Raw genomic sequence first — 103,349 nt, 5'->3', positions numbered from 1 at the left:
GGGCTTCACTGCCATACAAATACAGCACTCCACGCACACACACAAGTATTTCCACCTAGCAAAGAGCAAGCATGACTAAACCAAATATTCTGTAATATGCTCTGAGTGTGTTAATGCTTACCCAAGTGTACTGCAAAGTCATCATCTTTCGTAACAGGCTGACCAGGATGTGGTTTAATTGTATTAAGTCACCAAACTATCAAAGATAATTGGACATGGCTGAAGGCGATATTCCACTTTTCCAAGAGGTTTCACAGTCAACTTCTCAGAGGGCTGTACCATAGTGAGAGTTAGGAACTGGGTCCCCAGCCAGTATCTTAAAGCGTTAAAATTCACCTAAAACTAGCAGATACAGAGCATAGAGCATGTTCACATATGGTGAATTAGCATTCAATTGTGAGCTATGCAGGGTTTCAGCACTCTTTAGTACTTCAGAAAGAAAACATCAAGAAAAGTCACAGTAAATGATGTCCAAGGGACTCCTGGGTTTAAACAACATCCATTAAGAAAACCACATTTACAAAAAGCTATGAAGAACTGAAGTCTCAGTTTACGAGAAGATGAGAGAAGACACATCTTGTTTGCCTCAAACGTCAATTATTTCAAGCACAAGAAACTACAGGATAATCTCTGCCTTTTTTGTAGGAGCCTGAAGCACTGTCACCGTGGAAAGTCAAGCAAAGCGGTGTCACTGTCAACTGAAAGCATCACAGAAGGAGCTGTATGGTGCAGAAATGACACTGCCAATTTTCACAGTGAAGATCTTCTTCCTCTCAGGGTTTTATGATCTGACTAAACCCTCTTCAGTACATAGGAACAACCCTGACAGTTTCCTCCTCCCTTGTCTCAGCACACTGATGACACAACTGTAGCTGGTTCTACACCTGCAAAAAACAATTACCTTTGAAGAAAGAAAATCTCCTTCCAGTTACAAAGTTATTTACCACTTAGAGGTTTTTTCCTGAACCAGACAGAATTACTGACAATTTCCCAGCACAAATGTATTTCATATTTCTAGCTATCCACCTCTGAGCAGGAAATCCCATAATGTCAATTCATCAGTACTAAAAAGATCATTAAGAAAATGGCTGTTTTCACAGCTTTAAATGCAACAACACTGGATGTGAGACCAAGAACCTTTCAAACTGGGCATCATGAAGGAAGCCTTCCATTCCACTGGCACTGCAGGCCTCAAAGTCACAGGCATGTCAAGCACAACACGGTGAGGTTTATGATGGAAAGCTGCCTCTGAAAGCTGACCTGGAGGCTCACTTTTATACTGGATTCCTTATTAATTTGAATAGAAACAGTGAACAAAGAAAATGAGAGGTTAAGAAGAGTCTGGATGAAGAGATTTATATATATATTCTTACAAATCATACAACAAGAATTCTTAAAAAATGTGGTATGAACTTTATTGCATGTATCACTCCATCATCACTTGGAGAGATGAATAAATACAACAAAACCATTAAGTTACCAAAAGTGGGAGATGTGTATCTGAACAGAATTGTCTGTCAAAGTGACATAAGTCATCTTGAAGGCTCCCAAACCAATTGATTTCAAATTCAGTGGCTGATGCAGTTACCAGTGACGACAGCACTGAAGGGCCTATGCATTTCACCTCGCCCTGAAATTCCTCTTTTTCTGGTGTAAGATCCCGTCCCATAACCTGCAAACAGAATAAGAAAGAAGATGGGAAACAAGAAAATAAATGAAGGGAAACCAGCAAATATTACATGAATAACAAATCTTCACAAGACAAGCCCTTGACACATGAACCACACACCATCCAGAAGTTTCCAAGACACAATCAAGCTGTCTGATTACACAGGGAGAGCAGAGAACCCAAACTCCAGACCTGCACAACCCTCCCAGCCTCTGGCTATGCTTCTACAGCGGGATTTTTACTCTCTGAGTAGGAGTGGGAATCTCAAGGCCAACTGTGTGCTCACCTTGCAACAGCACTGGCACCCTGATCTACTGCGGGTGTCAGACCAAGGGAAGCAGGTGAAGTTTCTTTCCTCAACCTTTCCAAAACCTGATAGTCTGCATGCTGCTGCCCTCTCATGGATGAAAGCCCACAAGACTGCCTGCCAAGCCGGCAGTAGCTTGGTTTCCACTCGCTTAAAACTGTAGTACTGACAGCAAAGTTAGAACCTCCCCGGCCTCTTCTTGTTCCTTTAGATAAAAGTCAGAAACTCTATAAATAGCACTAAAAATGTTTAATCTCTATGAATAAAGTCACTCAATGTTAACTCTCCTCCTCTGTATTTCTTTCAAACTAGAACCCAGGACAGCAAGCAGAACACAGAAAGCATATAAAAGGATGTCTCTGGCTTTTTCTGAAGATGTTAAATGCTGCTGTGACCAACAAAATAATCCCCACTTCCATTTCACACTTGTCATTCACTTTGTGGCATCTAAAATTCACAAGATAAAATCTGCATCTCAGGTAACACACAGGGATGATGTATCTGCAAATAAAAAGTCCAATGAGAAACTTAACAACCCTGAACATTCCCGAAAGGAAAATCTCAGCAGAACAGAGATACACCTGCACGACACAAGCCAGTCCCAGATAACACACTACCAGGGCAACCCTCCAGCTAACTGAATTTGCTTCCTGGCTCCATTCATTAGCTCAGGAGAGTGTCATAGAATTTTGTGCCTAAACCACTGACTCAAGTACCTCAACCAGCCTAAGTATAGCTGAGAACTCACACACAAGGAAACAGCCCCTTACCTTGACCATCAACAGCAAGGAATTTTCACTGAAGCCAAGTTGTGCCACTTTGCCATCAATCTCTTTTTGATCTTTAATGTTCCTCTCTAGTGCAAAGGATGACTGTTGTGACTGGATAAGCTGGAGTAAAAGCCTGAAATGCAAAAGGCAGTTAAAAAAAACCACAGCTGGCAGAAAAGTCAGTGAACCTAAACCCAACTGAAATATCACACTTTAAAACAGCTCTTCTGGAAATTTGCTGACTGCAGAAACTGCAAAGAAATTCCTACATCCCTATCAATGACCACGGGTACAGAATAGCCCTGCTGTGACACAAGTAATAAAAAACAACATGCTGAGTATCTCTGGTTGCTCTGCACAACCATTTATCTCCCCATGTATTCACCACACATTTCAAAAGTGAAGCTCGGATCTGCTTGCATCAACTGCAGCACACCAGGAGTCCCATATCCTTATTCAGGCCTAATAAGCCAGCAGCGTGTTTTTGCCGAAGGCTGTGATATTTTTCCAGCCTGGAAAGCTACAAATGTGGGGGTTAGACAAATATCAAACACACAGGCCAACCCTGGAGGATCTTCTAAAACCTTTAACCAGAGTTTTATGTTCAGGGCAGTGCCCCAGCAGTCACAACGTGGTTTCATAACACAAGGGGACCCCATCACCAACTGAGGAAGCTGTGGCAGTTTTCAGAGTCCTCCTCACACTAGGACTGTAAAACCAAGGGACAACCGGGACTGAGCAGTATCGTTACTGAAAGTATATTTAATTCAAGCTTTATGCATAACGGATGGCAACAAATTTTCTTATCACATTTGATGAAGTTAAATGAAGCAGGTGTTATGATCGAGGTGTGTGTTTTTATGAAGAGAAGACTTAAGACCTTAGATGAAAGTTTTCATTTGAGCATTATAAACATCAAAATGTGTTGGTCTGAACCAACAAATCATTTGTAAATTCAGTAAAGTTTGGACTGGGAAATTCAACGTAAAAATGGAAAGTACTTTTATTTTGTGAAGTGGTTTTGTTTCAAAATTTGCATCACTATAAGGGACAAAAGGATGAAATCTCAATGAAAACTGAGCAAACCCATTTCTCCCTTTTTTGGCTGGCAAAACTAGAAGAGTCAATTATTCCTGATGCTTTAACACAGAACCCTATTGCCTACAAAATGCAATCCTAGCATCCCTTCTCCAGCTGCAATTTACCCTGAACGCACATTTATACAATGTCCACATCTCAGAATCCAACAGAGCTGAAAATATTAGACAGCCTATTGAATGCATAAGCCCTGGGTAGGGGAGGAGCTTCCCCTGGACAAGTGTACCTGCAAATATGAGCCATAATAACCCTTTGTGAAAATGTAGCCAAGCAAGGAAAAGCCACAGTTTATGATTGTCTCAATGCTGAACCACTCACACCAAAACAAGCAACACATGATTTTAATACAAATGTAGCTTTAATATTCAATATCAGTACTAAATCTATTAACTTCTCCCAAGTAGCAATTAAAGTCACTCTTAGTCTGAATACAGTTAAAAGCTATTCTCTTTTTGCATTTCTTAAACCTTGCCCTATCAGGGCAGTTATAAAGTGTTCTCTGTAAGCATTCGTGCAAGTTCACAAAATAGATTTAAATACGTTCTGTGACTAATACATTACTGAGAGGCAAGAGAGGAAAAGAAAATCCAAGACTAATTTAACAAAGCCAGTTCCTAATTATCTCTTTGAAAGATTCTGGTTTAGGGATTTCTGTTGTGTGCCAAAGATTTAGGAAGAGAGGGAAGAAAAAGAAAGAGCATTTTAATGCAGCCCTGTCAATCAGCTGTCACACAGTTCATTTCTCAACCTCATCCATTATGCAGATTGGGGTATTATTATAAAATACGGTTTTACTCAACCATGAGGCTTCAAGCAAGTAAGGCAGGTGGCAATTGCATAAGGAGGACTGGCCAGCCACTCCTCTGGGTCTCTTCTGCTGCTGCATCTTTAACACCAACCCAGGAAACGGGCACGCTCTAACAGCAGCAGCTGTTGAAGAACAGGCCCTTTTGTATAGAATTGTTTGAAAAGATTCATAGAGGAAGTTCATCAAAACCCACTTTACTTCTCAACAGTGCATGACACTGGTTTACCCTTTCCACTTAAGGCTGCAGCTGTTCACAGCTACCGTGCTAGTCGATTCTGCTGAAGCAATAGCAGAGTGTTTCCAAGTCAGCATCACCAATGCTGGAACAAACATTTAACCTGAAAATGTAAACTGAAAATATTATGGTTGCAAAAAATATGTTTTAAATTGTTCCCAACTGGGAGAAGTTAACATTATTCCAAGAACATGTTTAGTTACCTTGCTCTAATAAACGAGGCACATGCCTTTATCCCAACTTTCTCTGGCATGTTCTGCTCCCAGGACTCGGAGGCTGTGCATTTCCCTTGGTCTGTCCTTTCCAGCTCTTCCAAAGGGCTGGGGAATTCAGCAGCTTGGCTGCCATTACAAGTCACTGCATTCTCCCTCTTTGTTTCTGTAGCCAGGCTGCACCAAGGGCCTTCTTTCTGGCCATCTGATCTGCAAGGCTGCAAATTAATCTCTGTTCCAGCTGATGTTTTGAAACTACTATCCCTTACACCAACCTCTTCAGACTGATTTAGATTTGTTTCTGGAATGACTAACTGTAAAAGGCTCATATAAGCTTCAGCAAGTAACTTCCAATATTGAGGGTTGAAAGGATGTAAGCAGATGAGTTGCTGCAGACACATGATCTTTTTGTCTACGTTTTCCAGGCCCTGGTAAATGGCAAGCTGCAGGTTGAGAACCGCCGTTAAGTGATCTGTGTTAGTAGCGCCTTTCTGCTAGAAACAAAAGCCAATAGATTAAAACCAGTAGAGCAGAATCATCCTTCAGAGCCTAAGGAAATGTCTCCCTCAAGAATGACACACAAATACCACTAAAGGTAATTTTTAAACAGTACAAAATTGTGCTCTTAATTTCAATGATACGTCATAGAGATCATGCACAATCAAACTGACAGCATCCCCTCTGACTGTCTTGTGCCCATCTGAAGGCCAATGCTGACACTTGTATATTTGACTTCAGGGTTTTATACAGCTGCCCCTCTTTGTAGTATAAACACCTTTTTATAAGCAGCAGCAGCAAATTCTAGCAGACTTCAGAGCCTCTGGATGTTTTCATTTGTGGTTAGATACTCTTCTTGGTGGAGGTTTGGCAGTGAGTATATGGAAATAAAAGGGAGTTTTGAACCGTCACTTTTATAGTGGAAAGATTTAAGCACCCATTTATCCCCTTTCTTATAATTCCTGTTACATTACATTAATTCTGCCTGGCAGAGCATGATGTTTAGTCCCTTCCAGGACTACAGCCTCCCTGCACAGGAAGCTCATTGTGGTACAGGGTGTTCTGATTTCTAAAGAGTGATTATATCTGCAGTGACAGTTACCCTGTGTTTACCACGTACTCTGAGCACTGAACATCATGAAGGATTATGCACATGAAGATTATTTTCCCAGAAAATGGTCCATATGAAAGAACTACCAGCAATATTTTCATGTTCAAAGCCTAAGAGACAGATTGCATTATTTACCATTTCTTCCGCAATATCCAGAGCCTCCTTGTGCCTTCCTAAGTGAGACAAACAGCGAGCCTGGCCTTCCTGGACATCCCGTCTCATGGCAATGTTACTGGGAGGTAAGAGCAGTAAGCACTTCGAGTATTCACACAGGGCTTTCTAGTAGGGTCAACAAAAAGAAAAGCCAAACCAACAAGTGATGGATTTTCATTTAAAAGCAAGTCTGACAGTACGTTTTGGTTATGAATCCAGTCAGAAGGGAAATTCCGGAGATAAAGTCCATATTTTCATTTCTCTGGTCTCAGCTACCACCTATGCCAGCAACATATGAGGGCCCTGGTACTACACAGCCAAGTCTAGACAGGGATAAGCAACCTCAATCCTCACTGGTGTTGGATTCACCACATATCTGTCCCACCTCTCCCCCACCAGGCTTGATCCAGAAGGGCTCATCTACCAACCCAGCCAATATGTGACACAAGGCATCCTTCCCCTAGCTATCCACTTAATGATCAGAGCACTCAGCTGCAGCTCGGGGGACCTTTCGAGGGGAAGGCTTGAACCTGCAAGTACCCACCTCACATGAGTAATCAGCAAGTCAGTGAACACCACGAGGAAGGTGAAACTCCACTGTTCATATAGGGTGGTTCTAATTTGCATGCAATAATTAAATATTAATTGGGCTAAGGAAAAAGACAAGAATGAGCAATACTTCTGTAGCTTAACGCTCAGGGCACTCACCAGGACTCCAATTAACATTTAAATACATTAAATTAAGTATTCAGTGAAGGCAAGACTGGAATCTCTGTTCCTCATGCATCATGTGAGTGCTCAGACCAGAAGACTAAAGAGCAGTGCTCATTCTCCCATCTCTCAAAATGAATATTTAATTGTTCCTTGCAAACCTGATTGGTTCTAACAGAAAAAGCTTCCAAGCAACTTACCCCAAATACTTCCTAGCAAAACAGATGGAATACTTTCCTTCCCTGGTGTTAAGCTCACTCCTTCTCAAGTAAAGGAGGGACCCCCCACCCCCTCTGCCCAGTGAGTGCAGCAGCCACTGGTGAAAGCGGATCAGAGGAGGGCTGTAGGACACCCATGTTCACCTTCCTATGTGACAAAGTGATATAACCTGGCAAGGATCAGGCATTATGAATCCCAGGGAGTCACCATCCCCAGAGGTATTTAAACATGATGTAGATGTAGTCCTTCAGTCTGTGGTTTACTGGTGGCAGGGTTAGGTTTATAGTTGGACTTCATGATCTTAAAGGTTGTTTCCAACCTAAATGGTTCTATGATTCTACAGTCATCTGTATTCTAAAACTGGGCACAGGTTAGATGGCTGCTGTCCTTGGCATTTCCTATCGACTGGCCTTGACTGATGTAAAAAAGCATTCACAACGAGTGAGGAGATTACCACCCCCACTGACTTATCTCCATCCCTCTTGCTAAGGTCGGTGCTCTCCAATCCGTAACTTTATGTGCAGACTCGTTCTGGTTCTGTCACAGTGATCCGGGTTAGCAACACAACCAAACACTGCATCTTTTACATGGATCACTGTGACAGAAAAGGATCAGGGAGCAAGAGTCTGTTCCACTGCCAGCTCTGAGGGGGTCATTCTCCCCCAAGAGGGCACCACCGCAAGGAGCAATCTGCTCTGCCCAAGGGCAGCAGCCATGCCCGACCGCGGCCTGAGGCATCTTTCAGCACGCTTCCATGTGTCCCTCCAGGCCCTCTCTGCTGTGCCTGAAAAGCATCTGTTGGGTACAGACAAGGCAGCAGTAGTGCTGGAATAACACTAAACAGCAGAAGTAGTTGCAGTGGAGGTACAGACACATCCACAAATCCAGTGGGAAAGGTGAAAGGAGTGGAGCAAGAAGTCGGCCTGAGGCCTTTAAAATGAGGGAGCCTGTAATGCAACCACAGCCTGGAACAAGAAGCTCTTACAGTTGAAACAAGGGCAGAAGCCGCTGGTTTCAACAGGAACTGCAGAGTCAGGAGGGCATGGATAACCTGGAGTGCAGCGCAGGAAGCAGGCAGGGAGGACAGGGTCTAGCAGGGAGGTACAGAAATGGTGAACATAAACGCAGCCCCAAGGCACAACCAGCCATCCAGAGCACAGGAGGCAGCAGAGAGATGGGACAACCGATGTCGGAGCGCCTAAACCGGTGTCGGGAGCCTGACAGCTACGTTCTGCTTTCCCCTCACAGTGGGGTGGCAGCCAGTACCTCACGGCCTCTGTGGGACACGGCGGTATTCCCCGGAGCAGAGTCCACATGTGTCCGGCTGACCATAACCTCCATGGCCACAAAGCCCGTCCCTGCTCGCCTCTGAACCGCCCCGATGTGGGAGCCTGATGTGGATCGGCTCTGGGAGCCCGATCCGCGGCCGGTTTACACTGACTCCTGGACATGGCTGGCGGGCGGGTTCCACACAACACACGCACTGACCCAGCTCACCAGCGATCACCGCACCCCCTCAGCTTCCACCCACCGCAGCCCCAGCAGTACCTCAAAGTCCCGCCGCCGGTAGGCCCAGTCCGCCCGGAACTTGATGCCCGTCACCGCATCGGTGTCCTCTCCGTCCGCCTCCCGGTGGAACCACTGCGGGCACAGCACAACCGTGAGCGCGGCTCCGGCCGTGCCCGGCCCGCTCCCGCACGCCGACCCCGAACCCCCGGCTCCTCACGCGGGGCTCGCAGTGCTTCGCGTCGTACGGCGGCCGGGCCCCGCCGGCCGGGCCCCGCTCCCGGCTCGGGGTGAAGAGGGACTCCTCGAACTGCCAGCCCGGCAGCGGCTCCATCCCGCCCGCCGGGCCCCGCAGCCAGGGGAGGCTGGCGCCGAGCCGCCAGAGGAGCAACGAGTCAGGGCTAGAGCGGCCGCAGCGGCCGCGGCCATCTTAGGCAGGGCGCGGGGCCCGCCGGGAGCTGTAGTCCCGCCCTCGCCATAAGGCCTCTGCTTCCGGCTCTCTCCACAGGCTGGAGAGTAGGAAGCTTCCTTGGGCATGACTGAAGCCGGGGTCAGCCTCGAGCGGCTTGTGGACTTCTGGCCTTCATCCCACTGGATTTAGGAACTGGGTGGGCAGTGGAGCTATAGCAGCTCTGTGGATCTGGTGTGTTCCGTCCCAAGTCACTAGGATGGAAGATCTGGTAACAAAGAGCTGAACCAGAGTGCCCCGTGCTTTGATAAATTAATCACGTAATTGTAGTTATTCTGTGGTGTCTCAGCCTGGTGGCTCTGCGGGTGGGAATGCATTTTGCTAATGCTTCCGTTTGGTTTCAGTTCTGCCCCAGAGCAGAAGAGGAAGCTTGTGAAATCCCGGGCCTCCCCAAAGCACTGTGATACGGTAAATGGGGACTTGGTGAAGTGAAGGCTGATGATAGGGCTTCTTCAAGCCATGAGGATTCTCTGGCACGTTGCACATCACATGCAATGAGCTCATTAGCAGCACCCAGATGAAGCCAGCCCAGCTTTATGTGCTGTGGTGCAGAGTGTGCTGTGTTCTTCCCAGCACTGCTGTTCCCTCTCTCCACCTTGCCAGTCTGTCCATCCAATAAGGTTCTTTTTGTCCCATCTAATCACTATGGAGATTGGAGAAGGTAGGCTGAAAGGTCATCCTTGTACTACCTTAACCTGTACAATGGACTAATGAACCTGCCTATATCAGAACAGCTTTTGAGGCCAAAGCACTGCTCGTTCGGGTTATTTGAAAAGTTTTCTTCTAGTAGACATGTAAAATACAGGTTCTAGGTTTGGGGGTTTTATTATTCTTTCTAAGTGGATAATTTTAAGAATATCCTTCCACACCAGCACAGCTATGACTGGATGCAGCATCAGCCAGCATAAATCCCTGGGTCAAAACTCAATTTTGGCAGGTAGATTTGATCAGAAAAGTGAAAGGAGATTGAGGTTTCTTTTGCTTTTAAACTTGCTGTTTGGCAAACAAGCCTGCCTGAACATAGGAAACCACTTAACAAGTGAATCTGGAGAGAATGGAGAGTGTACTTGACAGGCCTCAGTCCTTTTAAGTGTCACGGTAGGTGAGAACAGAGCTGCTTATATGAGCACACCAAACCCATGTGGCTTCCTGCTGCCAATAGACCAGTGTGATGAGCTGTTGCAGGACAGGCAGAGCACACAGGGCTCAGCCTGCAGAGGTTTGGAGGAGCATCACAGTTACAGCATCTGCACTTCTGCTCACATACACTGAACACACACGTTCCTTTCCCCCTCCTCCAGGACTGCTGCTCATGCTGCAGGCACCACTAATGAGCAAAGCACAAAAATCCAGCACGATGATTAAGAACAAACCAAAAAGAAGTAAAAATTAACATGAGTAATCAAAGCAAAATGTGGCCCCAGCTCAGAGTAAAACACAAAGAGCAAGGCTCACCCAGGGGCAAATCCCAGAGCAGCCGCTTGGCTGCCAGCTTGGATTGCAGAGCCCTCCAGGGCTGGGGGTTTCAGCCATGGTTGCCTCAGAGGATCCCGACGTGGTCTGCAAAGGCTCTGTTGCAATGCAGAGAATGCCTTTGGTAAATCACTGATAGGAGAGCAGCGATTGTGGAGCACCACACAGGGGGCCTAGCAGCTGACTGCGTGGTTTCAGTCCTAAATCATAGGCATAATATTGCCTTTCTTTTTCCTTCCTCTTTGCCCGGCTCTCCCCTTCCCCTGCCTCTCCTCAAACATTTACAAGGCTCCTCATGTATTAGTTACAGAAATAAAAAAATGCAACTTTAGGAAATTCCTGTGCCTTGTCAGCACCGGAGATTTGCTCGATTTCTCCCCTAAGATCCGAGTCATCGGTGTAGCTGCCAGAATACAGATTCCCACTGTACTTAAGCAAAGCTGTTTGCCTGAGCTTGCACAGCATGATTTGCCATGGTGCCATTAGCCTTGGCTTCACGCAGGAGAAAACATCTCTGGAAGAGGCAGCTTTGAGGGGGCTCAGGAACGCAAAAGCCCTACGAGAGCCTGCGCTGCTGCAGCTGCTCTGTGTAGGCAGCTTTGGGGATAAAAAGCAGCCGTGATGAATCTCTTCCTAGTGGCAGCCAAGGTCTTACTCCACCACCAGCAGTGTAAACCACGGGCTTGGCACATGAACATCAGAGCAATAAAATAAATGGGCTCCAGCAAGTTGTGGTCACCAAGCAGGTTCCTGCACATCAGCAAAGCTATTGTAGCTGTTCACACAGCGCTGAGGTGCTGTGACCCTGCTTTAACCCCAGTGAGCAGGGAACAGGCTGCATCTTGCAGTCAGGGTGAGCCCAGGGAAAGCCCGGGCAGTGAAGACAACTCCAGTGATAGACAGGAATCTGTCACACTGCCCTATTGCTTAGGCCTTTTGGCCAGCAAAAGAAAATGCAGCATGGCAGACAGAGCTTGCCTAGATCCCAACATCCCCTCCTCTCCCTGCTTCCCACTCCGCTCTTGAGGCAAAATTAATTCAGAAGAATTCTCCCCCAGTGCTTTGTTAGTTACTGATGTTATTATTGGTATTGTGATAGCCTCCATGGGTCCTGGCCACAGCCAGGCCATTCTTGTGCCAGGAGAAAGCACACCACAAAGGTTTCAGAGACCATCAAGCACACACAGCAGAAACAAGAAACCTCGGTCGGCACTAGGGCCCTATCGTGGTAGGCACTACCCACACACATCAGTTAAGGAATAATGCAGCTCTCACATGGTTTATAGCTTCATTAAAATGTGCTGGAAAGGAGCTGCCTTTGGAAGGGAGCAAAAGAGAGTCTAGCTGCCTGCTCAAAGCAAGAGAGTTGCCTGCAGCAAAGGGGCAGTAGGGCCCACAGGCAGCATTCCTCAAAGGATGGGTGGCTCCTGAATCATTAAGCTGATTCTTGCAGTGTGAAATATTCATACCTTGAAGGAAGATTAGTTTTTGACAGTTGTAACACAGGCTCTTCCCTAAACATTTCCACTGAAAGAGAAGAGCAGCAGCTCTTTATTTGCTGACATTGTCTCGCTGTGTCCTTGTCTCTTGCCTTTTATTTAGATTGCAAGTTCTTTACAGGGGAGACCATCTTTCATCCTCTTTGCACGGTGTCACACATAAGGGGATATTGTCCATGACTAACATGGGAGGGTAGTACAAATAACATTTCATGGCTAGTGGCATACAGAAGTTATCACTGCTACTAACTGCAAACAAAACTGCAGTTCAAGCCCTGAGGAGCTCACATGAGCTCCCACATATCTTACTATGATGGTTTGAGGTGCAACTGCAGAGCTCAAGAGCAATCCTTAAGCAGTAAGTGCTGACACTGAGGGCAGCAAGACTCACCCTCCTGAGCCAAAGCTCCCAGAAGCTACTGACCCACATTTCAGAAGGAGAATACTTGTCTCAAGCTCAGTACATCTTTAAGGAAGTGCTGGCAGGATCTGATGAACTTCCATCCATCTCAAGCTAGCTGAGAAACTACTTTAGCCAAATGCAACTGAGAGGAAGCTAAATCCAGATCTGTCCTTGAGGAAAGCAGAACCAGGTCTGAGCTAAGGGAAATGCGAGAACTAAAATGACTCCTTACCCTGAAGGGGAAAAGTGCTCCAGCATCTTCACACACTGTGGAAGGGGAAGAGACTACATTGAAACCAGGGCAGTATTAACAGTGCAGAGGCCAGTGGCTGAGCAGAAAGGCATGAGGCAAGACACAACAAAAATGAGTGGAGATGGGCCATGCATCATGGCAATCAGAGTAAGAACTGTTTGTTGTTACCAGAAGCCAAAAGCCTTTCAGGGGTCCTTAGGACAATCAGGAGAAGACATATCCCCCAAAAGGTGGTTCATTGCCTGCTCAGCTTTTCAAACTCCTAGCAAGCGATATTAATTAGGCCATAATCCTCCGCCCTTAAGCCTCACAAAACCCAATAAAGTTGTTATTGCCAAAAGGGTGCACTACGCACAGATGTGTTCAGCTATTAATGGGGTTTGCAACTATTTTCTGTCTGATAAGATAAATGATGAACACAATGAGCGCACCCTTGGGTTTGACCAGAACGCTGTTGAGAAGAGGCAAAAAGCTTTGTGGAAAGGCAGGAGGAAGATCAGGTACCAGGGAGAATCCTAAAGCAGTGATCCTCTCCTGCAAGCCTGCACAATTCCAGCCCCGGCGTGGATCACGCACCTGAACTGCTTCACTCAGCCATGTAGTACAAGCACCGAGGCTGCACCTTGATGATGGTGGATACAAGCTGGATGTGGAAGTCATGGCAAAGGGCTGTATATCCCATGTACTGCTCTAACTGGGAAAACACCCCAACAGACTCGCTATGGGGCACAGTGAAGTTCATATGCTTCCCCCAGTGCCCCTATTCTCAGTTTTATCTGTTCTCCTGAAAACTCATTAACTTCCCTTGGCCACAGTCATGCTTGTTGCTTAATTGTTACCCGTGACGAAACCAAGCCGTGGAGACCGCAGCAGATTTATTACCTCTCTTGGTTAAAACTTCACTACTGCGGTTTTCAGGGCTAACACTGGTGCTAACTCTTCTAGGACACCATTTAAGCAGTCCTGGCTCCTGTAGACCTCTATGGTTACAACATCTGTTAAACTGAGCTGACCTCCTCCTATGCCACTGTCTTGCAGGAACACAAAGAAACAAATCTAAGGAATCAGAAAAAAATACACTATGTTGAAGGAATTGACCTTGGGACTGCCCTGGAGTGACTCTCACAACTCATGGGCTTTTCCAGTTCCGCTCTCCTTTTCCATACGGAGAAGCTGCCTCCACAAGGGAACCAACTAAACTGTTTGTTGATTCTCCAGTGCCTCGTTTCCCATGCAGCTCTTGCACGGCTGGAAAGGACCAGTGGAAACTGCTAATAAATTTAGCTTGTAGGGCTTCAGATTTGCCTTGTACAAGCAGCAGTGCCCGCAGAAAGCACGTGGGAAAGCACCTCTCAATGAACAAACGCAAACAAACACAGAAATCAAGAATGGACTTTGCCCACAATTGCTCCTGTCCCCAAATCATTGCAAGTGAAATGGATTTAGAGCAAAGAACACTGTAAAACATATGTCAGTGATGCAGTTTTTAACTCTGTGGTGTCACTAAGGGGAACTATGAGCCACTTCCATCACACTTTGTGGGTGCTGGAGGTGATGCTTGTACAGAAACTCTTGCAGCAGGACTTCACCTGAGGCTCTGGCTGGCTGCTGGAAAGGACTGAGAGCAGCTACAATTGCAGTATTATTTGTACTGTCTCCTTCAGTTCAGAACACGTCATTATGAGAGGCTGTTCTGTGGGCCCTCTTCCATGGGAGTTCCTTAAGACTGCACTGCAATTACGTTTTTTCCTATTTGGCTTTCATTTAGGAAAACTGAAAATCACTGAGAATTGCTGCCAGCACTGACCTTTATTTTCACCCAAAGACACAAATCACCTAGGTGTGACACACACTTTCATTCCCCTTTTCCCTCGTCTTTCTTCTACCAAATAAATACTTTAAGTTAATGAACGTCGGCTCAGCGCTGAGCCTGTAAAGAAACACACATGGGAGATGCATTAGTCACAATGCTCATAGTTCAACATGATAGCGGTAGAAACATATAAATATATTCAAAGGTTTTCTTTTACAGCATCTGAAGTGCAACAAGTCATTGACCCACCAAAAATGTCAGAAACCACCATTTGACAGGCTAAAGACCACCACTGGCACCCAAAGCAATGCCGAGTCTCCAGGGAGCAACTGAACATCCTTCTGAAGGAGATGTTTTGGTGTAAAAGGAAAAATAAGGCAGTGCACAAAGTGACTTGGTATTTTAAATTCCTAAATATAGTAGTTGACAATATTGTAGTGAAAACAAATGGAAGAGGGAAGGGGCTGGGAAGAGGAGGCTGGGAGAGGGGAAACAACCCACAAGGCCAGCTGGTCCCTTGTGAAATAGTGACTGAATTGCAGCATTTTGGAATCACTGCTACCACTGTAAACAAAAAAGGTAACTGCTTGAAAAAGGTGACTGTGCATAATCCAGGGCTCTCCATAACTCCCTCATTAGCTGACGGATTCTTGGGTAAGCATTCCTTCTCTCCCTCCCCCTTTTTTCACTGAACCAAGTAGAACTATTTGGCCAGCCACCAAGCTGTACTGAGGACTGGCGCTCATCTCCAGGCCTGTGCATAGGTCATTACTTCAGCCAGGGATGTGGTTTCTCGGGACTGACATAAGGTACAGCACAGGAGTGATTTTATCGCCATAAACACCGTTTTCAGATGGGGATAGGGCTGGAGGCACAATGCCTGAGGGAAAGACTGGGTCTTGAGCCCCTCCTGTTGCAGCACAACAGCTGAAGCAGTCGGTGGGATGGGTCACCCTGATTCAAGACAGCAGGGAGCTTGTGTGAGCGACAGCTAGTCGAGCTCACCAGAAAGTGCTCATCTCAAAGCCTTCTCCTCTGAGAAGGCACATGTTAAAAGCAACCACACAGCATAATGTCCCACTGACAGGGCTGAAATGGAGAGCTGGCTCCCACTCGCCCCTACCCTTCCCACCCCGAGTACTTTAAATGCAGTAATAAAGAGCATCTGCCTTAATGGGAATAACCATGTGAGCATCCCTGGCCTGCTGACGCAGCAGAACAGTGCAGCAACAAGCAGCTGTACTGACACGCACGTGAGGCTGACCTCACGCTGGCTGCTCAGCCAAAAGCCAGTTCTCCAAATTCAACACATCTGAGGAATTGGTGAGATTCAGTTTTGTGTAACAGGGACAAAAAAAAGGCATTTGAGAAGACGTGATTTGTGCCAGCTTCATACAGACACGTTGCTGGTTTCCACACCACCTCTTAAACCCACACGCGCTCAGTAAGGAGACAGTTATTCTATTACTTCTGTTTTCAGATTTTTGGTACAAAGTTTATTTTCAGCAGTTCCCACATGATCCTTTTCTTCTCCCAGCGTCTTCCAGGATTTTCCTCTCTCTGATTTATTCTCTTTATCTGTTGAAGCAAAAGCAGTAATTGCTACAGAAAGCAATAATGGGAATACTACAAATATCTTACAGCAGCATCCATCGTCTCTTTGCCTCAAAAAACATAACAAAAATAAATCCAAAGACAAGCTCCGTAGTGCCACCAAGGCTTACGGGGGTAACATCCAGAAGTATGCTGCGTTCCCATACAGGAGTTGTACAAGTCCAGCACAACTTCCCAAGTTTGTGCAGAGCCTGATAAATAAGACACAGAAAATATCAGTTACGTTATATATTGTTTCTAAGAACTTTTACTCTGTAAAATGTTTGGTCACTCAAAGCTATAAGCTTAATCACATATCAAAGAACACAGGCAGTAAAGCCCATCTTACTAGAACATATAGTACTAGGCCAACCAAAATATAAGAGGACAAAATCTAGTGGTCACTGAAGCCTCTTCAAAAAAGGTCTAAACCAAACTGTTTCCATCGTGTCAGAATAAAAATGTACTGTATTAAAATCTGATTTTTTGTGTTTTTTTACAAGCTGTCTCTTAATCAGTCTTCTATTTACAGTGCAGAACTTCTGCCAACTGCAGTAGTTTAACTTTGGCACAACACTAAGTTCCAATCCTTTTGAGTATTCAAGTCCTGTGTGTGTCCAAAAATGTTCTTGGTTTCACGAAAGATTAGGCCCATTCACAGTTAACCAGTTCTCTTGAACTCTTTCAAGAATTGCTTCCCCTTCACCACTCTGGGCAGCTACAAAGGAAAGACACTGTAAGCTATTGCATCATTCAAAAGAAACTCTTCATTCTCAACAGTGACAGTATTGTTGCTTCCTTTAACATCACAGACACCAGACAGATCACACAGACGGCTACACTGCGGACACCTTCTAAAAGCCTTGCTGGTTGTTAGTGAATCGTTCCTCATACTTCAAATACATAACAACGCATTGACTTGATTTCATTTCACATGTCAAACAGGACATTTAAATATATTGCAATATACTATAGAAAGTTGCAAAGCGCCATCATTTCTGTAAACGAGACCGACACCTGTAACTCTCCTGTGCACATGAAGAGCAGTACCCAGTGCTACGTTTTCTATACAATATAAAGCCTTCCCGGGCAGGGCGACTCATTTTAGTGCATTTCTGTACAGACTGTAAGCACACATGCAGAGAACCAACTATGCAAAACTGGGAATACTTCTGTGAGCTGGAACTGGAGGTGGGGGGAACATTGTGAAATCATAATGGAGCTCTTGTAGTTAATCATTTTGTATCACTTATGAAGAATCTCCCATCATTCCAGCAGATTCCTTAGGGAAAGTTTCATGATAGGTATCTAGTACTGAGTAAGCATAAAGAAATACTTTCATCAACTGCGACACAAGTATTATGTGTCTTAACACATTCCAAGTTATGCACAGTCCAATGTTGATACAGTAACCTGATCTCCATAATACTTGAGAAAACCCAAATCATTTTTACGCCACAGTATTATAACCAAGGACCAGTTACTTTATCCACCACCTTAGTGCTACCTGCTCTAGAATAAAAAGAAAAAAACAAAGGCAAATAAAGCAAACCAGAAGGCCTCACACTTCCCAACAAGTGCCAAGTTGGAAGCAGAGGTAAGTACCATTGCAAACCACACCACCGAAGTAGTGCTGCGATCCAGCCAGGCGAAGATCCATCTCAGCTAATTTCAGCTGTCTGTAGCATCAGTGTCTGCCCTCAAGCCACATGTCACACGCACTCAGTGGGGCTGAGGGCACTGACATGTGGGGTGAGCAGCCCTGCATTCGCTGTGCATGCTGACAAGGGATGTCTTGCTCAGATGCAGACATCAGTATGCGATTAGACAAATCCTACCTTAACTCTTGAGACGTGCTACAGGATCCTCAGTTACCTCTCTACATCTTACAATGTTGTCTAAGTGGGTTTTGCAATGACTGGAAAAGTGCAGATGCTCTTCACTACAGAAGGAGAAAAAACCCCGAGCGCTCCAACCATTAAACTTGAAAACACTGGTTATAACCCACCTGTGCTTTGGAACATCCCTTCTTTACATGTGAGAAAGCTGCACAGAAACCTGAGCTCTGGAGTGGGTGTAAGAAGCTGCTGAGGGGATTTTTCACTTTCTGTTACAACCTTCATTTTCAAATCTTTTCCTATGTAATTTTAACACATCAGCAAACCACTTGAGTGATAAACTCGTGTCAAGCTCCCTGGTAAATCTACTTATCCTAGGATATCACAAGCTCGATACAGGTGTAGCCCAGCACTGTTCAGTGCAGGGAACCAAGCCCTCTACTAGCCCTTCCCACCTTTAATTTACACACTTATCCCAAGCATTATGGACAACTCTCAACAGTTTTACTGCTTTCTGATCATCGACACTATCTTTCCATTACTACTGAACACAGGCAAAATTATTTTCCAAGAAAAATAAATTAAATCAAAGAAAGTAGCTATATTTCATTGCACTCCACTTCTGTGCATTCAGGTTAGGGCAGGGACATTTTAATATTACAGAAGCTTAAAGATTATCTTCTCTCCTTGGGAGATATGAATATAGACACACAGGACTCAGGTGGAGGACACAAATCAACACTATCCTATTTACAGAAGCAAATACTGACATCCAGCCTGAATGCACAGTACTCCATTAAGTGCAAAGGGAAAACGCTCCCCACCTTTAAGTACAGCTTGGTTACTCAGCAGCCAGAGACCAGATGTCAGAGTTAACTGCTGTGCTCTGGTTTCAGAAGGAAACGGAGGAGGAAGAGGAGAGTGAATGCATCTTTGGCCTTTTTGGCCTATGGGGGCTGCGTAAGGCCATGAATCACTTTGTCCGGGCTCCAGAAATGCTTTCTCTGCTCTGTAGAGGACAAGGGAATGCATTCGCCTGCCTCAAGAGTTCCTTGGTGAGCAGGAAGAAAATGGGCTTTTGCCCAAAATCAGCAATCATGTGCAGGCATTGCACGAGTTTCCTTCCCAATAATCAGAGCTACAGCCAGACCCCACATTGTGTATAATGTCATGAAAAAGCAGGTTTGAAAATAGTCCTGGGTGAGGTTAAAAAAGGGAATGGCCTCATTTACTAGAGTGTATTAGAGATAATCCACTAAATTCTAATCATGAGGTCTTAGGTATCTTTCTTCTCCTCTGCGTTCAAAACAAAGCAGATATTTCTGTGTGCTCAAAATGAATGAGTGCAATACTTTACTCGTTCTGTCAGGACAGCAAGAGAAAAACTTGCTTTGCTTATCTGCTTCTAGGTAAGTGAATTATGCAGGGCAAGCAAAAGTCAGAGCCTTCAAGTTCAGCATTTTCCCTTCTTTCCTCTTCTTACAAGCCAGCACTCTTGTTAGTTCATTCAAACCTCCAGGGATGAATAGGTCTGATCTTCTTTCTACAACAAACATTAACCTTGGGGTCATTCAGAGGTTGATACTTGGAAGAGAGCACTATTTAAGATGGAAGAGTGCTCTTTCATTGTGCTCAGAAGCAAGAGCAAAAAGTGCCATGAAGCAGCACAATACATTGAAGGTGGGATGCCTCACCCGGTTTAACACTGCTTGCCTCCTTTCAGCCATTCTTCCTCTCTATTCTGGCACAGGATCACCTTTATTCTCCCTTTAGCTGAATTCCAGAGACACCGGTTAACTAGCATCATCAGACCAGGTACTCCTGACCGAAACAGCAGATGAAGAGGAAAGGTTACCTTAGCTCTAAAGGAAGTGATGCTCACAGCTGAGTTCTGAAACTGCTCCCAAGGAAGACTGAGAAGCCTAGAGGCTAGAAGCCTAGAGCCTTCTCATCTAGAGGTGAGATCTGAACAAGATCAGAGTTTCTTTACATCAGTGTCAAGGACAGTCACTGAAATGTGGCTCATAACCAGCCTAAACCTAAGAGGTGAAGCTCCACAGAAATACAGAAGCCATAGCACAGGCTCATCCATACACAGTTCTTTACCCCACATGGAAATCAACAAAACCCTGCATGGACACCCATCCCAGGGTAGATGGACTTTCTTGACCCTTGTGTCCCCACTGTCAACACAGCTCAGTCCAACTGACTTCCAAGCATCTTGCAGGTGTGTGTAAGCTACAAGAGGAGCCATGCTGTAGAGGTGTACTGCCAGTGAGCACTGAGATGCTCAGATTCATCACCCACTGAGACACTTGTTGATGTGCTTGAGGAAATTTCCTATGTGGAACTGGGAGGATGAGAAGGTGCCTTATCCTGCCCCCAGGTGATTTCTGTTTCTCTTGGGTGACTACACAGTGTGCCTTGAGTACCTAGGTAAGGAGCACAGCAGCCTAAAGTTGGCTACACCGCTGCTACCAGAAGCTTTGAGTTCCCACTACCCACAGCTACAAGTCCCAGATAAAATACACCAGCATGCTGACAGCTTTCCAATGCTTCTCCTGTCAGTCCTCATATGAGAGGCCTCCAGAAGGAATTTCGCTCCCTCCCAGTATGCAGTGCAAATATACACATGCTGTAAACATGAAATAAACTGGTAATCAATGGACTCCGTTTGTTCAAACAGAAATAACAGACAGATTATGAGCAATAATGAATGCATGCAAGTGCTGCCTTCAGGCTGAACCCACCCAGATTTTTCTCATCCTTGGCACAACTGAAAGGCTTAATATGTGCATGTAGCCCAAAGGAAACCTGGGTAACTCTGCATCTCCCGTTAGCCAACCCACACCACATGGTTGCATTTCAATTTTACTTTTTGCAAAGAGACAATGTTCCTCAGTGGGCTGTAAATACCATTAGAACCAGCGGAATACATGGAACTGTAATACTTACAACTGAGAATCTGGCCCAGTATACATCAGCCGCCATCTCTGACCGTTCCACTCACAGAATATGTCCAATCCAACTATATTTAGTCTGATAAACAATGTATTTCCTCTTCCTGTGTTTTTCAGACCAGATGTGCTAAGGTCTACCATTGTAGCTGAGTGTTATTTAACAGAACACTGCAAACATGGAAGATTTCCCAGTTTGATCATATAATTAACTTGGATCTTTATTTTTTCCCATCTTGTAAAGAAGGTCGGATTTAATGTAACCTAAATGCAGTTCTCTGCTAACAAAAAATGAGCTCTTTATTTAGACAGGTTGCTTGGGTGAGGGTTTTCTGTTTGTTTTTTTTTACGAAGAATATTAATTCTGGGTCAATCTTATGGATTCAGGCAAGTGCAGACTTGCTCGCTAGAGGCATATTCCCAAGGCTTCTAAGGATTTGCTTTAATATTTTTGGAAACTTAAAAATAGCATATCTTTCCCTACTAGCTTTGTCCTTTCCCACTCAGCAAGCACTGTATTCCCAGTGGAGAATCCTTCTTCTATCTGCTGGCATCTACAACAGCCTCATCCATACTGTTACCAGTCAAACAGGAACACCTCCCAACCATATGTAACAGCCAAAGCTGAAGAGGCCAGATCCTGATCTCTCCACCACAACCTCACATCCAGAGCCATAAACACTCTGGTGAAATAAGCTGACAACACAGTTTTGCTTTTCCACCACCCACAAGTTACACTGAGGGCTTCTGAGCTATATCCCTCTCTAGCATCACGGCTGCTTTGTGCCTCACCAATTTCAATCATGGAAGCCAGGGAATAGCTTCATGCTCAAATTTACCTCAAGCACCAACAGCCATGGCCCTTTTCTTTCCAGCACTCTCTAAAGCTCACCCTGGTAAAATGGCTCTCATACAGAACATCCTCCTGCAACTCTAGCAGCCTGTTCAATGTGGGCGCAGAATGGCAGCTAAAGCAACCACAGAGGAGGGCGAATCCAGGAAGTTACCAGTATTCTTTGTTGGACGTTATTCCCTTTGTTGCTTTGACCTGGGTTTCACCCACATTCACATAGGAAAACGAGATCTAACATGGACTCCTCTGCTTCAGAAAATCATGACTAAAATGACTTTCTTGTTCCTTTGTCAGTTACCCCAGGAAGAAAGAAAGAATAATCCTAGAATCGGTTCCTGGAGATGTGGAATCATTGGGACACATTTACCCAACGCTAACCTCTCATAGGTCATCACATGCAGAAGCCTACAGAGAAGATGCTGACAGGTGTGCAAAAGGACATTGCAAGCATCCTTTCCATTAGTGCAGTGTAAAAGCAGACGATGCTGGTGACAACACCACCAATTCATCATCATCTTTTGACATCTAAATAGAAAGCAACTTACCCCTAAAAAATGCAGACTGACAGTAGCAAGAACACAACCTACTCTTCCTCAATGCACCAGTTCTATGGCATGCCATCTATCTGCCTAAACTAACTTCTGTGAATTTGGCTTGCTTTTAAGTTGCTAATTCAAAATCTGCAACAACTTCAATGTCTTGAGACAAAACAGTCTTTCCCCACCCTGTTTTAAAGACACTTATTCAAGCTGTGGATGTTTCACATCAGATTAAACTACTCCTGCAGTTCAGTTGAGGCAGATCAAACCTCCTGTAGAAGTTAAGTGCGTTCACCAGGCAGCCCAAAGAACAATCAGCATAGAGGTGAGCTCAATCCATCAGGATGAATTTAAGTTAAACTTGCACACACATCATTCAGCTGGGCTACCACTGAAGAACAATTAAACACTGGTGTGTTTATCATTCCTAAGCATCTAAAAGCCATATAACTTCATTTTGTTTGAGAATTAAACATCATGTCATCGCCACAGCTGACTTGAAAAGCTTTCTTAACAGCACTCAAAGACACTTTGCATCTCTGTATCTGTGGATTCTTACAACCCCCATGAGTAACTCCGAGTGCCTTTTAGGCAGCTTCCACCTCACATTTACCTTCAAATTCAGTGTTAAGATTTCAAGAATTACTGGTTTTTTAGCTAGAAATATACATACTTTTCTTACCATTTCCAACAAAGGAAAGAATGCACAAGCTAAAAATGAATGTTACTATCAACTGCATCAAGTCTGTCAGGCATTTAAATTAAATTGGTGTAGGATACACTGATTAAATGTAACGAAAAGCATCTTCTAGCATTAGACTCATTCAGTTAGCTCATAATTATCAACAAGTAACATTTCAGCACAAGTTCTGTAAACCCAAAACACTCTGAAGATACACAAAAGGTGCCAAGATCACCTCATTTTCTTAAACCAAGCCATCCTCACCCCTAGGTTCATTGATTCCTTTGTCATACTTTTCCCCTTCTCTTTTGTTTTGAACTCTTTCCTTAAGAAATAAACCCAGGCCTTGAAACCTTTCAGGTGAAGCGATGTTTGCAAAAAGACATCTTAGGTTTTTGTATGTTCCTCCTTCGTGAGCAATGTTCTCCTACAGCAACAAAAAAATGAGTCTGTGGTGGTTTTGGAATTAAACAACATAAGGCAATTAAATATTGAGAAGCAGTCAGGTGAATAATGAACATGAACCTTCCCATCAGTAACGTGGAAGAGGAAGAGCTGAACTGGATCCGATTTGTAATCCTGTGTCCTAGGCTAGGCCTGAGGATGTCCACCTCTTGTAGCAAGGAAGCAAATAGTTGTCGCCTGCTTGCAGGTTGCACCTTGCAGGTTGCATCTTGCTCAGGTTCTTTTAGGTGGAAGGAAGATGCTAAGCAAGTGCTTGCTAAACTGAAGGCCATGAAGAAATCATTTGGCTCTTCATAACATAAAACCCATTAATAGGTTTTTGGCCCCAAATCCCAAATTGCACATCAATCTGACTTTGAAAGTTTACGCTTAACATGTCGGGGGGGTTCCCAAGTATCACTATCATCCGTTTCTTCCTCATCTTCCTGCTCTTCCAACATTTCATCTTCCTCCTCATTCTCATCAAACAGCTCTATTCCAAGTTCTAATCTTCTCTGCCTTTCTGCAAACCACTCTCTGACCTGCTCATATCCCATGTGCGATTTGGCTACCAGTTCATCAAGGTCTTGCTCATTAAGGAATTTGTGCTTCATGTAGTAGTCCTTCAGGATTGCTGTTCCAGTTTTGAACTTTATGACAGACACACCTCTGTCCCAGCAGTTTAACCTCTTGCTTCCCCGAGGCCTCCCCCGAGGCCTGCCTCTCCCCCTCCCTTTTGGTCTTCCTCTCCCTCTCTTCCTCGCAAAGCCCTGGCCATTCAGACTGTTTGAATTGGCGCTCTGGTAATAATAATACCATTTCAATCCACCATTTTTCCAGGCATAGCGAGTATCTCCAAACCAGCTCACGATTTCTGATCTTGGCAGTCCAGTTTCTTCTGCCAGCTTGTTGTATTCCTGTGGAGATGGCCACTGAGTACGGACAAAGGAACTTTTGAGCATGTGCAACTGCTCTGGTGATTTTTTGCCTATTTTGCTTGAAGTGGAACCCCCTGATTTCGTTCCCGCTGCTCCATCTCCCACAGATGTTTCTCCAGCCTCTTCTTTTGAGCTGCCAGCATTGCTCTCATTCAAGTCAGCTCCTTCTTCCTTCAAGACCTTTGATTTCCTTTTCTCTATAAACCAGGCATCAATCTCTCTTCTGGTGAGTTTGGTTTGGGCTCTTAATCTATTCATCTCCTCATCGGTAAGGATGGGGTTATTAAGGAAACTTGCCTGGAGGACTTGCAGCTGCTCAGCAGTCTTCTCTTTGAATTTCTGTGGGGTGAAATCAGGGAAAGCACTCCATGATGACTTGTTTTGTGGAGTGGCTCCCGTCGGGGACTCGTTCATTTCATCGCTTGAATCAATAACAATGGTGGCACATGAATCACTGTTGAGATGAATCCCATGATTATTCTTGGAGTTCCTCTGATTGTAGCGTGTATCACTGAACCACTTTTTGATCTCTCCTTTAGTCAGGCCCGTTATTTTCATAAGCCTAAAGATTTCTGAATCTTGAGGAAACTGATTTTTAAGGTAGCTGACTTTCAGTTCTGCCAGCTGCTCCTTTGTTTTCTTTGCTCGGATGCCAAAGGAGTCAGGATTCATCAGGGCAGATTCATTTTTGATAGGCTGAGGGGCTGGAACGGCCGCTACTTGTTTGGTTTCTGCAATAGGCTGAGCAGTGTGAATCTGACTCTTCTGTAACTGTGTTTGATTTGGGACTCCCGCTACAGTCAAAGCTATTGGGGCTGTTACTGGTAACGTATTTGCACCTGCAACTTGAGTGAGAACTAGTCCTGGCTGACCAACTATTTGGCATGTCTGTAAAATTGAAGGTAAACCATTGCTAGTGGCGGAAATGTGTGCTGGAATAACAGTAATTGTCTGTGGCACAGTATGCACTGTGCCATTAAATTGTTTCCTCCTTGCTTCCTCCACTTCCTCTGGCGTCCAGCTCACACCATGCTTCAGACGCTGGGCAGAAAACCATATTTTAATCTGTTCCTCTGTATACTTAGCTTGAGTGGAAAGAACAGTGATTTCCGACATGGTTGGATATGGGAATTTGTTGTAGGTGTTAAGCAAAAGAGGATTGTTATCCAAAGCAGTATTATAGGCTGGAATGCTATTTACAGGTATTAGGACTTTTGGAATCAGGTTTGAGTTCTGTGGAGCTGTAACAGCTGTTATGACCTGTGCCACCCCAGGCTGAAGCACTGGTGCTGGAGTCACCACTGCACTGGCCACATCTGCTGCACTGCCAACGATCGAATGGCTTCCTTTTGACTCAGAAACTGCCGGTGGTGGGTTTTCTACTGCTTCTTCAGAGTTTGGCTCATTTTCAGTTCCCTTTTCTTCACCAGGAATGTCATCAGCTACATTGTGGAAAACAGCAATACGTTTAGTCTCTGTTTTGTTTTTCATCATTTTCATAATAGGAGTTTTGCTAATTGAGATCCCTGATGAGGGGACCTCAGCAGAGTCAGCCTGTTCAGCGTTTTCTTCCCTAACAAAACTCCCATCGAAAGTGAGATCGTTTACTGTTTGTTCAAAGATTGTCTGATTATTACGTTTCACCATGGTCAATTTAAAATTCTCCTCTCCAGGGTGGTACTTTAAATTATGTTCCGAGAGAGCATCGTATCTTTTGGTAAGGAAATTGCATTCTACACAAACGTAGGATGAATTTAATACTACGTTGGGATGTTCTGAATCCACATGAAAAGTAAACATATTGAGATCTGGAGTCTGAAAAGTACAGTATTTACACTCATAACCACCTTCAACTTTACTTGTATTTTTCTGATTGTCTGAATCCACACACTCATGGGCATCCTCATCACTCGTTACGCTCTCTGCTGTCGGGTTATCTGCTGGCGTGAGTACAGGTGGTCCTTCCTCCAAGTCTGATACCAGTTCTAGATCCGGATCCTGCTCGTTGGCTAAGACCATGCATGGTGTTGTTGATTTTCTTTTACTTGCCATGCCTGTTCTGCGAAAATGATGCTGACCGGTCAGATATAGACTTAGCTTCAAGCTCTTCCTGATTAATAATAATGGCTTTCGGTACTTCAAGTCAGTTCTTGTAAAGTCTCAACATTTATCCCATTAGCAGCTTTCCTTTTGTAGTGCAATCAGATTAAAAATTGATAGTTGAGGATGAGATGTTGAGACACACTGTTTTAAAGCCCACATCCACCACCTGCAGCAAAGAAGAGACAAGGGAATTAGTTCAATTTAAAGAGTAGCTTCTATTCTGCTACATATTACAGCTTAAGAGAATTCAGTCCTTTGGGTTCTGCCTGCCACTGTTCATCTGAAAACCATCAGACCCTTTCCAAGAAGATACACCCAAAGCTAAATTAAGAAAGGCAACATACAATCCACTTATCACAGCCTGAAACTTGTTTTAATTCATGTGGAAGGCATAAAACACAGAATGGTGTAAAACAGGTGATTTTCTGACCACTTCCCTTTCTTCAGAAGCCTTATTTTTTCGCACAGGGCTGAGTTCAGTTGTCCTCTGTGATTTCTGCAGTCTTGGCTGCGAACTGCTTTGCCCAAGTTACGACAACTTCTCTCCACTGCTCTGTGAGCTCAAGTCCTTCCCATCACAAACTCAACCCCAGTATGACACCTCCACTCCTAAGTCTATCATGTCTTCCATGTCAGAGACAGGGAAGGGTCCTAGAAAAGGCAGGTTTAGAGTCTTCGATTGCCTTATACACACAAGGATGATCATGTATGTACAGGGCCATTCTCCCAAGTCTCCCATCACCATCCCTGGCAGTGCTCAAGGCCAAGCTGGACAGAGCCTTGGGTGGCATGGTTTAGTGTGAGGTGTTCCTGCCTATGACAGGGGGGTTGGAACCAGATGATCTTAAGGTCCTTTCCAACACACTAAGTATTCTATGATTCTATGAAGTCTCAAAACAGGCAAACCAATGCCTTTTTAAGGCACTCTGGCAGACAAAAGATGACTATCCTTTCTTCCTAACTCCTCAAATGTCATTCTCCAATTGAAGACCAATCCCAAGCCAACCTGATCTGATTGCTAGCACACGGCAATTAACTCAAATCTGTTTTCATGCTTCTATGCATTAACAAGGACATGACTGATTGTGTGAACTCTGCCAGAGAGAAAAGGCATTAAAGAGGGCTATAACAAGCAGGAGCCACATGAATTTATGTAAATAATTTTTGGAAAACTAAAGTACCACCAAGCAGAGCTGAGGCCTGTGGATATTCAGAGAATAAATGTAATCACAAATAGCATGGACTGGAGTGAATTTTGTCCCACAGGGACCACAACTCCTCTGCTGGAACTGATGCATAAAATTCTGCAGAGGGTTATAAACTCTGTAATCATCTTCCTCTCAGAATAAAATCAGACACTGATTTCTCATACCAGAAATCCCATCGGTACACGCATTTTTAGACAGTGGAACATCACTGACTTGCCAAAGTGAGGGCACTCTCAAGTTCAAGGGGAATACTCAGTGGCTGATTCAAAAGGTTTAGAAAGGGAACAGCATGTAAAAGGTTAAAAACAGAAGGCAAGCTTTGTTTATGACAAAGTCTTAAAGGGAAAAGAACAGTGTAAAAAGAAGAAAGGCAAATTACAAGGAAAGGGAAGAAGAGAGAAAACCAGCTTATTTTTCACTGTACAGCCTTTTTTGAGTATGGGAGAGGAGGCAAAATAAGTAATTCTTAGCTACACATTTTTTCCTCAGGCAAAAGACAAAAGTGCTCATCTCTAGCTGTCACCCAGTGCTGCTCCATAAGCTGTTCTGGAAACACTGTGCCTCACCTCACTTTGTTGTAAGAATCCTCCCCAAATGTTCTCAACAGCCACCCTCTGCACTACTACTGTGCCTACATCCAAAGCGCACAGCCTGACAGGACAGGCTTCTTATGCCAAGGATACGGTTACATGGCATTAAGGACAATGACAATGCTCAATAAATCTTGGGTAATCATCATTGCAGGATGACAATTATTTAATAACACCAACATTGAAAGATACCCTTTTTGCACAAGTTAATGCTGGCAGTCAGTAAAACCATGCAGAAGATATTTAACACATACACATATTTATTGTAGGCCGTCTCATTTACCTTTGTGGTGAGAGAACCATGAAGCAAAGCTAAACGGATCCATCTGTCTCAGGATCCTGAGGGATGAGAGGTAGGGCATTATTAACTGTGCTGCTTCTCCGTGGGGCTGGAGGGCTCTTGACAAAAGACGGACATCTGCCAAGACTCAACGTTGAGCAATGCTCCTGGGGCAGAGCTGGGTGGGATTACCTAATCCTTCTGGATCTTGAGTAAAATCTCAGAAATGCCAGAAATGCCCATTTTCAAAAGCTACTTAACAGTGAATTTTGCTGACTGAAGTTGCAGTCTGAGAAGCAACTGTGGTACTCAGCAGTGCTTCAGCCCTAGCACAGCACGCAGCAGGATCTATACGCAGGGCAGTCTGTGTGAGCTTAAGGGCTTGCTGAGGTTCCCACTCTGGGATGGCAGAGAGCAGAAGTGAAAGCAACGTTTGACCTGACCTGCAGCACTGAAGCATGCTCGAGATAAGGCTGGAGATAAGGAACAAAATGGGAAACCAGTCCAACAAATCAGTGTTTTCCTCCAGTCCCTTCATTTACCCAATAGCCTTCACTCTGGCTGCAGGCCTATGGTTCCACATGCCGTTGCATCACCTGCAGCCTTCTAGTTCAATCTCTGTATCACATTTCTGTTTGCTGTGGTTCAGTTTCACTCATGGCCAATTATTCTGTTCCTCCACTGTTCACCTACACAGCAACATGTTTCTTTCATGCAAGCAGGTCTCAGGAAAAGAAAGCTGCATCTATGGTCTTTGAACTACACTATGTAGTAGTTGAGACCTCACCTAGAGCACTGTGTCCAGCTCTGGGCCCCTCAGTACAGGAAAGACATGGACCTGTTGGAGAGGGTCCAGAGAAGGGCCACAGAAGTGATCAGAGGGATGAAGCAGCTCTCCTATGAGGAGCTGGGATTGGTCAGCCTGGAGAAGGCTCTGAGGAGATCTTACTGAGGCCTCTCAGTTCTTAAAACAGGTCTATAAGAAAGACAGAGAGAGACTTTTTAGCGAGGTCTGTTGTAACAGGATGAGGGGTGATGGTCTGAATCTAAAGAGGGGAGATTCAGGCTGCATGTGAGGAAGAAAACCTTTATAATGAGGGTGGTAAAACACTGGCACAGGCTGTCCAAGAGGTGGTGGATGTCCCATCCCCAGAGGTATTTAAGGCCAGGCTGGATGTGGTTCCAAGCAACCTGATCTAGCTGAAGATGTCCCTGCTCATTGCAGGGGGGCTGGAACTAGATGATCTTCAGTTCCTTTCCAACCCAAACCATTCTATGAGTCTATGATTTCAAAACCCTGTTTAATTCAAGCCTATGAAGAGCTATGACAGCATTCATTAACATCTCAACAAAGCAGGATGCTTACGACCCTTCCCAGCCTTATTTCCTCTACAGACTTCACAGAAAGCTCCATTCCCTCCTCCTTGGTGTTAATGGGTTCATTCAGTCTGCAGCATCCCTGACACATTCTCTCAGTTTATCAGGGGATTACAAAAAGTACTCACACTTGAGTCATTTATCAAACCAAGTATGCAGCATCAAGTATGCACTTTAGTTCCTCTGCATCACCTCTCCTGCACTGCTTACAGGGATGACCATGGGAGACCTTGCCGTGTATCTTGACTTTAGCGAGGTTTGCAACATCCTGTTCCAGCAGGCCAATTACTCCAGCAAAAGTGGAATTCGACTGGCTTGACATAGTCTGATTTTGACAAAACCACCCATTCCAGAACCTTGTTACAATTCTCTAGGCTCTACAGACTGCTTTTTTAGCAAATTCTGCCAGTACGGTTCTGGGAATGACGATCCCATTAACCAGCCTGTGATTCCTCTGCTCATGCCTCTCCTTGTTTAACCAGACTCCGTTTGCCTGTATCAAGTCTGCTGAGACCTCCCTGCATCCTCCATGAATTCCTGAAGATCATCACTAATGGTTCAGAGGTTGCTTTGGCTTGTCCCTTACATACTTCAGGGTCAAATGTGTGACTTAATATTGTTTAAGATTTTCTATTTTTATCAGGACTGCATTTTTATCCCTCCCTGTTAACACTGACATTATATTGTGCAATTTGGTTTGTAATTAAATACTCCAAGTGTTTGCTTTATGTCAAAAGCAACAGTTCTCAATGAAAGAATCTGAAGAGAACGTTTCAGTCAGTTGCACTCTTAAATCCCTCAAGACATTCATCCCTGTAATCCCCGTCTGTCATTTTACCTCAGGTTTTCTTACAATTGACATTCCCAGAAAAACCAGCCCACAAAACAGGCATTTTCCCAGGAACATAAAAAAGTGCAGGTATACTTTTGGAGGTCCAGGATCTTATATTTTACCTCTGAGCAGGGAACTGCACAGAACGATGCTCTCCAGAAACAGATCATAAACATTAAATATTCCAATTAATAATTATATTAAGACAGATTTATTCCAGAGTGGAATTCAACACTTAAAATTGTTCCTACACCAGATGTGGATAAAGACTTATAGAAATATGTTCTACATACAAGCAGAAACCTTCTATTCCTTTGATCATACTTTGAAAAGGAATAGACAAATGGGTTGACAGCAGAAGACACACCTAAAAGAAACTGTTTGCAACAATTTTTTTACCCACCTCTTCCTTCCCTCCCCAAACAGAAGTAGCTGATGCAGGAAGAAAACAAATGAGTTTACAGGAAGAGCTCACTGTGTTCAGGTTGCATGGTTTATGAGAAGCCATTTCTCCCTGCTCGCTGCATGACACTTCCATCCAGCGTGCAGGAAAAGTGTGCCAACAAAACATCCAAACCCAGGTAATGCGATTGTAAGAATATGCACAAACAGGGTGGCTCAGGAGAATAGGAAACAATAGAAATCTCTTCTAATGTTTAAAATCACCCAGATTACAAACTGCCTGTGATCACTCTCAACACAGAAAATGCTGTTTTGTCTTCTCCTTATAGCATCTGATTAATCCATGACAATATGCAATTGTTGATCTTTTGTTTAGCCTCATTCTATTACCATTTATCTGAGTAGATGTATCCATGTCAAAACCTATTCTGCACAGAGCTCAATACAAGCTAATCTGCTCTGACCTGTGCTGCCTCTCAGCAAGAAGGGTGAAGGACTTGTTTTATAGTGCTGTTTTCTTCCGTTGTTCATTATCTGCAAATTTCAGGGGGCACTACTGCTTATTGACTCAAAAATAAAACCAAATCTCTAGCTAAACCTTGCAATATTCACCTTTGATTCCCATTTTAAAATGAGGTCTAGTTCTAATTCAACACAGGAGTAGAATGTGTCGGACTGATTTCAGCAGGACTCCACATGCTACAGGAACACTTCGTGTCCTTGCTGCACTACAATTTGTGGTGAGGGAGGCAGCTCCCAAAGGCTGCTGTGCTACCTGCCCACAGCTTCAGGCTGCATGAAAGCCAGACCTGTTCTGGAGCACTGGGAAGCAGACATGAAGTCCAGCAGAGGCTGAAAGGAGCCTGCCGCAGGACATGGGACCAGACTTCCTCAGTTACCTCATCTCCCCACTGGTTTTAATGGGTAACTTCCAAAGTAAACTTCAGAATTTCAGGCCAGAAGTGACCACTAAATGCCCTAGATTATCTTTCTCCATTACAAAACATTCCCCAGGTAACTCTGCAATGAGAACAGTAACTTAGGCCATTGCTTTTGACATCCAAAGCCATAACCAGCTTTCGTGTCTGATCATACAGAAGCTACTGATCACACTTTATAAGTACTTAATAATCACAGTGCACTGATGAGGAAGAACCTTTAACATACACGGTGCACGTCTCTGCTCTTCAGTCACATTAGCATGTATTTTCTATATGATCTGGTCACCTTGGCAGCTAAATATCACATAGACAGGTCTTTTACTACTGAAGTGTTTGGTTCAAATTGTGAACTCTCAGTACTCTTAACATCAGGTATCTCTGCGTGATTGTTCTTGAAAGTGAGCACCAGGCTTCTGTAAATGCTTATCATACCCAGTAAAATGGCAGCAGAGGTAGGGATGCTTTTTTAGTACAGTTACATCTCTGTTCTGCTTGCTGTGCTGTTACATAGGAAAAGGAAAGGAGGAAAAAATCAATTACTGACACAAAAAGTTTTTAAAATGTCTTTTGGGTTGAGTAAACACTTAATTTAACCCCCAACATGTTTTATATTGGCTTTTTAAAAAAAAAACAGTAAAAAATTATTAATTTTAAAAATTGTTGATCAAAAAGTTTCTCCTTATACCATCCAAGCAAAAGGTTTGATTCTTCTGGGATTTCTTTCTTTAAAATCAAATAATCCGGCAGAGATACAATTTCACAAAATGCTCCTTTTGACTCAAATCTTCCTCTTTTTGTTTTTTCCCAGACAAGAAATTTCTGGAGACCTCCCTTTTCCCAGGCCCTAGCCTAGAGCTGGAAGTACAAGACCTTCCTCTCACGTCCCAGAGCTCATGTCCCCAGACACCTTTCAGCTCCTTCAGACACCAAAGCAGCAGTCCTACAGATGGTCTCTCTTGCTAGATAGCCCGACTCATCGTCTAATCATCCCTCGTGCTATACAGGAACCCCCGCGCTTCTGAAGGTGACACAGCTCAGCACAGATTGCCTCCCTCTCCTCTCCCCCTCCTCCACTGACTGCAACTCACTGTATGTGCCCTTGTCACATTGGAAACCAGATTTCAGATCGGCTGCTATCTGCTTTAGTATTTGCCTGTCACCGTAGCAAAATGACACCTTCTCAACAGCAATCAACAATAGTGGGAGTGCTCTACCCTTAAACAAGTGGGACCAGGTCTCAGGGGTTACCCAGTGGCATATACAGGAGCACAAGAAGCAGCAGCAGCTTAAGGACTACGCTGATGGTGCCAATACAGTAACCTAGACAGACGGAGGAAGAGAATCCATTGAATACAGGTGGTTTAGAACAGCCTGCAGCTGTGCATGACAGGCATGAAAGCATGTTCAAGAGCAGGTAACAAGACATTCTGCAAACTCTACCTTGGATACAAAAAGGTAGTGACTCATAATTCTGCCTTTTATTTTTTTGAACAGGGGAATGCATTTCTCAGGCCACAGGGCTAGAGCCTTGCCAAGTTTCAAGTTCCTATGTCAAATCCCTGAGGAACAGAGCTGTTCAGAAAGAGAGATAATACGGCTTTCATATCGAGATTGCCTCCCTTCCTCTCCTTTCTTCCCTTCTCTCTCTGTCAATTTTGCTCTTGAACCAGCTGAATGTTCCCCAAAACTCAATGAACAGGGAACAAAAGCAGCCTCCAAATAGAAACAATGTGCGAGAAATTCTTGTTTCCATGAACGTAAGAAACTGCAAACAAGGGCTTACAATGGATGCAGCAGGTGACACTAATAACACACTGCTACACACTCCACAGGTACACACAGACCTGCATACACCATGATACAGACCCATAGTTTAAGTATGTGTAAAGGATTCCCAAAATACTTGTAATAAATGCATAAAGTGTTTTATGGACCAGGGTTTTGTGGATGAAGAAAAAGCAAGGACTTCAAAGTAGCACTTTAAAAGCAAAATAACCCAGTACAAGCAGAAGACTTTAAGGCACATTATCGAGGCTGCAACCACTCTTTAGAACCTCCTCTAAAGACTCTAAAGCTACCATGGGCTTTTGCTCACACATGCTTCCTCAGGATCTCTTCTGCATGCCCCGGATCTGCCTCCTTAAAGCCTCCTCCAGCCCCTTAGGTGTGCTACCACTCTGTGAGAAGGTCAAGGAGTGCAGAGTGTGTAACAAGTCCTGCGTTTTCTCTGCCCCATCATTTGCTTCTCCATTTAGGAAGTCAAACATGTGACTTCAGAACAGGTATTTAAGAGGGATTTTTAACATGTCTTCAGGACAGCTTCACAATTGTCAGCTGGATCTCATAAGGATGGACAAAACCAAGAATTCACCTGGAATTTACTGACAGATTCCTCCACAACGAAGAGATGTAGAACAGTTCTATCCATGCTCACAAGCACAGCTGATCTTAGAGGAGTTCTTCAGGATGTTACCCTCTGACCTGATCCTACTAACACTGCTCATGCAGCAGCACTTTCACAGCACTCAAGTTTCCCTCTCCATATTCAGGGTATTTGGCCACTGCCACTAAGTGCACATATTCCCAGAACTGCACTAGATTACTGCCAGGACCAGGGCAAGATTGTTAAGCTAGCTCAGGTTCACCTGCCTTTCACTGCAATGCCAACATGCTTTTGGTCTGCTACAGGTGATGTGACTTTAGGGACATGATGGTGGCAGAGTCAGCATCTCAGTGCTGGTGAAGAACTATAACTAGTTGGCTGGAGGGGCTGTGGAGATCTACTGTGAATTTTTAAGGGACTGCCATCCTTGAAGTTTTCAACACTTGGTAAATCCCCAAACAACCCCATCTGTCTTCTCAGTTAACTCTGAGTAGAAAGCTGGACAAGATGATCTCCAGAAGACCCTTTACTCCAATTTTTCTCCCCAGGATTTTGGGATGTTTCAAGTTACAGCTAAAGAGAAGGAGGGCAGCCCAAGCTGCCTGCATAAACACTGCAGCTCTCAACTATGTAGTAGAACACCACTGTGTACCAAGTTAACCTTTGTGAAAACCAAAGCATTTTTATTTGCAGCAGTGACCTGACTGCACCCCCCTGCTGAGTACTGTACTGTGCTCCTCAGATGCTCCCGCTGATTTCTGTGGGAGATAATGTCTTGTTCTGTGTGTGACAAAGACTGAACCCCCTTCCTCCTCCCCATCACGCATTCACAGAGCAGATAAAAGACTTCACTGCCATCAGGCCAGTGATAAAAGAGGTAAGAGACATGGGACTACTGTGCTTCCAAAGCAGCACATGTGGAATAAAAGCTGAGTCTCAAAGTTCCCGCAGAAGTCAGAGGGATGACAGTGTACTCAAGTTACCATGGGGTAATGAAGGGTCTTGAAGAGTCAGCATCCCAGAACAAGTACCTCATCCCCACAGCACAGGGAGCAGGAGGTTTGCAGTTACCGTGTTGTACTAGGAGCCCAGCAGTAGCCTGATGCTGTCCCACACTGCTCCTGGCTCACCTAAACAAAGGCCTTCAATGAAGCAGTGAAGCAACCCAGCAAGAACCATCAAGTCTTTCACCAGCCTGGTTCCCTGCTCCACTGTTACCCAGGTTGATGCCCCAAACTTCCGACTGTGAACCTCAGCTCCGTGATTTACCTTCCGCTACACACAGGACTCTCCTATCTGCCCAGAGCCCTGCTCGAGGGAACAACCCCAGTGCAGAGGCAAGTTGGAGGCTGCTCCTTCTGCCCTATCATGTGAGCAATTCTTGCAGGAGAAAGAGACTCCTGATGTTCAGTGCTGCCAGGGAGGGGATTACTGAAAACACACAGCCCGGTTTCACTTTTTGTCTCTCATGTGCTGGTATAATGGTGGAAAATTAGCACAACAGGATTGAAGTGGAAAGCATGCAGTTAACTAAACCACTGTGAATAGCTGTGGTGCTGCTTTCGTCTTTTTTTGCATTAAAGGCCACAAAAAAATGGGTTAGCTCTGTTTTAAAATACATCGGTAGTTTAAAGCTGCACAAATATCCTAGGGTCAAAATCGTACTCTCACTGACTTAGATGAGAATAGGCAGGAGAATTTTATTTAAAAATACTGGATGTGTTGCTAGAAACACATTTAAGCAGCAACAGAAAAGCCTTAAAAATTACACAGCACGAAATGGTAGCATCAACTGGGTGGGGGAAGGAGGAAGAGAATAATCAGTGTTCTGTTCAAACCTCCCATTATCTAAAATAGGAAATCAAAGTAAGTTTTAGTCAGAAACACTTTACTAATTTAATGTTTCAAGAATACCTGAACACAGATTTTCTCATGTGAGTTACACCTACCAATTTACCAACATTAAACCAGTTACCCTCAAAGAGTGCTGGTGACTGCCTGAAGTGCTGTCCTAACTGTAACCTGGGAAGTTTTTATTCACGGGATAAAAGCACCAAGGAGAAAAAGGAAAAAATCAGTACTAAACCAGACAGTTTTAGTGCACATAATTGTTTTTTTAGAAGCAAGTTATGTTAGTTGACTAAGTTGGAAATTCTTAGTGAAAACATGGAATTAGTGGCAGTCAGTGACTAACCTTACAGACAGACATTCACTTTGCAGACATCTGCACTGAGGGAAGATACAAATCAGTTCATGAACGACAGAACTGCCCTGCCTCAAAGCTGAAAAAGCAGGACATATTGCTTTCCATGTAAGATCTCCAATTCACATTTAAGCATAAGCTCTGACAAGGCTAAAAACTTAACAGACATAGAACAATTAATTTAATCTCAGAAGCATAAAAGTACCATATTTTGCCTCATAATTCCATAGGTTTAAAAACAAAAAAGTCATGCTTGAATAAATGTATTTTTATATATTCTACATATTTACAATACTTTAATAATGCACACATATTATGCTGTTTAGAGGAATTTTTCGTTTAATTTCTGAGCAAACAGTGTGATATAAATTGGGAAAACCAAGAACCAATCATTCTCTGAATAACAAGACATACATAATTCACTGTTTTCTAAGAAAATGACAAAAAGGTAGGAATTAATACTCTGACTGTATGTTGACATAAAGGACTGATAAAATAAACACTCAGTGACAGAACTTATCACTTTACAAGCCAAAGCTCTGCAAGCTGCCATGGTATCAAACAATGAGAATTACTGGCCATTGATGAAAGTTATCAAAAGCACAAATGCAAATTGAGACTGGAAGAAATCCTTTAAATCAAGGTTCCCTATGTGCAGATTTAGACAGTGCTTATATCACCTAGTTAAAACCAATTTTATTTCTACCAACTATCGCAGTTCCCATATTTCCAGCATTAGGCAATTGATATCTGGAGGCAAGGGGGAGAGGTACAGGGGAATACAAAGATTGGGAAGGAGAGGCAAGAGGAACCATCTCCCGTGTCATTATTCCATCAATCAAATCACAAAAGCCCGGGATACCACTGGGGTGTGGTACTCAAAGAGAATGTTTATGAGAGTGTCCAAGTTTAGCATAAGAGAATAGGCAGGCCTGGAACCCCCTGGGAATCAGATGCATCTGTTGTTATAGGCAGCCCCAGCAAAACGTTACTGGTTCACTCGCCTGGGGCAAACTCTCCTTTTCTTCCCCCCCTTCCTTTCCCTTTTTTGACAGCCAAGTACAATATTAGCTTGCCTTTTTATTTTCTTTTTTGGTTGTTGCCATCGCCAAGCTGAGGCCGGGTGAGAATATTTTGTGTCTAGACTAATAAATGTTTGTAAGGATTTTGCAAGACTGGTTTATGGGAACAGAATCCACTTTTTGTTTTTCTGCTGGAAAAGGAAAAAAAAAAGGCAGCATTAAAAGCAAACGATCACCATCGTGCATTTGTTTTAAATTGCATATTCCAGCACTGCTATTTTGTGCGCAATCAATACATAATTTGGAAGAAAATGCTTTTAAAATTCAAAGCTATCCCTGAGAAGCTAAGGTTCTCTTGGAAACTGAAGGAGGAGTCTGAAATTATTGTTCTTTTGTTTGCATCCCCCAGTGGGAAAGGCAGCACACAACTAGAAACCACTGTGCTTTGAGGCAGCATGAATCATTAAGAATAAAGATCAACCCCCTTTCATTTAAACATTAGATATTAAGACTGAATCTAGGACAAAGGTAAAGTAAACAGGCTCCTTCCTTCCCAAGCACCTATGGGGTTAAATAAAATATCAAAGGGACTATATAAATCTCCTAACTTCCTCTACTAGAATTAAAAAAGATACTTACATTTTGCAAAATGTGGCCTGTCTAGATCCCAGGTACGAGCATCAACTTAATCAGTGGGAATTACTGGGATATGCATGGGCCAAAGCCTACATTTTCTTTTTAATACTTGTTTTGGAGGGCGGGGTATCTCAAGATGAAATGGCTGACTGAGCTTTTTATTTCATTGCTTTGGGTGGAAATGACTGACTCTTTCCACATAAAGTAGTGCAGAAGAAGCTCTGCTGGTGCAAAGCAATCTTCAGACCCAACCCTTCAGCAAGCTCACATCCTCAGCCTGTTTCTCTCTCCCCAGACAGCTCTCTGCAACATCCGGACTCAAAACGTTCCCTGGTAAGGAAGTGGGCTCCTGTTCAGGAATACACAGATAGTAACTTCGTGAGGATCACATCCAGAAACAGGCTCCTCACTCATACAAAGGAGCACACATCCACAGATTCTGCCCTCAGAACTACCTCGTGCCCATCTGCATCTGGCCTAAACCGCTGTTAAAGTATTGCTTGCTCTTTGTCAGTAAGCACACGTGACTACAGGGTACAGTGTTCACACTCATCATCCACACAAACATTAATACACTGGAAAGATTTCAAAGCAAAGCATTCTGAAGTAAAATGTCAGTGTGCTGACAGTGCAGTCATGGAAAACTTCTCCCTCTCCGACCATTACATACAATGATTAGTATATATTTTTAAGGAGGTGCACATGTAACTGCTTCTTCACTTTGTGCAGAAAGAGTAAACTTACTTTGCTTCAGTATTACTCTTTTTTCCTCACCTCCTCCCTCCTGTCCCCAAAAGAAAACAGCTGATATGAACAAGGCCTTATTTTTCTGGTGGAGGAACACAAGAACTAGAGGATAAAAAGCAAAATTAAACCCAAGAAAGCTACTTATCAAGAAACAGATTTAAAGCGAACGAACGTTCACAGACTGCAAGGTAAAACCTCCAAAGCTGCAATCATCTCACACCACACACAAAGAAAGGTCTCCTTCCAGCTTAAATTATTTTAATAAAATAAAACCACTCATTCTTCGTTCAATTTCATAGAATCACAGAACCACAGAATGGTTTGGGTCAGAAGGGGACTTAAAGACCATCTAGTTCCAACCCCTCCACCTTGTGCTGGGCAATTTAAGTAAACAATTCTAAGTACACAAAAGTAAAACGTATTAGGAAGTCAAATTTTAAAAGCACTCTTAAAATAGAAGAAGCAAAGATGTGTGGGTCTGCATCACATTTAAACAGCTACCTAGAATGCCAGCAGGGGTGTCACAGGGGCACACTGATCCATGCACAAGAAATTTGAACTCAAGGGGCACTCCAGGTGTGGGGAACCTTTTGTCAGACCAGAGCCCCACTGAGAAGCCTGGAGGACAGAGGGCTGTAAGTATTCAACACTACAAACAAGGATGGACATTGTGTAGAGTTGAATGCTCCAAAAATCCCACTGAAGCTGTAAGATTGTTTCATCTTACCGAGAATCCTACTGAGAAACAGAAACCCTGGAGTCTTCACGCTCGCTCCATCTAACTCACTTGGCAAGTGCTGTCAGTGCCTAAATAATCCCGATACAGCTCTGATGCAGACCACCCTCAGCTCCAACTGATGTTGCTGAAGGCAACCTGTGTACAAAAAGCTGTGTGTTAACAGCTGACCTGTGTATAACAAGGCACTATTTTTCTCATTTTAAAGTATTGTAAAGATTAACCATGAACCTCAACTGAAGAAGCACACAGCTATAGCTAAGGTTTAACAACCAGTCTGTCAGAGCCCAGGCAGCAATAACTGTTCTTTCCTGACACCCTCCCCATTGTGTCCCCTTTACTCTTTTTAAGACATAAAACATTACTCCATCTCATTTTGACCTAATTACCAAAACAGAGCCTTACATCTGTGCATAAAGCCAGTAGGACAGCTTTAAAGTCAACAGCATTCTGACTAAGACAGAGAGGAAGGCAACTGCATTACTACCATGCTTTGTTTAGGCTAATATACCTGAATTTTTAGGAAAGCCAAGGATAGAGACCTCTGCCAAGAGTGCCTCAGACTATACAAACATGCATTTCCACCTATGAAGTTCTTAGCACCTTTGTAAAGAAAGATAATGTTAAAATAACAGGAATGCAGCACACTCCTGTGCTACAAACAAGCATTCAAGCCTTAAAATCTAAATGACTGCCTACTTCACAGTATTAACTGTAACCTAACAGCTTATTTCCTATCCAGTATCTGTGGTCCATGCTTTTAAAATTCAGGGTGCTGAACAGGTGGAACTTTTACCATAACAATTAGAAAGTTCAAAAGCTCATTTCTGTCCTTCTGTCTGGTGGGGTGAATTTGGCACTCAGAACCATACCGGCTCTGCCAAACAGCGAGGGCTGGCGTTATGCATGCCTCATTACACAGTTCTGTCTGCCCACTGTGGAAACAAAACTGCCAGCCTTCAAGCTCACTTGAGCAAGGACTTCATATTGTGAATCCCCCAGCAACACCTTCTATTCCTTCAGCTCCCAGAGAGACAAGGAAGGTGAGCAGCAGGTGGCAAAATGCCACTGGGGAAGGCAAAGTTGCAGAGAGTGAACCTAAAAATACCAAACTCACTTTCTTAAATGACTCCAAACATAATCTGAGGTCTGCTCTTGGGAAACTGAATATATTGAGCTCCTTTAGACGTGACAGGAACTGACAGCAGGTCATGCTGCTAAAGGACACTTGCAAAGTTAAGTTCTGGGTTATCTCTGACATCATCTAAGGAGCGCAAAAAGAAGCCTATTCAAAGTTCTTGACCATTTTTCCTAAAGGTTCTCCTATTAAGCCACATCTGCCCCTCTTTTACTCCCTAGCAATTATCCTACTTCCTGTGTTTTAGTATAATTTTGCTCTTTTTATCATTTTAGTGTTATGAATAAAAGTACTTTACATTCCAGTTCATGCCCCTTTAGATCATACTCCTTTTCACTGAGTTCTGTTAAACTTTAACATTCGCTATGATCTCAAAGCTCTCAAGGATAAAAGAGTGGTCCACATCTTCCCCCACGTGACAACAGCAACTTCTGGTCAATTCAGGCTCATTTCTGAAGCTGGTAGTAGAGACACTGCTCGATGAAACAGCTTACAGTCCACTGAACCCTGAAGGACATGGAACAGACTTGGGTGGACTTTCTGAAGTTCCTTCCAGTTCCTCGAAGAAAGACAACAGAACTGGAAGGGAACCATCACTTAAAGGGACGCAAGCACAGAATTATGAAATGCCATCTGGCTGGTACAGCATAAGGAAATGTATCATTTTTGGTGGCTTCCACCTCCACAGAAAAAGAAACAACTGTTTATGCAGCAAAACAGTCCTGAATTAGCCACCGAAAAATAATAATAATAAATATTAAATATTTAAAATATAAAAAGAAAAAGAAAAAAGGAGAGATTAATCAGAAGAATCTGAAATATTACTACTACTACTACTTTCATAGCCTGAAGAAGCTGCATTAATGCCCAATTTGAATGTATTAGAAACTTAGACAACAGAAAACCTGTATTCTTATAGGTACATACTCAACAAAGGTGATACTACTGACATGGAATGGAGAGATACACAAATAGAACATTAAGATCAATATTGCTGCCTATTTATGAAATAGCAAATAAACAAAAGGGGAAATGGTTCTACAGTGAAAATAGCATCACTTGTTTACAAGCCACTGAAAACTGGGAAATGAACTGTCTTGGACATTTATGGATCAATGACCCTGCATCTAAAGCACAAGGAGAGGGAATATTGACCCTGAACATGCAGAAGGGAACAGCATGTCCATGCACGCAGCTAAAAATGTTCAGAACCTCCCCCTACACCATGACTCCAAAATGGTTTTCACACAGAATTTAATAAACACACACTGAAAATATCATTCTGTGCATTTTGTGACAAGATCAGGATTTCTAAAAATCAAAAAACATAAAAATACACAAATTGACAACATGGAATTCTTGACCTCAGCTTGACAGGTAAAGAGAAACTGGTCACCAAAATAAAGATCAGCCATAGCTTAGCTACAGGTGACTGTGTTTTGGTTATTACGTGCAAACAGGATGGATCCCAGTTTCTATGTACTTAGTGCTCTAAAAGTTCCAGTTTCATAAAGCTGGAAAAAAAAACTCGCTCTGGAGGAAAGACTTCAAAGATGCATGACTGTATTTTAAAGCAAACTTCCTCTAAGGTCACATCTAAACAAAAGAGTCACGAATCATAACTAGATGAAAAAGTTACCAAAATTCAATCCTTTCCCTCAGAGCACATATAAACAAGTGGGGGGAAAAAAACCAAAACCGACAAAACAAGAGGGAAAGCTCAGGGACAGCAATAAGATTGAGTGAAATGATATCAACTGCTCAGTGAAGCAAGAGAGACAAGAACTGGTCTTTTTGGTACATTAGGAACAAAAGGAATTCTAGAAGTAGTACAAAATCCATTAGTTGATACAAATCCCTTAGTACTAGAATCTACACAAGGCAGGACTGTTCAGCGCACAGCTCTAACAGTCTCCAGTGATGCATCGGTACCCAGTGATAAATACCACCTATTCCAATAGTAACCAACAGTGATAAATGACAGCAATTAAGGCCAGACACCAGGACACTGGATCCAGCTAAAGCACGCACAGGGAATCAAGGGTGCTGCAAGAGAGGAAATCACCTACAAGAGAGTCCTAAGAAACATGAAGAGAGCAGACAAGTCTCATGCCTCACAAAGAAAAGCCTTACCTCTAACTGCTACGTTTTACACAGAGGAGTTTGGAGACAATCACAGCAGAGACACTCATTACCCGAACGTGAGAGCACACGGCTTCTCAGACTAGCAAAGGTACAGGGAACACTGACCTGAAGTAAAAACCACAGCATATCAGCCACGAAAGATGGCACCTACTAATCGGCTCAGGGGAATTCATTTACCACCACGAGTGAAACAGACCGCCTCGCTGGCAATGCGTAAAGACAGTGACAAAAAGGTTTTCTAACTGATATGTCACAGCTCAAAGAGATCATGTCCTCTGGTTTCCATCATGCAGGTTGCTTTAAACAGCGGTTCTCCAAGTACTCACAAGCTTGCGTTATTCTTGCGTGAAATCCTTCTCAGTAAAACCGAACAAAAAGCAGAGTGCTGGTCAAAACCAGCAGCACAGCTTGGAAAATTCCTCTCTCGTTCCTGCGTTTCACGGAATATTTGTTATCATGTAACGAGTTTCCTAAGCAAATCCACTTTTTATTTACTCGGTGTTTAGATGCCCAATATACTCTCTGTACACCCCTACTTTCAACATAAGCGGGTCCTATGCCAGCTTGCAGACCGAGACATCTCAGCCTTCACTACTTCACGTGGTGCTTCGTGCAAAGTAAACTTCTCCATCCCTCCGGCAGCTACTGAACCTACACAGAGTCCAAGCAGCTCAGAAATCCCGCACAGGTACCTACCAGACAACGCTCCCTACTGCAGATCCTCTGAGCCCCTTCAGAGATCCAGAACCGCCTCCATTACATGGTTTACTAAAGCCGGTGTTGATCTCCAGTGCTGCACATGCTGATCTAGGGGAGAGCCGAGCATCAGAACGCGCCCCAGGACACAGACACCCCCGCCAGAGTAGACCAGACGTCTTCCCCAACTTTGCCTGCACAGACACCGTGCCGCTGCTCCACGCTCGGCCCCGCTCTGCAACGCCACGGGATGCGACACAACTCGGGAGCCACAACTTCATGGCTCGCCCGCTGCCGTCAGCCTGCGGGGCCGTCAGTCCGTCCGTCCGTCCGTCAGCCCGAGCTCCAGCGCGGGTGCGCGCAGCCCGTGACCCCGGCCGGGAGCTCCAGCTCCTGCAGCCGCTCCGGGACGGAACTTCTTCACCTTCCTCCCCGAGCGACGACTCGGAGCACTCTTCCTCCGTCCGCCCCGTGGCGAGCAAAGCCACGCACAGGCTCCGGCTCCGCGGCTGGCGCAGAGCGGAGGAGGGAAGCACAGACCCGAACGGGATCAACCCCCCGCGGGCCGGGGGCCAGCAGCAGCCCGCTCCCAAGTTACGCCCTGGCTCTCCCCCCCCGGCGCCGCCTGCCCCAGCCCGCCCGGAGCCCGCCGGCCCCGGCAGGCGATGCCTCCCCGGCCGCGGGGACAGCGCTGGCCCCTCGCCCGCCGCCACCGCCAGACAATAGCGAGCAAGGGAGGGAGCGAGGCAGGCGGGCGGGGCGCGGCCGGCCCAGCGCGCACACCCCGCGGGCGGCAGCAGGGCGCCCGCCCCCACCGGCCGGGAGCCGCCCTTGCCCCGGGGAGGCGGAGGCGCTGCCCCGGCCCCCGCCGGGAGAGCAGCGGCCCCCGGGGCGCAGCGGGGCGGGTAGGGACACGCCTCCCCGCGGGGGCCGCGCTCTGTGCCCGGCGCCTGGAGCCCCCCGCCCGCCCGCGCCGGAGGCCACGGCCGCCGCGAGCCCCTACCTGCCGGCGCCGCTGCGCCTCGCCCCCTCCGCCCGCCTGCCCGCCGGCCGCCTCCGCTCACGGCCGCGCCGCCATCTTGCGTTTCACAAACTACTGCACTTCTTTTGGGGCGGGGGGGCGGCGGCTGAGCCGGGAGCTCCCAACGCCGCCGGCCGCCCGAGCCCTCTCCTCGCCGCCGGCCGCGGCGCACACTCGCATCCTCCCGGCGCCTCGCTGCCCCCGGGGCGGCTGCGGCGCCGAGGCCGGGCAGCGGCGGCCGGTGCCTCAGCCTCCCTGGCAGGGAGCGGAGGCGGAGCCGCTCCGCCACCGCCCCGCCCGTCAGGCGGCGGACACAGCCTGGGGGGGGCGGCCCGGCCCCGCTGAGGCAGCGTCCGGCCGCGGGGGCCGCCGGCGGCTCCTCGTCCTCCGGCAGGCCGGGGACTGCGCGCTGCGACAGCGGCAACGGGCCGGGAGCTCCCGGTGGCAGCGGCGCCCTCGCAGCCCGCTCCTCCCCTCCGGCCGCCAACTTGGGCCGCGCACCCCGCCGGGCGTTATGGACGGCGGCGGCCGCAGTCCCGCGGGGTCCCTGAGGTGTCGCTGAGGGGGCCTCAGGGTGCAGGACCGGGGTCGAGTGAGCGCAGGAGGGGCGGCTCTGAGGGCGTGAAACCAAAATCGCTGTGTTTTTGTTCATTACAGAACTTGGGGAAACGGGACTTCTTCCTTTAGTACATACCTACGTATTTTAGTTTTTAACTCCCCTACGCAGAATCCTGTCGTCGTTGTTTGCCATTTTAGGTCAGACGCTAAAATACGGCTGTTCGCGTTGAGAAAGGAAAATGAAGTTGTGGCATGCGGGAATCTGCCAGGGGTTAACTTGACAACAGTTCATCATGGGAGATGGAGATTTACGCAGTTAAGGACGTTAAAATGTGTAGATACGGTATCTTGTCAAGACTAGTGACAGGAAGGGGTTGGATTAAAGCTTTGAGAGAAGAAGTTTGCGTGCCAGGAAAGTTTCTGGTTCCTCGATTCCACTCTGTCACTCGTGCTGGGGTTTGTGGACAGGAGCCTCGGTGGGCAGCAAACTGGCTCTGCTGTCCTACTGGAAACCTCTGGCAGCACATGAGGTGGAGACCGAGTTAGAGGAGAATGACATTAATTCCTTTATGACTTTTCCAATGTCACTGCATTAAAATGTGAATTTTCACTATAGTTTTTCTTCCTCCTCTGCTGTTGCTTTACGATTGACACACCAAAGGCAGGGTAAGCAGCTCGCATACAGTTCTTATGTAAAAGAGCTGGCTTTGAAGTGTTGCGGTGTTACTGGTCAAAATTATTCTGTGATAAAAACAGAACAGACAAAAACATCCAAGAAGTTTCATTGATTTTTTATTAAACCACCTTCAAATGGTACAAAAGATGAAGTTCTGCGTAGGACACACGTTTGGGACAAGCATACTAGAAAGAAACAAAACTCACTTACAAAAACAGTACCCACAGAGGGATGGCACAGTTGGGCGTTCAGAATCACCAGACATGTGCTCAAGGTGACAAAACACAACAGCCATGAATTTTGTCACAGGTTTGAGCCCAAAACACACTGAGATTTATTCTGTTTGGCTGTTTCATTGTAATTTTCTGACAAATCAACCAAGAGAAATTTTATCTGCTGGTGTAATGGGGCATACATCTCCAAAACAGGGTATTGCTTTACTTGTCCTTAAATATACTTACACCAACAGTATGTTAACTTTGATGGAATAAACAGATACAGTTCTCTCCGGGTACTTAAAGACTGTTTACAGTTTAATTCAGCTACAAGCCACTGGACCTGCCCCTAGCAGTGTCTGTTAAAATGCTTAGGACCATGGGAGCTTCTGGAAGATTTTTCCTGAGTTCTGACAGCTCAGAATTCACCTCGGTCAGGGAATCTGACTCACTACCATTAAATGGTCACAGGCAGGAATCTCCCTGCATGTCAAATGAAGGATGCTCAAGCCCTGCTAGTTAATGAGAGATTATGGTGAGAGCAGAGAAAAGTCTCACACTCCTGTTATGTCTCACACTTCTGTCTTTTCAAGAACGGCATGACTACAATACAAAGCATTGCCATGTCTGACTGCCTGCAAGGGGAGAAAGAGGGAGCCACAGACTGAGAAAAGCAGCCTCCTTCATAGCCCACAGCCCTAGAAAGCGTCTGGAGAAGAGCTGTTGACAGACTGAGGTGAACTGCTTTGCCAGGGTGGATCGCCTGTCTTCAAGTTCAAGACTTTCCCTACTAGAACAGCCAATGATTATGCCAAATACAACATAACAGTGATGGAAAATGCTAGAAAGCAAAAACCAGTTCACCTTCACTAATTCAGTTTTGTCGTAATCTTCTCGGTGGTGGTAAATGCACAGACTGATAAGTGTGTAGTTTTTCTAGCTCAAGAATGCTGAAGTTCTCACTTACCATGGTGACAAAATGCAACAGTTGCTGAAGGAAAACAAAATAAGGAAAATACAAGTGACACTTCAGAGACAGAATTCAGTATCTCTGAAGCTTTATCTGGATAAAACGAGTTAATTTTTCATACTTCACAGAAAAGGAAGGTTTAATTTTCAGACACTATTTTATTACTAATCAAGCTATCACATCAGCGATCATCATTCCAAATCAACTGCTTCCAGAACAGCAGTGACACAACTCGCTTGGTTACAGAGCAGCAGCCACTGCTAAGCCACTGTTGTTTTCCATCAGAGAAGCTGTGCCTGCCATGCAAGGGTGCTGTAACTGGATCTTTGGAAGCCAGGCTGCAGATCTTTTAGATACAGCTGTGCCAGCTGCAAAGGGAAGGATCCTGAGGTGCTCACCTTGACCCATTAACTAGTTGTGTATTGTGTGATGTTCTGAAGGTGCAGCTTAAGAGAGCAGCCATACCAAATAAAAACATTACTGCCTCACAACTGCCTCTCATCAAAGTCTGCTTCCCTCAGAGCATCCACTGCAAACCTTGAGTATTCCCCTCAACTTCATTCTATCCAGCATGCAGAAAAGATGCTTTTGGCTGCTGCAAACAGAAAGGTAGGATGTGTCAGAGGTGGATGGTCAACATCCCTGTGGCTGCTACACCCACTCTTGACAAAAGACCTGACCAAAGCCTGAGAAAGCTTCCCTCAACAGACAAGAGCCCAGGAAAACTGAGCCCATGGGGGCTATGTGACCACATCTGACCACAGCTCAGATCCGAGCAGGGTAGAAATGGAGCCCCTTGTGCAGCCATTTGGAGTCACTCGTCCTCAGAGCAGCAGCCTAGAGTTGGGGACTCTCCCCTTGGGTCAGGATGTCATCCAAGGGAACTCCTCAAGGTTGAGAGCCCTCCTTTTTTAGGTGAGTGATTGCACATTGTGGATCACTGGCCATAAACGTGAAGAATCAGCAGCATAGTGAAAAATCCATGTGGCATCACAAACATGGAGTTAACACTGGTGGAGCTTTAACCAAGCTCCAATAACATAGTGCTTTTAGCCTCAATTTACTGGTTGTGACATCCACTATCAAGAAGATTCCCATTATTACAAACAAGACTAAACTTTACCGTAGAAAGTTAGTTGATCTTGCTTTTGTTTCAAGTTAAGTGGTTTTGATAGGCAAAAATAAGCTACAAAAAAAAAGCTCTCAGGTTGTGAGAAGAGTGTTTCTCCCACATGCTTTCTTTAGGTTGTTAATTCTATGAAAGCAACTTGGGGTATGATGAGGTAACTAAAAACCCCCACAATGTTACCTTTGAACTGCATTAAGATGTTTCTAAAGAATTAACTTTTCATATACCAAAAGAGAGATTTGGTTTAAAGCCTTTTTGTCATATACAACAGACTATACAGCACCTGACTACTTCAGAAAAATACGTTTCCAGAAGCTGGAAAATGACGAAAAAGCTTATCAAAGAAATATCTTCGATAGTTTTCTTTTAAAGAGAGGTACTTAAGTTATGTAGAAGTTCAGATCTGCAGTATTTCCAAAGGCAATCCCAGCAGTATGTCACATACAAATACACTGACAGGGCAAAAAGGTAGAAGCAATTAGAAGACTTTATATGAGCTTTCTTAATCTTAAAACAAATATATCTTCATATAAATATATATGTAGAAGTAATCTTTAATGAATTATGCAATAAAAAGAAAGCATTAGAGCAAGAAGTCCTTTAGTCCAAAATCAAGAGTCACTGGGAGTACGTGAAGGCTGTAATCTGTTTCTTCATTTCCTACAGAAAAGAAGACAAAGTAGCAGTTAGCATGAATAAAATCTTGGAGAACTCTGTTTATTTTTTTGTAAGAAAGAATAAATAATGTGCAGATACAGGAGGAGTTTGTTATATTTAACAACTCCATGTGCTGCCACCATCCCCACACCCTGCTATTCCCACTAGCTTCAAATGCATCCTTTCACGTCCCAAAATCGTGTAGGCAAGAGGGGCTATATGAGTATCTGAATATCCTGTATCTGTATCTGAATATCCAACCTATTCAAATCGAATCAATACTGGGAATCCCTGGCTGGGACCATGGGAGCCTCTGGAAGATTTTTCCTGAGTTCTGACAACTCAGAATTCACCTTGGTCAGGGAATCTGACTCACTACCATTAAATGGTCACAGGCAGGAATCTCTCTGTATGTCAGATGAAGGATGCTCAAAAGCCCTGCTAGTTAATGAGAGATTATGGTGAGAGCAGAGAAAAGTCTCACACTCCTGTTACGTCTCACACTTCTGTCTTTTCAAGAACGGCATGACTACAATACAAAGCATTGCCATGTCTGACTGCCTGCAAGGGGAGAAAGAGGGAGCCACAGACTGAGAAAAGCAGCCTCCTTCATAGCCCACAGCCCTAGAAAGCGTCTGGAGAAGAGCTGTTGACAGACTGAGGTGAACTGCTTTCCAGGGTGGACCGCTTGTCTTCAAGTTCAAGACTTTCTCTACTAAAACAGCCAATGATTATGCCAAATACAACATGACAGTGATAGAAAGTGCCAGAAAGCAAAAACCAGTTCACCTTCACTAATTCAGTTTTGTCGTAATCTTCTCGGTGGTGGTAAATGCACTGACTGATAATTGCATAGAGTTTTTCCAGCTTAAGAATGTCAAAGTTCTTAGTTATCACGATGACAAAATGCAGCAGTTGCTGAAGAAAAAAGAAGGAGGGAAATACAAGTTTAGACTTTTAATGTTAGATCAGGGTTTTCCATGTTTTCGGAAGCTACACAATAACAACAGAAGTGACATCCCACTTTCTTCTACTGTAAAATAAAATACAAGTGACACTTCAGAGACAGAATTCAGTATCTCAGAAGCTTTATCTGGAGAAAATGAGTTAATTTTTCATACTTCACAGAAAAGGAAAGTTTAATTTTCAGACAGTATCTTATTACTAATCGATGATCATCATTCCAAATCAACTGCTTCCAGAACAGCAGTGACACAACTCGCTTGGTTACAGAGCAGCAGCCACTGCTAAGCCACTGTTGTTTTCCATCAGAGAAGCTGTGGCTGCCATGTAAGGGTGCTGTAACTGGATCTTTGGAAGCCAGGCTGCAGATCTTTTAGATACAGCTGTGCCATCCTGAATGTGGAGTTACTGCTGGTAGAGCTTTGAGTTGGAACAATAAATATCATTCAGCCTCAAGTTATTGGTTCCATGACAATCCCCTGTGAAACTATTTCCAGTTGCTGCCACATACATGACTGCAGCCTTGAGCACTGCCGGCGATGGGGCAGCCACAGCTTCTCTGGGCAACCTGTGCCAGTGTCTACCCACCCTCACAAGGAAGATCTTCTTCCTTGTATCTAACCTAAATCTACCTTCTTTCAGTATAAAGCCATTCCCCCTTGTCCTGTCATGACGAGCTTTATGTCAGCTTCAGGGTTAAGTTGATCACTGCTAGAAATAAAGGTCCTTTTGAGGACATGCAAATACAAAAGTAAAACTCCCAAATCCATCATAAAAAATGTTAACGCGTTAATAACCAACAGTACCAGTAAGCTGTCAGGCGGTTATTTTACAGTTCAACAAGCCCCTTTAAATTAAAAGTCAGAAAGAGAACCCAGTCTCCTAAAACTTAGTTCACCAAAAGCGAGAGCGGTCTACACCTGGCGTGGAAACATGACAGTCATAGTCCATCACAGGCTGAGTTATTTCACAACTTATGTACCCTTCCCATAAACTGTTTTAATTTGCATCAGTTAACAACTGACTTCAGTTACAACTGCACACACAGCTACTTCAGTATAAATAAATAAAATTAGACTTACTTTGAGTTCAAAGTTATCCACAACCACTGGTTGTGTGGGAATTTCCATTGCTTTCTCAACACCCATCACTGGATGCTCTTCTCCCCCAGAGCGCCTCGCACAAACCACACGGGGCACCCACACATCTGCAATGACACAGATTCCTTTAGTCAGGATTTCTGTTAATCTGGAATACAGTATTAGTGAAGTATCCTCTACCTGGAATACAGCCTCTCTGCAAGGACAGACACAGGACTGTTACCGTTCTTTCCAATGAGAAACACTTGCCTTTTACTTTCTTCCTGGCAAAAGTCACTGCTCCATCAAAATTGGAAACAGACAATAAAAGCACTTGAGAAAAAGGCAGGGTAAAAACAGGGCAAAAAAAGATACCGTCCTGTTGCTATCACAGCACTGCATGGTGTTGGAAACACATCTCCTATTGTGATACTCATATAATAAAAGAAAGTCAACAGCTGGTTGTCAAGTTTTTGAATAACAAACTTCAGAATCAAAACCCCAGCAGCTGCAGCAGAAGGGGAGCTTGGCTGGCAGGGCTAGAAGGGCAGCACCATTCTGCATGTTAACTCTAGAAACACAACAGAACTAACAGGATGGAACTGAAGACTGAAACCCAAACAACTGTGTAATCATCCTCAGGGAGAAAAAAAAGAGCTAAATTACCTGTTGGACCAGTTTTATTTTCATTTGCATTTTTGTGTCGTTCCTGCAGGACATATTCATTCTCCTCCACTGAAGAATCCTGTGTGGAGTCCCCTTCTGTGGTAGAAACAGGTCTTCTTGTTTCTAACTCCTCATCACTCTCTACTTCATTTTGCTCTTCTGGAACTTTATTCTCTTTATTGAACTGAAAACTCATCCTCTTGCTTGCGATCTTTGAACGCACTTTCTTTTTGCGTTTTCTTTTTTCCGTATCTACAAAAAGGTAACAGGAAAAGTAACCCAAACACGCCCAGAAGTTTTCTGTGTCTAAATCCAGCATCCTGATCATACTTGACTTTCAAGGAAAATGACCAAAGGAGGTCAAGCACCATTCTCTCTCTCCCACATCTGTCTAGAGGCTAAAGAGCTGCACATTACCCAGGTCAATTTGCTGTCAATTTCTAATGCAGCCCTTCAAATCTTTCTCAAACTCCAGAAGTTAAACACATAATGTGCAGAGTTAGAGACAATTTGAAGGGAGAATAAATTGTGCATAAAGACAAACACCTCATCAGCTGATTGCAGTAAGCTCATGTAAAACAAACTTCCCATTTCTGCCTTCCAGAAATGCCAGCATTCTTTGCATACACAGAGCTGATGGGTGAAGCTGCTGGCAAAATCCCCAGTCATGCCAGTGAGACCAGCAAACCTCACACCATGTCATGCACTGTAACTGAAAGAGGCCCAAACTACTTTGTTTCTTGGACAAAGCCTTGGGCGACAAGGTCTAGTGTGGGGCATCCCTGCCCCATGGCAGTGGGCTAGAACTAGATGATCTTAAGGTCCTTTCCAACCCAAACCGTTCTATGATTCTATGTTCCTTTTACAGGAGAAGTGAGGAAATAATGATTCTTCCTTTGCAGAGCTACTAGCATTGCTCCCCTGTTTTTCTTCCCTTTTCCCACATCAGTTGGGAATCACAGTAAGAGGTGGCATATAGTTTAGCATCTGAGGTCAGGGAAGGGAAAAATACTGTTTCATAGAACTGAAAACTCATTGGGGATTCAGAAACTGCCACATACGACATTTCTGACTTCAAGAGACTTCAACATTTAAGAGCCATTAAATGTCAACAAAGGCCCCGGTCTTACAATGTAAACCAAGCACTGCATTTGAACTTCATAAGCGTATTGAATGAAAGCATTTATCTTGTGTAAGGGAGCAAACTGAAAAATGCAGTGCCTTTGGCATGAAGAACCAGGCATCACAGAAACCTGCTGAGTCTCAAGAACAGAGCAGGTAGCACCTTCTCAAAGGAAGTGTGAATAAAATACAACTTGCCTTTACGGTAGGGTGTACTGAAGCCTACAGGCTCTTCTGGCACCTTCAGTTTATCGCTACACTCCGGGTCTGTTCCCTTAGTCCCTGAAACAGAGTTCTGTTTTGGCATTACATGGTAGTAAGATGGAGCATACTTTGAAGAGCTACAACCTTGTAATAGAGATGACAAAGAATTGTGCTGTGCACTGTTGGTTACAAATACGCAGACAAGTCTTAAAACCCTTAGTGTCAAAATCCATACCTCTTTCCTTATGAGATTCTTGTATTTCTTCACAGCATCGTTTAAAATCTTCATCCATTTCTTCCCTCACTATGGAATACGCAGTGTCCCTCAGAATACACGCTCTGTGCCTAATGAGACGACCTGAAATTCCAACAGTCAGAACTGAGCATTTTTTACCAGCCAAAGACATCCTCCATTTCGATTACTAACAGAAAGATATTGCTCTTCTCACAGGTAGCTTCTGAAGGGTTCTCTCAGAGAATATTTTCAGCATAGCAACACAAAAGTTCATTATTAAAGCAACAGTTACTGATTAACTCTTCTGTGACAATTCCACATCCAAGTATTTTAATACTACACCATTTACAAGCTGGCAAGCAATGCTGCTCTGAGGATGTTTCAAATGATCTAATTCCATCTCTGCTGGCCACAGGTGACATTTATCAATTTATACATTTTATTTTTTTTCAAATTAGGGATAAAAATACATCCTCACCTCCAGGATCTTTATCTGGGTTGTACTCTAACGCATTGCTACAGATTAGATCAATGTCTTTTAGAAAGTCTCTTGCAGTTAGGTACTGGTGTGAGTCAATCTTGGACAGAATTGTTGAAAGGTCCATGGGGTGCTTGATAACTGTGCCATAATCAGGTACCTACATATGAAACATACATGCACAGATTTAACACAGTGTCTCCCCAAAATTAATGATTTTAATGAAGTGGAATAAAGGACTTCTTAAAACCCTCAAATATTTACGACACATACAAAGATGCATTTAACCAGATAGTTTCAGCTCACATTGAACAGCTCCTTGAAAATGGAAGGGCTATTTTGACTGGCTTCGAAGAGACAGACCAGTAGAGGGAAAAAATGAAGCAGGGAGGGAAGAAGCATGAGTGGGCAGAGAAAGGAACAGACACCCAGAGTAGGATTCCCTTCACTTCAGAAAACCACAGGAAAGAAAACTCTCACAGAAGTCACCCAATAATCTGTTTGCTATTGGCAGCAAGAAAAAGGCTGCAAGAATTGTACCTTTCAAGTATGTCTTAGGCATCTGCCTTAGAATGAGCTAACTGGACCAAGGGGTGCCGATTTCTTTACTCAGATCATAAAAGGAGCCTAACAACTAGTTCAGATGAAGACATCTGTGTTTCCAAGATTTCAATAATATAAACCAAGCAGAAGTAAAGGGAAAGAGAAGTCGGTAGATGCTGATAGGAACAGGACTTTCTGAAACACAAAGCTCTATTAAGACTACAGCTGATTTACAGCTAATTTACCTCCTCTGGGTCAACAGGCTTTGAAAATGCTCTGAAACGTCTGTCAATGACAAGTCTATGAGTCACATCCCTTAGGAAAATCCTGAGTTCACGCAATGTATCCTCCTCCTGCTCCTCCAGCTGCTTTCTTTCCTCCTCTGTCAATTGTCGAGGCTTAGGTGGTGGTGCTACAGGCAGTTCTTCCAATGGACGGCAAGCTTAAATGAATAGTAAATTCAGTCAATTTATGGTACTCAGATACAAGTAGATGAAAAATTACTCAGAGAAAAATACCACCAAAGTAACTACTGTACAGCTATGAACTTAGGCAGCAAAGTTTGTATGTAGAATATCCTCACCTGTGTTGGGTGCAGGAGGTTTAGCAACTTGATTTACAATTAAGTCCTCAAAAAATGTTCCTCTTTCTTGCCTGTCAGGCAACTGGATTTTGAAAACTTCTTCATGGCTGTCATTAAATAAGTTTTTGATCTAAAGCATGAGAAGAAAAGATATTTCATGTATAAAGCCACACAAATGCAAGTTCTATTCTAAAAAGATGAGTACCTGTTTAAATGAAGCTAGATAATCACCTAGACTAGATAATCACCTAGACCTCGCTAGATAAGGACGAAATTCTTTCCTGTTAGGGTGGTGAGGCACTGGAATGGGTTGCCCAAGGAAACTGTGAATGTTCCATCCCTGGTGGTGTTCAAGGCCAGGTTGGACAGAGCCTTGGGTGACATGGATTAGTGGGAGGTGTCCCTGGGCATGGCAGGGGGTTGGAACTGGATGATCTTATGGTCCTTTCCAACCCTAACTGTTCTATGATTCTCTAAGACAAACTGAGAAAAGTCATCCACTTGGCCTTGAAAGGCCTGATTTTCACAGGTCAGCACAGCAAATGATAACATCTTCTCTGAAGAACACCTGTGGAGTTACAGCTCATTGAAGGGACCATCTGGTACCCTGATGAAGTGATGACAATCAGCACCACCTCCAGGACTCTCCTCCTTGCTGTCCTTTAAACCTTTAAGGCAGCTCTAGAAGGAACGGTCAGGCTTTTAGTAAAGCAGTGGAGGTTTGGTTGGGGTTTCTTTTACGATTTTAATTAGTTAAAATGAGGTGTCTGAAGTTGCATACTTTCAAGTTCTACTCGGCCACAAGGATGATCGGGGACTGGAGCACCTCCCGTATGAAGACAGGCTGAGAAAGTTGGGGCTGTTCAGCCTGGAGAAGAGAAGGCTGCGTGGAGACCTCATAGCAGCCTTCTAGTATCTGAAGGGGGCCTACAGGGATGCTGGGGAGGGACTATTCATTAGGGACTGTAGTGATAGGACAAGGGGTAACAGGTTGAAACTTAAACAGGGGAGGTTTAGACTGGATATAAGGAAGAAGTTCTTTCCTGTTAGGGTGGTGAGGCAGTGGAATGGGTTGCCCAGGGAGATTGTGAATGCACCATCCCTGGCAGTGTTCAAGACCAGGTTGGATGAAGCCTTGGGTGATATGGTTTAGTGTGAGGTGTCCCTGCCGATGGCAGGGGGGTTGGAACTGGATGATCTTAAAGTCCTTTCCAACCCTAACTATTCTATGATTCTATGATTTTTGTAATCTCTGCTCCCAAAAGGCACAGAAGGAATTTCAATCCTTCTTTCAGAAAGAACTCATAAACAGTATAAAAACCTGTGCAGAAAGTGAAGCTCTTTCAAAGCATTTGATGATAAAACACATCTAGGTACGCCCTCCTCCTCTCCCCAAGGAAATGAGGCAAAATAATCAGAGCAGCAGATTCACGTGTTGAACACCTTCCTTTCATGCACACTCTCAGATGTCCAAAAAGTGCAGCATGTCCTCTTAATGAATTTAGTGAAGGAATAAAACAACTGGTTTCCAAGTGACTTAAAGAGAAGATGAAAATTCTCTTTCTACTCTGTCAAACTTCCTTTCCACATTTCCATTTCAAGCACTGTATGTTCTTGACTAAATACACACCCAACCATCTTGTAGTCACTGGAATTATTGTCTGAAGTTATACATATGTCTAATAAGCATGAATGTGACAGAAGGGAGAAAAAGTTGGGTCAAAGTCAGTCTCTTTATTCCAAAAACACTTTAAACAAATGCTTTCAGCAGTGTTTTGCCTAAGCAGATTTTAAGAGGCCTGGTTTGGATGCTCGAGGAATAACAGTGTGAATTTCCTTCAGAGTGCACGAAACTCCAATGCTTAAAGGATTTATTTATAAACAAGAAATTGAACAAAAAAACATTCAGAAAAGTAGGGCCAGAAATACCTCTTTCGGGAGATCCGCGTGACGCACATCAGATGTTGCAAGCAGCAGAACTGGTGCAAATGTTGGAATATTCTCCAGTAGTGTTGTAAAAGTAGCTTTCAGTGTAGCTCCAACAGCCTCCCACCATGAATGGATATGTGGGATATAAATTATACTGGGTGCCGTTCTCTGAGCTTCTCGTATCAACTGGCAAAATGAAAGCTTGGGTAAGAAAACTAACCCATGGGCCAATGAATAACAATGCACGAGACCAGATTACATGTGTTGGAAGACCACAAGCCATTGCCCATGGATTGTAGCTCAATCACAAAAGACAACATGCATCTACCATGTGAGGGAAGTGGGAACAGTCCTTTCACATGACAAATTCCTCTATGCACCCTTTCAGTTTATCAATATTCAGATATCTAGATGACCAATATTCAGAATATCATCAGTATCTGCTTATATTTAATTTTCCTAACAAAGAGATATAAACCTGTGTACAAATGTCAGTTTTTAATACTTTGAGTGCATACACCGCAGCACTATAGCAGCTGCCAATGTAAAAAGAGTAATGCTTCTTTCGCCCCCAAAACCTCCACTGCCTTTTAAGTCTAACAAAAAAGCCAGCTACAAGTGCCTGACACACAGTCAGGCTGATACAGAGCCATCTACTGGGAGCACAGGTTCTTGTGAAGCAATGGAAACAACTTCATGGATCCCACTGAGACCAGCAGCATTTCTTGCCATAGAGAGGGGTTTATTAGCAACACCTCCCATCTTCCCGAGCTGCTACAACATCCTCACTATTTAATTTGGAATGGAAAATATGGCCATGTATAATACACTTATTTGATATCATTTGATCTGGAAGAAAAGTGCATTTTTCAGTCAGAAGTAAACGTAAGAGCACATTCAAACCTGGTTGCCTCCACCAAAAGTGAATGTGGCTTACTTTACGAGTTTAGAAACAGTTCATAAATTAAATGAACAGTTCATGAGATAAAAGAGGGAAAAAAGAGATACCTGCGCACATGTTTCTTCTGGTGAAGTGATGCTTGCCAACAACATACATAGATCTAGTGTATAAACTGGAAACTTCTCCAGGGCGTGTATTACTGCAGGTGCCAAATGAGAAGTCTGCCCATATCCTGGCTCTCCCACTAGTAAGAGCCGTGGCCTACAAGATGTTGGCTGGTAATAAACATTTCTAGCACAGTAAGGAAAAAAACAAGTTAAAGAAGTGATAAATGTTAAGAAAGTGACAAAAATAACTGACCTAACAAGGATGAAAACAATCCATTTTTCAACTGTTGGCTTATATGACTTTCACATTAAGCTATCAAAAGGTTCACAAAAACTTAGCAGGGTAAAGGTACTGCAGCCATTGTTTAAGTTTTCCTCACAGTGTTTTAAGAAAGCATTTCTCAGTTTTCTTTCTGTTACATAACCTGCTACAGGTTTAACAGTCTTGGAAGGGAGAAAGCCAAAGATGGCTACACAAATGCATAGGTGGTTTTTATCTAGAGGGACAGACAGCCCAATTCTTCAGCCTCGAGTCTCTCAAGCAATATGATGGATTAAATTAACACATTCCCGTAGTCTGTGGACCATTTTTGACTTGGAAAAAGAGGGCTGGAACATTCACTGTGATGGGTTACGGCAGCAAAATGCTTCATCTACCACCCCTCACACCAGAACTGTATCCAGACCCAGCCATATTGACAATATAAACATAAAGGGGCAAACATTTACCTGCCAAAGTTGAGGAATCCTTCCGGTTGTTTACCAGGTGTTTTCTGAGTTGGATTCTCTTCAAAGATTGGCGGTGATTCTGCATCACTGTCAATCACATTTCTTAAAGCGTGATTTAAACTGTCTGAAAAACATGAGAGATTTGTTAACTTTTCTGAATAGTCTGTACACCTTGTTCTCACATGAACAGAGCTTCTAAATCAGCACTGGAAACCACTTATCTTGTATTTCTTCATTTAAGGGCACTCACTGCTATTTTCTGAAAAGCTCATTCTACCACAAATCTAGAGAGATTACAAAGGTCTGTACAAAGCTGTCCCATGTCCCATGATATAGAACAGGGAGGATTAGGAACAACCTCTGTAGTTCCTAAACACCTGAAAACCTCAATAATGCCAATTCTTTCTGGAGCTGGACATGGGGAAATGAAGTGAATGCCATGGCCCCAGACTTCCATTTGTCTAGGACTAGCAAGTCAGAACATACAGACCAGCATCTTCTCGATAAGGCTCCTCAAAGATTCCTAAAGAAGATAATGGAAGGTGGACAACAGAAACAGGATGCAACTACTCATCCCCTAGCCTCTCTGCTTTTGTTTTGATCGTGGGTTTCTGTCTCTGTTTTAACACTGCAAACAATCTACCAGCTCCACTGGGAGTAATACTGGTAGGATAGATATTCTCCATGGATTAGCATAATAAATTATTCATGGATCTCCATTACTCAGGACTGGAATGAGTTTATCAATTTATTTGCTCTCACCAACAGACTAATCCTGATCAAGGACTGGAGCAACAGGACAAAGGGTTACAGGTTTGAACTGAAACAGAGGAAGTTTAGATTGGATAAAATGACAAAGTTCTTTACTGTAAGGGTGGTGAGGCACTGGAATGGGTTGCCCAAAGAAGTGGTGAATGCTCCATCCCTGGCAGTGTTCAAGGCCAGGCTGGACAGAGCCTTGCGTGACATCGTTTAGTGTGAGGTGTCCCTGCCCATGGCAGGGGGGTTGGAACTGGGATGATCTTAAGGTCCTTTCCAACACAAACCATTCTATGATTCTATGATCAGGGCTGATGCAGTCAGGAGCATGAACTCACGTATGCTATGCAAGCCAAACCCCAAGTACACACCAGTAAAACATTGTGATCTCACATGCAAGTGAGCAGTGTGAACCATGGACATTTAATTGAAAGGTGATGGTTAAAAGTTATGACAGCTAAAGCAGTATTTAGCTTAAACCACTTGTATGGTGATACTGACATGCTTCAGACCAGAATTAGAACCATTTCTGCAAAAAAGCCTTCTCCCCCCATTGTAACATTTCTCTTGAAAGAGATGCCTCATATATTAAACCTTAGATCCATCTCTACAAATGATAAACATGTTGGCTGCTGTCCGAAGTGGTACGCTCTAGCAGAGAATATATAGTTCTCCACTGTGTACCGAGAGTCATTCACAGCTCCTGCCCAGCACCATGCACATGTCTGTTCTAAAATCCTACTGCCATTACAGCTAAGAGGTTGGTGGCACAAATCAGCAGTTTCTGCTTCGGCAGAATTTTACCAAAGTGGATGTTCTTGCTGTACCTTGCTGTCGGTCCTTTAGTGCAAGCTCTGCATGGGGAAATACTCTCTGCAAGGCTTGTAAAATTCTTGCTAGTGTATTTTCGAACAGTGGTTTTGCAATAGGTGACAGTGCTCGCCCAGGTGAAGCCACAGCCCTCTGTGAAGCTGGAACAATCTTCTGCATAGCCGTGACAAAATCCCTTGCTGTTAATTTAATAGAAGCGATATCTAACTGCAGTTTCTCACTACTTTTGTATATCTGAGGATAGCGGCGGCGCAAAGCACAGAGTGCAGCTTCAGCACATAGGGATTTAATATCAGCACCACAGTATCCTAATAAACAAAACAAGAATCAAATGTTATGTCAGTCTCAGGCAAAACAAAAGTCAAGGCAAAGGTTTCTAAAGTACAACAACTGAAAGACTTTGTAGGTAGCCAAAAATGAACATGTTGGGAGAGAATTTAAAGAGTTACTGCATTGCAGAGAAGATGTTACATGACTGATATCCTGTCCTTATGAAACAACCATGACTTTGCTCCTGAGGAGTATGCCCCAAACCCAGTCAACGTTCTGAGAGACACAAAAAACTGACAAAAAAGGCAGCATTTACCATTGCTGCCTCACTGCCTCGCTCTGCAGCAAGGCACAGGAGCTCAGGTACTGCCTGGTACAAGCTCAGGTTTCTCAGGACTCAGTCACATGCAGTAACTCGCTTTGTTTTCAAACCTACCGGTACATTTTTCAGCCAGCTCTTCAAGAAACGTGTCCAGTGGCCTAGGGATCCAGTCTCGTGTGTGAATCTTGAAAATCTCTTTTCTGGCCTGGAAACAAAAATGGTTGCGTTTTAGTTTGTCCTAAGTTTACTTGCAGAAAAAATCCCCACAAACAAAACCAAAACCAAACCAATCACCACAAAACCCCAGAGCCCCTTGCATTAGTACAGATACTTATCTGCTGCTCTTTAGGTATTTTAAAGTTCAGTTCATGTGCTCTTTGCTTTTTCAAGCAGGACATTTAATAACTCTTAACCTGTCACATTAGACTCTTGTTTCAGTGCAGGCCCCCAGAAAAAAGACATTTGTAGCTTCCCTGAAAACCAGGTTTCCACAAGCGTAAGATCTAATGATCCTGAGGAAAAAAACGTAGTAAAAAACCCCAGCCTTATCTGCAAACAGAATGTTTCATCAAAGAGAAATCTCTCAAACTCTGAACAATTTCATGCTGACAGTCTCATTAGTTCATCAGATTTGCTTTTCTGCCAGTTCACTCAAGGAAAACAGTCCTAGGAGTACATTTCAAGTTGTTACAATTACTACAAAGAAGAACAATATTTAGGACTCAAACTACTCTCACTGATCCAGAGAATGATAACCATTGCCTATCTTTATCTCTGATCTCAGCAAGACTTTCTTTTAAGTATTTCCTGATACAGAGATTAGCAAAAATGCACTTTTTGTGCACACCATTTGTTTCATTTTCAAGATGCAACAGCAGTGATCTATAACTAATTCATACATTAATTCTTTGTTATCTTTCCAGCGAATAGAAGCATCCCATTGTCTTTACTGGCCAGAGTGAAACGAAAACTCATGATAGAGCTAACTACTTGCAATCACCCTAGTCATAGATATCCAGTATCAGATCTGCCCTCCACAATACAAGGCAGTCTCTCCAAGCATCCCTCTCTTTTGTCTGAGTTGTACCACACTGATTTTGACTTTAACTGCATTGTTAGGAGGTTGTGTTATAAAGATGGACTTTGCCACATTAGCAGTAAGGCTGAGTTGAAGTTCTGACCTCTTTATTTGGCAAGCTGAAGAGGAACTCCCGATCAAAGCGTCCGGGTCTTCGTAAAGCCGGATCTATAGAATCCAATCTGTTGGTGGCTCCAATCACCACAATCTCTCCTCTGTTGTCTAAGCCATCCATAAGTGCCAGAAGTGTTGACACAATAGAGCTAACAGAAAAATACAATTTTCATTCACTGGTTTAGTAACTTCTGTTATATTCCACATGACCTTCTCCAACAAACACTCAAAAAGGGCATGCTTAACTGAAGTGATGCTGTCTAGTAAAAGGCTCGTTTCAAGACATAAACAGATAAGGTAACACAGACATTGTGCTGATACCAAGCTTCGTGTTTTCTATTATGGTTTAAAAATCACCTGACATACTAGTGCTCTGAGTATCTAGTCTCCAGAATAAATCTATGTGTCACAAACCTAAATAGGTTGTGGTCTTCTTTGTAAAAAGTTCAAGCAACTTCTATGAAGGCACAAAAAATGCACTACCTATGAATTTGGTCTTGTCTACTGGACCTCACAGGAGCAAGACCGTCTATCTCATCAAAGAAAATAATCGAAGGACGCATCTGGTAGGCCTAGAATGCAAACACAGGAATATTGACATAAGTAAACCAGCACTCTTGTAAGGAGAAAAAGCACGAAAAACATTATGGTTGGAAAAGTCACTGGACCTGGGTTTTTCAGACTAGCACCAGGGATCTTTACTAACTGAGCTAATGGAGTAAGTGGCACGAATAACAGAAGACAGCAGCTTATGTCAGCCACTGAGACTGGGTGACAGGAAACAAATCATACCAGTAGTTTCTACAACTACCAAGAACAGTGCAGGGACTTAATTCAATTCTAGGTTCTAGAAGCAAGCTTTCATTGTGAATTTACATGGCCAATAGCCTGCATCTGTTTCCCTCTGAATTAAAGCCACCATCTCTTGCCTCTTGAAACCTTTTTTGGGTGGCTCTTTGCAGTTTGAGGGGGTTGCTGTGTGAGGTACTCTCATTTGTTTTCTCATTAAACCTCAAGATTTCAAACGCATAAAAAACCCACTGAAAAAATGGAACTCAATCCCATTTCAGTGGAAGGAAATGACAAAACATGAAAAAGACTTAGTCCTTGAAAGTACTGACAGCAGAAAATTACCATTACCACTCAAACAGAACACAGGGCATGTTTCAGCCTCACCTGATCAAATAATAAGCGAAGCTGTCGTTCAGATTCCCCCACCCATTTACTCAGGCAGTCAGCACCTTTTCTCATAAAGAAGGCTATTCTCCTGTCACCTTGGCTACATTCATTAGCAAGTGCACGAGCAACCAGTGTCTTTCCAGTCCCTGGTGGACCATAGAATAGACAGCCTCTGCAATTAAAACAAACAAAAACCCATAAGAGAGTCACAAAAAGAAGATTTTTGTAAGAAAACATAATTACAATAAAACAGTATTACAACCCTCATCCCCAAAATACATGACTCTTCTCTCCTAAACAAACCACAAAGATAGCAGTAACAGTTGATCTCTTGTGCTCCTACACAATTCAACAAGGCAGCAAATGAAACGAAGAAGAGGATAATGCATATGCACAAAACCTCAAGAAAATATCCTAATATCCCAGAAGGAAACTTCCAAAATTGGTGACAAACTAACAGGGGTGGTTACAGCACAGCTGAGCCAAGCAAGAACAGACTTCACAGATTCTGAGACTAGGCTAACTTATGAATCATGGGTTCATTTTCCTATGCTACACTGAATATCCATTCTCGTTTTCACAGAAGTCAAGATTTGATAGTAAAGCATTTAACTTAATGTTTAAGTTAAGCACTTAATTTAATGCTTAAGTAAAGCATTTTAACCCTTAAAAACTTTGAAGTTACTGGATTTGGTCTCCCATTGTTGATGATAAACAAGGAAAAGTTCCAAAGCTGGGCGCCTATTCTGAATTCCCAGCCAGATACAGCCACACCACCTTTTCAAGATACATTCTCACCACAAAGTACATCTCTGAACCTACAGACATTCTGGATTCTATCCATTGTTATGAGATTACTTTTTACTACTGCTAAGGAATGCCCATCATCACTGTTGAAAATTTTGAAGCACAGTTGAATATTCTCCTGAAAACAGGTGAACTCTAGAATCTATTGTTTTGAACAATGTTTGTTACCTTGGAGGCTGGATCTTGAATCTCTCAAAGAATTCTGGGTACAGCAATGGAAAAACGACCATCTCTTTCAAAGACGAAATGTGGTCAGAAAGACCACCCACAGCATCAAATCGTACCTAAATTCAACACAACACATTTGATATGTTAAAGAAAGCTGCAGCCTCCATAAGATTCTATCATCAATTTTACGTCAGCAGAAAGGAAATGTATGGGACAACTTTCAAGTTGCTTGACAGGACACTGGATACCAGTCCAATTGTAGAGGGCCTGCTGGAAACTTCTCACTGACACCATGAGCCAGCAATACTTACTGAACAATCGATTTGCATTGGATCAACATCAGCCAAACTTGCTCCAATTTTCATTCGATCCCTGCGAATTCCCTTTAGCTCATCTGTCTGGAAGTTGAGTGGCAAACACCTTATTGGAATGAAGGAGAAAGAAAAAGGTGCTTTCTAACTTGAGATGCAGCCAGAAGATTTCTGCTTTTGGAATGATGTCAAGTGAATGCAGAAGACTTTGTAAATGAGCATAGACTTCCTAAACAGTTACGTATTTGTGTAAGTTGTTTTACATTTCATGTACATGAATAACTAAAGGAAAATGGTCACTCCAGAGATGAAACAGTTAATTATTTTACCAACTCTTAGTACTTAAGAATAACCCATGCCAGCCAACACAGTAGGTGTATGAATGCAAGCTTACAAAATAATATGTTCTAGGTAGAGACTGTGAACTCACCTTCAATTGTGTGATGGAAGAACCTCCCCCCAAAACACACTGACACCTTTCAAAGACTTTTTGCTACTATATTTGAAAAGTTGCAGCCTATAGAGATACTTATTTCCATGTGGATTAACATTCTAAAAGCTTTCCACCGTTGCTGGTCCTTCCCAGGGATTTTGGGATGTGTGTGCCACAAGACACACGTCTGAAATAGGCTGAAAACCTATTTCTTAGATTCTTACTAAAACAGTTTTTCTAGAGCTTTTGTTAAGTAACAAAACCTCCATCATTTCCTCTCTTTATTACATATTCCTGTGGTGGTTTTCTTTCTGAACAAGCTACTATAAAGCACAGGAGCAGTACAATCTTCTATTTAAAAATGAACATCAAAGTGTTCCTCTCCCCATTCCCACCTAGAAATCAAATCACTGATCAAAACCCAATAGACTCCTCCCACCCCTATTCTCCAATTTCATTAACCTTCTTAAATTTCTGTTACGGCTGTGCCTCCTACGCCTCTGAAAATGCTCTTCATCTTCATCTTCATCATCATCATCAGATGAGGAGGAAGAGGATGTGGAATCATTGCTGTGGACCGCGTGTTTCCGTCTGCAAACATTTAAACAAGTAAGAAAGTTAAAGTAGTAAGTAAGATCAAAATTTGAGTGAATTCTCTCTAAGTAACATCAAAAGTAATATCAGGTAGTGTAAAAATTTAAGTGAATTCTATCTCAGAATTGACTTAAGAGTTCTCTGAAATTTCTAAAGCACTGTACTTCTTATAAATACGATTTCAAAGTACATTACATGATGTCCCTTGTGACAGAAAAATGTATTTTTTCTTCAGAAGGGAAAATGTTAAACTGTTTCGCCAAGAAATTTCATAAACAAATTACTTGTTTCAATCTCACACACACAAATGGAGTTTCACTTCGCATTATGTATCCACTCTGTGAAACACAGACCTTTTAAACTTACTTAAAAGTTTGGCTTCCTTCCCTAACCGTTTGCTTTATAAGGATGCTGGTGAGGGACTATTCATTAGGGACTGTAGTGACAGGACAAGGGGTAATGGGTTAAAACTTAAACAGGGGAGGTTTAGACTGGATATAAGGAAGAAATTCTTTACTGTTAGGGTGGTGAGGCACTGGAATGGGTTGCCCAGGGAGGTTGTGAATGCTCCATCCCTGGCAGTGTTCAAGGCCAGGCTGGATGAAGCCTTGGGTGATATGGTTTAGTGTGAGGTGTCCCTGCCCATGGCAGGGGGGTTGGAATGAGATAATCTTAAGGTCCTTTCCAACCCTAACTATTCTATGATTCTATGCTAAATACCATGATCAAATCCAGCAAGAGATGGCATTCTCCATGCTCCAACTGCTTATAGGATCCAAAACTCCCTTGTCAGGACTATTGCAATCTATAGTTTCATTTAGTATTTTTCTTGCTTAAGGGTAGTTTTGTACAGAAATATCAACTGATTCTGAAGAAAAAGCAGAATCAGTATTCTGAGTGTTTACAAAAAGATCTGTTAATATTTCCATACAGGCTCTCCCCTCTGACAATGTTATCTTCAGTTTTAAGAAAGTTGTATCCTTCAGGGTTAAATAGTCTGACATTTTCAGAGGAAGATTCTGGCTTCAAATTCCAGAGTAGAAGAATTTCAGTTACACAACCTCAGCCACAACCTTCATCATCACCTTATCACTGACCACAAACCCTGCATTTTAAACAAACCTAATGTCTGATAAAAAGTGTATCCTGCGCCCCACTATTTTTCTTTGTACCCTCAGACAACCACAGCAATAATCATGCTATTCATCTGCAATAACCACCAATCCAAAACCTCTTGAAAGCATTATTCAGTGATGTGACTGGCAGCACTACTGATAAAGAAGAACTATCACCATCACCAACCTGTTATTACTTTTGTAGCAAGAGTCTTGCGTCTGAGCGCTTGAAAATGAACATGTCTGTCTGACAGGTGAAGACTGGCCCGGAAAATACATCTTACGTTGTCTTGGTTCTGTTGAAAGCAAAGAATTTAGACTAATGCTTCAAAAAGGTTGAACAGGAAGCAGGACAGTGAAAGAGACAGAAAATGGGACGTGTTCTACCCATGTCCAGCTTCAGGGGAAATCTTGAGTGATTTAGGGGTGTGCGTGTGTTAAATCAGTGCACAATAAAAGAGAACCACTCCCCCCACCCCGGCCCCTACAAACAGGAGACCTGAAAGCCACAAGAATAAGATCATCCAGTCTGTTCAGTTACTATTCTTTCAAGGATACACAGGTCATTTTTTGTCATTTAATAGCAAAGAAATACAATGTGCACAGGCTACATGCATTTAATAAAATTTACTTGTAGAATGGTGGTAAGAAACTGCAATACGAGTGCGTACAGATTTGCATTACAAGGCAAAACCAAACTCACTTACATGCAGGAAGTCAGCTCATGAGAGAAACTGTATAACTTACTTTCCAGCGGCGCTTGGTAGCGCTCCACAGTCTTCCTCTGTCGAAAGAAATAACGCTTTCGAGGGCATTCACCATCTTCATCTTCTTTCTCTTCACTTTCGTCTGATGAAGTTACTGTACATCAACATTAAAACATTTAAATGTTGTTGCAAATGATATTCAAAAATGCACTACACAGATGCCTATCAGTTCTACTACTGCCTTCATGTTAATGACACAACAGATCTGAGAACCTGCAAACGTGAAGACCAATTTATGAAGACACGTTCCAGCAATTACAAAGCACAGAGGAGCACAGATACAGATATTGTTCTGTCCTTGCTCCAATCGCTGGTGACTGGTCATCAATCTCATTAACAACAATTGTGTCATCTTGCTTAGCCAAGATGCAGCTGCTGTAAAAACCACTATTGCAGGAAGTAATTTCTGAGAAAGTGTTTTTCATACTCCAGAATGGCAAGACTAAGTGTGGTAACATAGCTCCAAGTCCCAGCTCTGCCACAGATCTCCTGAGCAATAATGGGCAAGTTACAAGTTTGAACTTCCCCAATCAAAAAAGTAACGTCCAATGTATACAGTTTATGTCACTAGCTTCTGTAAAGTAACTTGAAGGGGGTTTTCATGAAAGATGGTAAGAATGCAAACACACTATCTTCTCCCCTGATGATCTTCATGCTAGGGAGCAGCTTTCCATACACATCTGGTAACCTACCTGAATCCCTGAGCATTCTCACTATACCACTAAAAACCTGCACATGGTCATGCTCCTGCTGTAGTGGTCATTCTTTCTCATTCTGAGTAATATCACCCTTTTCTTCAGATTCCCACTTGTCCACAGCTACCTGTTGCACCCAATTTTACCTCTGAATATCTGTTCTGAGCTCACTGCAGCACAGCCCTAGAATCCCTAACTATGGCTTGTAATGTCAAGAACAAGGACTTTTTAATAGATAAGAAATCAGGTAATCCCAGGCTTTTGGCTAGAGCATAGTAAAGAAAATTTAAACCAGAACTAACCTACAGTGACCTTTTGCTTATCAGCTATTTCTTTGTCAGCTCTCTGGATTTCTTTCTTTCCTCGGGAGTACATACTGAGGTTTTCCTAATTAAAAGAAACAAGAAAGATCAGTCACAACTGTGCAGGAAAACTGACATGGGCACATTTGGTTTCTCTTTATGGTATTAGGGTACTCCCTATATACAAAAGATAAAATTAGGGTATGGGAGAAGAGAATAGGAACATCAGTCTGGTGCCCAGGATTAGTATCAAGAACTCCTCTTCCAAAATAGGGTTTGGTACATGTGATAGTTAAATACTTTTCTACATACAAAATCCAATGTGTATTAATCACAGTAATTGATCATTAATTATCAAAGAACCTGGCAGAAGCTAGGAAAGAGCAGTTTCTAGAAGACAAAAAAATTAACCATATGGGCATTTGAGAGATGATGTACAAAGTACTACGGACAATTCCAGGTTCATTAAACAAAGGAATTTGGTCTATAAAAGAAGGCTATGAAGAGGTTTTAAAATGAAGTGCCTGTCATTCAGATGGACTGCAGAAAAACTTGATTTAATAGAGCAAAACCAAGACAGATAAAATAGGATTGCTGTACAGAATTTTAGCACAAGTTCCTGTAGGGACAGAGGCTACTTAAGCTTACAGACAACGCCGGACAAGAACAAACACACATCAAGCATCAATGCATTCAGTGTTTCGTAAGATTTAAGACCCAAGTTCTGAAACAGCTGTTTGTAAACAGCATTCATTCAAAAATCATAAGGCAATTCATAAAGCACAGTATAAGACATGTATTTCAGGATTTCACTGCTATTTCACGTCCTCTGAGGAAGGTATTTCCTCCACCCCTAGAGTCCATTTGTAGCATGACCACTAACACCAAGATGTTAAATTATAATTAGAGCAAAACTAAGTGTTATTTTGGACCACACTATTCTGTGGAAGAAGTTATTTCAGTTAAATTAAAATAACAAACTAAATGGTTTCCCTATGTGAAACACTACTTAGACAAAAGAATAGTAAAATAAATCAGCATTTACATCTGTGTTGCTGAACACTCCCAGGTCTTCCATCATTCGCCGTCTACACATCTTCTCCATGTCATCCATCTTCTGCAAGACAGCTTCTGCAGTACTAACATAAAAAGTTGACATGTCAGAGCAAAGATAGGCAAGTACAAATGCCCAAATAGAACCAAGAATACACACAATTGGTATGACATTCTAATAGAGTATGCACAAAGCAGAGGCACGGACACTTAGCCAAGTTCTTAAACACTACTTGAAAATTAGTTAAAATGTTTACTGGTTTAGAGCAGATTTAAGAACAAGCATTTGAGGATTTGCAAACAAGCTCTGTTTCCACATTTATTTTCCCCTCTCATTGATCATAGTAAAAATAAATCTTAAAAAAGTCTGTTTTAGTAAAAAAAGCAGAATTCTGAAGATCCTCGTAAAGTAACAGAAATTACAGCAGTATTCAACAGCTCTTCAGCTGCTGAAGAGCCCTGCTGCTGCTACACTTTGCAAACCTTTCTGAGCTGTGCCAATGTATCACATACACAGGGCATGTAGGGAGGTCCCAGCCTAACCACTGAATCCACTGAGCTCTTGCTGCCAGGACTAGCAATACCTTTTTCTGCTGTCAAAAGGAGAAAGCCCCTAGCCAGTGTATGCCATAGCACAAAGATGCTAAAAAGGTTCATGTCAGTGGCTTTGTGAGATGATGGAAAAAAACCCACTTACTTTGTTATAAGTTTGTCAAACAATACAGACTGATTTGTAGTGGTGTAACGACTTTGTTGAAGCCTGCAGCTTCGGCGGACCTCTAAATCTCCATTTTGTTCATGGACATGTTCTGCAGCTTTTGCCTCAGCTCTGGTCTTCAGTGTCCTGGTGACTAAAATGCGGTAACATAGGAAGTATCTTGAGACGTTCAGAAAATGCATCACTACATTTATTTCACCACTGCTCCAGTAAACAGAGAATCTGCAGTGGAGTGACTTTTTCTTTAAATACTGAATTAAAAGTTAATGTCATGGTGACAACACCCAACTTAATTATGTTTAAACTTTACTGTTTGATCTACCTCTTAGCATAAAACTCATTGGAAATACACTATCTTTGAGATATCCTCACAGCTTCAACTGATTTTGGCTAAGAGTTCAGATGTATCTGGGGCCAAGTTAAATACGCAGAATAATGAAGTGCGATCCTTCTCAGCAACTGGGCTAAAAAGGAACCCTATAGCATCCCCACTACTTACCTTCGTTATATTCTTTTGTCTGTTTTGATTTCTGCTTTGCCAACTGCCTACATTAAGAAAGAGGACACTGTATCAGAATTACTGTATAGAAGTATTCCTTATATCCTACCATATCATACTGCATCAAAAAGTTCCTCCTCAAGACTGGGAAACTTTACCTAGTTTATAATCTTGTGCTCCCAGTCAAGCAAACAAAAGCCTGTGGACCACAAGGATTCAGAGCCCAAGTCTGCTGTGAACACAGCTGCTACGTGCACACTGTTTTAGAACGTCTGACATCACATAGAATTCTAATCCTGAAAGTTCTGATGAGGCACATAGTATCTTAGCAACCAAAGTAGGAAGAGCAAAAAGGAGTTGGGAAAAGATGCATGGTTTTTGCTACAAGCAGAAGACTTGTACTACAAAGAGCAATTCCAGTCCTAAGATACAGCACTCATATATAACCATATTCTCCTGCAGACTTCTGGTTTTTCATGTGACTCACTGCACATGCTTTCACTTTTCCTTTTCAGTCTATCTATTCAACAGAGATTGAACAGCCAAAACTACAGTACCTTGTTAAGTGTCTTCGATTGACATTTTCACTTAGTATCTCCATGCTTTTGTCAAAGCTAGAGTCTGAACAGGGTGGCACGCTTTTCCTCATTGATCTTAAACAGTGTCCACCGAAACATTCCATTTTGCTAGAGGAATATTCCTAGCAAAAGAAAGAAATAATATTTATATACACCACGTATGTTGAGCTGAGAAGGCACTTTTACCTCATTTAGGCGAGTTTTTTCTGTAACTCTTCCAAGTTACAGTGCAACAAACAGCACGTAAGTCTTGGACCACTTCAAGGTCTAGGCCAGGGACACATCTGCACTTGAGGTAACTGGGAGGCCACACCATCTGGAGCCAGTTACTGATTAGACTGAGTGTCTGAGAACATTTACAGAGGGATATACACAGTAGGTGTGTGCACACATGTGGGGTCTAAATACCAGCAAGTGGAGCAGGGCTCACACAACCAGCTGGTGGGGACACCCAAGCATCGGGGACAGGTACAGACAGACTGAATGCCCAACACCATCTATCACAAGGGCCCATATTACATATATAAACTTATGTATGTGTGTGTATTATTCCACTAATGGGTTTTCATCCTGATCAGCTGGAGAGGGAAGAAGGATCATTTGCCCTCTCCATAGAACTTCTAAATTCAGCTCCGAACATACAACAATTTCAAGTAAGGACAACTTCTTAAGTTAGAGTCTGTATTTCTACACACATGATCAATTGTGAAATTAGACTCCCAGGTTGGGAGTGACTCTGGAAAGTTTAGCTTGCTTAAACTCTAAGATATACAAGCTATAAGTGGCACTTTGGCTATTTCTGCTTCATTGATCTAGAAGTAAATAGAATCATAGAATAGTTAGGGCTGGAAAGGACCTTAAGATCATCAAGTTCCAGTCCCCTGGCATGGGCAGGGACACCTCACACTATACCACGTCACCCAAGGCTCTGTCCAACCTGGCCTTCAACATCACCAAGTATTCACAACTTCCCTGGGCAACCCATTCCAGTGCCTCACCACCCTTACAATAAGGAACTTCTTCCTTATATCCAATCTAAACCTCTGCTGTTTAAGTTTCAACCCGTTACCCCTTGTCCTGTCACTACAGTCCCTAATAAATAGTTCCTCACCAGCATCCTTATAATCCCCCTTCAGATACTAGAAGGCTGCTATGAGGTCTCCACTCAGCCTTCTCTTCTCCAGGCTGAACAGCCCCAACTTTCTCAGCCTGTCTTCATATGGGAGGTGCTCCAGTCCCCTGATCATCCTCGTGGCCTCCTCTGGACTTGTTCCAACAGTTCCATGTCCTTTTCATGTTGAGGACATCAGAACTGCACACAGTACTCCAAGTGAGGTCTCACGAGAGCACAGTAGAGGGGCAGGATCACCTCCTTTGACCTGCTGGTCACGCTCCTTTTGATGCAGCCCAGAATACGGTTGGCTTTCTGGGCTGTGAGTGCACACTGCTGGCTTATGTTCATTTTCTCATTGACCAACACCCCCAAGTCCTTCTCCGCAGGACTACCATGAATTTCTGTCCATCATTTCTGTAGAGCCACCAAATTGGTCAGGCAGGATTTGCCCTTGGTTAAGACACCCTGGCTGTCACCAAGCACCTTGTTGTTTTTCATGTGCCCTAGCATGCCTTCCAGGAGAATCTGCTCCCAGATTTTGCCAGGCACAGAGGTGAGACTGACTGGTCTGTAATTCCCTGGGTCATCCATTTTCCCCTTCTTGAAAATGGGGGTTATATTTCCCTTTTCCAGTCATCAGGAACTTCACCTGACTGCCATGATTTTTCAAATATGATGGCCAGTGGCTTTGAAACTTCATTCACCAGCTACTTCAGGACCCGCGGATGGATATCATCAGGGCCCACAGACTTGTGTACATTAAGGTTCTTAAGATGGTCTCGAACCAGACCCTCTCCTACAGTGGGCCCAAGGTCTTCATTCTCACAGTCCCTGCGTCCACCTTCCAAGACTCGGGTGCTGTGGTCAGAGCCTTTGCCAGTGAAGACCGAGGCAAAGAAGCCATTCAGAACCTCAGCCCTCTCCAAGTCCTGTGTAGCCAGTTCTCCTGAAAGCTTCCAGAGGGGCCTGCATTGCCCTAGTCTGTTTTTTATCCACTACATACCTATAAAATCCCTTCCTGTTATCCCTAACATCCCTAGCCAAGTTTAATTCTAACTGGGCCTTAGCTTTCCTAACCTGGTCCCTAGCTTTCCAGACAACATCCCTGTGTTCTTCCCAGGCTGCCTGTCCTTGTTTCCAGCTTTTATAAGCCTTTATTTTTCCCTGGAAGTTTCCTCAGCAGCTCCTTATCCATCCAAGGGGTTCTCCTGGCCCTCCTGCTGCATTTCCTTGTAGCTTGGATGCAACACTCCTGAGCTTGTAGCAGGTGATCCTTGAATATCAACCAAGAGTCTTGGGCCCCCCCACCCTCTAGGGCTATATCCCATGGAACCTTGCTAAACAGGTTCCTGAAAAGGCCAAAGTCAGCTCTCTTGAAGTCCAGGGCAGTGACTTTGTTGCATGCTTTTCTCACTGTCCTTAGGATCTTGAATTCAACCATCTCATGATCACTGCAACCAAGGCTGCCCTGGAGCGTCACATTTCCAACAAGCCCTTCCCTGTTGGTGAGAATATTCCTTGGGAGCAACTTCAAAGGTTTGCCACATCAGTTAAAAGATGCTTGCAGTAATATATTTCACAAATCTCTCAGCCAAAGGAAGAACACTTCGAGAATGTCAGCACAGATGTTAGGAAAAGCCCAGTATAGTGACCAGGGAAATCTTTCTACGTGCACTTACACACTTGTTCACTATTGTCATGCATTTTTAATGCAATGTTCACCATGTAATGTCTGTGATATTTACTGTCCTCTGTACTGTATTTTTTATCTTAATGTTGGCTCAAATTAGGACACAGGCAAAGCAGTAACGGTGCATATTGCTAACTGTGATCGTCCTCCATTTATAGGAAGGTATCCCAGGTCAGCAAGATGGCAGACACCAAGAAGCAGCCAGCGAAGCAAGAGTAACTAACTCTTATCAACCCAACCAGGCTGAAAACACACATTTAAGAAGTAAACTCAGAAGCAGCAAATGGCTAAACAGCAAAGATAAGGCAGTTGGATTAAAGAGGTCTGTAAAGTATTTCAAATTTTGTAAGCATTTCATATTTTATTACTTTCCTCATCCCATAGACAGCAATTGGCAATTGTTTCTAAAAGGCCTCTGTAAAAAAACTGTGTTCAGCTCTCTAATGTCTGAGGAAGTAACTCTGTGTTGAAGTACTACCAAAACAGATAAAGGTCCTTAGGCAGCGAGGCTGTTAACTCTGAAGGCTCAGCCTGCAAAAACAAGTTTCCACTTTGCCCAGACAAAAAGTGAACCCTGAAGCACATCGACCCCAAATACAGGTCCCATAACAGCAATCTTGTTTACCTTGGGCACTTACACCAGGGTTATACACCTGCAGACATGCAACTTTCAATGGGACACTGAACCACTTTGTACCTGGCATGGAACTGCTTGGGACTGAAAACTTGGAAGGGAATAAACCCACAGATGTTGGCTTACCTCAGACTTCCTGCTGCAGGCTCCTTAGTATGCATGAAAGAAGCTGACTAAAGATAAACCCCTTGCTGGTATCAGAAAAACTTCAAGAGCTGCCACTGCCGAGTCCTTGCACATTAACAAGACAGGACAGAGGCATTAGGACCTGAACATGCAATTAGCACCATCATCATCTTATCATCTAGGGCACTTCCGTCTGTCTCTGCACTCTAGCAGAGCCTGACCATTGTACAAATGAAGTAAGAATGACTGAGCCTCAAAGAATGGGAAAGGTCTGCAAAAGGGGAAAAACCACAACCAAAACAAGCCGAAAGATAAAGAAACCAAAGAACAAGCTCCCACAGTTTCACAATGAGGATCCTACTTTGGTTTCAGTGAAAAGCTTACAGTTAAGCTTCCTCATTCTTCTCCACACTGAGAACACAAGCCAGCCACTCTACCTGCCTGGCTCTGCACAGCCTTTGTGTGCCCATGTGCAACAGGCAGCTGAATTCCCTGTAGCCTCTGACAACCCTTTCTAGTGTGGACTGCAAAAGCAAAGTTTCCATGTTCCAAGCAGATTCCATGTCAAAAAAAAACAACCCAACAAACCAAACCAGGACCTAAGGATTTCTTATTAGTTCAGTATCACTGAAAATAATGAGAATCCACACCACTGAAAATCCCGAGTTCTGCTGGAAGGAAACAGAGTCCATTCCAAGCACCACTCCAAGGCAGGGCTTCAGTAAAGAGCAGACCTCTTCCAAGTTAGATCTGGCCTGCCTTTATTTGTTACAGAAAGGCAGGACACCCTGAGAACAGCCCCATTTGGAAAGAGCAGAGAAGAGCTTTAGCCTTACAATGCTAAATGCTTTTTTCAAACATACTTGCAGCCCAGAAAGCCAACCTCAACACTGGGCTATAGCAAAAGGAGATCCTGCCCCTCTATTCTGCTCTCATGAGACCCCACTTAGAGCACTGTGTACAGTTCTGGTGTTCTCAACATAAACAGGACATTGAGCTGTTGGAGCAAGTCCAGAGAAGACTGCAAGGATGATCAGGGGCTGGAGCACCTCCCATATGAAGACAGGCTGAGAAAGTTGGAGCTGTTCAGACTGGAAAAGAGAAGCTGTGTGTAGACCTCATAGCAGCCTTCCAGTATCTGAAGGGGGCCTACAAGGACACTGGAAAGGGACTCATCATCAGGGACTATAGCAATAGGACAAGGGATAATGGGTTTAAACTTAAAACAGAGGAAGTTCAGGTTAGATATAAGGAAGATGTTCTTTACTGTGAGGGTGGTGAGGCAGTGGAATGGGTTGCCCAGGGAGGTTGTGAATGCTCCATCCCTGGCAGTGTTCAAGACCAGGCTGGACAGAGCCTTGGGTGACATGGTTTAGTGTGAGGTGCTCCTGCCCTTGGCAGGGGGCTGGAATTGAATGATCTTAAGGTCCTTTCCAACCCTGACTATTCTGTGATTAAAACCAATGAACTTCTCAAAGTGAAATGGTTCAGTTACTAAAGTAGCAACACGGCGGTGCAGACAGCCTGGGGTACTTCACAACCCTCATAACTACATAATGTGTCTCTTCCACTGGGATAGATTAAAATTATCAAAAGCTCAAGTAACATTTTCACCACTTTAGGGTACTCATATAAGTGCTTTAATTAAATCTAAAGTAGTCCTGATCTCTAACCAAAGCTTTGTTTATAAAGCATCCAAAGTAGCACCGATATAACCCTGACTAAAGAGCATTTCACGGGCACTTCAGGCCAGCTGGAACGGGGTTGTAGGTCCCACGTATCCTATGTTGAGCGCTGGTTTTGATGCATTTTTGTCCCCAGAGCAGCGAGTTCTCCCTCTAAGCAGCGCCACAACTACAGCACAGCCGTGTCGCGGGTTTTCCGAAGGCAACTCCTTAGGTAACAAATTATATCCAAACACACGGGCAGAGGCAAGAGACACACACCAAGCCCCAACACTATGGGCAGCTCATCCGGGCAAGGCCGCCCGGGGCGCTCTCCCTGCCGTGTCACCGCTCCGGGGAAAGCGGTCGTGTCCAGACCACCGACAGCTGTGGGGCACCGGTGCGGGGCTGGGGAATGGTGGGTACGGACCCGGAGACGACGACATTGACTGCTTCCGCATACACGGCAACACAACCGGCCGCAGTTGCAGGTAATACAACCGGTGTGACACGATGAGCCATAGCTGTAGGGAACACAACCAGCTGTAGGTGATACAAGCAGCCGTAGCTGCGGGCTCTCACGCTAAATCCCCCTGCTCCCGCTTTTCCCTCCACATGACGCCGACCTCCGGTTCTTTCGTGAGGGACGCGGCTTCCCCAGCTCCTCCCAGCAGCTCCCAGAGGCTCATGGTCGGTACCGGCAAACCCCTACCCGGGCCCACAGCCCAGCAGGCAGAGCCTTACCCGGTTACTCACGTCCTCGCCGGCTCTCCTGGTCCCCCTGGATCCCGCGGCCCTGGTGGTGACCGAGGAGGCCCCAGAGCGCGTCCAGATGCGGCGGCTGCTGAGCGAGGGGGACTCCAGGGTAATGAACTCGGAGCTGGAGTCCATGAGGTCGAACGAGGAGCGGAGGCGCCGGCTGTCGCGGGTCGCTGGCCCGGGCGGGCGGGCACTGTTACTCCTCAGAACCACCATGGCCGAGCAGGCACCGTTCTGCTCTAACACTGCAGCCCGGCCCGGCCTGGCCGCAGCGTCGCCTCCCTCCGGATCCCTCCGCCTCGCTCCCTCCCTCGGCTCCCCGCCTGCCGCCGCTCCTCCGCTCCAGCAGCTAGTCCCGGCACGGCTGGCGGAAGGATACTACATCGCGATAGGTTGGTTTAATTTTTTGGCGCGTAAAAGTTGATGCGGGTTGTTTTGCCCGCCCGGGATTGGCCCCGCGGCCGCTTCCAGCCGGTAGGGGCGGGGCCTACACTTAAAGGGGCCTCTCCCTTCGCAAGCAGCACCCGTTGCTCTCCGCTCCTTCCGCCTCACGCTGAGGGGCCGCGGTGCGCGGGGAACACCTGAGGTGGAGCCGCCATGGCGGAGCCGCCGTGCGGCCGCGTCCCCGCAGTGAAGCCGTAGCTGGTGGCGCCCGCCGCTTCCTGCGCCGCTCTCATACCCAGTCGGGGCCGGCCATGGCCCGGCCCGCGGCTGCCTACGAACCGGCGGTGCCGGCCCGCCCTGCCTGCGCCTACACCAGTTGCTACTGGTAAGGGCGGCCCGAGGCCGTACGAGGGGGCGGTGAGAGCCGGGTGGGGGGGTCCGCACCCGCTGAGGCGGGACCCTCTCCCCACATTGACTGGTTAGACAGAAATAATCAGTTCTTGTGTTTTGCAGTGAAGAAAACGTTTGGAAGCTTTGCGAGTACATCAGGAGTCAGGATCAGTACCCGTTAGAAGAGTTTTACGCTGTTTTCATATCCAATGATAGGAGGATGGTGAGTCAGTGGGGTGTGATGTGGATGCAGCTATGGAGAGGGTCAGGTCTTCAGGCTGCTGCCCTTGTAGGTGGGACGCGGTCCAGGGCTTTAGGCTACAGCCTGGCATAGGTAAATGTGGTCCCAGGCATTTTAACTACAGCCTGACGTGAGAGATGCTCAAAGGCCCCTAGTTTGTAAGACATGGTCCAAAACCCTCTTGTAGTTCACTTTGTCTCAGAGGCTTGAAATCATACCTTGTCAGATCTGTTATCTGCTGTGCTCAGGACAATAGAGAAGCCGCAGTCCCCCTGTGAGCATTCTTCCCTGTGATCTATCAATCTGGGGGGATGATGATGTTATCCAGAATGGTCTCCATGCTCCTGGAAGATAGAAACAAGAGAAACTTTTCTGACTGCAGTACAGATGTAAGCTGTGGAAGTGGATAGGTTAACAAGGAACAAACCAATTAACCCAAAGGAATCTGTATTTAATGGAAAGGTTTTAGTCACTTAAGATTTATTTACTTCCAACTTTCAGATTCCACTGTGGAAGCAGAAATCAGGACATGGAGATGCGCCTGTTGTCTGGGTAAGGCGTTCTGTGCTCTCAGTGATTTTGGGTGTGTGCTTCTGTAGTGGATAGCTGCAAGGATCAGACACGGGGCAATGTCTTTACTGTAGCAGACTGTTCCATCTGAACGTAAAGAAACACGCTGTTTTACAGTGAGGGTGATGGAACACTGGAGCAGGTTTCTCAGGGAGGTTGTGGTATCTCCATCCTTGGAGATATTTAGAAGGCATCCGGACATGGTTGTGGTCAGCTGGCTTTAGGTGTCCCTGCTTGAGCAGCAGGGTGGACCCATGTGACCTCCAGAGGTCCCTTCTAACCTCAGCCATTCTATAGCTTTGTGTTAATGTGTATTCTTTTAGAACAGATTTATAAAAAGCCTAAATCTGGTGTTCCTTTTTACCATTCATAACAAATCGACAGCAAGACAATAAAATCTATAGGGGATTAACCTTAACATTGGTAAGATTATTATCTGGATGTTGTTGAGGCTACCAGCTCTTCAAGATTTGAAGCAGATGTTTGTACTTGTATGTAGTAGATGAATGAAAATATCTGCATAGGCCTGATGGAGGATAGAAAAATAAGCAATGCATGTATTCAGGTGTCAGCAACTAAACTGATCAGTTAATGGTGGCTTTGGAATGTCATTTAATCAATTAATGTCATTCAGTAATTGCCACTACAGAATTCCTTTTAAATGCATATGATTAGAGTCCTTTCAGTTACCTGGAAAAAACTTTCTTGTGGCAACTTTTCCCTCTGAAATTGTGCAAAATAATCTGCAAACTGAAGTTTTGTGTTTTCTGAATCACTTATTGCCTCCCAAGGTATCAGTATCTTCATAGCAGAAAAAAAGGTTTAATTTAAGGAAATCAAAGTCATACAAAGATGATCTCAAAAGGAATAAGATTCAGGAAAGGCCACTGCATAATGTGGATGTCTCATGGATCAAAAGATGTTTTAACTTGGATGTTTCAGTGGATCATAGGACATGTAAAGTTAATGTTTTGTATATTCTGTAACAGATTCTTCTAAATATTGCATTTGTTACATATATATGTGTGTGTCTATATATATATAGACACACACATACATATAGTGGTCTAGCAAAGTAGGTTGGCCAAGATATTTTTTTCCTCCCAGTCCCTTTGTGGTTCTGTTTAATCTTGAAAGTGCCAAAAGACGATGCTTCAAACTCTTTTTGTGAGTGGCTTTAATGTAACGTTTAGTAAGCTGTTAACAGCTACCTTCAGTCTAATTTTGGAACACAGCAGTGTACGTACCTAACAGCTAACGTAGGTAGCTACAGCGTCTCCACACCTCCACCACAACCTTGTATGCTGGGTCTCTTTAGCTTGGAGGAGACTGAGGGGTGACCTCATCGGTGTTTACAAATATGTAAAGGGTGGGTGTCAGGATGATGGAGCTAGGCTTTTTTCAGTGATATCAAGTGATAGGACAAGGGGCAATGGGTGTAAACTGGAGCATAGGAGGTTCCACGTTAACATCAGGAAGAACTTCTTTACTGTAAGAGTGACAGAGCACTGGGACAGGTTGCCCAGGGAGGTTGTGGAGTCTCCTACGTTGAAGATATGCAAGGCCTGCCTGGACAAGTTCCTGTGTGATGTACTCTAGGTTACCCTGCTCTTGCAGGGGGGTTCGACTAGATGATCTTTTGAGGTCCCTTCCAACCCTTGGGATTCTGTAATGAGTTAAGGAATAAAACTACACTTCACAACCCAAGTGTCAAGACAGAATAGTTACCTTGAAAAATTATGGTATAGGTGTTTCTGCCCAGCTACAAGAACTGCTTACAGGCATGTCTGTCCCAGCGGTCCCCTTTATGTGAGCCATCTGCTGCCTTTTCAGTTGCATGCTAGTTTTCCAGGTGCTTCTGGCAGCTGAACACTGCACTCCAAATTACTGCAACAGCTACAAATCTCTCATTCGAAGAGATCACTAGATAATTTTAGTCTTAAGCTGTCACCATATCATTGTGAGCATTTACTTAGGGCTGGGTCCAGGGTAAAAATACTTATCGCACTCTACTTTTGTATTGTGGTGCAGGACATGGAAGAGATTTGCTGTTTTCTTAGGAGTAATGTACATGTCAGATAAGCCCCAAAGAAGGCTGCAAAGGAACGGATGGAATAGCAAGGCTTCTTGAAAGGCACAGTGGGCCAGACAGGTGTTGGGAAAACGCCTGATGCCAGAAATGTTACAGGCTTAATAGTTCAAGTGCTGGAAGCAGGATTTAAAGACGGGATCTGTAGCTTTCTGCTTTTAGGAAGTGTTTTTCTCCCCCTTCCCTTTGCCAGTTTCTCGTAAAGCTGTTTAACTCATGGCAATTACCCTTTTTCCCAGGACTACCATGTCATTCTACTTCACGTTTCCAGCGGGGAGCAGAACTTCATTTATGATCTTGACACAGTGTTGCCATTCCCATGTCCCTTTGACATGTATAGTGTGGAGGCTTTTAGGTTGGATGACAGCCTTCATCCGGAATTTCACAGGTGATGACACAAAACATAAAGACCATGAATGTTATTACATGAAATGAAAGCTGAAGTTCTCTTTGTGGGTGTGTAGTGACAAAGGGCTTTGTGCTATACCCCAGTGAAACAAATGCACCGTGTTATTTTTCTAAAGCTCTTTAGTCATCAAACCACCTTTTCTTTCTTTTCGGCTTGTTAACTTCTTGCCACAATATTTGTGATTTATGCATTTCATTCAATGAATGTTCCTTGGTGGGATGAAAGAGGTGTTGTGAGTGATGCAGTATTGTATCCATGCATCTTCTGATACAGTTCTGCATTTTTATTTAGGAAAATCCGAATGATTCGAGCAGATTTGTACTTGAAGACTTTTGCTTCAGACAGGTCTCATATGAAAGATGCAAATGGGAAATGGCACAAACCTCCTCCTTCATACCCTTGTATTGAAACTGCAGGTAAGTTGCCAGAGCTCATTTTCCCTGCTTACTGTGGTGAATGACATAGTCCAAGATGCACCCAAGAAATAGGTACCCTTCCATAGTGTGTGTCTGGAAGCGCATACAGATAGCTCAGTATTTCATATGTCTGTGAAGCATTTGGCACTTCCTTTTCTGAACGTGTACAGTCTAGCATGCCTCCTGGCAGCTACCGTTATCAAACATTAATTACTCATTAATTACTGATCTTCAAAAGCTGAGCAGAGAACAGGAGGTAAGTAGTGCTGTTAGAATCATAGAATAGTTAGGGTTGGAAAGGACCTTAAGATCATCCAGTTCCAACCCCCCTGCCACAGGCAGGGACACCTCACACTAAACCATGCCACCCAAGGCTCTGTGCTGTTCTCTTGTTACAGCAGGGAATTGAAGCAGAGGCCAAATAACTTGCTTAGAGGGTCACAAAGTGAATTTTTAACATGCTCATTATACCACATTTCAGCTGGCAAGTCCCGTCCTGCCAGAGCAAGTCTCTACCAGGTGAATTGGACCTGAGGACACTTTAAGGCAAACTGGCAAATCAGCAAATTTTCCCCCAAGCCTTAAGCTTCTTTTAAGTGTTATTCTACATAATAGACTCTGGGCCAAGCAGAGAGAGAAGTAAAAGCTTGCTGTCTCCTCTGTAGAGCTGCATAAGCCATTCTTATCACACAGCACTTCAGCTTATTCTAATCATGTGCTTGGCAAGCTGGCTAACATCTGCCATGTGTTTGTTTGTTTCTGGTTTTCCTCCCAGATGAAGAAAGGCATAGTGAAGTTGTGCTTTAAGGGAGCATTCCTATTACTGCTCTGCATGTTTACTTTTGTTGCTTATTAATAATGCAGCACTGCTGTGTGCTTATGTTGGAGAAGGCAGGGTCAAAGAAACATCTTTTGTGTTTAAGTCCAAGTTTATTATGGTTTTAAATTGCTAATTCTCAGTCTTTGGCTTCTATAGAAGCTTGGTGTTGTGCACTGGAGTAGAATGAATCATGAATGTGGGAAGGAGCACTGCTGTAGTCTTCATTGGGAAGCTTTAGGTATTTTCTAGACAATTCAGGTTATGAAGCACCTTAAATTCTGTCTCTTGGTCCTTATCTGTGTTTTCAACAAAGGTACTGTAGCAGGTGGAGAATGCCTGAACTGCAATTCACAGTTCACTGTTAGCTGGAGCCTCCGAGGCACTGGAGGCTTTTTGCCTGTGGAAACCTTGTTGTTGTGACAGTTAAGAGCTAATGAAAGTGTAAGGAATATAGATCAGGCCAGGCCAGGAAGGTGGAATAGTTCTATTAGGATCAAAAGAGTATTCATGGATAGTAAGTTACAGAATGCCAACCAATTGCAGGTGTGTGCAGGTACCTCTCGCTCTAGTAAATGACTCTGTAGCTGCAGACCCTGTAACTCTCCCCTTACCTGTCTTGTTTAGCTGAGCTTATCTCACTGGTGAGCAGCAGCCACGTGGCCTTAATCAACTTCCAGATTGCCTCTGTGATGTGGTAGATAGTAAAAGATCCATAAGCCTTTGTTCCTCTTATGCTTTATTTCCTTGCTCTGTAATTTGCTGTGCTAGAAGAAACATCCATAGGTCATCCAGTCCAACACCTGCTCAAAACAGGGGTTCCTTGGGGCTCTATGCCAAGTCTAGTCTTGAAGACCCCCAGGGATGGAGATTTCACCATCTTCCTGGGCAGTCTGTCCCAGTATTTGACCACTGTCATGGTAAAATATATAAACAACATTTTCTTATTTTCGTGTAATCAGAATTTCCCATATTCCAGCTTGTTTTTTTTTTGGCTTCTTGTCCTATTACCAGGCTCCTCAAGGCAGCTCTGGCTCCATCTTCTTTGTGTCCTCTGATCAGGCAGATGTAGACAGCAGTAAGGTCTCCCCTTCATGTCTGTTTAAGACTGAACAGATGCAGCTTCTCACAGCTTCTCACATTCTCTCACCCCAAACAACTTGATGTTCTTTTTCTGGCTCACTCCAGTATGTAACTGTTTTGGTTTTTTCCTGTATTGGAGAGCTCCAGACTGGATACGGTATTCCAGCTCTGTGCTGGTGCACTCTTGTCTCCTGGTCAGTTACTTGGCTGAAAGAAACTGGTTACCCTTGCATACACTGAAGGTGGAAGATCATTCACGGGGTAACTTCCAAGTTCTGGGCAAGAGCAGGAATAGATCTAGGATGCCTCAAGTTGTGTTTCATTCACTACCAGTTTCTCCAGCTTAATTTTGTCTTCCCGGTATTAATGTGAGATACAATGATGTGTGCTTCATTGTGCCCAGTCAGTGAGGGATCTGGGTTTAATGATTGTGGAACAAGCATTTACTTTAACCTTTACCTGAATCTAAGCCCTGGGTGTCTGTAGATGACTATATGCCCTGTAGGCCAACATACAGGTTTTAAAGGCATTGCTGTCAATAAGTGGAACTGGTAGTTCCTTTTCTTTAGAGACTGGTAATGTCTCAGCATGGTTTTATCAGGCATGAAAGTGACTTGCTTTAACCTTGATGGAAGACTGGGTGTCAAACCTATTTTTTTATCATAAAGGAGCCTGGGGTATTAGTGTTCATACCCATGCCAAATTCCGTGGCAGATAACTGTTTTCTCCCTGCCGTCTCACTTAGATAGAGTACTCTGCTTTCCCTCATAATTTGTGTTTGTATAAGATTAACCTGCTTTCAATTACAGCAAATATTTCAAGACTGGAAAAATACAACAAAAATATATTAGTCCTTCTTTTAATGCATGAACATTGCGCTGTTAAAAATAAATGTGCCCATGAGCTCTTGGTGTTTAAAGACAATCAGCACTCTGGTACTATTCTGTTGATGCAATTTGCTATGTGTTAAAGCATATTAGTTAAATTTATATACACTGCTGCTCTTTTCCCACTGGGTTTTAAAGCTTTTAGTTAACTTAAAAGACAAGAATGTTTGCTAAAATATTGCCTCTTGCAGAACAGAGCAGCTGCTAAGCCTGGATATAGCACTTGGGGAAAAGAAATTCTATAGTATCAAAGTCAAGTGTAAATTATGTAGGACCATCGGTAGGATAATGTAGTTGCCTAGTGTGGAGCTAGGATGGGATCTGGGACCAGTGATCCTTTTTAATGGTGTATACCAGGAAATGTTTGACCATGAAATTCCTTTTGGAATTAAATCAAGGAATCTCTATCAGTCACCAGTTCAGCTATTTTTTTGAACTATGACTAACTCAAACGGAATAATTCTTCAGCTGTCTTTGCGCTGCTCGTGGGGTTGCAAAATAAACCTTCTAAAATAAGTCATCCATTCCCATCCATGCTTAAAGACGTTGATGCTGGAATTAGGTGGCTTTTTAAAGCACTATTTTTCAAAAAGCAAACAATCCCAAGCTGCATAACTAAAGATTCCTCAGTATCAAATCAGAACTCACATGCTAAGCATGAGCCTCTTGGAACTGGCTCTGCTCTAGCTGGTTCCTAGTGCCAGGCCTCTGTGTTTCTTACTGGCATTGCTCTGGCCTCTACTCTGCTGCTGTGTGTGCCAGAAGAAGCTGGCCAACCTACCTGGGTGCGTGGTGCTTTCTCACACAGCCCTGTCCTCTGCTGGAATCAGCATACCTGACCTGCAGCAGAATAGGTTGCCAATGGCCTCCTGTTTGAAGAAGAAAACAAGGTCCAATCTGGTACTTTGTTCAAATACAAAACCAAAGAAGATGTGATTTGGTGCACAGATTCATTGTTCCAGGGCTGGCGAGCACAGCCTGGGGTTTTCTTTGAAGTTTTCTTTCCACAGATTAATGAGGTCTGATTCTGCTTTGAGTCCTGATGAGATCAGCCCTCCTTATTGCAAGCCCGTGGAGAATACAGCTTACAAGGTGCGTTTCAGGATTACCTGGAACAGATGGTCCTAGGGCTTAACTGTTAGCATCAGCTCCAGCACTGAAAAGCACTGGTTTGGATTTCAGATCTCCTCAGGTGTTTGGTAGCACACTGGCAGGTTTGATTTGTAAAGGCTTTTTGTTCTTTTTATTCTTATTAAAATCCCTGGTGGCCATAAATGATGGGGTTTCACTTGTTTGGGATTTGTTTTGAAGGGCATGAGTAAGACAGCTGAGAAGTTATAGAGACACTGTGTATGGCTTCTATGGAACAGGCAAGCTGCTAGCCAGAGGCCAGGCAGATGCTTTTCTGTCCTAGTGGAAGCAAAAAGCAGGCACCAGTACAGATGTAAGTAGCTCAGATGTGTTTCATAGGAGCCTTCTGTTCTCATTTGAGAATAAAACGCCAATCTGTCAGGTTAAGTCCTTATTTCATGAGCTTTTGTGGAAGTAAAGAATCAAGTCAAGGTAAAGGCAATGAAGGTACAATTAAGGATAGAAGTATCTAAATTCTGTGAAAGACTTACTGAAATTACACCACTTTCTGTGAAAGACCATGAGCTTTTGTTTTACACTGAGATGGACCAGGATGGTTTGCACTCAGTTGTGTCTTGGCTGTGGGACCAGTGCCCTCCAGCTGAGTGTGGTAAAAGCCTGCAAAAAGACTCCTCTACCTACTCCTGCAAGTAATAGGGATCTGAAGAGATCTACAGACATCTATACAAGTCTAAAGACCCCAGTCTTAGTGACACGGTTTAGTGGTGGCCTTGGCAGTGCTGGGGAGCAGTTGGACTTTATGATCTTAAAGGTCTTTTCCAACCTGTTTGATTCTGTGTTTCTGTTTCAGGTGCCCCCAAGGTTAGGCAGCAGCAGAAGTGATCTTGGAGGCTTTGTTTCAGACTTGCTCACTTCCAGCAGCCCGTCGGCATTGCCATTACTCAGAGTTAGTCCAAGGTCTGTGAGCCAAGCCGAGGCTTGGCTGAAACATTGCTCTCTAACTACTGCTGGCAGCAGGCACAAGTATCCTGGCTAGCAGTGCCATCTGCTAGTTCGTCCCTGCTCAGGGCAAAAGCATCAGACGTGATTAAAACAATGAAGCGATGCAAGGATCCCCAGATGCAGCAGCTAGAGCTCATAGACAGCACGTGTGCATGTGACAAAGTGGGTTTGGTCCAAGAGGAAGAGCAGCTCTGAGTGTGCACAACCGCAAGCTTATAGAATAGCTGCAGCACCTCAGGAGGACTGAAAGTGTAGCGTAAATCTTAATGATTTCTTTCTTGTTTTAATTCTGCTGCTCTTGACCGTGTATGAATGTTCTATAAAGCATGCTCCTCCTTGCTTTTGGGGTGAAATCCTCTTGATCTGTCAGCTGTAGCATCCAGATGCCTCTTCTGTAAATTCTGCCGTTTGTCACTCATCCTCTGCTTCAGGAAGAGCAGTTTGTGATGTGCTTACACAGTTTTGCCGAGCTGTTCCTTAAAGCTGCAAGGTCTGACATAATGCACATGACTTTCAGATACAGCACATGAGTAAAAGGAGCAGCACAGACTGTTGTCACTCGAATGAAACAGGAGAGGTCTCACTATGCTTTTTCCTATGGCTAGATCTGATACTGCTTCAGTGCCATCTACTGACTGTTGTTAGACCATTCGCTCTTCACAGGAATCTGACTCTGATGCTCTGCTATAATCCTGAATTTAAGAGAGTATTTAATTTCCTACAGGAGATGTGACAGCAACTTCCAAGTTGCTAACTGCAGCGGCTGTGTTTGTAACTCTGCTGGAACAATCCCCTTTGGGCTTCTTTATTAGTCACAGAACAGTTCTATGAAATTATTCTACTATGCTCAGTGCACATAAAGCACTGGGAGGAAAAGACAAGCTGGGAATTGGAAAACAGGCTGGCCAAGCTACCAGCAAGAGCTGTTAACTGCAGCTCAATGGTCTTGACCTGCAACAGCAAATCTGGGCTTGTGTGGTTTTAAATTCACACTCAGTCAGGCAGGAGCTGGCCTTGTTCTGCCAGACTCACTTCAGCAGCAGGACCATGCTTGGCTGGACATGAGGATTTTCCATGTGCAGAGCCCAAACAGGTTAACAAGATAGGAGTCAGGGGCCTGACCTCGGAAGTGATGAGAGATTAGGCAAATCACAAAGCTGTACCTTGGTGTAGATGTGGTGCACATAGAGGCTTCAGGGCTTGCATTAATGGCTGGGACTCTGGGTCTGAGATTCCTTAACATTGTCTTCCCTTCCTTGCTTCTGTTATCCATATTACACAAGCTTTTTGCAGCTGAAGCAAATTCCATCGTATAGGTTTTATAATAAATTCATTTAGAGCCTACATATGTTTAATTCTGAAATGCACACATGAATCACCCATGTTAAAATAAATATATAAAATACAGTGGCTCTCCCACTCTATTCTTTAAGCTCATTCTCTTCCAGCTTTCTTTTAATGGGCATTTAAAAGACATATGTGCACAGATTGTCAGTGTGAACATAAAAGAAGGAAGTCCAAGGAAGTTTGTAGTCAGAGCTGAATAGGCTGAGAAATTGGAAATCTCTGCTCAGCATGAGACAGTAAGGCTTTGCACCAGCCCAGCTCCAGAAAAAGAATGTATGGGGTACCTAAACCTATAACTGCACACCAGCACTCTCCACTGAGCTGTCTGGGATCCATAGGAGTGACGGTATGATTTCTACCTCTTCTGCAGGAGTCAGAGCAGATCAAACTCCTGGCAAAGAGCACTCATGGCTACTGACTTTGTCCAGTGGTTCAGGATTCAAACCAACCTGTGTCTGCCCCAGCCTAGGCTGATGCCTTTCTTCACCTGGGCATCCCTACAGGCTACAGGCTGGGTTAGTCACACAATTCCTCTTGTGTGTCTATTCTAGCCTTGCAGTGCACTGGTGTGCAGGTTCACGGCTGCAGGGAAAGCAAATCCAGAGCAAATGCTGTAGTCTGGGGAGTCACAAATGTTAGGTTTGCCAAGGGGCAAATCACTTCTGAGAGGTACTAAGCAAGTTCCACGTCTGACTGCTGCTCTGACTCTGTTCCTCTGTAGTCAGTGCAAAAGCTGACTCAGTTGACTTTGATTCAGAATGTAATGGGGGAATAATACTTCCTCTGCTTTTGACTATTGACACTGATGTGAATGCAGGAAGACTACAAGTACCTGCTGTATTGCAGTGCCCTGTGTTGGTTGTTCCTTGCACTCCAGTTCTCTGACACTACTTGACCCTTCTAGGCTGCCTTTGCAGGGAAAAATCTTACTCTTTCTATGGACGCTAGTTTCTAATGACTAAGGATACTAACTGATCCAGTAATGTGATTATTGCCGTGGGCAGAGAGAGGGATCAGGGGCAAAAGCAACATTTCAGAGGCTGGAAATAGATGTTTTCAGAGCACTGTGTAATTTCTGAAGCCTTGCTGGGCTGCTGCTCAGCCAACATACTATGAACTCTGCTATTTCGAACTGAATTATCAAAGAGGAGCCTTGGGGCTTTCTCTGCATAGGTGCATATGTATGCTACAGAAGCTGCAACAGGAACTTAAATATTGATCATTTCTGGTCTTGTTTTTTAGACTCCAAGATGAACTTAGATGATTTCATCAGTATGAATCCCAAAGTGGGATGGGGCTCAGTGTTTCCCCTTCCAGACTTCGTACATCGATTTGGCAGACAGACTGACTACAGCTATTCTTCGGAAGGACAGTGAAGTGAACAATGGTCTTCTCTCCGCTTCTGTTCTCAGTGTTTTGCTGCTTTTATGTTCTATTTATGGTTTACATTTCTGTACATGGAGTAAGTATTTGGGAAGGTAGAATACCCCATCAAAAATATCATGAACTGAATAAAACCTTTTATTTTTATTACGTAAGAAGGAGCTTGGTTTTTGCTGTCAAATCAAAAGCAGATATCCCACCATAAGCACATTACTTTTCCATCTACTGTGCCCAAACTGAAAAGAGCATTTGCATGCTGTAGGAAAAGCTTCTGGAAAAAGATATGCATGAAATACTGAACAGTGTAGCTCAACTTGCTACATGTCACCACATTTCAGAAGTGAGATGCAGTATGTTTGCTTTGTGTTATGATTCCTATCACTTACGTAACAGACGGTGCATCTCAGTTTAGTCACCAGCTTTATCAATTGGACCTTATTTAGCAGAAGCCTAAAGGTCAGACCCGCAAAGGGAAGACAGATTTAGCAGCATGAACTCCCAAACACTACGTAAAACCAGACAAGTATCTAAGTTTTTGTGCTGTACAAGGGGAGAATTAAATGTGCTGCTATTTCAGTTAAACTATCCCAGCACTGACACTTGTTGAAAGATGCAGTTGCTTTTGCTTAATGCTTGTGCATCCTCACCTTCCCCCATGTGCTTGCACTTAGCATTTGTCTGGCCCCATAGTAATCCAGGGTAGGAAGCTAAAATGCCAGGAAAAAGGATGGGGTTTTTTTTTCTGGGTCTTAGCTCCTTGAACTGGCTTGTCATGAGGTCAGACAGCTGCTGGGATAAGGAAATCAGCTGGGACATATGGCTGGGGGGAAGGGAATGAGAAAGCCTCCCCCATACAGGGCTGCTTGCTGCTGAATTTCGTTAGAGGTGATACCAAGCTTTCAGGGGAACCCAGGAAAGCCACTGTGTTGATTGAGAGCTTGGAGCAGTCTCCCACGTCTTAGAAGAGTGTCCTAAAAACATGGGATTACAGAAATAGGCTGCAATGAGGTGTTTAATTATCTGGGTTTGGATCTGTTTTTCTTTACCTACTAACATGTCACAGAATTACAGACTGGTAGAACAGTTCATGTTCAAATTGGGTCAGACTAGGCTGCCCAGGGCTTTATCCAGTCAAGCCTTGGAAACCCACTGAGATTGAGACTACTGACAAACATGTGATGGACTTCGGTCTTGGTGAGGAAAAGCATAGTAATGATCATAAGTATTAAGGGGTCATTTTGTTTGTAAGTACAGAAAAATGTAAAAACTTCAAAGATATTTATGTATATTACTGTTACACCAGTGTGCTGTTATATATATATATATAGTGTGACTCTATCTCCCATTAGTTCCAGAGAATTTACTCAGCACATTAACAACAGTGACAGACCATTGAACAACAGTAGGAGTGATTTACTTCACCCAGACATCACTTTTTCTGTGTCGTAGGGGCTGGCTGACTGTCGAAACTTGACTTTCTGTGGCCAGACCAGCATGGCTGGTTGCTGTGCAGATAGGCTGCTACCACATGGATCCCTTGGGTGCCAGCATGAGCTATGGATAGGCACCACTCATCTGCAGAGTGGGAGAGTTGCTCTGTAGTTTCTGTCTCTGTAAACCAGCTTTACCAGAAGAGACTGGGACGTGGTGTTCCTGGTAAACTGGTGCTTGGAGCTCTCCAGAGAGGGGTCAGCTCTGGATTTAACCACACAGACCTCTGGAAGGTCTGATTTATTGTGTTTGGTTGAAACAGCAGCTCTTTCTGCATGACACTGGTGTGGCAGCCATGCTTTGAGTGAGTGAAGGTGGTGTTACTTGCTGTTGTTGAGTGATGTCAGGATTGACTGTGAACATGCACAGCAGCAGCAGTTTGCTTGCTGAGCTCTGTACATATGACAACCCAGCTCCCAGCACTGCCCATGTAGCAGAACTAGGAGTTTAAAGATGTGCACTTTGTAAGAGCAGGTTATGCTAAGCACTTTTTATCCTTCAAGTAGGTGATTGAATCTCACATACACAGTGTTCCTCTGCATTGATCGACAGACCCTTTAAGCTGTTGCAGAACATGAGGTTCTCATCCCTCCGTACTTGAGTATGTCATTTGATTTAAATACTGAGCTGCCAACCTCAGCTGGTTTCTAGTGCCTTAAATTCATGACGCGCTCCCTTCACTGAGGCTAAGAGACAAGAATTTGCCTGGTCTAATCTAGTTTCAGGATGGAGGCTGTTAAGGAGAACAGTCACAGCCATTATTCAGAGCATACACATTAAAAAACCCCACCAATTCTGTCTAATCATACTGAACAGATGCTTAATTTTGCATGTAGCAAGCTGGGTGTCATGGGAGCTTTTCTAGAATTAACCATCTTTTTGTAGCTCTTGCAGAAAGTTGTCATTCCACAGGGACAGGCAGAAGTCAGAGCATGATTTCACTCAGTGCTGAGCGGGTTGATACTGTGGTGCTGTCTCTGTAGCCCTTCAGGCCTGGTGGCATTTCATCACCATTTCAGAAGCTGTGCTATCAGAAAGAATTTAGGAGTACACCAAGTGCTCATTTACAGCCGAAATGGGAGGAGAAGCTGCTTGCTTCACCACAATTAGTAGAGACCAGCCTGTTTTCGAGAGCTCATTAGCCATGGTGTCCAATTAGAGGGGCTTAGTGAATTCCCTCCCCTCTTTGCTCCTTTCTCTCTCCAATTACCCCTTGTTCTGACTGTTTTGGGGCACTTGCTGTGTTAACCTTTCTGCTGTACCTCATACTGATGTGTGAGGTGGCCCCACTGGCACAGTTTACTCACTCAGCCACACAAGTTGCAGGCGGAAAAGCAGGGTTTGTTGAGAGCTGCTTTGCCAAGTGCCAGCAGAAGCAGCACATGTCAGCAGTACAAGCAAAGAACGGCTGCTGTAAAGCTGATGGTGATGAGGCAACTTTGCTGCCGCTAATTACCACTGATTATCAGCTCTGAGATAATAGATGGATTTAAACACCTAAGAGTCAAGCAACTTTATACCATGGGTGTGCATAGGCGTGGGGTACACCATACAGTAGAGCATGACTTGGTGGTCCTCAGGTGCAGCTCCAAGCTGGCCAGCACAAACACCCAGCCAAAGTGGTGCTCTCCCTAGAACCTCGCACCCTGCTGCAGGGAGCTGGGCTAGTGCTGCTGTGGGATACAAAGCACTATGGAAGCTTTGGCATTACTGCTGGGATGCACTGGCACAGCAGGAGCAGCATGTGCTCACCTGAACTCTATGCTGTTGATAGACTGCAAGACTTTCCCTGTGTCCAGATGATGTCCTAGTCTTTCCAGCACAAAGCTGATCTGCTTATTCACTTTTACTACAATGGTTTCTTAGTGCAGCTTAGTTTTCCATTGCCTTTCAGCCTTCATTACCTTGTCCTTTGCATCGTGAAATCTTTCTGTTGTCTGGTTATTACAGTAGTTATGTTTTGAAAGCCCCTAAGTGGTGACTTTTTAGACTAGGTCACCCTTGAGTCAGGCACTGAACAGTCAGGAGAAACCCCCTTGCCCTCAGGTCAGTTACTCACAATCCCACGATCCCCCAGCATCTGTATTCTCTTGGTCACTGGAAATTCTCCATCACTTTTACTTCTAGACATCAGAGGGCAAGTCCCTGATAGCCTTATAATGAGCAAATAACCTACCTTAGAATCATAGAATTGTAGAATAGTTAGAATTGGAAAGGACCTTAAGATCATCCAGTTCCAACCCCCCTGCCATGGGCAGGGACACCTCACACTAAACCATGCCACCCAAGGCTTTGTCCAACCTGGCCTTGAACACTGACAGGGATGAAGCATTCAGAGCTTCATTGGGAAACCCATTCCAGTGCCTCACCACCCTAACAGTAAAGAATTTCTTCCTTATATCCAATCTAAACTCCCCCTGTTTAAGTTTTAACCCGTTACCCCTTGTCCTATCACTACAGCCCCTAATAAAGAGTCCCTCCCCAGCATCCCTGTAGGCCCCTTTCAGATACTGGAAGGCTGCTATGAGGTCTCCACGCAGCCTTCTCTTCTCCAGGCTGAACAGCCCCAACTTTCTCAGCCTGTCTTCATATGGGAGGTGCTCCAGTCCCCTGATCATCCTCGTGGTCCTCCTCCAGGCTTGTTCCAACAGTTCCATGTCCTTCTATTTTAGGGTAATTCTTGTGCCCATCAGGCTATTGATGCAGTAACCTGCAACATGAGGTAGGACACCCACATCTCTCCTGCCTTTTTCTCTTCTATTCTGCTGCTTTTTACTTAATATAGTTTATTTGATAACTAAGCGTTTCTGTTTGCCTGTTTGGGACTTCTGGAAAACAAAAAGCTTGTTTTTCCTGACATGTTTTTGCTTGGTCAGCACGTTTTCATCAACATGAGTCTTGAGAAAGTACCATTTCTCAGCTGGCCAGCAGAGAGAGCAGTCAGCATTCAGTGGACGGGTTTGGGAGGCTTGGCCAGAGTTGCTCTCCTGCCTGCTCTGTCCTGCCGGTACCTGCTACAGTTAGACAAAGATAACCCTGACAGCAGTGCAGAGGTGATCTGTATCTGCAAGGCTGTGGGCAATGTATTGCCCTTGACTGCCTGAGGCTCTAATGTGAGAGCCAGTCCATCCTGTGCATCAAGGGCTATATGGCAGCAGTGTCAAAACACCTACCAATGTTTGGGGATCTGTTCAGCATTCACAATCCCTGCTGAAATGGGAAATCCCTTAGAATATCAGACTAACTGCTTCACTGTCAATTTATGGACTTCAGAGGTTACATTCATGTACCACGGGTGCTGAACTGTGATCTGTGCTGTGAAGGAGGCAGAGGGGCACTGGGGTGCATCTGTATGAATCAGAGTCCAATATGACAGCCCCGGTCGGGACATTTTGACCTGCATGGCCTCTTCTCACCCCATCATTGTCCAGCCAGAGCCTCATGCATGTCCTGAAGCACTGTTGCTCTCCAAACATCTACTGGGAAATGACCACCTCTGGGGTCCACGTCCCTTTCGTTAGAATGACTTTGGTCCAAATCTTATCATATTGCACTAAACACAGCTGTGGATTGAATGACCTGAGAAGCTGTACCAGGGAATAGTATTTCATCTCCTCTTGAGGTGAAACCTGTCTGGACATCTGGTAATTACCAACTCAGAAATGTGAGGGAGGGAATGTGGTGATTTTCTTCTCCCTTCTGGCTCTCCCCTTATGCAAGAGCTGGCCCAGTTGAGGCCAAGGTTAATGAAGCATACCCAGAGAGTGAGTGTCTGGAGACATCTGCTCAGGTTTGCTCAGCAGCTGCCTGCACCCTCTCCATGGAGCTCAGCTCTAGGTGAAGGCTTTCATTTGTGACCATGGAGTGAGAAGTGAAGCACTCCATACAAATGCAGCCTTTCAACAAGTTAAGTGCAGCTGCACACCAGTGGTTCTGGAAAATCTCTCCAGTTTGAACTAAGATAAACAAATATGGTTCCTTAAGTATCCTCAGTGTTTCCTTATACTTACAGTAGGAAATACCTTGGATACTGAGGGCAGCTAAACCAAATCTTACTTGGTTATCTAAGGCCTCTGGCAAGTCCCTGAGTTTCTGAGTGAGCTGAGCCACTTCTTAGGCATGAGGCGTACCAAGCTTCAATTTATAGTGATAATAATAAGCGTTCAAAGGACCTGAGCTGTGAACTGTCACTCACAAAGCCTGAGTTGAAGCAGCTTTATTCACCTGAAGCTCACTTTAAGTGTCTGGTGCTGGTGCAGAGGGCCATGAGCAGGGTATTTCCGATGAGCTGGATTCCTGACATCATATTACTTCAAAGCAGGAAATGCTCATTTGGCCTGGTTCAGTGTCATACTGGCCTTCCCATGCAAGGCTATATCTGGAACCCAAACACTGCAATAAGGCAGGAATCATTATATGTTATTCCTTTTTAAACGGCCTACACAGCAAGAAGATGGTAGTTATCTCAGCCTTCCCTTCTCTTTAGTATGCAATTGTGGTGGCGTGCTTCCCACTGTCTCAGCTTTGCTGCTGAAATGGCAGCGCACCAGCTCCGCACTCGGAGCCATCCCGAGGAAACGTTCTGCTGCGGCTTTTAACCATTTTGCTGTAAAGCTCTTCCACTTCTGGGTGAAGCAAGGGTTTCCAGTCCCTGTTTATAGCCGGTGTAATCAGCTTGGCTATTTATATTGTGCTCATCACAGAGCACTTCGCTGTTTGAAATGGTGACAGTTTTATTTATACCAGCACAAAACAAAGTCATCGCGGACCGAGGAGGCGACGTTCGGAGTATTCTTTCCTCACTACGTGACGCTCTTCAGCAGCTCAGACTTCTGTCAGGCAAAGTCGTGCTCCTAGGGAAAAAATACAGCCCTATGGAAGGCAGGGATCCCACCAGCCTTTGTCTGTGCTGTGTCTGTGAAGGGAATGGGGCTGTTTAGTCAAGTAGCTTCTACCAGCGGCTACCTCAGTATGAACATGCTGCGCTGCCAGCAACATCCATAGAGTTGTCTTAGTGCAGCTAAAAGCAGAGTTTGATCTGCTCTGCCAGAGGTTCTAAAAATACCTTTTAATATGCTAAGGTATGTGTCTGGCCAGGGCTTGTTTTCAAATGCATCGTTCCATGGAGTTGCTACAAAATAAGCAGAGCACAAGTAGCTCCCTCCAGAGATGCAAAATACCCAGTGCTGCAGGGATCCAGCCTTTCCCCTGCCTTGGTCCCAGCAGAAAGGTGCGAAGAAGGGACTTGGAGGGGATTTGCAGGGCTGTATTTGCCAGAGGTGTTTTACTGGGAAGTTGCCTTAATCCTTGCTCTTGTTTAACTTATTCAACAAGTATTAAATACCGTGCACCCCCCCCCCTCCCCCCAGCTGGGTGCTCCTGAGATCTGAAAAGCCAAGTGAGGGGCTTCATTCCCAGCAGAGAAGACCCTCCCATGTCCTGGCAGCCCCTCCAAGCTCACACCATGCACAGGTTGGATCCATGCATGGAAGCAAAGCCCCAGCCCCCTGCTAAAGGCTGAGTGAGCCAGGGTGAAGCAGTCTCCCTCCCAGCAGCTGCAGAGCCTCAGTGCAACCTTTCTGCTGGTGCTTGCTGTGGTCTTGCTGCTTTGAGCCACCACAGGAATCCAGCCCTGTGGAATGGCTCAGCCCAGCCCTGGCCACACAGGCTCATCCTCAGCCCTTGCCGGGATCATAGTGTCCCTGCTGCTGGCGCTGTGCAGGGGCAGTGCAGGCAGTGGAGACGGGAGGGCATTACCACTTGCTGGGTTTATGGAAACCCTCAGAAACTGGGATTATTTGTGCTCATTCAGTGAGCAAATGCCCTGGTTTAGGAGGTGGAGCCTATGACAAAAACCCACATGTGGAGGTTGTCCAGTGTTGGGGACATTCAAGGCCCAACATGTGACACAAGCACATGTATGGGGTCCAGAAGAGATGTTATCATCTTCACTGTCACTTGGTCTCATCTGAAATGAGAGGGACATTGCTGTATGTTGCAGTAAGGTGCTCTGCCCTGCCCGCATAGTGCAGTAGAGCCTACTCAGATGATTCAAATAATGTTATAACTACTTCTTCCTGTTGCTTAATGTGTTTGGGGAATGATCTATGGATCTGCAGTGGTACAGCCATTAGCACGGCTGGATTAGCAAGTGGAAGCTTTGTTTCGAGCTTTCTGTAATAAAATACCCCAGTGCTGTGGCATGCATGCTCGCTAGGGTTTCACTGCCAACTGAAGAGAATGAGGGCAAAGGGTGATTAAATATTAAGTGGGATGCAGGATCCCACTGAAGCAGTTAATCTGGTAACCTGAGGATGGGCTGGAGGTAAAGGTAGCTTCCTGGGGGTGATACCTGAGAGGGTACGACAGCAATCAGCAAGAGGAGCTTTGGGGTTCCTCCATCAGTTTCCAATGCCAAGAGACCTCAAGGGTAACGTGTGCTCATGGAGAAGGAACCTTTGGAATATGTGTATCCTTTTCTATTTGGATTTCCACCTCCTCCATAAATCAAACACCGTTTCTGGCTGCATTAGACTGTCAAGCAGGCTGTACTTACATCAGGCAGCCTGAAAAAGAGGAATAGGTTCATGATTAATACATTCCTTCCCCATCACAGGATGAGCCGTGTCCTAAAGCTTCTTCTTCCAGCAAAGCTACCCCTGACAAGAAAACTGTTGGCCTTCTTACACTACAGAGTGAGGCTTTTGAAAGACATCTTTATTGTGTGTCCGCATGCTTGCACACGCGTGTCTGCGTGCGTCTCCACGTGTACAGACACAGATGGCTTCCTTTGCAGTGGGTATCGGTTCCTGAGCTTGCTGAGCTCACCTCAGCATTAGCAATGAGGGGTGTTAAATTATATCCTCACCGCCCTGTTAGCAGTTGGCTCTTCCTGAGGAGGACCCACACCTTGGCTGCTGCTGCCTGCCTGGGGGTAAGTGATGTGAAGGCTCCTGCTCTGCTCCCTCCTTGCTGGCACAATCATGGGCAAGTAAATCATAGGATCATAAAATCATAGAATAGTTAGGGTTGAAAAGGACCTTAAGATCATCTAGTTCCAACCCCCCTGCCATGGACAGGGACACCTCACACTAAACCATATCACCCAAGGCTCTGTCCAACCTGGCCTTGAACACTGCCAGGGATGGAACATTCACAACCTCCCTGGGCAACCTATTCCAGTGCCTCACCACCCTAACAGGAAAGAATTTCTTACTTATATCCAATCTAAACCTCTGCTGTTTAAGTTTCAACCCATTACCCCTTGTCCTATCACTACAGTCCCTAATGAAGAGTCCCTCCCCAGCATCCCTATAGCCCCCCTTCAGATACTGGAAGGCTGCTATGAGGTCTCCACGCAGCCTTCTCTGCTCCAGGCTGAACAGCCCCAACTTTCTCAGCCTGTCTTCATATGGGAGGTGCTCCAGTCCCCTGATCATCCTCGTGGCCTCCTCTGGACTTGTTCCAACAGTTCCATGTCCTTTCTATGTTGAGGGCAAATCTGGTTAAATCAAGTCCTCTTCCTTTCTGAGGCTCTCAGGCCAGTGTTTTACTGCACTCTCATCATCTCCTCCTCCCCATACCCCCTTGGAAACATTGAAAGATGTTATCTTTTCCTGATATAAGCAATGCCAAAGTTTGGTTTCTTCAGGAGACAAACTGGCCATGGAAACATTGACAGCCATACAGGCAAATATTGTTGTGCTTAAAAGACTATTTAGATTGCTCCATCGTGAGGGGAGCTGTTTGTTTGTTGGGTTTTATTTCTCATTTTGGACGGTGCTAAAGACACCATAAATACAGTGGTATTCCAGTGGTTTGTACGCTTCATGGGCCTTCAAAATTAAAAGCAATGATGATAAAATGAAGCAAACAAACAGTCCTGAGGAGGCCCTAATCCCTCTCCCCTGTGCTCGCAGCAGCCACCAAAGCCAGCCGGGGTCCCTGGAGGACAGGAGCGCAGACCCCGGGCTGAGCGGGATCCTTGGGAGGGCTTTGTTGCTCTGCCATGGGGATATTAAAGATTCTGGCCCGCTGACAGCCTGTGCAGTGAGCGTAAACATTTGGCTCCAGCAAAGGGCCACAGACGAGAGGCAAGTTGTGCATGAGTTAAAGAGGGGCTTTGTGATAGCACCTAGCTGAGCAAGGGCTGCAGGGGGGAAGAGGTGGGCACAGGGAGATGCAGCCATCAGTGGAGGATGGAGCGGGGCACTTGCTGGGTGCCTCTGCAGCCTCCTGGGGCTCCCGGCTGATGGCTCATGCTGGGGACAGGGGAAGAGCTTGAGAAAGAGCTGAAAATGCATCATTGAGGGCATTGGGGGTCTGAGGAAAGAGCTTGAAGCAGAGCTGAGGATGTTCAGCCTGGAGAAGAGAAGGCTGCATGGAGACCTCATAGCAGCCTTCTAGTATCTGAAGGGGGCCTACAGGGATGCTGGGGAGGGACTCTTCATTAGGGACTGTAGTGATAGGACAAGGGGTAATGGGTTAAAACTTAAACAGGGGAAGTTCAGGTTAGATATAATGAAGAAATTCTTTACTGTTAGGGTGGTGAGGCACTGGAATGGGTTGCCCAAGGAGGTTGTGAATGCTCCATCCCTGGCAGTGTTCAAGGCCAGGTTGGACAGAGCCTTGGGTGACATGGTTTAGTGTGAGGTGTCCCTGCCCATGACAGGGGGGTTGGAACTGGATGATCTTAAGGTCCTTTTCAACCCAAACCATTCTATGATTCACTGATTCTGTGCTTGTTGCATTGTTACACATCCCAACAGCAGCCATTTTGCAGGGTCAAGGGGTGTCAGTGGGTAAAGAGCACCCAGGCCTCCACTTTCCAGCTCTTCCCAAGCAGACCAGCTGCCCCCTGGTTCAGGCTTCATTTGTGCCCTGGGTTCTTTGCAACACTCCTTTAAAACTGGGGCCTTGCCCTGCTGACAGCAGTGCAGTATGGCTGTGCTGCAGCCCTGGGCCAGCGAGCCCTCAGGCTCCTGCTTTCCAGAAGGGCCCAGCAGAGGGAATGCTGCAGTTTTGCAGTCTCTTAACTCAAATAAAGAATAAATAACTTTGTAAATACCAAAGAAATGACCTTGGGGCCTTTGGCAGCCTGAGCAGAAGGGGTGTGAGGTGCTGCTGTTCCACCCAGGGGTGCTGCAGACCCACACTGCCTGGCTCCCTGTGCCTCATGGCGGCCGCTCTCTCACAGCTACACGTGTATGAGGTGGTTCACTTGGCTCTTTGCTCCTGAGCGTTCCGCATAAGCAAGGAATAATAAAATACAACTTTTCCTCAGGGACCGGAGGAAACAAATTCCTGCCTGGGTGTAGCTGGGGGCAGAGCCTGGCTCATTATTTTCTATGAAACAATTCCCACGTGGCCTTGTGGAAACCCAGCTCTGGTTCTTTTTTTCCCCCTTCTCATTTTTCTACTTCCTTAAACTTTCCAAAACACTCGGCACTAACATATTTTCCCCAGTCACACGTGTCTGTGAGGACAGAAAAGGTTAAATTCTCCTTTCGTACTATAATGTAATTCATTTCCTGTTTTTCACAACTGTCTAGACACAGATCTAACGCGCATTAACCCTCAATCCCACCATTGGGTTAAAAATAGAGGCTTTATATATAAAAGTGTGTGGTAAGAGAGAGATTGTAGGTTTCTACCTACAACCAGGAGCCAGCTCTTTTCAAGGAGAGCCATTTAATTGTCTATAAGCAAGAAAAAAAACCCCAAATAAAATAACTGTAGTTTCAGAGGTTTAAAAAGGCTCCCGGTTGCTTTATATACACAAGCAGCAGGGACACATTGATCCCCCTTCATGAGTTATATTTGTCTGGATTTACACCTCCGGCTATATCCAAAAAAGAAAGAATAAATTCCACCTCACTGGGAAAGCTATAATAAGATTGGGAGAAAGTCATTTGGAAGAGAACCCCCATTGAAAACCATGGCCAGGTTCTGATGGGAGACCCATGGCCAGAATGTCCCCCAGCCAAGGAGGGTGCCTCGTATTCCAAGGGTTAAAGCAGTGGCTGTGGTACCAAGAGGCACCTCATGTTGGCTGCAGTGTGTTGGGGCCCAGACTCCGCAGCATTTAAGTACTTCTTCAGGCATGACCAGACCCAATGGGCTCAAGCTGGGTGGTGGTTGGGATGGTCGGTGGTCCTAGGCTGAGCCTAGCAATGGCCCTGTGGGTGCACAGCCTCCTCTGACACTCTTCCTGTGGGCCGGGATGCAGCACCATGACAGGAGGAAGAAGAGAGAGAGGTTCCTGGCCTGTGACACGAGCTGAACCCCTCACAAAGTAAAGGCTTGGGAGGGAAAAGGAAGGAGGAAAGAGAACTGCAGGCACCCTGGCCCTGGGAGCAGGCAGAGACTGAGATGGCTTCTAGGCTGTCACTTGTCACACACACCATTCCCATCACTGATGACCTGCAGAGACACCTTTCTAGGTACTTCACAAATAATATGCCTGTGAGAACAAGCTTATCTCAGTGCTCAAAAGCCCTATTAAAGTCAGTTGAAACCCATGCTGTGAAGAGGAGGGACTTGCATTTCCTGCATTGACCATGTTTCCCTTCCACAGACACAAAGTCCACTGGGGTGGTTGTTTATCCTGTGTGGAGAGGGCAGTGGGCTCCTTCCCTCCAGCAGCTGCAGGAGGACCTCAGCACCCCACACTGTGTGTGCCACCTCAGCCCCAAAACCTGCTGGGGCTGCCTCCTGCATCCAAGGCCTGTTCTGAGCAGGACTGAAACAATCCAAGGAAAACACATTAAAAAGACATTAGTTTGTTTGTTTTCTACTAAAAAGCACAGCATATTGCACATTGAGAATGGCAAGGGGTGAACTCGTTTCTTTCCAGCTTAGGGGAAGGCCTCTGAACCCACGAGCTATTTATAGAGCCTTTTAGAAAAGAGCTCTCCTATTCCTGCAATTTTGATGACAGAAGCAGCTCAGGTTTTGTTAAAAATAAAGCAACCCCCTACACGATTGACAGGGGTTCACCCCACACCCCTTGTGAAGCAGAGAAGCAGAACTGAGAACTGGGGAAAGCCAGGGCAAAGCAGAGTCGTGAACTTAATATTTGATGTGTGCTTTTCAAAATGCCTTTTGCCCAAACTCTGCTCCTTTGTTAGGCTCCAAGCATTGAGGATGCTTCAAGGAATTACACAGGGTGACTGGTTATTGATCCAAGTGGAACAGGCTGTCCAGAGAAGTTGCGGCTGCACCATCCCTGGCAGTGCTCAAGATCAGGCTTGGCAGGCCTTGGAGCAATGTGGACTAGTGGATGATGTTCCTGCCCATGGCAGAAGGTTGGAACTGGATGATCTTTAAGGTCCCTTTCAACCCAAACCACCTGGTGACCTTATCCATGCTTCCAGCTGCCTCAACAGCTACCCTGAGTACTCTTAAAAGGAAGAGATGTTAACAGCAACAACATAAAAGTAGGAACAATCATAGAATAGGCAGGGTTGGAAAGGACTTTAAGATCATTCAGTTCCAACCCCCCTGTCATTGGCAGGGACACCTCACACTAAACCAAGGCTCTGTCCAACCTGGACATTCACAGCTTCCTTGGGCAACCCATTCCAGTACCTCACCACCCTCACAGTAAAGAATTTCTTCCTTATATCCAATCTAAACTTCCCCTGTTTAAGTTTTAACCCATTACCCCTTGTCCTATCACTACAGTCCCTAATGAAGAGTCCCTCCCCAGCATCCTTATAGGCCCCCTTCAGGTACTGGGTGGCTTCTGTGAGGTTTCCATGCAGCCTTCTCTTCTCCAGCCGGAGAAGAATATAGAGAATTATATATAATTATCATATTCACAGAGAATATGAGAATTGTAGACAGACCTCACCCACCATATTCCTAAAACGTATTCCCCTTTAACGACCAAGCCTATTAAAATACATAGAATTGGACATTTTCAAGGAAGTTTGTGTAATAAATGTGTCTTAACAGCTCTCTCATCCCCTTGTTTAAAAGGCTCTGGTTATCTTGCAGACTGTCCCTTGTTTCCAGAGCCTTGTGTCTTGGGGGTGCAACCCTCTAACTCTAAACCTGAGGCATAGCGTAACTACAGAAAGACCTATGAAACCACTCAAGCATACCTTGACAGTGCAAATGGGATTAAATCCCAAGCCTCTGCATTTCATGCTTATTTTCATAGTTGGCATAGCTTTTATCAGGCAAGCAATCCTGTTTTACCATGGTAACTTCTCCTCTTCCAACCTGAAACATTTCATTTGTCTTTTCAACTGCTGTTCCCCCTATTTACTGGGAGTCCTTATAGCAGGGTCCTATTTGCATTCCCATTGAGCAGGAGCCTGGGTCAGCCTGTTGCAATCCTGACCAACCAGATGCAACTGTACCTGAAAAAAAGATAAAAATTAGTAATTTGGATAACATGCCCATGGA

At 44.4% G+C, this 103,349-nt stretch overlaps 5 protein-coding genes across 9 annotated transcripts; 1 reads left to right on the top strand and 4 right to left on the bottom strand.

The window, feature by feature from the left end:
- Nucleotides 1-1,410: 1,410 nt before the first annotated feature.
- Nucleotides 1,411-9,229, bottom strand: C1H8orf76 (chromosome 1 C8orf76 homolog). 2 transcript variants are annotated; one of them, XM_034067890.1, is made up of 6 exons: nt 9,017-9,229; nt 8,839-8,931; nt 6,343-6,486; nt 5,091-5,590; nt 2,747-2,879; nt 1,411-1,672 (listed from the first exon to the last, which is right to left on the bottom strand). In XM_034067890.1, exons 1-6 carry the CDS (start codon nt 9,128-9,130, stop codon nt 1,472-1,474), a joined length of 1,185 nt encoding a protein of 394 aa, XP_033923781.1. In that variant the 5' UTR covers nt 9,131-9,229; the 3' UTR covers nt 1,411-1,471. The 2 variants fall into 2 exon arrangements, with proteins under 2 accessions (XP_033923781.1, XP_033923777.1); XM_034067886.1 differs by having other exon boundaries at nt 5,091-5,593; nt 9,017-9,228.
- A 5,458-nt stretch (nt 9,230-14,687) lies between these two features.
- Nucleotides 14,688-45,218, bottom strand: ZHX1 (zinc fingers and homeoboxes 1). Of its 3 annotated transcripts, none has more exons than XM_034062162.1 (4): nt 44,993-45,218; nt 43,990-44,100; nt 23,404-26,819; nt 14,688-17,017 (listed from the first exon to the last, which is right to left on the bottom strand). In XM_034062162.1, the coding sequence occupies exon 3, from the start codon at nt 26,600-26,602 to the stop codon at nt 23,978-23,980; it is 2,625 nt and encodes an 874-aa protein (XP_033918053.1). In that variant the 5' UTR covers nt 26,603-26,819; nt 43,990-44,100; nt 44,993-45,218; the 3' UTR covers nt 14,688-17,017; nt 23,404-23,977. The 3 variants fall into 3 exon arrangements, with proteins under 3 accessions (XP_033918053.1, XP_033917986.1, XP_005143896.2); XM_034062095.1 differs by having other exon boundaries at nt 23,433-26,819; XM_005143839.3 differs by lacking the exon at nt 44,993-45,218 and having other exon boundaries at nt 23,433-26,819; nt 43,990-44,567.
- LOC117437047 (translation initiation factor IF-2-like) lies at nt 43,986-45,662 on the bottom strand. The gene has a single exon (XM_034069912.1). The coding sequence runs from the start codon at nt 45,660-45,662 to the stop codon at nt 43,986-43,988; it is 1,677 nt and encodes a 558-aa protein (XP_033925803.1).
- A 685-nt stretch (nt 45,663-46,347) lies between these two features.
- Nucleotides 46,348-77,605, bottom strand: ATAD2 (ATPase family AAA domain containing 2). 2 transcript variants are annotated; one of them, XM_031044436.2, is made up of 28 exons: nt 77,320-77,605; nt 71,327-71,469; nt 70,770-70,816; nt 70,250-70,403; nt 69,545-69,638; nt 68,500-68,584; nt 67,483-67,596; nt 66,923-67,031; nt 65,489-65,617; nt 64,594-64,702; nt 64,283-64,398; nt 63,305-63,479; nt 62,612-62,700; nt 62,118-62,277; nt 61,051-61,141; nt 60,341-60,652; nt 58,755-58,878; nt 58,026-58,209; nt 57,018-57,203; nt 55,089-55,218; nt 54,751-54,947; nt 53,963-54,122; nt 53,485-53,607; nt 53,244-53,327; nt 51,924-52,175; nt 51,261-51,385; nt 50,005-50,133; nt 46,348-49,218 (listed from the first exon to the last, which is right to left on the bottom strand). In XM_031044436.2, the coding sequence occupies exons 1-28, from the start codon at nt 77,548-77,550 to the stop codon at nt 49,177-49,179; spliced, it is 3,894 nt and encodes a 1,297-aa protein (XP_030900296.2). In that variant the 5' UTR covers nt 77,551-77,605; the 3' UTR covers nt 46,348-49,176. The 2 variants fall into 2 exon arrangements, with proteins under 2 accessions (XP_030900296.2, XP_033920398.1); XM_034064507.1 differs by having other exon boundaries at nt 77,332-77,605.
- Nucleotides 77,606-77,848: 243 nt separating this feature from the next.
- NTAQ1 (N-terminal glutamine amidase 1) lies at nt 77,849-89,602 on the top strand. The gene is made up of 6 exons (XM_005143841.3): nt 77,849-78,103; nt 78,232-78,331; nt 78,851-78,901; nt 81,248-81,396; nt 81,709-81,833; nt 89,304-89,602. Exons 1-6 carry the CDS (start codon nt 78,030-78,032, stop codon nt 89,435-89,437), a joined length of 633 nt encoding a protein of 210 aa, XP_005143898.2. The 5' UTR covers nt 77,849-78,029; the 3' UTR covers nt 89,438-89,602.
- The last annotated feature ends 13,747 nt before the right edge of the window (nt 89,603-103,349 follow it).

This window comes from Melopsittacus undulatus, chromosome 1 (assembly GCF_012275295.1).
Source record: "Melopsittacus undulatus isolate bMelUnd1 chromosome 1, bMelUnd1.mat.Z, whole genome shotgun sequence".
Classification (NCBI taxonomy): domain Eukaryota; kingdom Metazoa; phylum Chordata; class Aves; order Psittaciformes; family Psittaculidae; genus Melopsittacus; species Melopsittacus undulatus.
Note: the sequence above shows the minus strand (reverse complement) of the source record. Positions and strands in the feature narration are given on the sequence as shown.

Bases quoted from the DNA above. Each gene is read 5' to 3' on its own strand.
- C1H8orf76 (XM_034067886.1), bottom strand. From the start codon at position 9,130: ATGGAGCCGCTGCCGGGCTGGCAGTTCGAGGAGTCCCTCTTCACCCCG. The intron at 8,932-9,016 runs GTGAGGAGCCGG...CTGTGCCCGCAG, and splicing joins CGAAGCACTGCGAGCCCCGC to TGGTTCCACCGGGAGGCGGA. The intron at 5,594-6,342 runs GTAAATAATGCA...TTTTGTTTCTAG, and splicing joins TGGATATTGCGGAAGAAATG to CAGAAAGGCGCTACTAACAC.
- ZHX1 (XM_034062162.1), bottom strand. From the start codon at position 26,602: ATGGCAAGTAAAAGAAAATCAACAACACCATGCATGGTCTTAGCCAAC.
- LOC117437047 (XM_034069912.1), bottom strand. From the start codon at position 45,662: ATGAACAAAAACACAGCGATTTTGGTTTCACGCCCTCAGAGCCGCCCC.
- ATAD2 (XM_031044436.2), bottom strand. From the start codon at position 77,550: ATGGTGGTTCTGAGGAGTAACAGTGCCCGCCCGCCCGGGCCAGCGACC. The intron at 71,470-77,319 runs GTAAGGCTCTGC...TTCTTTTGCTAG, and splicing joins GCGAGGACGTGAGTAACCGG to GAATATTCCTCTAGCAAAAT. The intron at 64,703-65,488 runs GTTAATGAAATT...CATTCCAATAAG, and splicing joins CGTAACAGAAATTTAAGAAG to GTGTTTGCCACTCAACTTCC.
- NTAQ1 (XM_005143841.3), top strand. From the start codon at position 78,030: ATGGCCCGGCCCGCGGCTGCCTACGAACCGGCGGTGCCGGCCCGCCCT. The intron at 78,104-78,231 runs GTAAGGGCGGCC...TGTGTTTTGCAG, and splicing joins GCCTACACCAGTTGCTACTG to TGAAGAAAACGTTTGGAAGC. The intron at 81,834-89,303 runs GTAAGTTGCCAG...CTTGTTTTTTAG, and splicing joins CCCTTGTATTGAAACTGCAG to ACTCCAAGATGAACTTAGAT.